Raw genomic sequence first — 124,054 nt, 5'->3', positions numbered from 1 at the left:
CCTGCCCAAATTGCCTTCGGCCAAAGAGACAGCAGAGCTCCTCATGAACCATGTCTTCCGGGTGTTTGGAATCCCCCTAGATATGGTCTCCGACCGAGGGCCCCAGTTCTCGTCCCGGTTCTGGGGGGCCTTCTGCAAACTGGTTGGGGCCACAGCTAGCCTATCGTCTGGGTTCCATTCTGAGTCTAATGGCCAGACGGAACGGGTTAACCAGGATCTGGAGACCACTCTGCGGTGTATAGCAGCCAATAACCCCACCTCTTGGGCTACCTACATCATATGGGCAGAATATGCCCACAACACCCTCCAGTCATCGGCCACTGGGCTATCCCCCTTTGAATGCCAGTTCGGGTATACCCCGCATTGTTCCCTGAGGAAGAGTCACAGGTTTACATTCCCTCGGTCCGGCGTTTTGTCCAATGCTGTCGGCAGACCTGGAGAAAGGTTAGGCGTGCCCTTCTTCAGACTTCCCAGAGATACCAACGTCAGGCTATTCACTGCCGCCGGACGGTGCCTAATTTCCGAGCTGGTCAAAGAGTCTGGTTAGCTCCCAAGAACCTGCCCCTTCGGGTCGAATCTAGGAAGCTCTCCCAGAAATACATTGGGCGTTTTCCCATAGCAAGGAAGGTTAACCCTGTTTTCTACCGTTTGTTTCTTCCCCATTCACTTAGAATTAACCCCACGTTGCATGTCTCATTGCTAAAACCTGTCTTGTCTTCTCCTTTATCTGTTATCTGATTTTGTTTTCTCCCCTCGTGGAGTTATTTTCTCTTTTGGTTTTCCATCGTTTTTGATGTTGTAATTCCTCAATCTGAGAAGAACTTTTGTTGAGTTATCCTTGCAAAGATTTTTTTTATTAAATCTTATTTTCCTCGAGTAATGCCTTAAGTGTTTCATTTGGGTCCAACATTACCACTTCCGTGGCTCAGTGGTAGATCTCTCAACCATCACACCAGAGTTCAAGCCCGGGTCGTGACAATTATGATATATCTTCAATTAAAATATGAGGAACTGAATATGTAAATATTCATATGTTTGTATATAAGCCATAGTATAATATTACCTTTGAGATGAATCTCTTTTACTGGGATTTTGCATTCTTTGTCATTGCTTATTCAATTATTCAACTAAATTGTCAAAATACATGTTTAAATAGAATAGATGATTTAGTATTTTACAATAATGGCACTTTAAATATATAAGTATTAATAAAGAGGGGCTTCTTTTAACCTCTCTTTTAACATTTAGTGCATTGACAACTAATAAATAAATAAGGCAAAAGTAAATCCACATTTTTTTTATCTACCCTATCATACCCGACTTTTAGTGTGGGATATTAAACAAAATTTCTCTTCATTATATATGTGCTGCTTATATTTATATTTGTATATATTTCTTTGTTTTTATGTATGTGTGCCAAACACCTATTGTGATAAATTATTAATAATATGATCATAAGCCAATGAAAAGTTTATCTATAGTAATAATATCTAATAATTCATAATATATTTCTAATTTAAACAATGCATTTTAATTAATGAAAGACAAGTATGACAATTTAACAATTTATGAATAATGCCATTGTTGCTGAACTAGGAGTTTATTACTGCATGAACACACAGTAGGCTTTGTTGTCAGATTTTAAATAATTAGTAAATGGTAATTTAGTTCCAGTTTAAGATGACATAGTTTTACTGAAGTTTTAGTGTGCAGAGGTACTATAAAATATTAACAAAATTAAATTATATTATTCAGAAGATAATTTTTAACAGCATGAAGGTGTGTAAAAGATGACATTTTCATTTTTTGGGTGAACTCTAGTCTGCTAGGATTCCGTCCATCAACTCTGTGCCATTATTTAAAATGTACTAGTAAACTTATGTAAAAGTTCTTCACTAATATTAAAACTACATAAGTATTTTTTTTTTTTCTAATGACATACTTTAAAATTAACTTCCATAAATATATCTTCTTTTACTTAAGAATGATGATTGTCATATAAATTCACATTCAGTTCTTTAAACTTTTGGAAATCTGAAATTTAATTTTAAAATATTTAGTCACTGATTTTAATCTATAGACACTCCTATGCAAATCTAGTTTCTGTAAAAAGCCTTCGGGTGCGAATCATCGTGCAATGTGCACAAATGCATCTCACCACACGGTGTCACTGTTGAGTGGCATCTGTCTGGATTTGAATGCAATTCTGCTCCTCGGAGCCCCTGAGCACATTTCCACTGTTACTGCTTATGTAACACAGATGATCACACCTGACTAATGAACTGAACTCATTTGTGCTTCATGGCCTGAATTATGTGTGTCAGGTTAGTGAGACGTCTAAAATGAGCAGTGCTGCAGGGCCGCTAGGAGCAGTTTCATCGCCACCTCTGCGGCCTCACTGTCATAATACATTTCTCATTCAGTTTCACCACAGAGATTGTTGTGAACCAAACCAACCAGCTGCAAGATCAATCTCAACATTACAAACATTGATTCAAAGCAAAACTAAAAAGCTCACCCATTCACTGTAAAAAAGATTTTTCAAAGTTGTAAATAAAAGAAAACTTTAATTTTTTTTAGTGTTGAAGCATGCAGACATATATATATATATATATATATATATATATATATATATATATATATATGACAAACACCAATGACTTGTAAATGGGTACAGTCATTTTAGACGCTTTCAAAACTGAAAACAGAGAAGTGCCTTCTTCTGTTCTAAAGAAGGGGGTGTCCCAATAATTTTGTCCATATAGTGTATATACAAATCATTGGTGTTTGGTGATGAGTTTTTGGCTTAAGGTCTGCATTTAAAGTCACACCAGAGGTGTTCAGCTGGGATCAGGACTTAGCTTTCTGCAGACCAGTCAAGTTCTTCCACACTGACTGAATCAATCATGTTTTTTTGAACTGTGCCTTATACATAGAGACACTGTCATGTTAGAATAGAAAAGGGTCCTGTCCAAACTGTCCATCACCAGACTCTTGGTCTCATCCTTTGAAATACTTTTCCCTGCCTTTAATGCAGCCAATTATAATTGTTGCTTGTTTTGGGGAGTTTCTGCCTTTACTCTCCTCTCCAGCTGGTGAAATTCATGTTCAATCAGATTTAAATCTGGAGATTGACTTGGGCAAACTAAGACTTTCCATTTCATTGCTCTTATAAATTCCTTGACTGAACTGGCAGGGTGTTTTGGGTCATTGTCCTGATGCAATATGAAGCACTTCCCAATGAATCTGGTGGCATTTTCTTGAATATTGGTAGCCAAGATTGTTTTGTACCCTTCCAAATTCATTCTGCTACTGTCATCATACATTAAGTCATCAATAAAGTTGAGAGGGCCTGTTCCAGAGACAGCCATACATCCCCATACCATGACACCACCTCCACCATGCTTTACAGATGAGGCTGTATGCTTGGGATCATTGCAGTTCCCTTTTTTTCTCCACATTTTTGCTTTCCCATCACTTAGATAAAGGTTTATCTTTGTCTCATCGGTCCATAAACACAGTTCCAAAACTCTTCTGGCTCACCTTTGTGCTTTTTTGCAAACTCTAACCTTGCCTTTCTATTTTTGGTGCTGGTCAGAGGTTTGCATCTTGCTGTGTAGCATCTGTAATTCTGTGTCAAAGTCTCTTGAGTACAGTAGATTGTCAGAGCATCACCCCAGCTTTCTGGAAGTTGTTGGTGATTTTACAGACACGTCTTTTAGGGTTCATTTTCACAGCTTTTATGATTTGTCTGTCATCAACTACTGTTGTTTTCTCAGCCGATCAGGTCATTGTTGGTTGCTGGTGTCACTGGTGGTTTCCAAACTCTTGATTTCTCCATGCCCTTTATTTTTGCTGGAGCTCTAATTGACTTCCTCTTTTCTTTAAGCATCCAAATTGCTTGCTTTTCTCTCAAAGTCAGCTCCCTCATCTTCATCCTTGTTTGTGTATCATCATCGAATGCAAGATTCAGAATACAGAAGTAATGGACATAACTGATACGACACATTCCCTGCTTTTAATATCTGAAGAATTAATACAACAGGACACAGCTGATCACTTAGAAAGACCTGTGAGGCAACTGTTCCAATACTTATGCTCACATCAGATAGAGGGATGAAACTCTAAAAGTGCTGAACTTCTTAGCTGGTAAAACATCTGTGTTGAATCACCCAATAATAAAATGGTGACATTCTGTAGTTTTGTCTCATATTCATCTTTTAATCATATTTGTAAATGTCTCGACTCCACAGCCAACAGAGCAATTTTGTCTTTTTTTTTTATTTATTTATTCATTTATTTGTATTTATTTCTTCAGCACACACAAAAGTGGTATATTCTCTCTTCAAGTTACTAGGAGCTCATGTTAGTTCTGTTTTTACAGGTTTTTACACACTAAAATTTCCAAAGTATGCACAATAAACTTGCAACTCATTACTAGCAGCACGTTTATTTGAATTAAACAGTTTACACTTTCAGAAATCATGCTTCGGGATTCTCAAGAAATCTCTGCCAGACAAAAGGAGAGTTGAACCAAGAGAACAAGACAATTCAAAAGAGCGTCATCACTTAGGTAATGCCTCAGAGAAGAATCTAACAGTGGTAATAACAAGAACCAATCCCCCAAGAAATCATTGGGAATAATGTAAAACATTCTGAATAATGCATTTGCTCAATATGATACTATTCCCCCTCGCTGCGATGCAACAGATGCTTCCATGCAGGTACATTAAATCAAGTACTGAATAATGAATTACAGATGAATCTCATTACAGGTAACTGTTCATCTCTGAAGCAGACACGTCTTCATGCAATTACATTTACTCTTTTATCAGTTGACATTTTAACTTTGTTCATTTCCCAAGAGCAGGTAGACTTTTAGCACAAGGAGGCTTTCCAACCACAACATGATGAGGGACGCAAAGGAGCGTGGGACAGGGGAGAGAAACTAAATGTCTGATCTGAGTGAATGTTTCTGGTTGTATGTTATAGCTGCCCTTAAAACGTTAGACGTTTTCCTAAATGGAGGAAGACTTTCTGTATAGGGGGGCCGTGTTAAACCGCCCTGTGACCTCTGATCTGACTCAACCTGGAAGTGCAGAGTTTCTCATAGTGCATGTTTGATTACAGTAGATAGATGAACAGCCACTAAAAACACTTCACTGTGTAATTATACAAATTTATCTCCATACAGCCAGTCCATCTCTGACAGCAAACAGATACATTAAACAGTCCCAATACCCTTCCCATCTGCCAACAGGGTTTATTTTTCCAGTCATAGATTTCCTCCTCCATCCAGGAAAACTGAAAAGACGAGATAATAGGTATTTATTTTGTGACTGTTGTGACGGGTTTGTGTTGAAAATCAAGGAGTGTGTTATGCGTGTTAGCATTCACATTTAAAAATATTCCGATTTTTTCTTAAAGATGTAAACCTGAAAGCATTCGTGAATTTAACAGTTATACACTCCTGGACAAAAACAAACAAACAAAAAGGAGAGTTATGAAAATTAAAAACAAAAAAGGAAATCATTTGGACACATTTCAGATTTACAAAGTTTGGCAGAAAATGTGTTGCAACTGAAAGAAGAAAAAAATAGATATAGGTGATTTTATTTTTTTCCTTTTGGGGTGAAGGATTTTCTTGACAAGTTTTTATTTTTAATTTTTCTGATAGAGGAGATTAGAGCTTCATTTACCAACAAGCTGACTTTCCCTACAATGAGATTCTGAAATGATGCTTGTGTGCACTGAAGTAGATTTTTAATTAGTAAAGGCACATACATGTCTCAGATTAGACTGACAATTTCACAAGAACTCTTATGGGAAAAAAGGTGGCTGACAAAAGCAGTCTGAAGTTAGAAATAGGCCCAAATAGAACCTGCAGACACGTTTTCTACACTGATTTTATGAGACAATCTGTGGAGGAAAGTGGTAGCTGAAAACGTGACCAAATTATTCAAAGTATTTAATAAGTAATCAAACATGCAGAAGGTGTGTAGAACTTCTGTGTAAACTTTCCAGACGTTCTGTGGAGTTCTGCAGGTACTGTGTGGGTCTGGAATGAGGGATGTTGGGTTTGAGGTAATCCAGTAAGAGGCACCCACACCACGGCTGCGGCCCAAATCACATACTCTCCGAGTAAGTACTACTTCTTACAAAGTAATTACTTTAAAATGGTATGTTATGTATAGTCTGAATGTGTGTATAATGAATTTAATATGTACGTACTACATTCATCATGTAACCAGTTGGATAGGTTATAGTACTTCTCAACTAATGTCTTATGAATACTGTGAATTTGGACATACTACTCTTTTCACATTATGTTTTTCATCAACTATATAGTAGGGAAGTATGTGATTTTGGGTGCTGCTTCATGTGGTTAAAACAAGCAAGGAATGTAAGGCCTGTCACTCCAGCCTAAGGGGCCGTTCACACACAACGTCTTTGTGTCTAAAAACGCGAGACACAACGCTCAGGAATGGTTTTAAAATGTAAGGGTCTTGGGACGTGCTTTTGAGACATGATGCAATAACAAACAATAACCAAACAGAAGAATAGAGAGTATATCAGGCTCCTTTTGTAAAGAAACAGATTGTGACAATTGCTTGAAACATTTTTTTATATAACTTGCTACTGTAAACAAAAGCTTGCAATGCTTGCCCCACCTTCGGGGACTTTTGATTGGTCCATTGTTTTGGAAATGACGTTGATGGGTGGCTCTGTGTGTAAAAGTTGACATTTTTTTAACTTGACATGGCATCTCAAAAACACGGTGCTCAAGTACGAAAAGCAGCAAAAGTGTGAGACGTGAGCGTGTTTACATAGAAAAACTATGGAAAATAGCACATTTTGTGTGAAGTTAGGTTTTGTTTTTTCTAAATAAACGTTACAAAGCTGCAACTATGAATTTCTGCATTACTACATCAAGTATTTTCTTTAATAATTTATGAAATGGTTATTAGGAGTCAGAATTACCACTAAGTATATCATCATAAAATGTAATTTACATGAGGAGAGGCATCACATTTATAGCCAAAAAGTAAGTAATAAGTAACTACATGAAATCCAAAACCTAAAGTTAAATTCTAGAAATCTAGTGTATGGCTTTTATGGTACTTTTAGACCTTTTGAGTCTTTTTTCATTTACATTTAGTCATTTTGCAGAAGCTTTTATCCAAAGCGACTTAAATTTTTCTTTTTGAAGCTAGACGCTTTAAACCTGTGGTGCGTTTCCCCGAATGATGACATATTTCACTACCATAGTACAATACATTTTTGGAAAAACAAATTATTATTAACTGTTTCCCGAAAAAGTAGGAACTTTGTCGTGCATCCATCTATTGGACAATTTTGGTTAAAGTGCCCCTATTATGGATTTTTGAAAATGACCTTTCATGCAGTGAGTAACACAGCTCTAAGTGAATGAAAACATCCTGCAAAGTTTTAAATCTCAAAGTGCACTGTGTATAAAGTTATTGTCTCTCAAAAGAAAGAGTCGACTCTGAATCATGGAAAACGAGTCGTTTTTAAAACGAATCCCAAGCTGTTTCATGTTGATGTCAACATGATACATTAGAATATTGCCCACCCACTTGTTGGTCTTTTCGCCTTGGTCTGAATGAAAATCGAAATTCATTCTTTGCCACTAGGTGCTACCTTTGGAGCGGTAAAAATGGTTGTTTCCCCGGTAATGCTGTACACCAAGCAGTACTGCGCTCACAAACGCTGCCTTATCAGGCATTACAGGCATGATGAAATGAAAATGAGACCAATTGGACCAATCACCACAGATTAGCGTCACGCAAAGGAGGGGTTTGTGAAAAATGAATCAGTGTGCGAATTATTTGGGAGTCGTTGAGCAAGTAAGGTAAAAATAAATGCATATTATAAGACAATGAAAGTGTTTTTTGACCCTGCATGCATGTTGTTGGGGACTCCCAAAACCAAAATATGAACCTTTCATTATCCATGATAGGGGCACTTTAATGATGTTAAGAAGGTGGAGTGAAAACTTTGCAAGTTGTTTGCGAATGTTTGTTGGAACTATAGATTTGGGAAACACCAAACTGTTGAACTATGTTGGTAACAACAGAACTCGCAAGCATTGTTGGTAAACTATGATTTTGGGAAACGCACCAGAGTACAAATCTTCAGAATTGCATTTTTTTGCATCATATATACTAGGGGTGTGCGATAATGAAAAAAAAAAAAAAAATCTCAATATTTTCTGGAATTTTGTTTATAACGATAATTAGACAATATTTTGCTGAGCATGTTATTATGCTAATATTTTGGCAGGTTTAGGACTGTCGTGGACGGCTGACTCCCAAAACTTTTGATACTCTTCATGTTCTGTGAGGTGGCTAGTTTATAGGAGAAACAGAAATGAACTTTTCCAATAAGTTTAAATTGATTTTTACCTTTTATTTTGTGTCAAATTCTTAAATGTAATCAATAAATTCAAAGAGTAAGACACTAGAGGGCTGTTACACCTCAAATTAAATTTGAAATGCAGAGGTGGCACAGAATCTGCATCTGAAGTGGCATTTAGATGTTAAACGCAGGACATGAATGCATTTAACCTGCAGCTACAATGCATAATTAATGTTTTGATGTAAAAAAAACAAAAAAACAACAACATTGAATACTGATATTTGAACTGATTTGGGAAAAAAAGGGAACATACTTTAAATATCCTTAAAATCGGTGGCAAATTACTGCATGAGTGAGTCATTGAATCATTAATTCAACCGATTCGTTCAGATTAAGGCTGATTAGTTCAGTAACGAAACACCATCATGTGTTTCTCAGAGAAGCAAAACAGTTCTGCCGTGGCTTTGCTTGAAACTATTTTAGTTGACGAAATAGAGCAAAAACAGGGACTTGAGTCTAAACTGCAACTGTCAATTAATATTAGCTTCTTGTTTATTGGACTTGTTTATTGTTCGGTTTTTGCAATATACTTGATAATGTCAAATCGCATATCGTTTAAACAATTATGATATTATCGTAGAAGATATATATCGCACACCCCTACTTGAAACAAAAAAAGTGTGAATAAATGATGCAAGGACTTGAATTTTTCATCATGGGCGCTGGAATAAAAACACGCTGCTTACCTTCGAGATATGAAACAGGCCCAAGACAAGAGGGAAAATCCATGATGATATGCAGTGTGAACTAGAGAGAAGAGTGATGTCAAGGACGGGCTGCATGCATTATCATAGGGTTTTACCAAGGCACAGAGTACAGCGCTGGAGTGGATTTGCATTGCAAGCATTGCCAAGAGCCCCACGGCTCCACAAACCCCTGATCCTGGAATAAATACATCAGCTAAAACAACAAAGGCAAAACACAGAGTCAAATCCTGCAGTAGTCATTTCTTCACATGACATACGCACAGAACAAAACCGAGCTCCAGTGCTCAAGATATGTGTCCATTCAACAAGATCAAAGCTACAAAGGGAAAAATACACTATCATACCTTTCAAACAGCGGCAATCCTTCTTAAACAGTCCCTGCTGAAAGTAGCTTACGCGCACGATAGAGTCTTTATGTTAGCATGCTAGCCCTAAAGTAGCTAATCCAGCCAATTAGCTTCTGGGCGTAAACACATCCCTAAGGTTCTCCGTTGCTAGCTAAACGTGCAGTCTTTGCACTGTAGAGACGAACGCAAACTCGGTCACGGTTGCCTGAAGTGCTCGCAGACAGAGCAAATGCCCAATAGAGGGTGCTAGTGAGGTAATGGCTGCTGGTCTGAAGCGTGCAGCAGAGGTCAAAACTCCCTCTGTCTGCATTGCTGCGGGTCAGAGAGAAGCATTGTGGCGAAATCTGGCAGGCTTCTCTCTCTCGGGAGTTAGCTCACGGAATGAAAAGGACCCGCGTCGCTGGTGCCTGCGCAGCTGCAGCTGGTTGCAGTGGCGTCTGCGTTATGTGGACTGCCAGGGCTGCTGGTTTCCTGGCTGAGCTGGTGTCTGTGGTGAAGCTCTTCCCATTTGGCACGATTGGCCTTGATCAAGTCAACCATTGGCTGTAGTTTGGGGTTTAATTTGGCAAATGTCTGGAGAGAAAGAGAGAATGAGCTGATTTATGTAAACTGCATTTGCACCAATGGTAGACACATTAACAACATAAGATCCACCCTTTAAAAATTGATACGTCTATTAATTTTAATGCACAAACAATAGTAAAAAAAAAAAATGTTTGCTGAATTGTAATAAAATGCAGTGTACTCAATCTTAAAAGTATATTAAAAAACTACTTGCAGATAAAATATCGATGAAATAAAACATCACTTAAGTGTGCTCAAAGAGATACACTTTCATTTCTTAACTTGCGCTTTTAAAAAGTCCACTTTGTGATGTCAAATTAAAAGTTGTACTTTAAAGTACATTTTAAATGATTTTTTAAAGGATCTTTTGTTGTGCTTTAAAGAAATACACTTATTTTCATGTGTTGACTAACATACTAAAGCACATGTAAAGCACTTGATTATAATCTTAACTGTAGTGTGTTATTCAATATTGCATGTTAAGTTAATATACTGTATTTAAATGTATTAAACTGCAACCTCAACATTACAAATACATGCCTTACAAGTTTTAAAAGGAATGGCATTAAAGTATAATTTAGTTTATCATAAATGCTTGTCAGTACGTTCACTTTAACCACATTTAAAAGACAGTAGAAATAATTATGAATTTACATATAACAGTGTACTTAAGTCCTACATACAGTGGGGCAAATAAGTATTTGATACACTGCCGATTTTTCAAGTTTTCCCACTTGCAAAGAATGGAGAGATCTGTAATTTGCACCGTAAGTACACCTCAAGAGACAGAATATAAAAAAAAAATCCAGAAAATCATTGTATTTTTGAATAATTAATTTCCATTTTATTGCATGAAATAAGTATTTGATACAATAGAAAAATAGAACTTAATATTTGGTACAGAAACCTTTGTTTACAATTACAGAGGTCAGACGTTTCCTGTAGTTCTTGACCAGGTTTGCACACACTGCAGCAGGGATTTTGGCCCACTCCTCCATCCAGGTCTTCTCCAGATCTTTCAGGTTTTGGGGAGTTTCAGCTCCCTCCATAGATTTTCTATTGGGTTCAGGTCTGGAGACTGGCTAGGCCACTCCAGAACCTTGAAATGCTTCTTACGGAGCCACTCCTTAGTTGCCCTTGCTGTGTGTTTGGGGTCATTGTCATGCTGGAAGACCCAGCCATGACCCATCTTCAATGCTCTTACTGAGGGAAGGAGGTTGTTGCCCAAAGTCTCGCGATACATGGCCCCATCATCCTCCCCTCAATACGGTGCAGTCGTCCTGTCCCCTTTGCAGAAAAGCACCCCCAAAGCATGATGTTTCCACCCCCATGCTTCACGGTTGGGATGGTGTTCTTAGGATTGTACTCATCCTTCTTCCTCCAAACACAGCGAGTGGAGTTTATACCAAAAAGTTCTATTTTCGTCTCATCTGACCACATGACTTTCTCCCATGCCTTCTCTGGATCATCCAGATGGTCTTTTGGCAAACTTCAGACGGGCCTGGACATGTGCTGGCTTAAGCAGGGGAACCTTGCGCACGCTGCAGGATTTTAATCCATGACGGTGTAGTGTGTTAATAATGGTAACCGTTGACACTGTGGTACCAGCTCTCTTCAGGTCATTGACCAGGTCCTCCCGTGTAGTTCTAGGCTGATCCCTCAACTTTCTCAGGATCATTGATACTCCACGAGGCGAGATCTTGCATGGAGCCCCAGTCCGAGGTAGATTGACAGTCATCTTGAATTTCTTCCATTTTCTAATAATTGCGCCAACAGTTGTTGCCTTCTCACCAAGCTGTTTGCCTATTGTCCTGTAGCCCATTCCAGCCTTGTGCAGGTCTATAATTTTGTCCCTAGTGTCCTTAAACAGCTCTTTTGTCTTGCCCATAGTGGAGAGGTTGGAGTCTGATAGATTGAACAGGTGTCTTTTATACAGGTAACAAGTTCAAAGAGGTGCAATTAATACCGGTAATGAGTGGAGGATAGGAGGGCTTCTTAAAGACAAACTGACAGGTCTGTGAGAGCCAGAATTCTTGCTGGTTGGTAGGTGATCAAATACTTATTTCATGCAATAAAATGGAAGTTAATTATTTCAAAATCACACAATGTGATTTTCTGGATTTTTTTTAAGATTCTGTCTCTCACAGTTGAGGTGTACCTATGATCAAAATTACAGATCTCTCCATTCTTTGTAAGTGGGAAAACGTAAAAAATCGTCAGTGTATCAAATACTTATTTGCCCCACTGTAAGTGGGTCAAAAATACTCTAAAGTTCAGCTAACTGCATTTTATATACATTTAAACTCAAACATTTTCATTTAACTGCAATTTAACATGTAATTTAGTGTCTGAAGATATTACTGTGTATTCAGTTTTCAGTTTGGATATTCGTTCAAAGTATATTATTTATTTTTCATAACAGGTACTCGTTTTAAAGCAACTATATTCAAAACCACCTAATTAAGGTTAAGGATTTTTACTAGAATGTGAAGAAGAAAAAAAAGGCGACTGTATTCACTAGAAATCAACATTCAAACAGGAAGGACAGATTCTTGTGATTCTCATGTCACTGTTCGAGAACATCACACATTTTTAGTTAACTCTAAAGCATTAAAGTGAGGAATGACTGCACATGAATAAATGAGCTGTTGTTTGAGTTGCTCAGTGATAAACTGTCATAATGCTGCCATGTGCTGGAAAAACACTCTCCATGCTTCAGTCAAGTGTTTTGTTGAATTATCTGTCGTTACATGCAGAAAATCTGACCATTAATCGCCAGCACAGGCGGCCCACAGCAGTGATGAAGGGATCCGCCAATTATCGTTCAATCTCAAATTAAAGTTTGTGGTAAAAAATTATATTATGCCTTAAAAATAAAGCTGCTGAACAAAATGGTTTAGTTGGTTAGATTTTACTATATGTTGGTTTTGTAGTTGGTTATAGAAGCCTAGCCAGCTGAAAAATGCCTAAAACGCATCTAGAACCACCCAGCCACCAAATCTGCATGAGCTAAGAGAGCAGCAAACCAGCTTAGCTGGTTTCATGTCATCATGCCATTCCAAACCTGTATTCTTTCTTCTGTAGAACATAGAAGATATTTGGAAGAATGTTGGGGTCTAAACAACATCAGACCCCATTGAGTTTCATTGTATTGCCAAAAACACTTGAAATATTTTTCACTGTAACTGTAACCTTTTGTATATCAAGGTCTGTAAACACCAAAGATACTAAGGGGAACATGTCCACCACAATTTTAATTAGACATGACCAAATTGTCTTCCCCAATATTTAATACTGTAATTTAAAACTCTTGATGCTGCTCTGCTGCACTTCATTACACAACTGTTTATTGTTGCCATGACTTTCCTGCATACCCTTGTTTTAAAAGTGACCTTTTAAGGCTGTTCTGCCTTGGTGGTCCATCAGCACTCGTAATGTCAAAATAATTGAGAAGGTTCATCAAAAAGGAGGCAGGCTTTACTGTTCAGAGAAGACAAGTGCAAATTCAAATGCAAAACTTCAGTTTTAACGTTAACTAAAGAACAGGTAAGAGACAGTAATATCCAGTGCTGCAAACTGCTAATTTTGAAGTTGAAGTGGCTAACTAAAAATGATAAGACAAGAAACATTTTGAGTTTTTGACATATTAGTCATACAAATAAGAGTGAATGTGTGCATCTTTTAAATTATTTTTCAAATTAAAAAGGCGTGAACTGAAATGATTTGTTTTATACTGTTCTTATTTATTTTATTATTGCCTTAAATCCCTTTTAATCCTTTAAATAAAAAAAAGGATCTATCCATCTAATTTCCAAGATATGGTTATGGCCTTGAGCTTGATAGATCTGGACACATGCAAATGAGCAATAGTGAAGAAGTTTAAAACGAGAGGAACAATGTGAGAGAGGGAGGACGGTCAAGGCAAAAAAACACTCCCACACATTTCCTGCTTTCCTGCAGTGTGTGTGACTGGCAGGATTCTTTAAACACACACACACACACACACACACACACACAGAGAGACAGTGTGGCAAAATCTATGAAGAAATCCGCTCTGCCTGTAACAGCTTTCCATTTAATTCATACATGCAAGTGATTTTAAACCAAGCTCTCAAAACCCACTTGAAATAAAAACTGAATGAAAAGAGAATTTCTTCTCTTCAGACATTTAATTAGTGGTAATGTAATTAGTTTGCTAAGGCAAGCAACACACTTAAATGCTGCTCATTCTTAGTGTCAGTGATCTGATCAAATCCACACTCTCATATTTAAAGAGCAGAATATCACAGAGACTTTTGACTTGGACAAGTACCCTAGCAACCACCTACTGTAGCAAAGCAATGGCATAGCAATCAGCCAGAATACCCTAGCAACTGCATTTCACAACACCACATAAAGCACCACCCTGACCTTCTGGCAGAGGTTAATTCTCCTCAGAAACTGTAAAATTCAGTTTTTCGTGTAACTTACAACATTATTGAGCGTCCTCATCTCTGCCTTTCTTTGAGGATGAAGGCTAATAGAGGAATTAGAGCATACAAAGCATGCATGACATCGTGTTACGCCTGTCTCTGAGATCTGGCCTGCTAGACTGATATTTCTCTTCATACAGGCAGAATAAAAGGGAGAAGAATGAGACAGGGAATGTTTGAGGGAACTGTGTCCATGAAAATGTGTGAATATTTCTAATAACCCTATGTAGCCTACTGTATCATAGTTGATACACACATTTCTAAGGCCTCTAAATCTAAACCTGTTGTACAAAATCCACTCTACTACATGCCTTCTGTCATCTAATTGACTTTTTTTAGCAAGTGAAAGGCTGTTTAATTTAATTGTAAAAATGTCCTCCTCCAGGTTGTCTTTTCTCTGTGAAATCTTTACTGATTTTTATAAAGCAAACATATGAATAACTTTTATATTGTACTATTTCAAGAATGGTACTTACTGGACTAAATCAGCTTATGTTTACTTGATTATCCATACATCACTTTTTAGAAAAATCATATTACAAAGTCTCAAATGTGATCCATCCGGCTTTTGAGAAACATTTTATTTGTTCATCTGTCAATGAACAATGTATTTTATGAAACTGCATTCTATGTTTTGCTGCCAACAATACAAACTACAGAGCTTTGATCAAGAAACCAAGCATTTAAATATCATCTTAAAGACATATTATTGTGAGATATAGAGTGACAACTGATATTTATATGCATTGTATGTAAGTTGTACATGTATTATAAAAAGATCTTAGTGATTTACATTACAAGCTATCAGACTGTCATCTTACTTTTTGGTCATATAAACAATAACATCTCCACCAAATTGCACATTTTTACTCAGTTTGGGTCTCTGAATAAAACCGAGGTGCTTTTTCTGCATACTATATGAGCCATAAATGCCTGATGTTTTTTTTTTTTTATTAAACTGTTCCATTTATTTAAAAACATATATTATTATATATGTGAAACTATCTTTGTCTAACCAATAGAAGATGGGTGGAATGATTGGGAAATGTTTTTGCAATTTCATTTGGTGGCTCTAGTGTGGCAGAAAGGACAATTCAAGCTTTAAGTTATATGTATAAATATGTTTTTTTTATCAATTGGGTAAATACCCTCTTTGACTGTTCTCTATACAAGATTTTTTTCACATTATCAGCTTTCATTGACTGTATTGATGATGTATTACCTCATACAGCGGCGCACAGATTCCATCAATCCACTCCAGCTGTAGACCTGGCAGCTCATCTTTGCGGTTTCGGTCAAAAATTGCCTATTACACACACACAAATACAAACGAATAAATGTGCTGCGATCCATAGAAGATGAAAAAACCCTAAAGCTTTTCTCAGACAAAATGAACAAACGAAGACATTTGCTTAAGCCCCTTTGCGAAAAGAAGTGCATTTTTAGACTGCTTTTAAAAAGAGTACGTATAGAAATAATAGATAAATAATTGAAAAGAATATAACTTAAAATGAATAGTTTAAATGTAATTAGCTGGACTTTAGACTGCTTTTTTGACCCACTTAAGTAGGACTTAAGTTAATCTTTATATGTAATTTCATGATGCACAAAAAAAAAAAAGATTAATACATAATGATTAAAAATGCACTTTAAAGTAAAACTTTAAATTTCCCAATATTACAAAGTGTTTTAAGAAACAGTCATGAAAGTGAACACTTAAGTGGTCTTTAATTTCAGCAATATATTATATATATAAGATTCCAAGTACACTACAAGTGCAAATTCAATACAAGTACACTTCTTTTTCACAAGAGCCATCTGAAGATTTTTCTGAACACTAAACTGAAATATCCTCTATACTCTTACTGTACATCAACAATTGTCTCATTTGTATCTCTTTTTATTTGAGACAAAGTTGATACTTCAAAGAAACACAAATTAAAAACCATTAAATATAAAGAGATATAAAAGCGCAACCTCTGGGCAATAACATTCTCCTTTGAGAAACAGAGACACGGACCCTCTTGAATGAACCCTTTTCATGTGTTTTTCTTTATATTGTTCACCATCTCCACCTACAGATGTGATTAGATGGTCATAGTTCGTGGTTTAATTAATGTTTGCCTTTAAGACAATTAATTTAATGCACTTGTCTGTTGTAGCTGATAATGCCTGTGCTCTTTTCTTTCTCTTTGCAGATCTATATGTGTGTGTGTGTGTGTGTGTGTGTGTGGCAGTGCGGGCTGCAGCACAGAGATAGAGGGTCCGTGTTTGAATATATCATGCTAACACCCACACACTCTGAGCAAAAGACTGAGACGTTTAACCTGAGGCGAGCGTCTCTACAAAGAGCTTCAAAGCTGTGGCATCCCGAGACTTCCTAATGTTACCTTCTGCCTCACAATCCAGGCCAATGGGAAATATACTGGGGAAAAAGCTAGCTATTTTTCTTTTAAAATTGGAAGAGCGTGTGTGCAAACTTCAGTTTCATGCAATACAGGTCTTTCTCAAAAAATTAGCATATTGTGATAAAGTTCATTATTTTCTGTAATGTACTGATAAACATTAGACTTTCATATATTTTAGATTCATTACACACAACTGAAGTAGTTCAAGCCTTTTATTGTTTTAATATTGATGATTTTGGCATACAGCTCATGAAAACCCAAAATTCCTATCTCAAAAAATTTGCATATTTCATCCGACCAATAAAAGAAAAGTGTTTTTAATACAAAAAGTCAACCTTCAAATAATTATGTTCAGTTATGCACTCAATACTTGGTCGGGAATCCTTTTGCAGAAATGACTGCTTCAATGCGGCGTGGCATGGAGGCAATCAGCCTGTGGCACTGCTGAGGTGTTATGGAGGCCCAGGATGCTTCGATGGCGGCCTTAAGCTCATCCAGAGTGTTGGGTCTTGCGTCTCTCAACTTTCTCTTCACAATATCCCACAGATTCTCTATGGGGTTCAGGTCAGGAGAGTTGGCAGGCCAATTGAGCACAAAATACCATGGTCAGTAAACCATTTACCAGTGGTTTTGGCACTGTGAGCAGGTGCCAGGTCGTGCTGAAAAATGAAATCTTCATCTCCATAAAGCTTTTCAGCAGATGGAAGCATGAAGTGCTCCAAAATCTCCTGATAGCTAGCTGCATTGACCCTGCCCTTGATAAAACACAGTGGACCAACACCAGCAGCTGACATGGCACCCCAGACCATCACTGACTGTGGGTACTTGACACTGGACTTCAGGCATTTTGGCATTTCCCTCTCCCCAGTCTTCCTCCAGACTCTGGCACCTTGATTTCCGAATGACATGCAAAATTTGCTTTCATCCGAAAAAAGTACTTTGGACCACTGAGCAACAGTCCAGTGCTGCTTCTCTGTAGCCCAGGTCAGGCACTTCTGCCGCTGTTTCTGGTTCAAAAGTGGCTTGACCTGGGGAATGCGGCACCTGTAGCCCATTTCCTGCACACGCCTGTACACGGTGGCTCTGGATGTTTCTACTCCAGACTCAGTCCACTGCTTCCGCAGGTCCCCCAAGGTCTGGAATCGGTCCTTCTCCACAGTCTTCCTCAGGGTCCGGTCACCTCTTCTCGTTGTGTTGCGTTTTCTGCCACACTTTTTCCTTCCCACAGAGGTGCCTTGATACAGCACTCTGGGAACAGCCTATTCGTTCAGAAATTTCTTTCTGTGTCTTACCCTCTTGCTTGAGGGTGTCAATGATGGCCTTCTGGACAGCAGTCAGGTCGGCAGTCTTACCCATGATTGCGGTTTTGAGTAATGAACCAGGCTGGGAGTTTTTAAAAGCCTCAGGAATCTTTTGCAGGTGTTTAGAGTTAATTAGTTGATTCAGATGATTAGGTTAATAGCTTGTTTAGAGAACCTTTTCATGATATGCTAATTTTTTGAGATAGGAATTTTGGGTTTTCATGAGCTGTATGCCAAAATCATCAATATTAAAACAATAAAAGGCTTGAACTACTTCAGTTGTGTGTAATGAATCTAAAATATATGAAAGTCTAATGTTTATCAGTACATTACAGAAAATAATGAACTTTATCACAATATGCTAATTTTTTGAGAAGGACCTGTATAACTGGATCATACCAGAGCAAACAAATTGTAAAGTTCTGTCATAATCTGTCATGGCCATGTAAAGATGCTATACACTTTTGCATCAATTCAAGCATTTTACAGCTTAACACACATTTTTGTTCTAACAAAAATACATTCCTTCTATAAAAGGCATGTGATCATGATGTGATCAGGTGATTTAAGAGTGTTAAGCTTACCGAGGGAGTCAGTTTTAGTTCTGATCGCTCTCTGTCTCCCTGCTCGAAAAACTCACTAGTCACCAGCTCTGCAACCTGTTAGAAAGTAGAAGACACGTTAACACACTAGCATTTAAGTTTGATCATTATAGTACTTATAAATGAGCTTTTATTCTGTATTTTTCATTTTCACTTTAATTTTCATTTCAGTTTAAGTTTTAGTCATTTTATGTGGTTTTTATTCTTTTTAATTTTAGTTTTAGTAATTTTTGTATTTTAACTTAAACTTACTTCACTTAGTTGCCAAAGAAACATTTCTAATTTTCAAAGTTAAATATCTAATATTTTATTTCACTTCAGCTTTTTTTTCCCCCAATCCCCAGTCATATTAATTTCCTTACTCATCCGTGGTGTATTGTGGAAAGAGCATCTACCTTGCATGAAATCTCCCAGGGTTTAGTGACAGCACCCAGATCACATGCTGTCATCAACATCGACCTGAGAGATGTTTAGAAATGAGTTAGAATCAGAAATGTAAAGGTATTTGGTGTGCGTTTGTGCAGACATGTTCATATGTAACTGACCTGCACATGTCTCTGTGTTCCTTCACGTTCCAGTTGTATTCACCTTTATTCACCAGCTCAAAGAAGGAATTCCTGTTCCTGTCAATGAAAACTCCATAAGTACTGTGCAGGTCACAGAGCTGCCACATGGAGGCAGTACGGATCAGGAAAACTATCACATCTGCTACCAACATCAGTGTGAAGCAGGGAAACATTCACACACATGCACAAATTATTATTAACTAATACCTTCTGCCAAGGTATACAGTTCATTTGTGTACATCTAGGTAATATTATAGATACATAACTACTGTTTAAAAGTTTGTAGTCGGTATGATTTTTTTAAATATTTTTGACGTCGTCTTTTACATTTTTTAAGCCTCACCAAGGCTACATTTATTTGATAAAAAACAGAGTAAAAGCCATAACAGTGTGAAATGTTAATATAATTAAATATATTGTAAAATGTCATTTGTTTCTGTGAATTTTCAGCATCATTACTCCAGTCTTCAGAGTCACGAGATCCTCCAGAAATCATTCTGATATGCCGATTTGCTGCTCAAAAATGCTTCTTACTACTATCAGTGACGAAAACATGGTTGAGTAATATTTTTGTAGAAGCCACAGTTTATTTCAAGATTTTTTATTGAAAATGAAGTTCAAAATAAGAACATTTATCTAAAACAGAAATCGAATAATACTATAAATGCTTTTACTGTAATTTTTTGATCAATTTAATACATGTATTTTGAATAAAAGTAGTTATTTCAATCTTACTGACCCAAGACTTTTGAAGTGTAGTGTAGATTTGGCACATTCATACTGAATTGATTTGATGAGACAGAGACAGAAGTGTGTGTTATTTCAGTACTTACTGGAAGTAGAGCGTTAAGTCTGTGGCCAGTATGGATTGTTTTAGGAGCTGCATGAGTTCTCCATACTCACGTGACGACAGATTAGAGAAAATATTGTGACCCTGGAGAGACAAAGAAAAAATTTAAATTATTAAACAAAAGTATTTTCATTCATTTAGGTGTCATTAAATATGGTTCTGCCCGGCAAAAAGTCAATTTTGAAGATGTTTGAGAAGATATATCTGCACTGATGGTGTTTCATGGTAAGTCAACTGGCTCAGTGTGGCAATGTATTTTTATCTTACAGATACAGGTACTTTTCAGATAGTCCTATGTCAGGATACATTTCCATATAAAGTGTGTTTGTGTATGAATATATAACCATTTACTTAACATGTAACTGAATTCAAGCCACCCACGCATGCTTACATCAGAGTGCATGATTAAAATAAACTGATATTTAAACGTGCGCCAAAAAAAAAAATATGTGTGAAGTTTAAACAGTGAGTCCTCCTGCTGCCTTACGAAAAGGAAAGACATTTCTTTAAAACCCATACATACACACACTTCCATTTACTCATGTTTGACATATTTTTCAAATATTTTAATACTTTCACTTTAATTTAATTATTTTCAGAAAATGTCCTAGGCTTGTTCAAATAGATTTCACTCCAGTAAACTCCAGTTTCAGTAAGTGCAAGGCATGATGGGAAATAGGATAGCCTATATCTGCCCTACCAGATTAAAGAGCAGGGCAACCGTTCCCATTTCTTTAAGGACCAACTTAATTAATACTTGTCTGTCTGCTGGTCAGTGAACACATTCTTTCTCTGAGTAAATGATGACCGAAGCTCATTTGTATGCAAATGACAGTGACACAGATAAACATGCTGTATCCGTAGAAAGCAATTATTCACAGTCAACATCTGTCAGTTACCACAGGGTGTAATTTATTCACCTCTCTCTCTCTCTCGCTCTCACTTCCCCCATTTACTGTGGTTAAAATGATTTTTTGTATGGCATTGGTTGAGTGTAACTGATTATATGAAGTGAAAGTGTAAAAGTCTTCCCAATACAAGCAGTATATAAGTTGACTTGAGCTGTTTGCCTATTTTTTTTTTTTTTGTTAAAGTGATTTGTATTATGGCTTAAGTTAAAGAATCGTATAGATTGTAGATTTATCACAGTATTGTAGTTGGTGTTCAACAACAGAAGTGAAGGTAGATTGTTGTATGGATTATTTTCAAAATTATAACTCATTGTAAACTGTAGGTACTACAATATTTCTTGTAAATCATTTGTATTATGGAATTTTTAGCAAATTCTTCTAGTAAACTGATTTGTATAATAGTTTAATTTCTAGTCAAGAAGTTCTCATTTATTTGTAACTTTGTACTGGAGTTCAAATAATTCATTCTTCTCAATTGTGACACTGAGAAAACAGCTTCTTGAATGAGAAAAAGAAATGCTGGACATGACTTGTTTTTGTCCATGGGAATTGATTGGATTGTTGTTGTTTGGTTGCCATATATATATATATATATATATATATATATATATATATATATATATATATATATATATATATATATATACAGCCATGTGAAAAAATATATATACAGTCATGTGAAAAAGTTAGGACACCCTATTGAATTTCATGGTTTTCTGTATCAGGACATAAAAAATTATCTGGTCCTAGGCAGGTCTTAAAATTTGGAAAATAAAACCTCAGATGAACAACATCACATTACATACCACACTGTGCTATTATTTAATTAACAAAAATTAAGCCAAAATGGAAAAAACGTGTGACAAAGTTAGGACACCCTATGGATCAATTGCCAGTAGATCCACTTTTAGCAGCAATAACTTAAATTAATAATTTTCTGTAGGACTTATTCAGTCTCTCAAATCGTTCTGGAGGAAATTCGTTCCACTCTTCTTTACAACGTTGCTCCAGTTTATTGAGGTTTGTGGGCATTTGTTAATGCACAGCTCTCACCACATCATTTCAGTCAGGATGAGGTCTGGACTTTGACTGGACTATTGTAAGTCTTATTGTAATGCATTACTTTTAAAAGTAACTTTCCCAAACACTGCATATTGCGTTACTCCCTAAAAAAGTAACTAATTACGTTACTTAGTTACTTTTTATGGAAAGTAATGCGTTACGTTACTTTTGCGTTACTTTTTAAATATGAGCAGGGCTTGTTTTTAATACAAGAAAGTTGTAATCATAGCAAATGTAAAAGCCCTTTCACACCAAAAAGTGTAATGAATAAACCTCAGGCTGAAGGAAAAGTAAATTCACGTCTGTGCAGTAGAACGCAGGAGAAGAAGGTTCAACACTCTTCAGCAAAAAAAAAAAAAACAACGAAGTACAATTGTTAGTTTATCTAAAGTCATTTTTGCTGCTTAGTATGGTTGAACTGGATCATATTCTGATGCATATTCTTTTTGCATCATATTCTGAGTTTGCATTTCACTGTTTTAATTAATTCTGATGAATACTAAATTTTTTTGCGAGTGGGATGAATTAATGCACATTCACATTTAGTCTAGAACTACAGTAACAGAATGACAGCGCACTGTCAGTCAATAAATGGGAAAAATATAACTTTTTGAAAAAGTAACTTAAAATTAAAAAGTAAATTAAAAAGTAATGCGTTACTTTACTAGTTACTTGAAAAAAGTAATATTATTACGTAACTCGCGTTACTTGTAATGCGTTACCCCCAACACTGGTCTTATGGTTTGTTTAGATGTAACTTTGCAAACCTAAACTGTGCTGCCATGCTTTTTAGATAGAAGAGGCTTTTTTTTCTGTCCCATATTTTTTTAATTGTACTGTCATGAACTTTATCATTTCACATGTTAGCTGAGGCCCGTAGAGTCTGCGGTGTAGTTCTTGGGTTGCCTGCCATTTCTCTGAGCGTTACCAGGTCTGATCTTGGAGTGAATTTGCAGAGACGTCCATCCTGGGAGGTTTGGTGTCTGTTTTGAATGTCTTCCACTTGTGAATAATCTATACCTCACTGTAGAATGATGGACTTCAAATTGTTTAAAAATGGCCATATTACTCTTCCCAGATTGATGGCAGCAACAATTGATTCTCTAAGATAATTTCTGATGTCTTTCCTCTTTGGCATTGTGTTAACACAAACCTGATGGCTCCAGACCAGCAAACTGCCAAAACATCTGCTTTTACAGAGGTGCTCACACTTGCTGATGATCAGTTAATCAAAGGCATTTTATAAGCAGTGCCTGACTGCTACTTACCTTCTTAATTCCTATGTTAACAGTAAGGGTGTCCTAACTTTGTCACACATGGTTTTTCCATTTTGACTTTATTTTTGTTAAATAAATAATGGCACAGTGCAATATGTCATGTGAAATTTTATATTCCAAATTGTAAGACCTGTCAAGGATTTGTGATTTGTGACCTGTCAAGGATTTGCATTTTTGAGAAATTAACTTTTCATTTCATGGTAACTTTAAGTTTACCTCGCTCTGCAGGATCATAACAGCATGGTTGAAATGATGGTGCTCTAGCGTGGCTGATGTCCCATAAAGAAGAGAGAGAGCTGATCCCGTCCTGAGAAAGACACAAATGTTATTCAGTTCATGTGCAAAGTGAAGACATCCAGCATTCAGCTTCATAAAATGGTGTAAGCTTTAAAAGACACCAGACGTGAGTCTAGTATTGGACTAGCAGTTGAGTAGCAGAGTCTCACTTGGCCTGGAAAGCATTGTTGGTTCCTCTGTGGTCCAGATCATGGCAGATGCAGCCCACTATCAGAGCCAGAATCTCCATCTCAGTCAGAGTCTCCTGGAAGCCGGCCGTCTGCAAATTAACACATATAAACATAAATGTCACACTTCTGTGGTAAATGTACAAAGACAGAGGCTGAGGAACACACACACACCACAGCTTTAACGCTAATAATAATATTAATAATATCAATGTCTGAGAAACTGCAATTAATTTATATAGTATGTTGCACTACAAGCTAATAACAAAAAGTGACCAACAGCATTTAACAAATTAAGACGACTATCTTTTTAATTGAACCAATTAATAATCAATGACATTTTCAATATCAACAATGTGTTGAGCGAATTAAAATAAAGACTTTATTAATATTCATATCAGAATATGTGCTCTGGAATTTTTGGGGTCGGTAAGATTTTTAAAGCTTTTCAAATAAGTCTCCTATGCTCATCAAGCCTTCATTAATTTGATTTAAAAATACAATAAAAAACAGTAATGTTGTGAAATATTATTGCATATTAAAGATCTATTTTGTATTTGTATATACAGTCAGGTCCATATATATTTGGACACAGGCACAATTTGTTTTATTATTTTAGCTGCTGACCAAAACATATTCAAGTTATATAATGAATATGGGCTTAAAGTGCACACTGATTTGAGGGTATTTTAATCAAAATTGGAGGAAAGGTTAAGGAATTACAGCTCTTTAACATGTACCTCCCCCTTTTTCAAGGGACCATAAGTAATTGGATAGCTGACTCAAAAGCTGTTTCATGGACAGATGTGGGCTATTCCTTCGTTATTTTTACATCAACTAAGCAAGTAAAACGTCTGGAGTTGATTCTAAGTGTGCCATTTGCATTTGGAAGCTGTTGCTGTGAACCCACATCATGCGGTCAAAGGAGCTCTCCATGCAAGTAAAACAGACAATTGTTAGGCTTCAAAAACAAAACAAATCCATCTGATAGATAGCAGGAACATTATGAGTGGCCAAATCAACAGTTTGTTACATTCTGAGCAAAAAAGAACGCACTGGTCAGCACACCAACACAAAAGGCCTGGACTTCCATGGAGGACAACAGTGATGGATGAGTGGAGGATTCTCTCCATGGTAAAGAAAAACCCTTTCACAACATCCAGCCAAGAGAAGAACACTCTCCAGGGGGTAGACGTTTCACTGTCAAAGTCTACAATCAAGATAAGACTTCACCAGAGCAAATACAGAGGATTCACCAAAATGTGCAAACAAGGCCAGATTAGACTTTGCCAAAAAACATCTAAAAAAGCCAGACCACTTCTGAAAAAGCATTCTTTGGACAGCTGAAATTAAGATCAACCTGTACCAGAATGACGGGAAGAAAAAAGTATGGAGAAGACTTGGAACAGCTCATGATCCAAAGCATACAACATCATCTGTGAAACATGGTGGAGCAGTGTGATGGCATGAACACGCATGGCTTCCAGTGGCACTGGGTTACTGGTGTTTAGTGATGATGTGACAGAGGACAGAACCAGCCGGATGAATTGTGAAGTGTAGAAGGATATACTCTCTGCCCAGATTCAGTCAAATGGAGCAAAGTTGATAGGGCGGCATTGCATAGTACAAATGAACGATGACCCAAACATACTGAATAAGCAACCCAGGAGTTTTTGAAGGTAAAAAAGTGGAATATTCTGCAATGGCCAAGTCAGTCTCCTGATCGCAACCCGATTGAGCATGCATTTCACTCGCTGAAGACAAACTAAAGGCAGAAAGACCCACAAACAAATAACTGAAGTCAGCTGCAGTAAAAGCCTGGCAAAGCATCACAACGGAGGAAACCCAGTCTCTGGTGATGTCCATGAGTTCCAGACTTAAAGGGTTACTCCACCCCGAAATGAAAATTTTGTCATTAATCGCTTATCCCCATGTCGTTCCAAACGTCCAGTGGATACTCTCCAAAATGGCGCTACGCTGAAGCAGAGGAGACGAATTGTTGAATACAGTTGTTTTTGCTTTCTTTGAGCAGAAAAAGTGTTCTCGTCGCTTCATTAAATTCAGATTGAACCACTGATGGCAGATGGACTATTCTGGCGATGTCTTTCATACTTTTCTGGACCTTGACAGTGTAATTTACTTGGCAGTCAATGGGACAGACACAAACCTCCTGGTTTTCATCCAAAATATCTTAAATTGTGTTCTAAAGAAGAACAAAGCTTTTACAGGTTTGGAACAACATGGGGGTACGTGATTAATGGCAAATTTTAAATTTTGGGGTGGAGTAACCCTTTAAGACAGTCATTGCCTGCAAAGGATTCTCAACAAAATATAAAAAATGAACATTTTATTTGTGATTACATTTACTTGTCCAATTACATTTGAGCCCCTGAAAATGGGGGGGGGGGGGGGGGGGGGGTCTGTGTATAAAAATGGTTGTAATAATTCCTAAGCATTTTATGATATATTTTTGTTCAACCCCTTGAATTAAAGCTAAAAGTTTGCATTTCAATCACATCTTGATTAATTTATTTCAAATCCACTGTAGTAGTGTATAAAGGCAAAAGCACAAAAACTAAGTCCGAATACTTCCGAACCTGACTGTATTTTAAAATATAATTTATTCCTATGATGGACAGCTGAATTTTCAGCATCATTTCTCCAGTCTTCAGTGTCACATAATCCTTCAGAAATCATTCTAATATGCTGATTTGCTGCTTAAGAAACTATTTCTTATTATTATCAATGCTGAAAACAGTTGTGCTGCTTCATATTTTTGCATAAGTAATGATACATTTTTCAGGATTCTGAATGGAAAGTTTAAAAGAACAGCATTTATTTGAAACAGAAATCTTTTATAACATTATAAATGTATTTACTGTTAGTTTTGATCAATTTAATGCATCCTTGCTGAATAAAAGTATTAATTAAAAAACTGACCCCAAACTTTTGAGCGGTAGTGCATGTGAATCAGATGATATTATTATATTTATTATCATTTACAGTTTACAGTATACAATTCTAAACGTCAATGTTTAAAAGTTGTCATACAATTACTGGTTTTAGTTATGATTTATTAAAGTAATCAAACCCATTCCTAACACAAAAACACACACAGAGTAGGTCACTCACCGTCAGCATGGAAAACATGCACTGGCAAACGTTGAATGCATGTCTCCAGTTATGATACAGAACCATGCGATAGTTCTTCCTCACAGTCAACAGCCACCGACAAAGTGTCTAGAAGGAGAAAGAAGAGATGTGGTGTTACGATACAACCAAGAAAGCTACAGTAGTTCCTGTCTTCTAGTTTGATTGGTCAAGAGTGCTGAAAAACAGGGCATGTTTTAGTGGGATATCTGGCTCTTTGGAACTATTACCGCTGTCACAAATATACAAGAAATAACTAATTTTGTTACTCAATATGAACTTTTTTCACATTTTACTTTTATAAATGAATACAGGCTTATGATCAAATCCCAGCCTTGCTGATATTCAATACAACAGCACTCTTGCTTATGTGATATTGCTGAGTTAAAGAAATGCAAACGTGTGAACCTCATAGTCTATTTTGAATTTCTGCACCATTCCCAGCTCCATAAACATCCGCAGAGCCGCAGTGACCATGGCATCTACATCCAGAGAGAAGTCATCAAACGATAGTTTATCAATGCCCAGTTCACACACCAGAGGGATGTTTGCTGCCTGAGGAAAAGAACAATAGAGAGAGAGAGAGAGAGAGAGAGTGAGTGTGTATATGTGTGTGTGTGTGTGTGTGTGTGTGTGTGTGTGTGTGTGTGTGTGTGTGTGTGTGTGTGTGTGTGTGTGTACGCAAAAAAAGAGGGAGAGACGCAGGAGGCAGAAAGGACAGAGTTTGCTCTCGAGTGCTTTAAAACAGATGCTTTGTGAATGGAACGAAACCAGCGTCAGGATTTTCAGTAATTCGTGTGTTAATGCTGACTGAAGCTCAGAGTCGTGCTAATGAGGCACTACAAATAGATTCACACACATTCACAGATCTAATGAGGGACTGCTGGCAGGAGGAGCTGCGTGTTATGCTGTGACGTCATTAACAAATTCTAATTGTAGATATTTATTAATGTAATTATTCGTACCCGGTACTCATAAAGAAGAACAAGAAGAAACCAAAACACGCTGCCGTTTTCACCATCCAGCATGACACTTTACACTGCAGTGGATGCTTTTACCTACTTATTACAGGGACAATCCACATGAAACAATGTCCCAATATAAAAATTAAAATGATCTTGTCATTTACTCACCCTCATATATTCCTAACCCATAGTTGTTGTTAATAAATGAGAATGTCTTTTTTTGATATAAGCAGCAGAGTTTCAGAAACAGAGTGCAGGTATAGAAACACACACACACAAACAGTAATATTTACTATCTATTATATTTATTAATATTCTGAAATGGTTATTTTTGTATTTTCAGTTTTCTTTTTAATTTTAGTTTCAGTAATTGTATGTGCTATTGTCATTTTTATTAGCTTTTGTCTACTTACTTTTTATTTCAGTTTTAGTACCTTTAGTACTTCAACTTCTATGCTAAATGCCAGAGCAACATTTCTAATTTTCATTATTAAAGATCAACGTTTTTATTTATTAATTCTATTATTATTAGTCCGCAAGTTTTGCCTCTTTGTCGCCATCTCTGTTTGAAAACCCGGAATTGCAGCTGCTTGCGGAATTATCTTCCTTGCGTGGGATGAGCTCCGGCACGGCTCCAGTGTGGATGAATCTAATGTTTTGAGGTGAATGTGTTGCTGTCAGTCACCGCACCGGTGTGGATGTTTACTATACTTTGCAATCACAGATTCTAGTCTATGTTTTGGACTATATATCCCAAATAAGAATTTTCACTGTATATTTGCATCTGAACAAGTAAGCAACAAGTCTGCCACGGTTGTTCTAACCAACTGAGGAAAAAAGCATTACAATAAATCGCTCTACCAATAGTAATTAAATCTAACGATCAGCTCATATCACATCAAACCGTTCAAATTATTATTATTATTATACTTTATTCTCAAATTACTAATGTTAACAACATCAGCATTGTGTGACTATGAGTATAGTGTGTATTAACGTGTAGATTTCAATTTCTGTACAGTCTAATCTAATTGTCATGCCATTCAAATTTCATATTAAGAAATCCTTGTAACCCAAAAAGCAAATTATGCTCCCTTCGACCTGGTTTTCTTTAAAATACAAATCTTGTGTAATCCCAGGCTATCTGTAACCCAGGCTATCTGTAATCAGAAGCCCATTTAAAACTGGAATATAATTTCATTTCATTCACATGTGTTTCATAAACACATATTCCTTTCTGGATTACAATCTGCCATCAAAATGATACATTTAATTAATCCAGCTGCTGTGAGAAAAGGCTAAACGATACGCCACCTGCAGGATCCTCACATGCGATAGCCTAGTAGCCGGCACAACTTCTTTATGTTTACAGACGTGACGTATTGACACAGTGCCATGCTCAAATTTCCCGCGAAAACCTACCCGTACCACTCAAATTAGAAAACATTATTATAAGCTAACCGCTGTGAATCAGGCTAAAGTAAGGCGATAGTTTTGAACACTGGCTGGTTATGTACTTGCTCAAATATTGTTTTCGAATCATTTTTAACCCAACAAAGTTACGGACTGCTGCTTTAACAAAACTGGTCCAACAATATAGTTAATATGCTCTGCTTTTGTGATAGCTTTTTCTGATGAACAGATGATTAAACTCCTGATTTTTGGAATATTTTCTTTGTGTGGAAAAAAGTAGGGTGGAAACTCATGTGGGTTTGGTTTATCAGCCTTGAGGTCTGACCCCTGCTTAGAGTTGTGTCAATGACAGTGACAGATCAACAGAGCCATGGCAGCTTATATATTTAGTGGCATATATACATATAGTGTGATATTCCTGGATTTGGCTTTAAGCAATGGGTTCTTCATTCATTCTTGGAAACATTCTGGTACTTTTGAATGAAATGCTATAAGAGCTCCTGGCAAAATCCAGTTAACACGTTAAAAATGAGCATTTCACAAGAAAATGAACCCATGATAAATGAGGCATTTCGTTAACAAGACTTCACGGAGGCTATTTCAATGCACAAACACTGATGAGATATTGAATAGTTTTGTTCTGAATTATACATACTGCATAAACAATACAGTCTGATATACTGAGGTTAATATATCAGGAATCTGGTTATTTCATTATTGATGTTTTACCAAACAGCACTGAAATGTCAGACGCCTCTATAAAAAACAGTCTATTGGGTATGATTCAATGACGCATTACTGTTTACCTTAAACTTATCCACCTCAGTCTTTGAGCAAGTGGCGTGATATGACAGCACCTATGGAAAACAAACACATAAAATCCATCATCAAAGGTTTATATTTTATGCATTTCTATATTTTATGTTCATAATATAGACATGACAAGAATAACATCATAGAGATGATAGAGAGAGCCAGCAAACTGGCTGGATTGCTTTTAAATAGACAAAACCCCTGACACCGAACTCAGCGCTGCATGATTGGCTGATGGGAGTCATGTGAGTACAGTGTGTTAGAGAATGATGGTGGTGTCCATTCATGACATACAGAGACTGACTGATTCTGAAACCAATCTGCACTACAGGTCATGCAATATACATGTCAGTTCCGCTATAGTACATAAGAATAATCAGGTTCTTTAATGGAGTAAACGTATTCAAAAACAGGATAAACAGCGTAAACATAACTTTAAGACACGACGAAGACGACTACTGAACTTAAGGCTTATAAAGAACACAAACTAATGAGGAAACAAGATGATTAATACAAGACAGGTGAATGGAATAAATGATGATTAACTAATGACAGGAAACCGACCAAATAAGGACAAACAGGAACTAAACCGAAACCAAACCGTGACAGTAAGAATAACTTAAAATAAATAAATAAATGTAAAAAAAAAAAAATTTTTAAATAACAAATAAATATTGTAAAAAATGTATTGATGACTTGTAGGAAATATTAGTTAATGCATCTACCAATGTTAACTAAAATGTAATAGAAACTTATTGTAAAGGCTTTCCGTTTAACTTAACTCAGTCAGCCATGGCTTTGTTAGAAAAAAAAACCCCAATAACAACAACCCTAAAGAGCAGCTGAGTGTTTTGACTGTAAACACACCGTCATCTGTGTTTCCAGACGATCGTTTTGTTCGATTGAACACTTTGAAGGTGAGGATTTATTCCTCTGTGTCCCACTGTTTTATTGTTAGATTAAAGGGGTCATATTCTGCTCTTTTATAGCATTTTAAGTCCACTTATAATGTCAGCAAGGGTTTCTTGCACCAACACAGTAATACTTTGGTTTGAATTGATCATTTTCCACCCACTGACTGAATTAAACAGGCTGTTGGTGTGACAGCTTAGTTTCAATAAATCTTCTGGATGAACTGGAAGATTTGTGTAGCGAACATTATTGTTTGTCTACTTAGTATATTAAACTTTTATTTCAAAACCACAGGGAATATTCAGTTTTTGGTGATATAATCCCTGTAATAGATGTAAAGAGTCAGGAGTGAATACAGCTCCTCCAGCTCTGACTCTTAGAGGAACTAGGTCAATAGATTCCACCAATCTCATGCTCCCATCTTTACTTGTGTTGAATTATCTTAGTCATATGTTTCTAATCTAACAACCCACCAATTATAAAATCTCCAACTAATTTACCACCACTTTGGAAACATCATAGCAATCATGGTCTGGAAGTGTGTGTGTTTTCGGAGAGACATACATCCAAAGCGACAGACTGTTTGGCCCAGGACTTCTTCACTTGGTCATACATAATGGTGTTATTGATTCCCAGTCCACAGAATATCACAAATGCCTAAAGAGAGAGAAAGAGACCATGGAGTCAAACATACAGTAAGCCCTCAACAACCAATTTAAACCTCTGAAAGGGTTTTTAAATCTTCGTTTCAGGGGTCTGAGAGTGGTTTGCTAGAATTTTGTTAGGGTCAGTTAGGCGTTATTATTATATTTACCTAAAACGTTAACCATAAAAAAATGACAAAAACACACAACAAAACTACCAAAAGTGTTGTGAACATATGACTATGCCTTTAGGTTCGGTATCTTTAGGTTCACTGTCAATACTGCCAGGTGGACCAGGACCAAATATATTGTTTTCTTTTTTGGTCCGGACCAAACAAGCCAAGAAAGCCTATTAATAAAAAAGATTATTTTATTTCAACTATACTAAAATAACACTGGTTTGAATGGTCCAGAGAAAATGAACCCCTTTAAAGTGAACCATTAGGTCTGCGGTTCAGTTCACTTAAACCATGCTCCAGGGACACAGAATTACACAGGTACAGGTTCACTTTATAGAATTAAATTGTCATTACATAATCATTTTGTGCTAATAAAATAATAACATAAGAAAAAATAAGAAGAAACAGTATTTTAATTGATTTAACTGCAGTGGTCCATTTTCACAGAGTCCACTTTCCAGGTCATTCACTTTGTGAATGCAAAGAGAACAGGGTTCTTTTTCCCTCAGTTCTGGTTTTGGTCCACTTAAAGTGTTCTAAGTTTTGTTGTTTCAAAACAGACTCAAGACATTAATATGGAGTTGGTCCCCCTTTGCAGCAATAACAGCTTCCACTCTTCTTTGAAGGCTTTCCGCAAGGTTTTGGATTATTTCTGTGGGAATTCTTGCCCATTCATTCAGTAGAGCATTTGTGAGGACAGGCACTGATGTTGGATCAGAATCACCATTCCAGTTCATCTCAAAGGTGTTTGATGGGGTTGCGGACAAAGGTCATAGAAAATGGTCTTCCCTAAACTGGTCCCACAAAGTTGGAAGCATAGCATTGTCTAAAATGTCTTGGTACTATATGCTGCAAGCATTAAGATTTCCCTTCACTGGAAGTAAGGAGCCTAACCCCTGAAAAACAGCGCCATAGCATCTTTACATGATCTTCCACTTTGTGGCTGAGTTGTTGCTTCCACTTTTCAATAAAACCACTCACAGTTGATAGTGTAATATCTAGCAGGAATTAAACTTTATTAACTGATTTATTAAATGTGGTAAAAGGTGGCATCCTATCACAATTCCACACTTGAATTTAACCCTATAATAACTCTGTCTCATTATTAAAGGCATAAATACAGTGTTTAACATCTTATTTTCCCAATAAGTTTGTGTTAAATTTTGACTGTTAACTCTGACTACCCTAAATGTGCTCAAAAACAATAATCATTGTTAATATTATATTATAGTATTGGTGGACGAGGAGACACCACCCCTCACAATGTAGAGCGAATTGAGTGCTTAGAAAAGCAGAAAATCGCTATATAAATGTAACAAATTATTATTATTATTACAATATTGTTCTATATAAGATAATATTAAGTAAAATGGGTTCCACACACACACACACAAATATCTGAGCCCACTTTCAAGACCAAGCTTCAAGGTTCCACTTCTAAGTTCATTTGGAGAATACAGTAGGCCATTATTCTCTCAAATCACTCTGAGACCCTTGCAATGAACTAATTGTGAAGATACCGTGTGTGGTTGTGTGGATATGTATATGGACCCCTTTACAGTGAATCTTTTGGTCTGCAATACAGTTCGCTTAAATCATGTTTGATGGTAGTAAAGCACTCATAAAGAGATCTCACAGATCTCATACCTCAAACAGCCTCTGATCTGCATCATCAAATGGTTTTCCATCTAATCTGTTCAAGACCTGAGCCACACCTGCAACACACACACACATGAAGACAGTGAGATTGCATGTTGTGTTTCATGACCCATATCAGGTCCTTTAAAGCACAGCAATGCACTGCAGCCGTTGATGAAAGATTCAGGAGTCAAGAATCTCTCCCTCCCGCACCCCCGATCTCTCTCTCTCTTTCTGCATGGCTAATTAAACAGTGCACAGTGTTTTAGTGTGTAATTAGAATGATTGTTCCTTTAAGTGCAAACCCTCCCCCGTTCACACACCTAACACCTCCCCCCATCCTCACCATCTCATTACAGTCAATCAGAAATGTGGTGCTTGCTTTGGACAGCTTGTATATGCATATATATGGCTCCACCTGTTAGCGAATCCCAGTCACCCCAGTCATCAGCACCCACGCTAACGAGATCACAGTCAACTGCCTTCCAACCCCCGCGCCTGCCTCTGTAAGTCCCATGGCCATTCCATCTACCTATGTGGGTGATGCAGCTGGGTGTGGCGGTTTTCTTCTCCAAGTCTCCCTTTACATAGAAATGCAGCCCCAGAAGTTCACCACCGAGAGATTGAAAGTGGCATTTCTCACCTCCCTGCTGTCCGGTAAGGCGCTGCTATGGGCGAAGGCGATCTGGGATGCTCAGAGCGTGATCATCAACTCCTACGATGCGTTCACCAACCACTTCAAGGAAGTCTTCGGAGTCGCCACAGGGCGTATCTCCGTCACGGACCGACTGCGTCAAGGGGAAGCCTCCGTTGACGACTACACATTGGAATTCCGCACCCTTGCTGCCAGCACGTAGCGCTTAGGACTGAATCCTTGCCTGTGCGCGCAAATGGCAATATACGATGATAGTGTGGGCTTAGAGAACTTCATGCAACGCGCCTCACACATCTCGCAACGCCTTACCGCCTGCCATGAGGATGAAACTGCACCCCAGCAAGCTTCACCCGCCTCCGGTCCTCCAGTACCAGACCCCATGCTCGTGGACTCCGCTCCGTTGTCACGCCGCATCGGGGCTCAACTGTGTCTATACTGCGCTTCCCCGGGGCACTACATCAGGGATTGCCCCGTGAGACCTCCACGCCCAGCGGTGAGTACCCTTCAAATTGAACCCAACATTTCCTCTTTATCACTTCTGCCAATTCTACTTCTCACCCCAGACTCCTCTGTTACAATCTCCGCCTTGGTCGACTCGGGCTCTTCGGGGAACTTCATCTCCCAAGCCCTCTTAACTCACCTCAACCTCCCCCGGAGGCGGCAACCCCGAGAGCTCCGAGTCGAAACCATACAAGGAAAGCCGCTGGGGCGTGGAAGAGTCAAATACCGAGCTCCCCCATTAAAACTCAGAATCGGATGCTTGCACGAGGAAACCATCCCTTTTCTGGTACTGGAGGGACCCACGGTGGATATCATCCTGGGACGCCCCTGGCTCCACCAACACTCTCCAGAAGTCAGATGGGATCCGTACGAGATTACTCGCTGGAGTGAGACCTGTTTTCAGAACTGCCTGACCCCAGTGCGCAAACCATCCCAGGGATCCGCTGTCATTCAAGTCTGTTCCACCCTCGTCGAAAGCCCGGAGGCTCAGGTAAAATGTACGATCCCATCTGACTACCAGGCGTTCCAGGATGTATTTAGGAATCAGGCAGCCACTCGCCTTCCACCGCACCGGCCATGGGGCTGTGCCATCAACCTGCTGCCTGGGGCTAAACTTCCCAAGGGTAGAGTCTACCCTCTGTCCATCCCGGAGCGCAAGGCAGTGGAGGAGTACATCCAGGAGGCTCTCCAACAGGAATTCATCCGGCCGTCAACATCTCCCGCCGCCTCAAGCTTCTTCTTCGTGGGCAAAAAGGACAGAGGCTTGAGGCCATGTATCGACTACCAAGCCCTGAACTCCCAGACGGTGAAGTTGCCATATCCCCTTCCCCTGGTTCCTGCTGCCCTCGAAGAACTCTGTGGAGCCCGCATCTTCTCCAAACTGGACCTGAGGAGTGCTTACAACCTCGTGAGGATCAAGGCGGGCGATGAGTGGAAGACGGCGTTTATCACCCCCCTCAGGCCACTACAAATACCAGGTCATGCCGTATGGCCTTTGCAACTCACCGTCCGTCTTCCAGAGCTTCACGAATGAGGTGTTCCGGGAGTTCCTCCAGCAGTGCGTTATTGTTTATATCGACAACATCCTGATATACTCCCGGAACCTGGCCGAACACTGTTACCACGTGAAGCAGGTACTCCAGCGGCTCAGGAATCACCATCTTTACCTGAAATTGGAGAAATGCGAGTTCCATCACTCCACAGTACAGTTCCTCAGATACACCATCAGCCTCAAAGGTATCCAGATGGACCAGAGGAAGGTAAAGGTCATTCAGGACTGGCCTCTTCCACCATCTGCAGCGATTCCTAGGATTTGCCAACTTCTATCGACGATTCATCCACCTGTTCAGTCGGCTATCCGTGCCCCTCACCTCCATGCTGTGTGGCAAGCCCAAGTCTCTGTCCTGGAGCCCCAACGCACACGAAGCCTTCCAACGGCTCAAAGAAGCTTTCAGCACATCCCCCATCCTTCGGCACCCAGATCCTCAGGTCCCCTTCGTGGTAGAAGGGGACGCCTCTACCACGGGAGTCGGGGCCGTGCTGTCCCAATTCCACGGCGAACCTCCCTGCCTCATCCTTGCGCTTACTTCTCCCGGAAATTGACCCCTGCGGAGCAGAACTACGACATCGGCAACCGGGAACTGCTAGCCATTAAGCTGGCGTTGGAGGAGTGGCGTCACTGGCTGGAGGGAGCTGCTTCTCCATTCACCGTAATCACCGACCACAAGAACCTACAGTACCTCAGAGACGCTAAACGGCTCAACCCCTGTCAAGCCCTTTATTCTTTACCCGCTTCTCCTTTACTATAACCTACTGCCCTGGGACCCGGAACCTCAAGGCCGATGCTCTCTCCCGTCTCCATGCCCCTGATTCTCCCACAACACCAGAACCCATTCTCCCTTCAGCCCGCATCGTCAGTCCCATCCAATGGGAGATCACCGAGAACATCCATGACGCCACCCTCACCGATCCCGCTCCGCAGGGAGGCCCAGAAGGGAAGACCTACGTCCCACGATCCCAACAATTAACCCTTCTGGGCTCCACTCATGAAGTACTGGGCTCTGGACACCCAGGCAGTCAGCGAACCCTCTCGCTCCTTCAAGCTCGGTACTGGTGGCCCAGTATGGCAGAGGATGTCAACAGGTACGTCCGCGGCTGTTCAGTCTGTGCCATGTCCAAATCTCCACGCCATCTCCCCGCAGGCAAGCTAGTTCCCCTGCCTGTTCCCCAAAGGCCCTGGTCCCACATCAGCGTGGACTTCGTTACCGACCTCCCTGAGTCCGAGGGAAACACATGCGTGTTAGTCGTGGTGGATCGCTTCTCTAAGGCCTGCAAGCTGATTCCCCTCAAGGGCCTGCCCACGGCACTCGAGACGGCTGAGTGCCTCTTTCACCATATGTTTCGGAACTACGGCCTACCTGATGACGTTGTGTCGGACCGGGGCCCTCAGTTCATCTCCCGAGTTTGGAAGGCCTTCTTTCGTCTCCTGGGAGTCACCGTCAGCTTGTCCTCGGGCTACCACCCCCAGACTAACGGCCAGACTGAACGTAAGATCCAAGAGCTCAGGCGCTACCTCCGGTCATACTGCTGTCCCGATCAGCACAGCTGGAGCCGATTCCTCCCGTGGGCCGAGTATGCCCAGAACTCCCTCCGACAATCCACCACAGGTCTCACCCCATTCCAGTGCATACTCGGCTTCCAGCCCCCGCTCTTGCCCTGGACGGAAGAACCCGCGGAGGTTCCAGCTGTAGACTACAGGTTCCGAGAGAGCGAGAGGGTATGGGACTCAGCCCACATCCACCTCCAGCGGGCAGTGCGGAGGCACAAGCGCTTCGTGGATGCCCGCCGGTCAGTGCCCCCCAGATACCAGCCAGGCGATCGGGTCTAGCTATCCACCCGAGACCTTCGCCTCCGTCTGCCCTGCAAAAAGCTGAGTCCCCGCTTTATAGGCCCCTTTAGGATACAGAGGCAGGTCAACGACGTCACTTACCAACTCCAACTCCCTCCAAGGTACCGCATTCACCCCACTTTTCACTCACGGCGACGGGGCGCCCGGCTCGAGTACCTGGCAGACTGGGAGGGATAAGAGCCAGAGGAAAGATCCTGGGTGGCCCGGGACGATATCCTAGGTACCCTTGCTCCTGGAGGAGTTTCACCGGAACCATCCCAATCGTCCCACACCCAGAGGCCGAGGCCGCCCCCTTCGTCGTGTTAGGGCATCAGAAGCCACCCCTGGAGGAGGGGGTAATGTCAACGAATCACAGTCACCCCAGTCATCAGCACCCACACTAACGAGATCACAGTGACCTGCCTTCTGACTCCCCGCACCTGCTGTAGCCAATCATCTGCACTATATCAACACACTGCCCGCAATCCTTCCTCGTCCGGTCTACCGTTCACTACCTGAACCTAGCCTGACTCAAATACTAACCTTCTGTGTTTAACTTACCTCCAGAGTTCCCGCCGTTCCACCGTTCCTGATCTCCACCGTTCCTCAGATCCCCGCAACCACCTGAGCCCTTCCCTCGATCTCCGGTAGAGATACTCACCACTTGGCTGCACTCACATTATCCTCCCGATTCCCCTTAGTGACTTTCATTAAAATCCTCTGTTTGACCATATTCCTGCGTGTCTTCTAGTCTGTGTGCTGACACCACCATAACACTGCTTATAATTACAACATTTTTATAACTTGAAGCCTGTTCGCCTGAAAGCCCACTGATATGTCTGAGAAAAAAAATCATTTTAAGTAATCCTAAACAACAAGTGGTGTCAAGTTATCATCTCAGTATATAGTTACACAGCTCACTGCGTCTGCATAGTATATACAGAACACCCCCTGCTATTTTAAAAACAGCATGTGAAAGAGTAGCATTAGGCAATGATAAATGCTCTAAACAGTAGAATGATACAGTGTTGTCACATGACCTCATTAGATGCTGCATGATACAGTGAGAGGTGCCTAGTTATCACCATATCAGTAAAATGGTTATTTAGCATGAATAATAATAATAAAGCAGGCAATGTTATTAGCTCTGTAAAGCCATAAAGGAAAAATATTTTATTTATGTATTGTATATAATGCTTTCGTATTCTCTGTCAATGTGAGCCAAATGTCGCTTTTTGTCGTTTATTTTATTTATTTTTGCAGTTGAAACTTATTCTGTGTGAATGGGATTGAGATAAAACTTTAAGATAAATCTTACTATAATAAGTATTATATTAATTTTTTAGATTACATTTTTAGTAACAATTTAGTTAAGGACCAATTCTCACTATTAACTAGTTGCTTATTATCATGCATATTACTAGCATATTGGCATATTAAATAAAATGTTATCAGCTATATAAAGCAAAAAAGAAAAATACTTAATTCATTTTATATAATGTTTATAATGTTTTATATAATGTAAAGGATGAAATTCTACAAAGCAGCAGGTTGATATCGCTTCTCATTGTCGTTTGTTAGTTTGAAATAATTATACATTATTTAATGTACACTTTATTTGTGTAGTGCACGTTTATAGTAGGCATCTGAGCATCTCGTCCATACAAAACATTTTGTAGTATATACTGCATACTACAAAAATAGTAGTATGCTGAATACAATTCCAAACATACCCAAGGACTTAAAAAAGCTATTTATATGGATATAAAATCGTTCATTTATGGACTGTGAGGTTTCTGCACTAGATGTCAGGTTTCTGCATTAAATCTTTTCTCTCCTCAGTGCTGAAATGTTTCCACACTGGCTTTATACATGATTTGAAAGAAAAGAAAAACTGGTTCTGAAACTATGGCATTGATGAAGAAAGAGAGCGAGAAGGGGAGAGAGAAATCTTTTGAATGAAGACATCCTTGACTTCTGCTTCTACCGGCTGTTTGTGCTCATAATGACTTTCCGTCCCTGACAGAGTCCTCCCACACACACACACACACATCCACCCACACACAGTGCACTTGTGCAGCAGCACACACACACACATGCTGATGTGACACACAGATATACATTTAAACAGACATTATCCTATATAAACATGTTTGTCTTCCATTCTCTCACACACATCACTGAACACAGTAGAGCAGGGAACATCAGTACATACTATATGTAGTGAAACAACAGCGCTTAACTGGATAACTTACCTATGATTTGGTGGTTACTGTTCCAGATAGGGACACATAGGACAGATCTAATATGGAAGCCAGAGAACTGATCTGCCTGAAGACATTACAAACAAACACTTGTCACCATATCAAAAACCAAATGATCTGACTATAAGTATGTGAGGAGAATTGAGCAAAAATATGAGATCATCTGAAGACACAGTGTTATATAATCTTGTGCTGCTGGCATTTTGAAGATACACAAGAGCCGACAGAGGTCCAAGGTTTTAAGCAGAGCAGAAGTCTCTCTGATCTTTAATCATGCTCTTTAAAGAAAGATTCTGGGTTAAATACAACTCTTTCTGTAGCATCTTTAATATGCTGTCCATTACCACAAAATACAATTTCGACTAGTCCCTCAATTATAAAGTTAAAATGTATATTACTGCAACAATATATAGTGTGAAACTGAGACTAGCCCTTTTATTACACGTTAAAATTCTGGGTAAGACTGGTATGATGTTAATTCGAGTGTATTAAAGTGTAAACCTTTAAAGGTGCGGTAAGTGAAAATCAACACCCAAACAATCGATTTTAATAATATTTGCTAGCTATTTTTATTTATTTTGTACTCTTTCGTGTAGTTCATGGCGTTAGCAAGATCATGGGTTAGATTATCAACAAAACTCACATGCATGAACTTATAAAAATGTTTGCCTTTTTATGTACTGAACTAATTTATCTATTCCAATTGTATTCATTTGTTTAGGGATCTTACTTCAGCGTCGAAGCGTGGGTCTTGGTAGGCATCGCTGATATTCACAGGAAGCCCAGTGGAGGCGACCAGCTCTGCAATGCTGTTATTAATCAGCCAGTCAGAATAGGATGATTTTTCTATGCTGTCCTTGAAACTGTGAATAAGACAAAGAGGAAATAACATGTGCTGCTATGTACAACCCCAAGACAATCATTACTATTACTATTGCTCATATTTTGGCTTAGAGATGATATCTAAACTCTACACTCATGTTATTAAAATTCTGCGCAACTCATCCTGCACCATTTGTGCTTTGGACATGGAACGATATCTCTAACTGCTTTATGTGATTTATTGAGAATACATAGTGCTCCCCTGTGAAAATAAGTACACTTCAGCATACTTTTAAAAAGAGTTTGTACTATGAAAATAATATACTTTACAAAAATGTACTTTGTGAACTGAATGTAATGGCTTTGGACTTAACTGCATATTAATTACAATTAAATTAATGAGTTTCATAGTTTATATTAAATGCATTTATCTCAACTTTAGAGAGTTTTTTCTTAGGACTCACGTATAGGAATTACGTACATCTTTATATGTAATTTCATAATTACTTCTATTGTAATATGGTTACATTGTACAGCCAAATGTACTGACAGACATTTATCATTTTAATGTCATTTCTATTGTAACTTCTATTTAAATATATGTGTAATTACACATTTGTAATGATGAAGTTTCAATTTAGTAAAATATATTAACTTAAAATATAATACAGAATAACACATTAAAGTCAACAGTACATTTGCTTTAGTATGTTAGTCAACACATCAAATCAAGTGTACTTAAAGAATGACAAAAAGGTGATTAAACATAATTTAGAACTTTGAAAACTTAAAATCTGTCATTATTACAAAATGAACCCTCAAAAGAAATATAGTCATGTAAGTGTCTCTCTTTAAGTTTTCAATCGTTTTCATACATTAATACTCTCATTTTATTTCATTAATATTTTATTACCTGCAAGTACAGTTTTTAAAAATACTTTTAAGGTTTAAAGTACACTACAAGTGCACATTTAATACAAATAAATGCACTTTTAACAAGGGGTTCAGGTCAATTTAACACATTTTGCCATGTTTTATATTTATTCAGTTAACCAGATTTCTCCTCAAAATCTGTGAAAATGTCTGCAGATTTCATTTGGACTTTAATGTTATCATGTAAACACCTGCTGCTAGTACTCAAGTAAGTGTACTCTTCAATTACGCGACAGTTCGGACCCAAAATTGCAATGTATAAAGAGACCTGCGGGGACAAGCAGGTGGAATTAAATGCAAGTTCGGACCAAGAGATCGAACAAAGTGTGAAAAGAGCCTCAGACGCTTCAGCCCGAGCTGACGGATGCTGAGGTCCACATACTGAGCGGAGCGGCTGCTGCTCGCACTGTCATTCCCTATCCAGTAATTTACAGCTAACGAACTTTCCTCTGCATTTTAATAAGGCTCTATGGAGCCTGCAAAAGCAATGAGAAGTTAACGCTCCGACTCTCATAAACGCCCACGTGCAGCCGGAGAGACAGTCCTGATGTAGCCTCTCTCTCTTTTAATCTCTCTCACGTGGTACATTTCAGGCTCTTGCGCTCTGGGCTGAGAGAGTCTGATCAAACATCTTCTCTCATACTCTGGATCACACCCCAAAGATCACACATGATTAAAGGTGCTGCGAGCTGCTGTCGGAGGAAATGTCAGAATCAGAGGGATGAATGGGAGCGTGTGAATGTGTTGTGCGGGGTGCAACTGAGCACGCGAGATGTGTGTTGTTGTGAGTTGTGTTCGTGTGCGTCTGGGTGAGCAGCAGAGATGCGTCTCTCTCCCGTTTGGCCCCGAGCTGTTTCAGAGTGCAGCAGAGGACAAATCATCCTTACATAATGGCTCCGGCTGTACCTTTAGAGAAGCCAACACAGAGGATGAAATCACTAAATAGCACACATAACTTTGAGAAAATCCCCTGTGTATGACAGTAATATATTACTGAAGCTGTATAATGTCAAAGCTTTGAAGCGGTGTGACATATTTTTGCATTTTTTTCAGTCTATATTCGATCATCTTGTGTTTCTAAACAATGTTTTACTAGTTTATGTGCTTGTATAATCCTTTAGAGATAAATGAGTGATGTGTACTATATAGAAAACTAGATTTTTTAAAAGTAAATACACCTGTGAAAAGTAGACTTTACTGTATACATTTAAAAAGAGTAAGAAAATAAAACAATATAAAAGAAAGTACTTAAGTGTGAACCGAATGTAAATTTTTCGGACACTTAATTGTATGTTAATTGTAATGAAATGAAAATAACCTATGGAACAAGAATGTGACCAATAGGGAAAACTTAATATCAATGCTGTGCCATGCTTTTACTACTGATGGATGCTCTGAAGCAAATTTGTTTTGAACCAATGGTTCAGAGTCCATATCAAACTGCCAAAGTCATGAGGTTTCAGTTAACGAGGATTCATTCGATTCATTAGCGAGATGCGAAATACGCACCAATAAGTAGGCTACATATCACTACAGTTTCCAAAAGAAATAAACACTAGAGGCAGTAAAACTCTGACGCCTTTTATTCCTTTTCACACAAATTTACAGAGTTTTGATTAATAAAATGTCATTTTTGCACAATTACTTGAAGAATATTATGTTATGACTTCAAAAGAATATTAATATGCTGGGAGATTTGAAAACCGATGCTTCTGAACTTTAGAATCACACACATTCAGCTTCATATCAATGGGGTTTCATAGACAGTAGGTTTGTTCGGTAGCTCACGGAGTACAGAGATGTACTTGAGAGGTGAAATTACGGTTCGACAAAACAGTTCAAATCTGCATATAAGGAAGTTCAAATAGCATGGTTGCATCAACAAATGCGTTTTTATAGCAGTTTTGCATTTGTTAACACTATCGGGTAAGTTTAGGGTTGGGTTTGGTGTAGGGCATATTTCCAACACGATAGAGCATTAATTTTTAGCGACGGACCCTGGATATTTCAATTCTGAACCGCCGCAATACGTACAGTACCTAAAGCAACGTAATGAAAACACAGCAATACATACCTATATCAACGTAATAAAAACGTGCCAGGGTTTACATATTGAACCCGTGTTTTAGCGCCACTCAGTGGGCATTTCTCTTTGAAACTGCGGCGAAACGTGCAGTAAGGTACGTAAAAACGGTCTCGCTAAAAAGTGCCCCCAGATACATTAATGCCATGAGACCAGGTTGAAAATTTAAATGGTTCGTATTTCTCATATTTAATGGTATTTGCTAAGTGCATTTAATATATTATAATTTCAATAAAACATCTGCAATGGGTTTGTAAAAATGGTTTTTATGCATATATTAGTTTTCTGACCCTCCATAGACAGCAAGGGAACTACCACGTTCAAGGCCCAGAAATGTAGTAAGGACATCATTAAAATAGTCCATGTGACATCAGTGGTTCAACTGTAATTTTATGTAGCTACAAGAATACATTTTGTGCACAAAGAAAACAAAAATATCAAAAATATCAAAATATCAAAAATAAATATTATATATCATAATAGTTCTATATAAAATGTTTTTCCAAGATGAATAATTCCAAATGAATCCAGTTATTTTCACAACAAAAGCCTTGAACTTAACACTGGCAACAATTTATCAGCCAACGGCTAACAACAGACATTATTATGTATTGGCATATGCGTGATTTACTCACAGTAAATAGTTGATTTTGAAAATAATTTGTGGTTTTAATATCTCAGAGCACTTTAGCCAGTTGTAAAGTGACTGCATGTGATGTTTTGTTGCTCAGATGGTGAGGGTGGGCTGAGCGATGCATGCGTTCAGATGGCGATGGTGTGTGATCTCCCGAGACAGACCTCCGCTGGAACATTAGACAGGTGCAGAGAATGAGATGATATGTGTGACTGAACACACATTGTAGTGTGAAAGCTCCCATATGGCAACTGAGATCTCCAAACCTGTGTGCTTTGTCGTCATTGGCTACACAAAACACTCGCACAAGGAACATGTTTGCTCGTATTCCTGGGCTCCTCAATGGCTGTGTGCTTGCAGATCTGCAGCTGTGTGTGTGTGTGTCTGCAGTAATGTACTGTTGTGGTGTGTGTTGTTGTAAGAGCTGAGCTCAGGGTTTTGAGACTCCACTAGTGCTGAGTACTGGACATACTGGAGCGCTGAGTGTGGACTGCAGATAACAGATATCACACAATAACCCTGAGCTACTGCACACCCTACAGCACTGATCTTTAATCACAACCCCTCAAAACACTGTATGCATAAACTTCAACACTAATACATTATACACATGAGTGTATTAGTATTTTTAGAAATTACTTTATGAGCCAAGCCCAAACAACAAGCCCAAAGACGCTTAATAAAAGAGGACATGGCTACACTTCAAGAGCACGCTCTGCAAAGCAGCCTTCCGAACAAAAACAAAACACTGTTGACTGTGATTTAGTTAAAATCGCCAAGCTTTGCTATAGTTACAATTTTTGTTTCATTTGATATACTCAAGTTTTGCATTAAATACAAGTTGATTTTGGTAATCGGGATCTGGCAGCAACAGCACATTTTTCTGATTCGTGGACTGCATGAAATCCCAAACATGCCAACACACCAATGAGAATGCACAACAGTCATGAAGAAAATAGCAAGAGCAGAGGCACCAAAGCTGCTGTGAATCTGCTCAACCGAATCCCTGTTTAACTGGCACAAATTTACAGAAATGACCGTTGTTTGGCAAATAAATAATTTTACATATTTATTGTAAACATTTTATTATGTAAGCTTTATGCTACACCTGCAATTAAAAAGGAATATATAGTAATGTTAATATTAATTAGTCATTCCCTAAACTCATTCTCTCTAATGGCATGGTTATGCAGAGGATTCGCAGCTTATACTGTATGGACCGACAGACACTGTACACAAACTAACACATAAATGCACCACAAGCACAAACATCACAGATAAACCCCTTATTAAAAAGTCAACTTTAGACCAGTGGCTGCCAGCCACATTCCTGATTTTTTTTGCATGTCTCCTTTTTCTGAAACACCCTCACTACTCACCCTCATGCTGTATGAAACCATATTGTTTAAACATTCTGCTGAACACAAAAGAAGATATTTTAAGGGAATATTGGTGACCAAACATTTGCTGGTAGCCAATAGCCATTGATTTCCATACTATTTTTTCCCATACTATAGAAATCAGTGGCTACCAGCAACAGTGTGGTTACCCACATTATTCAAAATCTGTTGATAAGAAACGCATACAGGTTTGGAACAACTTGAAGGTCAGTATGACAGACATTTTGGGTGAATTCGCAAACTGAATTTAATGTTTCCTGACATATAATTGCATCCCAATTACATTTAAATTAAAGTGTATTATAGTTTAAATTTATATTAAATGCAATTATACAATTAAATGCAAACTTTTTTCAACCCACTTAGATAGGATATCTGTATAATTCATAATTACTTGTATTGTTTTTTTAAATATGGTTAAAGAGTACTGCCAAATGTGCTGACAAACATTTATTATGAACTAAAATGTACCTTATTTACTGTTATTTCTATTGATTTTGAAATAATCATTGAAATATATTTTAATTACACATTTGTAATGATAAAGTTGAAATTTAGTACATTTAAAGTATATTACCTTTAAACATAATATCAAATAACACAGTTGACTTTACATGTGCATTAGTATGTTAGTTAACACTAGTGTTGTCAAACGATTAATTGTGATTAATCGCATCCAAAATAAACATTTTTGTTTACATAATATATGATTGTGTACTGTGTATATTTATTATGTATATATATATAGATACAAACACATCCATAAATATTTAAGAAAAATATGTTATGTTTATATTAGGGCTGTCAGCGTTAACGCATGCGATTAATCTAAAAAATTTAACGCGTTAAGATTTTTTAACGCAAATGAATCGTTTAATAAGGTTCGACCCCAACTTCTTGCTGTCATCGCAGCGCGGAAGGTAATCATTGCCTGCGTCCCAATGTGCACACTATCCATCCTAAATTCTATGTGATATTAGTAATTTTCAATACTATTTAGAGCAGATAGGGTGGACAGTATGCACATTGGGATGCAGGGATTGTGTGATTATGAGGCGCCAGGCTAGTCGAAAGTGAAGTGAATGCGGATAGAGAGACGAGTGTGTCCGAGAGAGAGAGACAGAGAGAGAGATCTGTATACTCATAGGTGATAAGGGTACAGCGAACCAGTGTTGCCAGGGTCGCGGTTTTCCCGCACAATTGGGCTATTTTGAAAATACAGTCACTGGAAAAATTACAGAGCCTTGGGTTGCAGTTTTTTTGGGCTACTTTTATAATGTACCGCGGCCGCCCAAAGTATACACATGTGAATCGCAAAAGGAAGTTATTACAAACACTCGATGGTGTTCTGAAGTGAGTTCTGAGTGAAAGTGTACTATTAATCTCATAAATTGTCTTATGTAGCATGATGCTAATGTTAGCTCTAATGCATCTGCAGAACATGTCCAATTCTTCTTCATAATGCATTTTATCATAATACTTCATGTAAGGTTGCAAGTAAATGTTTTGTTGTATTTATTTAGAAATACTTTTGATAATAGTTGGGTACTGGGATTAAAGTGATGTGGCTTGGTAAAACGTTTTATTGCCAGAATAAAGGCTGATAATGGCAGAATTAAAACAAAAGAATAATAAGGATCATGTCTCATTCCTGCCGGAGATGTGAAAGGTTCTGTTTCCTTAAACTAGTTTGTCATGCATTCCTTTATTTCAACACATTTACAGGTAAATCCTAGTATTTTGAATTTGCAGAATTCACAGTCCAGGATTAATTTTTTTTAATCGATTGACAGCACTAGTTTATATATTAAATATATTTATATATAATATAAAATATAATAATATGCATATGAATGTAAATATTTAAAAAATATATACTGTATGTGTGTGTATTTATATATACATAATAAATAAACATAGTACACATACATATATTATGTAAACAAAAACTTGTATCTTAGATGCGATTAATCACGACAGCACTAGTTAACATATGAAAATAAGTGTACTTCTTTGAAACATGACAAAAGATAAAACGTAGCGGTTTAAAATAAAATTATTTGAAAAGTAAAACTTTTATTTTGACATTATTACACTTTTTAAATGTGTACTTAACACTGTGTCACTATAGAACTCATTATAATCAGTGATGCTGTCTACACTGGATGCGGCGTTCTATTTATGACGTGCTGACACAAATTTCAAATGATTTTCAGCGATCGCTTTGTCGTGTCCAGTGTAGACAGACTTTAGGTGTTGCGGCTTGGTGCGGTGCGGCGCGACACGACAACTGTCGCATCCGGTATAGACACGGTGTAAGTGTTAAAAACATGAAATAATGTCATGAAAGCGTACTACTTTAAAGTACACTTACACTAAGTGGCATTTTAATTTATTAAAATTATATTATGTATACTTTTAAGATTTGAGGTACACTATAAATGCACATTCAGTACTATTAATAAGTGCACTTCTTTTTCACAAGGGTGGCATTCAACCTACACTGGAAATACACTGTGATTGCAGCACAAATATACTATACACAAGTAGTCTTCTACAACTAACTAATACACAAGTTGCCTACTACAACTCCAAAACACTACTATAAAATTCAACACACAGTAGTTCACAAAATCCAAAAAGTGGTATTCAAATGGCCATCTTACACTGAACATTAAAACACACTACAACCTCTAATGAGCTAATTACGGCTTCATAAATATCTTTAGGTTGCATAATATGGAGATGCACTTAGTGCTGTGGGTGTGCCACCTTTAAAAACGCTCAACACAGAGAATCACACACACACACACACACGCCACAAGCAAACACTCCTGCTGGCACTGAGACTGACATATCTCTCTCAAGCTGTGTGTGTGTGTGTGTATGTGTGTGTGTATTAGAGGTCGTGTGTGTATTAGAGGTCGTAGCAGAGAAACAGTTGTCACTATGGGGGCATCACATCAGCACATGCCGCCTGCTGCAGTTAACAGCAAACAAACACCACCACTCTGAAATGGCCTCATTAGCGCTACAGCAGCGCTGCCGGGTCTCAACTTCTCTCTGAGGTTATATAAAGTAGAGGTATGTTTGTGTAAAAGAGTGTGTTAATGCGTAGACTTTTTTCGCAAGTGTATGTTTGTGTGTGTCTGTGTGAGTGTTTAACCTGCCGTTAGTCACACCTGTTCTCCAAGTCAGCGCTGCACTTGGGTGACAGAAGCTCAAAGGACTTGGTGAACTTCACCACCTGCAGGAGACATTAAAGCGAGCAGGATTAGAGGGATGCAGCAGGCAGGGGACGGGGAGGAAGAGGATCAGAGCGCACCGGAGATTCGATGTCCTCCAGTAGCTGGACGGAGCAGCGTTCACACTTCAGCAGCGTCTGAGCTCGATGCATGATCTTCCTCACAATCTTCTCCAAATCGGTCTGCTCCTCGAACAAATCGTTCACAACCTCCAGAAGAGCCTACACACATGGACACAAACAGAGAAAGGTCCGAAACACACTTTACAAAAGTATATGCAATGCAAATACAAGTACAATTAATGCGTCAATGCATTCATGTGTTGCATTCACAAATTCGCATGGCATTCAGTTTGTTTCTGCAAGGGTCCTCAAGCAGGAATTACAATAAAGTTTCTTTTTCAACTGCATGTTCAAAGGGACAATTCAACAAAGCTTTCATCATGTACTCACCCTAATTTCATTACAAACCCATTTTATTTTCTTTCTTAAATACACATGTTTTTTCCCCCATGCAGTTGTAATTAATGGAGACAGAAGCTTTCAAACTTCATAAAGGACTTAAAAGCACTTAAAGGCTTGCAGCAAAATTTAGTAAATTTTTCTATCGATTGTGGCAGCAGTAATTAATTAAATGATGAGCAAATTATGGAAAAGAGCAGTATAAATGGGCAAAACCTTATGCAGTGTGCTTAATTGTACTGAATTTGCACTTGTAGTGTACTTAAAAAAATTAAAGTACATTCAAAAATAAACTTAAAGATAATATAATATCAATGAAATAAAAGGTTTTTAACTTTTAAAAATTGCACTTTGCAATAATGTCAAGTTTGTTTTTTAATCATTATCTTTTAATAATCGTTTGTCATGCTTTAAAGTACACTTATTTTCATGTGTTGACTAACATACTAAAGCATATGTAAAGTACTTGATTATTATTTTAACTGTAGTGTCTTGATATCACATTTCAATGTTAAAATCGTATTAGTGTATTATGTTGTATTCTGTTTTAAATCTACCAAATATATATAACAGCTGTGAACAGAGCTGTTTTTGACAAGGTAAAACACTTGTTGACCACTGAGGAATTTTTACCAAAGTATGTTGGAGACATTAATACATTTATTAATTCAAAGATTAATAAATACTGTTATGTTAGTTAATGCATTAAATATAGTAAACAACTGGAACCTTATTGTAAAGGGTTACCTTTTAATTCAATTGGAATTCAACTGCAATTAAGTGTCTGAAAACATTACATTCAGAAAACATAAGTATATCATTTTAAATATATACTATATATATATATATAATATATATAATTTATCATATAATAATTATATCATATCAATCATATCAATATCATAATTTATGATATTATATCATAGTATATAATTTTAAATATATATATATCAGTCTGTTCCTGTCTGTTGTGCTGCTGAGAGGTTTGCGATTGTAGCTACGCTTTTTTGTTGAATCTTTACCTTAAGCCGGGCTCACACTGTGCGATTTTTAATAGTCTTTTGCGATTGTTGCTTGTCACACTGTACGAACATGATCCCCATGTCAGACTGTAGGATCTCAGTTGTTTTAATGTCAGACTGTACGACAGTCAAGACGCGACAAAAACGGACGTACTCAAGAAGACTTGTCCGGAGTTTTACGTCATCAATACGTGACCCGCGTTCTCTCGCTATAATGGTAGCTAGCAAACAACAGCAACGTGTAGCATTAGTTTTATTAATTACATGCCTTGATGTTAAAAAACCCCCGAAAAAGACGACGTGTGTGGAGCAAGTCATGGCTGGGCAAAATAGGACTTTATGGTTCTACAGAGCGAACTTGAGGTAATTTTGTTATTCAAGTTTAAACATCCTGCCCATTAATAAATAAACTTTAAGTAAACTTTACTTTGTACATATATTGTTTTTACAAATAATGAATGGTTTGAAGTTGTCATGCTAATTGCGTCATCAACTCCTATTGATTCTTGGTTTGACGGTCGTTGTAGGAGATGTCACACTGCAGGAAAGTGTCTGAAATCTTCTGACACTGCCAGAATTTAATCGGAGGAAAAAATTGATCGCAATGGCCATTAATCGGCTGTCGGTGAACATGTCAAACCAGCGATCTAGACAACCGATTTTAGCCTAGGATTATAGGAATCTTTTAGGATTTTCAAAATTTGTCTCAGACGACCAAATCGTGGCCAAAATCGCACAGTGTGAGCCGGGCTTTACTTTCACTCTCTGTTGTTTAAAGTGATAATATATAACTTAATTCCCACCATATTTCTGGTATTATCTATCAAACTAATCTAACTAATTTGATCGTTCGCTTTTAAAACCGGTTCCATTCGCGTTTCTATTCGTGCCTATTATTGTTTTATTTTTTCTCGCTCCGTTTTCATTTCTCTCTCGCTCCGTTTTTCACGAGTTCATCAAATAACAGTGGTAAGTGACAAGTTAAGTTGGTATCATTCATCAATCACGGTGAGTAATGGCTTCTTCTCCTGCTATTGTTGTTTGCACTGCTTGCCACATGTATAGTTTATCTCTCTCTGTCGGCGATGAGGGATTCACATGTGATAGCTGCAGGGAAATAGTTAGGCTGACAGAGAAGATTTTAGAACTAGAGGCACGCATCCAAACTTTAGTTGAGGATAGTAAGAATGTGAGGGCTGTAGATACGGCCTTGGATGCGACTAGCTCAGGGAGTCCTGTACATTGTTCGATTCCGGCATTAGAGCCCATGCAGCACAGCAACTGGGTGACTGTAAGGCGGCCTAGTCACGGGTCAAAACACCGCTCTTCCGTTCCGATCAAAACATCAAACAGGTTCTCCCCACTCAGTGACACCCACTGAGAAACCTGATGAAAGTGCTCTAGTTATTGGCGATTCTATTGTACGGAATTTGAAAATAGAGACACCAGCCGCCATAGTCTAATGTTTACCGGGAGCCAGAGCGCCTGACATCGTGGCAAATTTAAAAGTGCTGGCTAATGCTAAACGTAAATTCAGTAAGATTGTTATTCACGTCGGCACTAATGATGTTAGACTTCACCAGTCGGTGATCACTAAAAATAATGTTAAAGAGGTGTGTGAACTTGCAAGTACGATGTCAGACACCGTAATATGCTCTGGCCCGCTCTTTGCTTACCGGGGTGACGAGATTCATAGCAAACTGCTGTCACTCAATGGCTGGATGTCTAAGTGGTGCCCGCAGAATAACATAGACTTTATAGACAATTGGACAAGTTTTTGGGGCAGACCTGACCCGTTGAAAAGAGATGGTCCTCATCCCTCCTGGGGTGGTGCCGCTCTTCTCTCTAGAAATATGGCACATAGTCTTAGAGTTCGTACTTGACTAACTGGGGCCCAGGTCAGGAAGCAGACAGACTGGCTAAACCGACTGTCTGCTAGCCGCTTCACGTCACAGAAGTCAGTTAATTCTCAGCACATAGAGACTCCTTCACCTAGATATCACACTATAGAGACTGTGTCTGTTCCCCGAACTAGAAAATGTAGAAAACGTCCAAACCAAATTAAGAGTAACAATTTAATTGATATTCAACAAAATTTTTTTTTTTACAATACAGAGAAACAATTGATGAAACTTGGCTTACTGAATATCAGGTCCCTTTCTAGAAAAGCACTTTTTGTAAATGATTTGATCAATGATAATAATCTAGATTTGCTCTGTTTGACAGAAACATGGCTAAAACCAGATGAATACATTACTTTAAATGAGTCTACCCCCCAAGATTACTGCCATAAAAATGAGCCACGTCCAAAAGGTAAAGGGGGAGGTGTTGCTACAATTTAGAGCAATATTCTCAGTATTTCTCAGAGGGTAGGCTTTAAGTATAACTCGTTTGAAGTTATGGTGCTGCGTATAACATTATCTAGAGAAACACGTGTTAGTGATAAATCCCCCATGATGTTTGTACTGGCTACTGTATACAGGCCACCAGGGCACCACACAGACTTTATTAAATAATTTGCTGATTTTCTATCTGAGTTAGTACTGGCTGCAGGTAAAGTCTTAATTGTTGGAGATTTTAATATCATGTCGATAATAAAAAAGATGCGTTAGGATCAGCATTCAGAATCAGAATCAGAATTAGCTATTGCCAGGTATGTTTGCACATACAAGGAATTTGTTTTAGTGACAGTAGCTCCACAGTGTGACAGAATGACAGCAACAGGACAGGACACAGATAGTAAAACAATAAAAAATAAAAATAAAATAAATAATGTATAAATATACAAAAATGGACAATGTGCCAAATAGCACAAACACAATATACAAAATAGACAATTGTACAGGTATATTAGGTGCAAATTTGAAATGTAATAAGTATGTGTGTAAAATAAAAATAAAAAGTATGACAGTGTTGTGTGTTTCATGTTTATTGTTAAGAGTTCAAGTGTTTATGAGATGGATTGCCTGAGGGAAGAAACTGTTCCTATGTCCGGTTGTTCTGGTGCTCAGAGCTCTGTAGCGTCGACCAGATGGTAACAGTTCAAAGAGGGAGTGTGCTGCATGTGAGGGGTCCAGAGTGATATTACCAGCCCTTTTGCTCACTCTGGATAAGTACAGTTCTTGGAGAGTGGGGAGGGTTGTACCAATGATTCGCTCAGCACTCCGGATTACCCTCTGTAGTCTTCTGAGGTCAGATTTGGTAGCTGAGCTGAACCAGACAGTTATTGAGGTGCAGAGGATGGATTCAATGATGGCAGAGTAGAACTGTTTCAGCAAGTCCTGTGGCAGGTTGAACTTCCATAAGCTGACGAAGGTAGTACAACCTCTGTTGGGCCTTTTTCACTATAGAGTCAATGTGAATGTCCCACTTCAGGTCCTGAGAAATTGTGGTGCCCAGGAAACTGAATGACTCCACTGCAGTCACACTGCTGTTCATAATGGTGAGTGGGGGGAGAGCAGGGGGGTTTCTCCAGAAGTCCACGATCATCTCCACAGTTTTGAGTGTGTTGAGCTCAAAACTGCATCCTTAAAGACTGCACCAGACAGCCAGCTCCTTAACCTCCTGTCTGTAAGCAGACTCGTCACCGTCCTGAATGAGGCCGATCAGTGTGGTGTCATCTGCAAACTTCAGAAGCTTGACAGAGGGGTCTTTAGATGTGCAGTCGTTGGTGTAGAGCAGTGGTCCTCACTATTTTTTTCATGAGAGCCGCACTGATAGGGCAAAGTCAATCGGAGAGCCACTTTTACTGCAAAGTATCAAAAGTTACATCCAGTCATAAATAGCATGTCTTTTTATCAATCTGTCATCCCTGATATGCAATGCAACACAATACAAAAGGTGCTATCATTCTTTATCATTTACCAGTCAAATTTGTAACTAGGACAAGATGATTTAAAAAAAAAAAAAAGCAGGATTACCTTATTGCTGGGAAGACCTTATTTATTTATTTTTTCTATACTAGCCCATGTATCTATTATCTAACCATCCAAGTGCACATTCACGTTAAGAGCTGTTAAGATTAAAACTGGCAAATGCGCAGTGAGTCAGTGTCATGGACATAGGACAGAGCAAGTGTAAATATCTCTAGTCTAAATTTCCATCTTGTAATGCCGCTGTTTTAGGTATTTTTTTTAAATATAAATTATTTGTAATAGAGCACTGTCTGGCCGTGTTTACACCAGACCAGACAGTTGTCGTGCCGCGCCCCGCTGCGCTAAAAGTCTGTCAACACTTGATGCGAAAAAGCAACTATTGCAAATCATTTGAACGTAGTGCCAGTACAGTTCGTCATAAATAGAACGAGGCATCAGTGTAGACAACATCAATGGGTTCCAGAGTATGTGAGCGAAGTGGAGCGCCAACAATTTCCTCTCCGTGCTCCAAGCATTTAATAATCACTCCCCTCCAGCTTCCTACCAGATGACAAGCTAAAATCAGCATTAAAAGGTATACCTGCTGCTTTTTGCAGTGCCAATGTTGTTTCTGATTAAAATAACTATAACTTCCCGCTCACGTCATCATAGCCTTCACATTCTTTTTTATTTGAGTGATCCATCTCTATCAAGCTAGCTAAATATGTTTAACGTGAATGCTTAATTGGCATGAATTGTACTCGTGCTGGAGCGGTGGTGGAGAGCTCTTGGAACGAGTGAAAACGACGCTCCGACTTAATCCGTTCCTCTCTCCATTCAAAATTACACCGCTCCGCTCTCACTCCACTCCGCACACATACTCTGATGGGTTCTATTGTCTTTTGTCGGATCGCGCAACTCGCGTCCGGTTTAGACATGGTGTGAGTATTTTAATGGCTTATGTTATAGCCCTGCTTGTTTTTAATGTTTTTGTGAAATATCTGTATTGACTGCATGATCATATCATCATATTATTTACTGCCATGCGAGCCACAAAGTAAAGTTTGGCGAGCCGCATGAGGCTCGCGAGCCGCGCAATGAGTAACACTGGTGTAGAGGGAGAAGAGCAGCAGGGAGAGAACGCAGCCCTGAGGAGTTCCAGTGCTGATGGTGCGGGTGCTGGATGAGAATTTTCCCAGACTCACTAGCTGCTGCCTGTCCGTCAGGAAGCTGTTGATCCACTGACAGACGGAGGTGGGGACGGAGAGCTGAATTAGTTTGGGCAGGAGGAGGTCTGGAATGATAGTGTTAAAGGTCGAGCTGAAGTCCACAAACAGGATCCTCACATAAGTCCCTGGTCTGTCCAGGTGTTGCAGTGTGTAATGCAGTCCCATGTTGACTGCATCATCCACAGACCTGTTTGCTCTGTAGGCAAACTGCAGGGGGTCCAGTGATGTCCTTCAGATAAGCCAAAACCAGTTTTTCAAATGACTTCATGACCACAGATGTTAGAGCTACAGGTCTGTAGTCGTGGAAGTCGTGGCCTAATGGTTAGAGAGTCGGACTCGTAATCGAAAGGTTGCGGGTTCGAGTCCCCGGCCGGCAGGGATTGTAGGTGGGGGGAGTGAATGTACAGCGCTCTCTCCACCCTCAATACCACGACTGAGGTGCCCTTGAGCAAGGCACCGAACCCCCAACTGCTCCCCGGGCACTGCACGGCTGCCCACTGCTCCGGGTGTGTGTGTGTGTGTGTGTGTGCATTTGTTCACTACTCACTGCTGTGTGTGTGCACTTGGATGGGTTAAACGCAGAGCACCAATTTCGAGTATGGGTCACGACTTTTTTTTTTTTTTTTTTAGTCGTTAAGTGCTGTAATCTTGGGTTTCTTTGGGATGGGGATTATGGTGGAGCATTTGAAACATGAGGGGACTTCACACAGCTCCAGTGATCTGTTGAAGATCTGTGTGAAGATGGGGGCCAGCTGGTCAGCACATGATTTCAGACAGGCTCTTGTCACACCGTCTAGGCCTGGTGCCTTCCTTCTCTTGTTCTTTTTGAAGACCTGGTGCACGTCATCTTCTCTTATCTGCAGTTCAGCTGTGGGGGAGAGGGGGGTTGCAGGAGGTGTGAATGGTGTTTTCAAACCTACAATAGAACTCATTAAGTTCGTCTACCAGTTGTTGATTATCCACAGTGCTGGGGGATGGTGTCTTGTAATTGGTGATGTCTTTCAGACCTTTCCACACTGAAGCTGTGTCTTTGGAAGAGAATGGGATCCTTAACTTATCGGAATAATTCCTCTTTGCCACTCTGATCTCCTTTTCCAGTGTGTATTTGGCCTGTTTATACAACACTCTGTCCCCATTCCTGTAAGCATCTTCTTTGGCCTGTTTTGCAGTGAACCACGGTTTGTCGTTGTTATAAGTTAGATGAGTCCTGGTAGGAATGCACATATCCTCACAGAAACTGATATATGATGTTACAGTCTCTGTGAGCTCATCGAGATCATCAGCAGCTTCAAAAACACTCCAATTAGTAAGGTCGAGACAGGCTTGTAAAACTCGCTCTGTCTCATAGACATTCTGAACCCTACTGGGGTTAGACAACACGTTTCAGGACCTACTCATTGTCGAAATCATACTCTAGATTTAATACTGTCACATGGAATTGATGTTAGTGGTTAGTTGATGTTAGTGGATGTGCATGCGCATGCGCTGATTTGTGACTGCGTGTTTTGAGTTTGAGCTCCGTCAAGTTGATTCTTTATCGTCTATTTTCTATCTTAAAAACAATTTTATACACTATCATTTTTGTTTCTATAACGTGTGAATATATCCACTATAGCATTCTAAAACAAAACCAATCAGAGCGCCTTGTTATCACTAGTTTTATTTTGATTTCGCGTGTCTGCTATTAGCTTATAGCCCGTTAGCATCGGCAGCGTGGCTGCCGCTAATCTCGCTTAGATTGCTAATACTCTATTCACACACATTACCATTGTTTCACTCTTACTTGCTTAAATGGCATGGAATTGGACTAGGAATGACAGAAGCTTCAGTCTGGATCCAACCCTTAAATGATCTGAGATGACCAAACACCTGAGAAAAGATAATGCCAACCCCTCAGTGGACTTCGGAGGATGCCAATGCTCAGACAACATACAGAATTACCAAATTTTGCCATAAGTCAAACATATTAAGGTTCTGCAATATATAAATATATTGTGGAAACTTAAATTCCTGTAGAGCTGCTTTGCAACAATTTGTATCGTAAAAAGCGCTATACAAATAAACTTGAATTGAATTGAATTTAATTGGTGTTTAAATTCTACAGCAAAGCGATGATCTCAGATTATTATCTAGTCTTGTGTAAACTCCATATAGCTAAAACTGTAAACTCTACTCCTTGTTAGAAGTATGGTAGAATCATCACTTCTACCACAAAAGACTTCTTTGTAAGTAATCTTCCTGATTTATCTCAATTCCTCAGCATATCCAACAGCGCAGAAAAACTTGATGATGTAACAGAAACTATGGACTCTCTCTTTTCTAGCACTTTAGATACAGTTGCTCCTTTACGCTTAAGGGAGATCAAAGAAAACAGTCTGACTCCGTTGTATAATGAGCACACTCGCACCCTAAAGGGAGCAGCCCGGAAAATGGAGCGCAGCTGGAGGAAAACAAAACGTCTGGGTTACTTGTGTAACCTCAGTTCCTCGAGGGAACGTGACGCTGCGTCAAACGATGCTTTGGGGATCAAAGCGTAACCGGCTCTGAATACCAATCAAATCTGTCCAGAAATGGGAAGGGACGTCACGGGCGAGGTGACGTAATGACCAGCTGGTACAAAAGCACGTGCGGTGAAACCGGCATCAGCTTCTAGAATGAAGCAAGCGCTGGCAGGGATGCCGGAAGTGTGGCCCCGTGACGCAGCGTCTCGTTCCCTCAAGGAACTGAGGTTACACAAGTAACCCAGACGTTCCTCTTCAGGAACTCGAGCTGCGTCAAACGACGCTTAGGGGAACGAGATACCAACGGCTCCAGACTGCCGCACCCCTGCCCTGTGTGTCCAAAAGAGGCGCACAGCTAGGGCAAGAGAACGGAAGAAACCTGGAGTGGCTCGCATGTCCAGGCCAAGAATCTGACGAAGGTCAGAGGCGTGGACCAACCCGCAGCGTTGCAGATGTCCTGAAAGGGACAACTGCGAGAAAGGCCTTGGAGGCCACCACACTCCTAGTGGAATGAGCCCTGACTCCCAACGGCGAGGGGAGGTCAGAAGACTCATAAGCCATGTGAATGGCATCCACAATCCATCGACCGAGGATCTGCTTGGAAGCAGGCAGACCTCTCTTAGGAGGACCATAGCACACTAGCAACTGGTCCGTCCTTCTCCACATGGCAGCTCTGTGGACGTACGCATACAGTGCTCGCACTGGACACATACGGTTTAGCTTCAGCTGGTCAGGCTCCCGAAAGGGAGGAGGACTAAGGGCCTGCAGTACGACAGGCTGTGGTGTGACAGAAGGAACCTTGGGGACATACCCTGCACGAGGGTATAGACTGCAGGTCCCCCACTCTCTTCAGAGATGCCATCGCCAGAAGAAACACGGTCTTCAGAGTGAGATAGCGATCTGAGATCTCCTCGATAGGCTCGAAGGGAGGCCTACAGAGAGCGTTCAGCACCACAGCCAAGTCCCAAGGCGGGACCCGGGACCGTACCGGAGGCCTTAGCCTCAGTGCACCACGGAGGAAACGTGTAACTAGGGGTTGTGCGCCCACTGTCAAACCACCAAGAGGGGTGTGGTAAGCAGAAATTGCCGCCACATAGACCTTCAAGGTGGAGTCGAGCCTGCAGGAACTCCAGCACTGTACCTACTGGGCAGTTAACTGGGTCGAGCTGGCGATCTCCGCACCATGAAGTGAAGAGTCTCCACTTCAGGGCGTACAGTTTCCTCGTAGAGGGAGCTCTGGACTGGAGAATGGTCTCAACAACCTCGGTTGAGAGACCGGAAGCTATCCGCTGTGCCCCCTCAGGGGCCACACCCACAGCTTCCATAACTCCGGGCAGGGGTGCACAAGGGTGCCTCCTGCCTGTGAGAGGAGGAAAATCAAGTCCGAGAACCATACTCGGCCCGGCCAGAACGGGGCTACCAATAGCAGCCGGTGTCCGTCCCGGCGCACTCTCTCCAGAACTCCGGGGAGCAGAGCAATCGGGGGAAAGGCATAAAGACGAAGCCTCGGCCACGTCTGCCACGGCATCCAGCCCCTCGGAGCTGGATGATGTAGAGAGTACCAGAGGGGACATTGCGCTCCCTGAGTAGCGAAGAGGTCCACCTGAGCCTGGCCAACCCTCTCTAGATCTGCTTCACCACCTCGGTGTGAAGCATTCATTCCCCGGATAACAGCCCCTGCCTCGACAGGGTGTCTGCTCCCCATTGAGAAACTAACTCAGATGCTCAGAAGGGAGCGGCATGCTCAAGGTGACCCTCTAAGTTGAGGGGAACAGTGCCAGCTCGACCAACAGGAGAGCCGGGAGGGAGCAGCATGCTCGTAGGTGACCTCATAGTGAGGGGAGCAATGCTAGCTCTACCAAGGCAGAGCTCTGGAGAGCGGAGCACTTAACTCTCTGCATGAGAGGGACTCAGACGCTCAGAAGGGAGCGGCATGCTCAAAGGTGACCCTCAAAGTTGAGGGGAGCAATGCCAGCTCGACCAACCAGGAGAGCTCGGCCTCATAGCCCACACAAGGATCTGGTGCGCCAGCCTGTACAGGGGGCGCGAACCGCAGACCTCCTTGGTGGTTGCTATAAGAGACCACCGATGTGTTGTCGGTGCGAACTAACACATGGCAACCTCTTAGGTCTGGGAGAAAGTATTTCAGAGCCTGAAACACGGCCAGCATCTCGAGCCTGTTGAAGTGCCAGGCGAGATGATGACCCCTCCACCGACCGTGGGCAGGGTGGCCACTCATGACCGCTTCCCAACCGGTAAGGGATGCGTCCATCGCTAGCGACAAGGAGCTCCCAACACCAGGCCCTGGGACAAGAACCAAGGTTGTCTCCACATGTCCAAGGCACGTAGGCACCGCCGCGTGACCTTGATCGTGCGAAGCGGGTTTCCCCTCGGGGAGAACCCCTTGGTCTTGAGCCACCACTGTAGGGGTCTCATGTACAGCAGGCCAAAAGGTATCCCGTTGGACGCAGCTGCCACCAGACCTAGCAGTATCTGAAACTGCTTGACAGTGAGTGACTGGCCTTCTTTCACCCTCCTGACTTTCGTGAGGATTGACTCGATCCGAGCAGGAGACATACGTGCCTGCAACGTGGTCAAATCCCCACCACCCCCAGATAAGTGGTTCTCTGTAATGGAGAAAGCACACTTTCCTTGGGGTTCAGTCTTAACCCCAACACTTTTAAGTGAGCGAGAACAACACCTCAATGTTGAGCCGCCCTCCGCTCTGAGAGAGCGAGAATCAACCAAAGGTCGATGTAATTGAGTATGCGGGCGCCCCGTAGCTAACGCGGCGCCCACACACTCTTAAAAGTGTGGGGTGAGAGTGCTAGGCCGAAGGGAAGTACCCGATATTGGTAAGCTTTTGCCCCCAAAAGCAAACCTCAGGAACTTCCTGTGAGTGGGAAGGACGGAGACATGGAAGTATGCGTCTTTTAGATCTACGTGTCAAACCAGTCCTCGGACTTGATCTGAGATACTTACCTGTTCTATCAGACCAGTCCTCGGACTTGATCTGAGTACTTACCTGAGCATATTGAACTTCAGTCTAGCAGACTGAGCGGTTCAAATGATGCAGATCTAAAAAAGGGACGCAAACCTCCATCCTCCTTGGAACTATGAAGTACCGGCTGTAGTACCCGGACTCTCTTCGTAAGGAAGACCCACCTCGATGGCATCTTTCCTTAAGAGAGTATCAACCTCTTGTTCATTACCAGAGCCTGCTCGGGGCCCACAACGTGGAATTCACCCCATTGAATTGAGGCGGATGAGAATCGAACTGGATTCTGTAGCCTCTCTCTACAGTGCGCAGGACCCATCGAGACACATTTGGCAGTAGTATCCACGCTGCAAAATAGTCTACTAAGGGAACCAGTCTCTCGAGACTGGCCTCTGGTGTAACCCGATTTTGTAATCCAAAGACCCCCGAAGGGGTGGCGAGCATCTCAGCTCCGCTACGGTACCGGGCGGAAGAGACTGAGATATGCGCTCGCTGGAGACCGCTGCGCCCTGAAGCACCATAGGTGGCAGGGTTGGCAGACGATCTCCTGATCGCTGTGCGATCGTTGCTCTACCCCAGCGGGGGCTACCCTCATAAGCCCTGATCCCACTCACATCAGGGCTTCTTGGCCGAAGACCTCTTCGCCCTTTTGCTGGGAGGTCTTTGACCGCGCACCCTTCTTACCGCCTCAACCCGCTCCCGCGGGGGCAAGCTTGCCTATACGAGGAGCCAGCACGCGGCAGGGGCTGCTCTTATGGGACGACAGAGTGGGTGCAACATGCTCGACGCCTCCCATGTCAACCTGCTTGGAGGAAGACGCGAAAAGTGTCGATGCCGATGCCGCTGCCCGAGGGGAAGAAACCGCCGCGCGTGCTTCCGGACTCGGGGAGCGGTCGCGGGATCCGGCAGGTGCGGATGGAGAAAGAGACTCGCTCGTCTCCGATCCCTCTGCCAGATCCCGTTGCGAACCCCACGAACGCCGTCTCCGCCTCAGCGGAAGCGGGTCAATGCCGCGGGGAACGCTAGTTAGAGAAAATGGTATCTGTGAGGAATTCCATTCAGGATTTAGACCGTATCATAGTACTACATCATAGATATACATCATAGTTGTATATCTCTTTATTAGTTCTACTGTATCTCAGCGCTGCGTTCGACACTATCGACCACAACATTCTTTTAAATAGACTAGAACACTTTGTTGGCATTAGTGGAAGTGCCTTAGCATGGTTCAAATCGTAATTATCTGACCGACATCAGTTCGTAGCAGTGACTGAAGAGGTATCATATCAATCACAAGTGCAGTATGGAGTACCTCAAGGCTCAGTACTAGGCCCGTTACTTTTCACGCTTTACATGTTACCATTGGGAGATATTATCAGGAGACACGGTGTTAACTTTCACTGTTATGCTGATGATACTCAGCTCTATATTTCTTCACGGCCTGGTGAAACACACCAAATTAAGACACTAATGGAATGCATAGTCGATATAAAAAACTGGATGAAGAGTAACTTCTTACTACTAAATTCTGAAAAACAGAGGTGATTATCAGACCTAAAAACCCCACATGTAATAACCTAGAACACTATCTAACACTTGACGGCTGCTCTGTCAATTCTTATTCATCAGTTAGGAACCTAGGTGTGCTGTTTGACAGCAATCTTTCATTTGAAAGCCATGTTTCTAGCATCTGTAAAACTGCATTTTTCCATCTCAAAAACATATCTAAATTGCGACCTATGCTCTCAATGTCAAATGCAGAAATGCTAATTCATGCGTTTATGACCTCAAGGTTAGACTATTGTAATGCTTTACTGGGTGGTTGTTCTGCACGATTGATCAACAAACTACAGTTGGTCCAAAATGCAGCAGCTAGAGTCCTTACTAGAACCAGGAAGTATGACCATATTAGCCCGGTTCTGTCAACACTGCACTGGCTCCCTAGTAAACATCGTATAGATTTTAAAATCTTCCTAATTACTTATAAAGCCCTGAATGACTTAGCTCCTCAGTACCTGAGCAAGCTCTTATCACATTATAGTCCTCCACATCTGCACCCAAACTCTGGAACAATCTACCTAACACTGTTCGGGAGGCAGACACACTCTGTCAGTTTAAATCTAGATTGAAGACACATTTCTTTAACCTGGCTTACACATAACACACTAGTACACTTCTATTATTCAAATCTGTTATAGGATTGTTAGGCTGCATTAATTAGATCAAGCGGAACCGGGAACACTTCTCATAACACCCGATGTACTCGTTACATCGTAAGAAGAATGGCATCTACGCTAATATTTGTCTGTTTCTTTCTTATTCTGTTTTTCAGTCCATGTCCGGATCAGATGGCGGATCGGGCCGGACACCTGGATGAGCCCCGGAGACATATCCCCAGTGAAGACTGTGACTAAAAATACAATAAAACTAAAAAAACAAAATAACTAAAAATATAATAAAATACCTAACTACATAATACTATTATTGTTAGAAATTGCAACAATATAAAAATAGAAATATAATACATTAATACATTTCAAATTTTAATTAAATCAATAATTAAACAAGAAATAAACAATAATATCCTGGCCAGAGGAGAACTGGCCCCCCGACTGAGCCTGGTTTCTCCTAAGGTTTTTTTCTTTGCCACTGTCGCCTCTGGCTTGCTCAGTTGGGGACACTTAATTTCTAGTGATTATCGTCAATTCGATTTCACAGATACTATTTAACTAAACTGAGCTAGACAATGACATCTCTGAATTCAATAATGAAATGCCTTTAACTGAAAATTGAGTGTTTAATCTTATTATTATACATTACTGACACTCCATCCTCCAATTTGATACTGTTAAGTGCTTTGACACAATCTGTATTGTTAAAAGCGCTATATGAATAAAGGTGACTTGACTATATAATAAATATATTATTTCCATAATAAATGCTCTTTTTGAAAGTATACTAAAGTGTACAAGGGTATTTCCAGATGTGCACTGTTGAAGAGTCGATTCAGGAGTTTGCAGTGGAAGACTGATGTGGTACAGTCTCAGCAAAATATGCCTGTGCAAGATGAATTCAGCCCTAATTTCCTGGATGTCTTTGCACTGTTATGTCTGATTTGCATAATTCCTTTAGTGAATTGACTGCTAAAACATCAAGTGTGTGCAAATGACCAACTCTATCAGCAGGCACCATTCATTCTTAGTAAACTCCCTCTACTATGAATTATGTTAATGGCTTGATACCAAAAGTGGTTCTTCAGGTTCACCCATGATAACAGAGCAAGTATCATTAAAATCACTCCCAGCAAACAGTGCATACACTGAATGATCACTTGAGGTCCCTCACTTTCTGCTTTCATCTTTTTCATTCTCTCTCTCTACTTCATTCTTGTTTTCTGGCATTATGTTCTTCTTTATCGATATTGTGATCGATATTTAAAATAAAGACGCCACAACTCAGATTTATGCTTCCCCAGCCACACACACACATTTCTTCTTGATTCAAAACCTCTCGATGCAGGAACAGAGTGTGTAGGAAGCAGAAGATCAATAGACAGATACACACATACTACGTAATAAACACCCACATGACATTCATAGTGCACACACACGCGCAGACTTGTTACAGTAGGAGGGGTGCAGAGATATAATAAGGTTTTAATGAAGTGCTGTAGTAAGTGTGTTCTTACCCTGCTCCTGTCATACTCTTTCCTGGAAGCAGCGAACAGCTGGGCATTTGAGATGGCGATGCCACAGAAGGGCAGGTACATCTGCAACACCTGCACAGACACAACAGTGTTTAGAAGTGTAGAGTCACTGCGAGTCTAAGGAGTCTTGGATAAACACCAGAACACTCTATCCAAAACCCAAAGTGGTTTTAGCCTTGCAAAGTACTGTACCAGTGTTTACAGCTAAATTACTAATACTAATACTTTGAATGATTTAAATTGATATGCGAGTTCATTCTGGTAGTTTCACTCATGTTTTAGTGTATTTTAATAAATCTAATGATAAAATCAACTGATTAAAAATGTAATCAAATGAACTGCATTATATACCCATTAAATAATCAAATTAATCAGCATTAATGACATAAAAACGACTAGAATTTGCAGAGAAAAGCCTACAAATGAAGATAATTCTAGATAAGTCTACAAACACACTGAAAAAAAGTGAAATGACTGCGTCATTTTGGCTCATGTCTAAAGAAATTATATTAAGTATGGAATTTATGATAAATATAATAATATCTTTATAATATCTTTTTTACTTTGTATGATTGTTTTTGTCTTTGGGAAATCTATTTTTGATTAATATTAAATTTTAGATGATTTTATATACATATATATATATAAGACCACAATTACGTCATGTTCCTATTCAAAGTGTTGGAGGAAATAGCAGAGCAAGTGAGCTATCGTGTCATTGATGCGGAAGCAGTTCAGCTCATAGTGTGCGAGTTAATTGTGAGAGATTAGTAATAATTTAGTGATATAGTAATCATTTAGTACTTCTGTTTTATTGTTGGTTTCCTCTTTTCTGATAATTTGGAATGAGGATAAAAAGACAAAAAAAAAACAAAAAAAAAAACATGCAAATAAGTTAAAACATCAATTCAATATCAAGTATTTCCTGAATATTATGAAATTCAGTAAATAGTATATTTGCATATTATGATGTCATAATATGCAAATTAGATTAGTATATTTACACCCCACATAAACTTTCGGTCATGCCCAAAATTTTTCTAATTTACAGTAGATGTCAATCTTTAAGCCCTTTCAAGCCACTTTTTTTTTTTAAATCTTGATTTTTTCCAAAAATCCCTGGCGCCTAAAAGGTTAAGGTGATTTTTGATTCTCTGATGATTCTCATTAAGTTAATTGATGCTAAATACTGCCATTCTTTGTTCTTCTCTCTCTCTCTCTCTTTCCTTAGTTTCCTTCATTCTGTATATAAGTGTTTTGCTTAGTCTAGTTGTATGTTATCTGTAGTTTCATTTATTAAATCCCTTCTATTCACAATTGTTTGTCTCTGTGTGCAGCTCACAATTCGAAGTCACTGAATGTTGATCCTTGCTACATGCTAAGCTACTGCTAGTACTGTATAAAGTAGGAAAGCTGTTCTTTCTTGGCCAGGAAGATAATCTTTCCTAGAATTAATAAATGATTATATTGTCTATTCGGTGGACGAACAGATTAAATAATTGTAAAATTGATTCTCCTACAGTTAATTATGAGATATAATCGAAATATGTATAATTAATTATAACCAGTTATAATTAATTATCCTAGATATTTCCATTTTGAGCTAATTTGCAACACAAATTAAGCAGAAACCCCTCCTTGCAGCAATTTCAATGGCCAACTTAATCATCTTGTCATCTGTTAAGAAAAGTTAAAACTTAAGAAAAATCACAAATGATCCACTGAACATTATGTTTAGGGTTAGGAGTTTCAGCATTCATATCTTTGACTGACATGACCAATGAAACCTACAGAATCATCTACCTGCTGGGGTTATTTTAAGATAAACTGCTTAGCTTTTTAGATGTCTTTAACACTTCACTTTTAAATGGAAAAGGGTGATTGAAAGATGAAAACTGAATGAAGAGAGAAAGAAAAAAGGCAAAAGGAGAGGTATTTGCTGTGTTAAGGCCGAGGGGTTTGCAATGCTATCAACCTGTCACCTACTGATTCAGTGCTGAATTAACATACTAACACACAGTTGTGCTCTAGGGCCACATTCACTGGAGGTCATTCCTATAATTGTGCTCAGTTTTTCTCTCTCCCTCACACACACACACACACACACACACACATTGGGTTTCCATGTTTTATGGGGACATTCCATAGGCAAAATGGTTTTTATACTGTACAAACAGTATTGTCTATCGCCCTACACCACACCTAAACCTTCCCCTTACAGAAAGCTTTATGCATTTTTAGATTTTCAAAAAACTTAATTCTGTATGATTTAAGCTATAATCTTGTTTCCTCATGGGGACCAAAAAATGTCCCCTCAAGGACAAGGATTTCAGATATTGCAATCTTTGTGGGGACATTATGTCCCTATAACGTAGGTTTTACCTGGACCACACAAAAGGCGCTTTCACACCAGAGGAACCTTTTCATAGCTCCTAGAACTATTGGCAGAAATTCCCACTTTTTGTCATGTTTGCACCACAGGAACTAGGAGTGGTTTTAGTTCTAGGAACTCCATTTGGAAGAACTAAATTAGCTCCTACTTCAGAGTAGGGTCTAAAACAGTTATATAGGAACTACCAGTGACGTAAATGTACACATACGAAACACCGGCTACCCGGCATTTTAAAAAGCCACATATTTACTCCATATTTACAAAACAGTGATAAAGGCATTTACCTGTTTTCTGCAGCGTTGTGTTCTTTTCTCAGCCTTGATGATAAAACTGCAAGTTTTCATAGATTTAGTCTGATTTTCATGCTCTTTTAATCGCGAAAATTTTGCATTTACATAACATCTCAGTTATCACGAAACCCACAACACACAACAAAAACAGCTCCGATCATGGCATCCTCCATTCACCGGTTATTGGTGTTTGTAAATGCCGTGAATAAAGACGGCGCTGTTGGCTGCTGCCGATGTGAATGCAACCAAGAAAATGTCCAGAGGGTGAAATTGGTTCTCGAGGAATGACCCTTCTGGCTCCTAAAAGTTCCTAGAAGAACTATGAGGTGTGAAAGCGCCGACACACACACACACACACACACACACACACACACACACACACACACACACACATGTTGGTTTTTGTGGTTTATGGGGACTCTCCATAGGCGTAATGGTTTTTATATTGAACAAACTGTGTGTGCTATTGCCCTACACCAACCCTACACCTAAACTTAACCCTCACAGGAGACTTTGTGCATTTTTAGATTTTCAAAAAAACACCATTTAGTATGTTTTTTAAGCCTTTTGAATTACGGGGACATAGGCAGTGTCCTCATAAACCACCTTCATATTGTAATACCTCTGTCATACCCATGTCATTATACAAATTTGTGTCCTCATAAACCACATAAACATGCACACACACACACACACACACACACACACACACACACACACAATTGCTCCTTCCCAGACATCCTAGGCATTTAAGACACATCTACAAGAGGATTATTCCCATCTTAAATTATTTGAGATTAAGTATTGTAACGTCAGCAGAGGACATTCAATCTCCCATTACACCTGGAAATCAAAGCCTTTATCCCTGTAAAGCCTGACATTTGAAATAATAGTGCAAAAAATGTGTTTTTTTTTTTTAATGTAACAAACTTCAGACAAAATCCAGTTTGCACATGTGTTTTATTAGTATAATATTTGATATATCTAGCTTTTGTCACATATTGCATAATAGTGAGAACATGGAGAACATATTTTAGGAGTAAAGACACTACAATTTTATTCAAAGGCCCAAACTAAAACATACTCAATTTGGTGCAGAGACCGATATTTATATGGTCAAAAAGTGAGATAAAATTCTCATAGTTGTGAGATATAAAATATATAAAACAATATATAAAATGTTGAAATATATAAAAGTGAGATATAATTCTCACAGCAATTTTGAATAAATGAGATCTTTATAACAGCATAAAATGCATGTAAATATCAGCTGTCAGTCTCAATAATGTCTTAAGATGATATTTAAATGCTTAATTTTATGATCAAAGCTCTATATTTTGTTATTGTGACAGCAAAACATATAATACAATGCAATACAATGATGACTGAGAGATGAATATATGCTCAAATCCCTAATGATCATATTTCATACATTTTAATATGATAAAAAAAAGCAATTAGACAGTCAAATAAATCTAAGTTGCTTCAGTCCAGTAAGTATTCATCTTGAAATAGTACTAACAGAATAAAAGTTATTCTTACATTTAAAAGTATAAAAGATTTCACAGCAAAAAGAATCACAACCAGAACAAGGTTTTTGCCTTAGAAATTGGTGTATCAGATATGATACAGTACGCTTTACAGGGATAATGTTAATAAATCCTCATTTGTTTGTTCTGTATTGTTTAGTAACTCTATAGTGTTCCATATGTGTTCATTATTTTGTCCAGCCTGTTAAATACCCAGCCTCAATGTGAGGATGTGTGTACTGTATGTGGTTTTATGCTATTTAACTGTATCAGGCTGTCTTGTGTATCTCAGTAACTCTGCTGGGTGTATTTTATTCAATATCTCATAAACTGAACCTAATTGCAGTCTACGAAGAAGTGTGACAGAGACAGCAGAACTTGACTGCCCTGAATGCATTTGCTGTTTCCTCACTCACAGCTGTGTTTTAAAGGTCTGAGATCTCCTCTAGCAATCCCAGAATGCCAAACACACACTCAGACTGCTGTCAGAATGACAAAAACACACTAACGTTCCTTTTTTGGCGAGCCAGAGAGCTTCTCTGAGAGAAATGAGTGTAGTCATAATGTTGAGAATAAACAGGTTCATATTAAAATTCTGTCAGGAACCGCATCAAAACCTGCCTCAGGACAAGCCAGTATGACACCACAGAGAGGCCTGTGTGAATCTGTCAGTCCTCAAGTCACAGAGAGCACAGGTAAATGGGATCCTGGAGTAATTGGATTCTGTCTGACTGCCCATTAGTCTGGGCTGCATGGGAGACTGGTGCATCGAGCCTGTTTACCGCATTTAATAAAGAGTGGATGTGACCTGAACCTGTGGGAGCGATCAACAGATTCTCACAGCACACTCTCTGCTCATTTAAACCGTTAAGCTAATGAAACGAGAGAATTGAGCTCCTTCACATGGAAACGCAACAACTTTCTACACATTATCACCTAACTATTTCATGATGCCTTCATTCCGCTGTGGGCCTCCTAAGCAAAGTTTTGTATCAGGTGCTTTTCCCAAACTTCATCATTGTAATTTTTCCCTGTAGTCCATTTATGTTTCTGCGCCATGTGTAGTTGATCTCATGATCATTCTGCACCCACTATACCTTCAAGAGTTCTGTTAATGACCTTTGATATAATTGGCTAAGTAGTTTTTAAAATACCCAAGCCTTCAATAACAAACCTCTTTGCAAAGCCGGAACTACATTGTGACGGGATCACAAAACAATCAGTGCTGAAACTCAAACTGTTAAGATCAGCTGATAGGATCAGTGAGTTACATTGTTAAAAATAAACTTGAGGCACACTGGAATGGAAGCCCATTTCCGCCACTGAATCAAAAAGATCAAAAAGTTTAGCTACATCTCACAATTCTGACTTATTTTTCAAGGAATTGTGAGATATGAAACTCGCAATTCTGACTGTTTTTCTCGCAATTCTGACTTTTTTTTCCCACAATTGTTCATATCACAATTCTGACTTTTTCTCACAAATGCTAGTTTATATCTTGCAATTTTTACATTTTGCCTCACAACTGCAAGTTTCTATCTCACAATTCTGCTTTTTTTTCCCTCACAATTGTGAGCTTATATCACAATTCTGACTTTTTTTTCTTACAATTGCAAGTTTATATAATCCAATTCTGACTTTTTTTCTCACAATTGCAAGTTTATATCTCACAACTCTGACTTTTCCCTTGCAATTCCTCAGAATTATTAGTTTAAATCTCACAATTCTGACTTTTTCTCACAACTGCGAGTTTATATTCACAATTTTGACTTTTTTCTTACAATTGCAAATTTATATCTTACAATTCTGACTCTTTTTTTCACAACTGCAAGTTTATATCTTACAATTTTGACTTTTTCCTTGCAATTCTGACATTTTTCCTCAGAATTATGAGTATGAATCACACAATTCTGACTTTTTCTCACAACTGCAAATTTATATCTGACTTTTTGCCTCGCAATTGCAAGCTTATATCTCGCAATTCTGACTTGGTAACTTGCAATTATTATTATTATTATTATATAGATTAAATTTGTTGGCATTTTGGCCTTTATTTTGAATGTACAGTTAAGTATTGACAGGAAGCGAGGTGGGAGAGAGAGACAGGACAGGAATGGGAAAGGTCCGCGAGTTGAGACTCGAAGCGCAACTGCACTATATGTCAGCGCGCTCCCCACGAGGCTATTGGCATGGACATAACTCGCAATTCAGATTTTTTTCTTGCAATTACAAGTTAATATATCTCACAATTCTGACTTTTACACAGAATCACACAATTTGAAGAAAAAACGTCAGAATTGTGAGAAAAAAGTCAGAATTGTGAGATAAAGTCACAATTACCTTTTTTATTTATTTTTATTTATTTTCAGTGGCAAAAATGGGCTTTACACCCTCTGGCTCTTATTGCATTGTGTTGCCTCAGTCACTGTTGGAAAGGGTTCAAATATGCAGAAGATACTGGAAAACCAAAGAATGTGCAGGAGCTGGAGGATTTTTCTGAAGAACAGCAGGCAGTTGAACTGCTCAGGACCAACAAGGGACTCATGAACAACTATCAAAATACAGAAAAACAGTCGTGGATCATCCAGGAAACAACACAGATTATTAAGATTCAAGGGTATGTAAACTTTTGAAACGGGTCATTTTTTATAAATTCTGTTATTATTTTGTCTTGTGGAAAATATATAAACATCTGTTATGTGAAATAGCTTATTCAGGACTGTATTAAATAAACAATAGCATGAAATTTTCATGGTCCCTCATTTATTAACATTTTGCATATTCTGTAAGGGGCATATAAATTTATGAGCACAACTGTAATTGTGGCCATATAATGGTTGTGACATGAAAACATTTTTACAGTCTAGGTAAACTGGGGAAGGAGTTTTTGATCTGTGTTTGCTGAGATTTCAACAAACAGCACTGGGCTTCTGTGTTTGGCCCATTTCAGCCCTGTGTCTGAGCTGAGGAATAAAGATTCAGGATTACAGGTAAGCACATACTGAGCAGTCAGTCAACCACCTCAGGGCTCTTGTGGCCTATTTTCAACAAAGAACCATAAATCTCAGACACACACACAGACATACACAACAGACAACCCTCTCGCTAGCAATAAACATCTGCCTATGAGCAATAATTTAGCACGTGTCTCAAGTTTGACATCTTGCTCTTTCTTGCTTTGAGTTTCATACTTCACTTGGAAAAACATCACATTACAGAAGTAAAATGGGCTGTGAATGTTGTTTCATGTTGACTTTTCAACTGACTGGAACAGTCTAAATGAGCTAAAGTAATTTAAACACACACATTATAAATGCATTGTAACACACACATGCAGATCTCTGAACAGCTCTATGTGCTTTACTCCACAGGCAGCAGGCCTACATATCATTATTTCAACAAGACTACAGAACCAATGAACTCCCGCTGCTGTGCATTTAAAAAGGTCAGTCAATCTGGTCAGCGGGCTGAACTACACAGGAAAAAGCGCTGAATGATTAACAAAAAAGTTTTAAGAATAATTGATGTTGCAGAGACTCATTTCATAGTTTCCTAGAATGTGGTTTTAAAAAGTTTCTTGAAACAATGGTACAGTGGCAATGCTCTGAATTGCCATGTACATACCATGATAAATTAAAGCATGCAAATACCAGGGCTTTTCGGATATGTAACATAATATTACCATTGGTATTCTTTGAAATACCTTGGAGTAACAAAGTATGTATTGGACATGTATCTTGGCACTGACACTGTTGTACTTCTTTTTGTGAATATAATGATATATCAATATTAATTGTATTGAATGTGCACTTGTAGTGCATTTCATATATTAAAAGTGTAGTTAAAAAAAAGTACATGCAAATATTATAATATTAATGAATAAAAGGTCTCTTAAGTGTCCTTAAAGTTAGACACTTTCATAACACACTTAAGTAGACTTTTAAAAAGTGCACTTTCTAGTAATATACAATGAAAATGTTTACTTTTAAGTACATTTTAAATGATTATATTTAAATTTTTGTCATGCATTAAAGACATACACATTTTGGTGTTCTATCCTAAAACACGTTGTGTGCTCAATATGTTAAATAAATGTATTAAAATAAACATCATCATTACAAATGTGAAATAACAAATATATTTAAATACATGAAAAACAAGTTTAAACTGAAATGACATTAACATATATTAGTTTACCGTAATTTCTTGACAGCACACTCAACAGTAACTATCTCAAAGACAAAACAGTAAATGGCCACGTACACACTGCAGCTAAATTCGGTTATCAGTTCACCTTTTACTCCTTAATCGCGTTCTGTAAACACATAATTCACTAAAATACGGGAGTGACAACCGCATTCTACAACCGCATTAACTCCTGAAAAATACAGGTAGTGACAACCGCATTTACAGGAATTCTACGCAGTGTGTACAGAACTGAACTGACCAACTAGTTGTTAATGACGTATTTGAACGTGCATCGGTGTCTTCGTCTGTATGTGAGATGCAAGAAAACAGTGAAAGAAGTCTTAACTTAGCACAGGGCTAGCTGCACTCATGAGCCCTGTGGCAAAGTGTCAGTGTTGCCAGTCCTTCATAGAAAAAAAAACAACAAACAAGAACAAGCACAAAAAACACAAACACCCAAATGCTTTGTTTTATAACACCAAAAAAAAAATCTCATATCCACAACAGATCACTTTATTAACTTCATAAAGTGCCTATTTTTATGAGATAAGACCACACAACATGCCTAAAAGCGCTTGTAAATATGAGGACATGGCAAGACAGCGCTCTCTAAAGCAGCCTCCCGAGCATAAACACAACGCTGCACGTCTATCAGCGGTAGTTTAGTTAAAATCAATGGACAAAAAGAGTCTTTAGTCAAAAATGGCACAACAAACGGCTAAACTTGTATTCACTCCTGCAAGACGTCACAATGTTGCTATGGTTACAAATGCGGAAGTGAGTGCTGTTCTGTACACACATTGAATGATAATTTACAGGACTCACTCCCGCATTTAAATGCGGTTGTCACTCTTGAAACTTGTAGTGTGTACGTGGCTAATATGAAATTACATATAAAGATATACTGAAGTCCTACTTACAGTAAATGGGTCACAAAATAATTTAATATAATGCATTTTAATATAATGCATTTAATATAACTTTACACTAATCCATTTTCATTTAATTGCAAATAACACGCAATTAAGTGTACCAAGTCTGAAAACATTACATTCAGTTTGCACTTGAGTGTATTCTTTTTAAAGTGTATTAAGTCCATATTAAGTATTCTTTAAGTATGCTAAAATGTACTGCATTTAATCAAAACATACTGTGTTGTTTAGACATGTACCATGATAATAACATGGTAATTTACTGAAGCACTCTGGAGTAAATTCCATGGTACACTGTATGAATACAGTAATCATACTGTGTATTTTATGATGTGGTACTATGGTAACAGCATGGTATTCTTTGAAGTAGCATGGAGCATGAGTGGTAGTGATTTTCTAGGGTTATTTCTGCTTAAAATGCTACAGCAGTAAAGCATTTCGCAGTGGGACTGAACACCAGCTGTATGGAGAGAGAGAGACACATTCTGTAAGGTAGATCTGCGTCACTCAGCTCTGCGTCACTGTCTGAGAGAATATGATATTGTATTGAATACACAGTAATTCCTCAGCGCTGCCTTCTGCTAATCCCGCTGAGAATTCATGGGACTATTCACAGTGCTGTGGCATTTCACAACAAAGAGCAGAGAGTCGTGTGCCCGTCTGGAAGCCCAGCAGCACATCCGGACTCTCCAGCTATCAGAAACATACAGCTGAGCTTTGAAACAGAGATCAGATCTGTGCTCACGACACTGAACAGTGTGGTCTGCTGTCTCACTGAACTGCTGGTGTTTGCCCATGCAAAACTTGCTTGTGGTGGTAGACAGGGTGTTGCTATGCATTTGCTAGGGTTTTCTGAATGATTGCTAGGGCACTATGAAGTGATTACTCACAAAAGCCCACACTTAAGTCTCTAGATGTGACTCTGGGCTGCGTTTCCCGAAACCTTCTTAACGTTACGTCGTTCTTAAGTTGTACCTTAAGCTGTACTTTATCGTTAATACGTGTTTCCCGAAACATTCTTAGTTAAGTATACCTTCTGTAAGTCATACTTTCGTAAGGTTGGTCCGGACCACTCTTAGCTATACCTTATCGCTTTTTACAATTCACAGTTCATCACATCTCAGTCTATACGAATATAATTCTGAAGTTTTAATAAACCCAGTGCTCAATTAGGCTAACTGAAGTGTTTTCATGCAAATAATTAAACTATCATTAGACTAATGGTTGTTAGCTATTTTATTATATCATTAATGGATTGCTAAATCAAAGACGTGATCGTCTGCGGAAGCATTTAGTGTATATGTGCACTAAAATTGTCAAAATCTTTAATTAAAAAAAAAAAATTACTAATTAAAAAAATATTAAAATTACTAATAATTATATTCTTGGCCATGGCAGCAAATATCTTTTGGATCTTTTAGATCTTGTTGGTCAGAGTTTGTCAAGACAAACTCAAATTCAGCTGCTGGCAGCTCTCCCCTTTCTTTCTGTTGATTATTTATGTTTTGTCGCGCGATTAGTGAATTAGTCATTTATACTAATGAAGTGATGCAGCTGCTGGGCAATCAACCCTGGTTGTAGAGTAAATTAAGACACTGTGGAGAATATATTTTGATAATATGATTGACCCTTAAAAAGGCCAGTGAAGACATAGCCAGTTAGTGATAAGCATTATACGTTTGGGCGTGAGGTTGCCGGTTCCCGCACTCATTTCGAAATTATATAAAATATCAGGGTTAGATTTAGTTTGCAATTTGGATTATATTTTCTAAGATCCCATGAGTCTTGATAAATGAAATTTCAACTATTTCTGCTTCTTGTTAGAAAGCACTCTCACCAGAATGTTTTTTTTTTTTTTTTGTAGGCCCATGTTTTTTTTTTCTTCTTTTGTTAAAAGCTGTCAAATTATTAAGCAGTGTCCCATGTAGGTTTTTCCCGCTAGTATTTTATGTGGTGTGATGGAATATATTTTAATATATTTTTCTTTCTTGGTTTTCTTCCCTGATGGGATGTAGCCTATATGTTGTAAAGCGAAAGTAAAACTTAAACACAAGTTTGTTGCGTTCTAACAACAAAGAGTTCCGTGTCTTTAAATCAACACTTCTTTTATAAAGAACACCGCTTTCTCACATAACGCACTGAAGCAGCCCGTGCATAGAATGAACAATCAATTCTCGAGCCATTGATATCAACCAATTCAGCACCACCGCCATGGACAGCACCTGGTAACGCCGCACCTAAGAAGGTAAACCTTAAGCAGCCTCCTAAGGTATAGTTCAGGGAACACGCCTAGAACAGGTACACCTTTAGTTAAGGCATACCTTTAGAGTCTTCGTAGCGCGCTAAGAGTGTTTCAGACATGGTTTCAAATCACAGAATGAAGCTTTTGGACAAAACAGGATTTTTTTGTTTTGTTTTTTTGTCTTCATGGATGCATAAGATTCACTGAATTATCGTCATTGATATCGTTATCGCAATAAATACCAGAAATTATCGTGATGTATTTTTAAGCCCATATCACACATTCCGATAAGGCCTTATAGCAGGGGTTCCCAAACACATTCCTGGAGCCTCCCCAACACTGCATATTTTGTATGTCTCCTTTATCAATTACACCTGATTCAACTCATCAGCTCATTAGCAGCAACTCCAAAACCTGAAATGGGTGTGTCAGACAAAGGAGACATGCAAAATGTGCAGTGTTGGGGAGGCTCCAGGAATGTGTTTGGGAACCCCTGCTATAAGGCAGTGGGATTTTTTCCACCCATTTTAATGTCTATCAGGTGAAAACTGTTTAAACCAGGGCCATAACCACCATGGACATTGAGGGGGATATGCCCCCTCAATGTTTTTTTTTTTTTTTTTGTCATCCTTTTTTTTAGGATGACAAAAAAGCTTTGAAAGTTACATTTTTAGCCTGTTCTGCCTCAGTGATTGTCAGTTTCAAAGTAATTTACCTGGGCAATCAAATCAAAGTAGGCAGGGTTTACACAGAAATAGAGTGTAGAGTAGGCGGGGGCCTCCTGATCCTTCTTATAAGGCAGACGCATGCAAGACAGGGGCATCGACGGCCTTGACTGAAGTGAACCGCATGCCCCTGAATTTGGGTGGACGCTGGGCAAACTGAATTGCGTAGCCGAGTCTGATGGTCCGCAGGAGCCACCGAGACGGACTGGGGAGCGCTAGCCAGGCTCAGAGAGACCGTGCCAGTGGGACCAGCGGGGCCACTGACGTACCCGGGGCAGAGAGGGGCAGCGAGGTGGAACACAGGGACCCGCCCTGGGGCCTGTGACGGCAGGGGGTGGGGTCTGGGTGTGTAGTGTAACACTCACCTGATTCCTCCTCGTGCAGGAGGAAACACAGGAACCCGGCTTGAGGCTTGTGACAGCCCGGCTTTGAAGACTTGAAGTGGGGTTTCGAGTGCTACCGCCCTTACCTGGTTCCACGAATGGGCAGGAGGGATGCTCTTGGGCAACCACCCGCTGCCTGGCGAGAGAGGAGGAGGGAAGTGATCCTGTGATGCACGGTTCACCACTCTCCTCCTCTTGAGACCCAGAGATTGAGGAAATCGCTCTTTTGATGTTTTGGGTACCGCTGGCTGCTGAACAAAAGCAAAACGAAACAAAAGATTATCCACCCGGCCCTCCTCTGGGGGAGGGAGTGGTGCGGTCACCATCTCCCGATGAGCAGTCTCCTCCATCTCTGGGTCACCCGTCTCAGGGCCTCTTGCACTTGCGCTTGCCGCCAGGTTTGGCAGGGGCCTGGAGGGGCTGAGCGTCCTGCCTGCGACCGGCTCCACGACGCTGCCTGGAGAGGGACGCAGAGGCAGAGGGACTCCGCCATGTTTGACATAACGGAGTCTATTACGCAACTCCGAGATGGTCATGTCCCCACAAGAAGAACATGAACCATCCACGAAAGCTTCCTCAGCGTGCTGAATGCCCAGACACGTGAGGCAGCAATCGTGACCGTCCTGAGGCGCCAGGAAACGACCACACCCAGAAACGCACGGGTGATAAGACATCTTTAGAAAAACGCGATCACCCATGTTACTCTTTTAGAGAAATTGCTCTTTCAGAGAAATGCTCTTTTAGTGCTGAAGCACGCAGGGGAGCTGGCCACTGCACACTCTTAGTGTGGCTTTCAGCCGGAAGACAATCTTTTTCTCCCATCCAACGTGACCACCGCTGCTGCGCCATAACGCCTGCACTCGCTCACAGAAACACTCTCTGGAAGGGGAGAGCAGTAGCTTCACCACTACCGCTCGGCTCCGAAGCGAAAGGATGAATTAATGCGGTGCACCTGCTGCCTCTTATGCTCACGCTGTGTTATTCTTCACTGTGGAAGTCAGTTTCTGTATTTGTGTGAGTTTTCCATTTTACAGTATTAGCTGCAGTGCATTGTGGCAGTAAAAGGTAAAACTGTTTGCACAACAAACCAGTGTATGTGTGAGATAATGAATTAAAAGTGAGGTAATAAATTAAAATAATATGATAACAAAAGATAGAAAAGGTAGAAAGACAAAATAAAAATAAAAAATTAAATACTGTATTCCTTTCATGGGTCTAGTCTTTGTAGTTGTTTCTCCACAAAATTAAAAGAACAGCTCTTCATAACATATATGATACGTGTTCCATATTGTAAGCCTGTTTGGAAAACACTAATGTTTGGTTCTGGCGATACAGAATCTTAAAGTGGCACCTTTGTCTCTGTGGCCTGGAAACAATAGCTGAGTTTCTCTGTTCTGCCTCTCAGTCTCACACACAGGGAAGAGTTTCATCATTAATTCAGCAGTTAGTAGCATGCATGACATGATGCTAATGTACAGTGAAAAGCACATGGAATCTCATCGCACTGAACTCATCTGGGGTTCATACAGGGTCACAGCAACACACATCAGGGCTCCAGACAAAAAAATCGAGTAAGGAGCCATTGGCTCCTATAAAAGAAAAACTTAGGCGCCAAATTATTTTTTTAGGTGCCACAGAATAAAAGTGGTTTATTTTATTATTATCATTTTATTTTTCCCCCCTATTTTAACATTTCAATAATTTTGTCATGTGTTTATGTCTTATCTTTTCTAGGCTTTATCAGCATTTTAATCCATCTTGTAGATGATCAGGTCGACCGGGGGACTAAGGTTCACTTAAAGTGTGAATTAAATGTCTTTTACAACTTGAAATATACAGTCACAAAGAATTGTTCGTTACACAGAATCTGTACCAATATCATGGACCATAAGCATCACTTGGCAACTGAGTGCAGTGCATCCTATAAATGTTGTCACGTCTTTCACACATTCAGTCTGTTTTTCTTCATTAGTAAAATGCAATTTTATAGGAGGAGTTGAATCATGTACAACAGAATAAGTAAAAATATTAATATGCAACAGCACATATATAGCAAAACGCTCCTCTTTATAGTTATTTTTCTAGCTGACTGATGAGTTTATGGACACTCAGTGGTTATTCTGAGGTAAATGTATTACAATGCAATGTTTACAAGCTTTATACATTTCCTCAGTTTGAAACACTGAATGAGCTTTTACATAAAACATTTCAGTAAGTTGTACTATAGGCTTTCTTATTGCCTACCTTTTGATCATGTTCATTTCATACTATAGTAGTAAATCGAAATATATAATGGGTTCACTTGCTGCTTTAACTGAGGTGCTAAAGAGATCGCGCCTGAGCATTAAGTGCGATACTCTCCGCTCGCGCGATCCGGACGCATACACGGACCGTGTGGACGCGGGGTACTGGTGTTTATATTACCCAAAGTGTGCGCTTGTGGTCCGCATTAAAGAGCACCCAAACCGCATCATTTGAATTTCGTAGCATTTTAAAGCTGATACTTTGTTTATTAAAAAGTAAGACAGCACAAAGCTTTTTGCGATTACTGGATGGCAAGTGCGCTTCAAATAACAGGAAGTCCATGCATTAACAGAACACAGCATATAGACTAAGATCTCGATAAGAAGAAGCCATATTAATAATGATTATAAATGAGAATTGTTGACGATATTGCCAGTATCCACAGAGCTGACAGCTTTACCTGTTGAAGTTTGTTCAAGTTGTGCACGAAATAGACACGGCTTTTCTGCACTTGCACTTTGGGGCTGTTTACACCTGGTCACTTCATGCATTTTTTCCTGATCGGATAGCTATCTGATCCTGAAAAGACCAGGTGTAAATGCCGTCCGAAACGCATTCGAGACGGATATAAATCCAATCGCTCGAACCACTTCAGGAGGTGGTCTGGGCGAAACCGGACAAGTGTAAATGCATCTGGTTGTTGAAACCACATATGGTAATTTTACTCCTCCCATAATATTAAAATAATAGACGTGTGAGAGCGTTTTATAGGCTATATGGCATGTTATAGTCAGATATGACAGCGCAATGCAACAAGCATCACCGCGGATGAGTAGCGGAGTATTTCTTCAGCAAGCGACGCGCAAACTGAATGAACCTTAAAGTAAGTCGCAGACGCTCAACACACAATCTTCTTCATTAAAAGTAGCAAGACTAGCCTATCTTTCCAGTGCTGATGCCGCGCGCTCTCTTGTTGCGGTCTCTGATATTGAAATGAGCTGATCATTAATAAAATTATCCATTGCTTTCATTGACGTGAACTCCGTTATATTTGCATATGAAGCGGGAATTGAAGAACGGATTTATATCCGTTTTGCGAAGACACATTTATGTGGCCAAGTGTAAATGGGGAAACGTTTTAACAAATCATATAGATATCCTATCAGAGAAAATGCATGAAGTGAGCAGGTGTAAACAGGCCCTTTCAGGTCTCTCTCACTGCGTTCTGCAGACTGTGTGCGGCAGAGACGAGGACTGTTTGAAACTCTTTTCCAGTAAAACTTTGATGCGCATCGTCTTATGTTTAATACGTGAACATAACAAAAGATGTGAGCACAAAACAATCGGGAAAAAAGTCCTTTCATGCAAATTATATATAGTCGCCAGTGGCGACCTCAGCAAAAACTTCACTCGCAAATTAATATTTTTGGTCGCAAATGCGACCATTTTAGTCGCAGTTTGGAGCCCTGCACATGCAGTCATAGTACACGTTAAAGGAATAATTCACCCAAAAACAATAATTTTGTCATCATTTGCTCAACTTCTTGTCATTCTAAACCCATTTGACTTTCTTTCTTCCATGGAAAACAAAAGGAGATTCATGAAAGATGTTTTCAAGCTCCATAAATATATTTTTAAATACATATATTTTGATTACACATTTGGAATGATGAAGTTTCAATGTAGTAAATTTCGAATACATTAACTTTGAATGTAATATTGAACACTACAGTTAAAATTATGATCAAGTACTTTATATGTGCTTATGTTCTACCTTAGAGAACCACAAACCATTATTAAAACAATGATTTACTGTTTTTTAACAATATGATTTTAAGGTTTGAAGTAACTGCAACTATTTTGAAACCTGTAGCAGGCATCAAATTTGAAATGAGTTCATTTTGTGCATAAAATTGTCAAATTTCTCAGTTTAAACATTTGTTATGTTATCTATGTTCTATTGTTAATAAAATATTGGTTCATGTGATTTGAAAGTCCTTTAGTTTTCATTTTATTCAAATTTAAAAAACCTCCCAACATTTCTGGAATTCGGGTTGTACGCATTTAATACAATCAAGTGCACTTAACTCACATTAAGTGAGTTTAAATCAAGAACAGTCTGATGTATGAATAAATCATTGAGACCAATTCAGAATCAATGAATCCACTGAAAAGAATCACAAACACCAAGCTATTACATGGCATTTGATGACTTGGATTATAGCAAACAAATTGTATAGACCACATTTATGATACTTCTATGGTGCTTTTTGAAGCTTTATTCCCTCTTGGCCGCATGGAAAAGAGAATGGAAACATTTCTTTGCTTTTCACAGAAGAAAGAAAGACTTGCAAGTTTGAAACTACATCGGAGTGAGTAAATAATGACAGAAAATAAATTTTTGGATGAACTATCCCTTTAAATATCTTGATAGATCATATGTCTCAGTCTGGAAGTGTGTGGCTGGTGACTCTGAGATAAAAGTTAAATAATGCTTTCTACAAAATAATACAATGCCTCATTTAGATGTCAGCAAATACACACACACACAGACAGAGAGAGAGAGTTAGTGTGTCTCCTCTCAGCATCCCTGATGCCTCTGGACACATTCATTATATCCGGTGTCAGCGCTGCGCTCACTGCTTACGTTGAGAAATACGAGACATCCTGTTCAGCTTTAAAACCCACAGCATCTGTTTCATTCACAGAGATGAAAGATAAGTGTATTCACCACACGATGTCCGGGTGTGGAGCCATCGTCACTGGACCAATCAAATCAGAAGAACACAATGATAATGTTCATTAAAAAAATAAGTAAATAAGAAAGAACAACTAGGCTCATATTCACATTCATAGTTAATTATGTATCTTGAGGTCTGGATATGTAGGCTACCTACTTCAATAGCTCAACAAAACAGCGGAAAATATGTAAGTATTTTATATATAAGAATTTTTACTTTGTTACTGTACTTAAGTAAATTTTTTCAAGTATCTGTACTTCACTGGAGTAGTTTTATTTTGAGTAACTTTTACTTTTACTTCACTACATTCCAAAGCGTAAAATCTTACTTTTTACTCCACTACATTTTATAAAACATATCGTCACTTCATATTTTTAAATGAAGAAATCATCACATGCTCTGAGATGCAAAAGCAGTGTCCTATTTATGAACGAACTGATTCTTTTCAATTAACCTGTTAAATTCATTCGCAAATCGCACCAAACGATTAATTTGCGACTTGTACTAATCTGATTGCAGCTGTTCTTGAGTCAACAAATGACTGATTCAAATAATCCATTCAGAGCGAGTCTCCAGTGAACTGTATTCACAAATCTGACAAGAACCCCCTGAGTGCACGTACGACTGATGCCGTGAAAAGTTACTAATGTCGAATTTTAGGATTAATTATTGTAACTAAAAATTATATTTAGGTCACAGCTGTCAGTTGTTTGTAAACTAAATCTGATGTAAAGGGTGATCTGTTTAAACTCACTGAAATGCTTGTATGTGTAGGTTTTAGGTAAAAAAAAAAAAAAAACATTAAAATAACACAAATTTAAATAATGCATGCACATGTATCTTCCCTGCTGCTGTGGCAGTTTTACTAAAATATTATTAGTTTAATGTTATGTGATGTCTGTTTTTATATTTTTTGTCAACACACATTACATATTATGTATATGATTCACTACTAGTGCTGGCTACTGGACAATTCATAATAATTCATGCGTAGAGTGGGGGAAAAATTAAATAAAATTTGTACCAAAGGGGCGTTTCCCACAGGTGGGGTAAAATGCCGCCACTCTGACAAAGACATTTGCTTTATACATTTGGAGCAAACTCACAGTACAAGCAGTTTTAGCTTAAAATGAAAAAGACAAGCCGAAATAACAGTTGATAACAGTTGCTGAAAATCAGACAATATTGTTAGCTGATGCTAACTGTTTAACTAATTAGCTAGCTGATGCTAACTTTAGGTTATTTTGAAATATAAGTCTAAATATATTTATTCAACAAAAGATGTAATGTTCAGAACATAGTAACTACAGTAATTATCATAGAGGGAAGTGATGCCCTCTGGGGGCATTTTACCCCAAGTGGCCAGGGGTGTTTTACCCCACAGACTTGAAAAAAAAATATTATTATGAAAATATAATTATATTTTCATTAAATAAAATGTAAGCCCTAACAATAGGCCTTACTGTCATATCATATATAACTGTAAAAACTGTAAAACACTTTTTCTTACTGCTGAAAATTAGATCACTTATGGTAAAATCTTTTCTCTCAGGTGCATGCAGTGTAAGCTTCACGGTGAATACTTCTACATCACTCCACAGCAACAACAAAAATATATCTGGACTCCATATAGTGTTTATTTTAAGAAAAACCAAAGGCAAGTCATGTCACTCGGCAGCCATCTTCGAAACGCCTCTCGGGCATGGATACGCTTTATACATTTGTTTATGCTTTGATTTGAATGAAAACTGTGTATCCGTGTGGTGCGGCTTACACAGAACAGCGTACGCAGTTTTTGTCCAGCGGATATTCTCCAAAATGGTGCTGCGCTGACGCAGAGAAGACAAATTTTTGAATAAAGTCATTATTTTTGTTTTCTTGGCATACAAAAATTATTCTTGTAGCTTCATAACGTTATGGTTGGACTATGGACTATTTTGGTCATGTCTCTCATACTTTTCTGGGCCTTGACAGTGTTAATTGTTTGGCAGTCAATGGGACAGTCACAAGCCTCCCGGTATTCATCCAAAATATCTTAAATTGTGCTCCGAAGACGAACAAAGCTTTTACGGGTTTGGAACGACATGGGGGTAAAGTGATTAATGACAAAATTGTTATTTTCGGGTGGAGTAACCCTTTAAGTACATTGCAAATTAAGTACTTTTGTACTTTCACTCAACTAAGATTGAAAAGGAGAACTTCACACTTTTACTGAAGTAATATTTAATTTTTTATAATACATTTTATTTTAAAATGCATTATGTTTATTATATGCATTATAAATTTATAGTAAATGCAATAAGTGATTTTTTGACCCACTTAAGCAGGACATGTGTACATGTGTTATATGTCATTTCATAATTACTTCAATTTGAAATATAGTTCATGTGTACTGATGAATGTACTGGCAAGCATTTATGGTTAATATATTTAAAAAACATGACAAGCATTTATGGTTAAAATATACTTTCAGAGTAACCTTAATTGAACATTGAATTAAATTAAAATTGTAATCTATTCTTTACATGTGCTTTAGTATGTTAGTCAGTGATTAAACATAAAATTAAAACTTTTAATTTGACATTATCCCAAAGTGCACTTTTTAAAAGTGTACTCAAGTGTATTATGAGACAGTCATGAAAGTTGCCGTCGGTGGCCTTTTATTACATTCATATAATATTATTTGCAGTTTTTTTTTTTAAATATACTTTTAAGATTTGAAGTACCTACAAGTCATTCAGACCAGTTTTGTGAGCTGAATCAAAAACGGTCAAAGAATCACAAATGATATTACAGGCAATGATGCGCCAACTGATACAGAGTGGGAATGCTTGCTAAAAACACACAGTGACTGTTAGTGTGAACACGGCTAAATAGTAATGAATGCATTAGCAAGCACCACTAATAATGCTTACACAGGTACTGTGGTGGTGGTTCCATGTTGATATATGATATGATATTCAAGTGTTATGATACTGTACATGGAAATCCAAACGGTACTACCGTAACTCCAAAAAACGTTTTTGTAAAGACAGAGAAAAGTAAAAAAGTTCAAATGAATATGTCCTGTAAGTCAGTACATTCACACGTGCCGTGCATCCCCCGTGAAATATGGCATATTACCTGTGTCACTTGAGCTCCTGTAAACAGAGCAGCGCGGCTCAGGGATTTCAGCAGCGGCCGCTGATTAATGACTCTGCCATATGAGAGCTGCTTCTGTGTTTATAAAGACTTCATTGTTACTGAAGGTCAACATTAATGAGACACATTATTTCTTTTTCATGATAGCGTGGCGTGGTTGACCACGCTACCTTAACCCAGAACAAACGATGACAAGGACAACTAACGCTAACTATTCAGCTTTACACAGACAGTCATGAACATTCTACCCACTGACAGTGATCCAATGACAGGACCATTACATAAGCACACAGTTTGTGACGTCAGAGCAAAGCTACGAGACATCACTGCAGTCTCCTGAATGCACTAAACTGAATTTCTCTCTCTACACCTTATTAGATTTCTCTGCTTAGAGGAAGAATTATCTGTTAATGGAGCAATAACAAATAAGATTGCCCAAGATAAAGTCACATATTTTTATATAAGTTTATAATGAAATATAAGTATAAGGAGTCATACTGACTTTGCATTGTCATAAAAAGATGAAATTATCTGGTATTTTAAGAGACTTATTGACCTTGACACACAGTCATGAGTGTCTGCAGGGGTCCTCTCTATGATATAATTTCCAGTTTTATATTTTTCTGCATGTTGGTTGCATAACATGACTTTGTGTTGGAGGACAAAAGTTTTGTTCACATGTTAGTAAGTAGAAAATAGTGATTTATTTTCTAGTAAATAATTTAAAAAGCGTAAAACTACCTAATAAGGTTATCTTTTCAATAATGGTTTGCTTTTAAATAAGCGTTTTTGTTTAATAAGATATCATACAGTTGTATCATCCTCACATTTCTGATTTTATGCCCCTCAAAAATATCAAAAGTAATTTTCATGAAAAAATCATACAGTAGAAGAGGTATATTTAAGTCATTTTTAATCAATTTAAGTATGTGGACAAAAATAAGCATCATGTTATGCCATCTCAGCATTTATTCAATTTAATAAAATACATTTTTATTAAATTCCCATACAATTAGCCCTCCTCTGCAAAACTTCACAGTTGGCACAGCACAGTTTTGGGTAACGCAGGTAACATTTTCCCAGCATCCATCAAACCCTGACTTGCCCATCAGACTGCCAAATATCTAGCAGCGATGAAATTCCACAAACTGACTTATTGTAAAGGTGGCATCCTATCACAGTACCACACTTAAGTTCTTCAGAACGACCCATTTTTCCACAAATGTTTGTAAATGCAGGCCTTGTCCACACTAATATTTTTAGTTTGAAAACGCATCTTTTTCTCTCCGTTTTGGCCTTCCGTCCACACTGAGACAGCTTTTTTGTTAAGGAAAACTGATCATTTTGAGAACGGTCTCCAAAGTGGATTAATTTGAAAACGCCGTTTTCGTGTTGTGGACTGTGAAAACAGAGGTATTTGAAAACGATGACACATTTAGTCATGTGACACATACTGTATACCGGTATTGTGCCTGGTATGTGCTACTTTCACACTGTTGCTAAAGATAAGTTACTTTGAACACTCTTCATATCACAGTCCTGCAAAGATGACAGAAAATGTATTCATGATTGCTGTTTTGAGGCAAAACATGAGGGCAGTTGCGTTTTAGATCAGATATATAATGGTGTATATGCAGCATACAGTATGCTGGTTTTTTCAGCAGGGCAAAAGAATTGCATGTAAACTTATTATGTCCGTTCCATCTGTATCATCTCAGTGAGCTTTTATGAGGCTTTTCATATGCGCAGTAATGAGAATTTAATGTTTTCCAACATTTCAATGTGGATGAGAAACTTTTAGAAAATACTTCAAAAACGCAAGTTTTCAAGAGAGCGTTTTGAAATGAAAACACCATTTTCAAATGTATCCAGATTAATGTAGACGTAGCCACAGACTGCATGGAAGTGGCGTGCGGTGGTGTTTTAAAATGAGGAGGCAGTTTTATATATATAATTCATGTTCCTCTTATTGTTGCCACATTTTCTTGGTTAAATAAATATTACATAAAGAAGCGAGAACAAATATAACTCTATTTTGTATTTGATTAACATTATTTTTATTTAATTTAATATTTTAAATACTAATACATTTCATATTGTTTCATGCATTTTTACTATTATTCCAAAATATTAGCTAAAATAACAATTTAAACAATATTTTGAAAACACTTTACAATAAGGTCTAGTTAACATATTTAACATGAACTAAGAATGAACAATACTTTTACAGCATTTATTAATCATTTATTAACAGCAGCATTTTCTTAGCGATATGCTATTTACACTACTGTAAGTTCAAACCCAGGTCGATTGCATCAAAAATGACTTCGGCAGGCACTTTACTATCTATGCCACTGAAACTGCTAAAAGATTATTGTCTTTTGTAGTAATCACACGTTGGTGGGCAGAGTTACTGTAAATAACCTCTGCCAACAAGGTGGGCTATATGCACTTAGTGTAAATAGACACAGCTGTTCTTTTTAATAGTCAACTTATTTTCGGGTCATCGTCATAAAGGCACAAAGATACATATTTTATTTCATCAAGCTGAATATTCACTATAAACTTACATAGTCATCACGTTTTCTGGCCGTTTCCAGTTTTATTTTGACGTGACACAAAGCAATGATAGCCTATCTAATGGGTGAGTTATTTTCTTTCTTTATAATAACGCCATCATTTTCTTCAAGTTCATTCAGGCCGAGAGCTTGCATGAAAAACAAGAGGCGCGATTTATCACACGAACCAATCACAACCAATCATAAACGATCATATCCAATCATATCGCGATGGAGGCATTGCCTCCTCTCACGTGATCTTCCCCCATTGATTCTCAATTACCCCCCATTAAACCCACGGCATGCTAAGGGGTCTCCATGGACTGGACTGAAGGGAGGCAAGCCTCCGCTGTAACTAGCTGCGGGTGTCGCTGTTGGACAGTGTTACTTTATAAAAACGAGTGACTTTTATACTTTTAATGTCATATTTAGTAATATTTGCGTTGTTTTATTTATGTAATATATTTTCTCAACCAGTTTTTGAGGAGACGCTGCCTCCCTTGCCTCCTCGGAGGAAACGCTCCTGCTGCATGGACAGATGCTTGATGCTTTATACACCTGTGGAAATGGGTTTGATTGAAACACCTGAATTTAATAATTAAGAGGTGTGTCCAAATACCTTTGCCCGAATAGTGTATTTCTTCTGCCACTTAAATGTTTGGGCTCTTTAAAGTCAAGTGGACTCTGACTGACAAAATCATTTAGTATATGTGGATGTATATGCAAATTCCCGCCTCCACTCAATCAGACCAGCTCGGACCTGCTCCTCTTTCACTCAAGTTAACTGAAGTAGTAAATGCTACACAATGGCAAGTGGCACTATTAGATTAATTCATCCATATGTGTTTGAACCAGAAACTGATTCCGAAAAAGAAGAGGAAGAATGAATTATAGGGTTTAGTACAAGTCGATGTATCAGAATGGGAACGCATTTTATGCATCACTCTCAGGAACGTCGGACACGTAACAGTAATTGATATCATTAGCCTTTGGCTTGACTATGTTATTAAACAGCTAATAATGTGTTGCTAATGTTACACAAATCACGTTCCCATTTACCATCTCAGATAGCTATCATCTAAAAATCAACATCCTTAGGTAGAAATGCTTTGCTAATGATCTGAAAATCGATGTCCTGTATCACAGAGCATGTGTGCATGTGGTACCTTTTCGTCATCTTCAGTGAAGAGTGCTCCATTGGGATTCTTGTTGATGGCCTGTGCGACCCCGATGACCTCTCCATCACTGCTGCGAATTGGCATGCACAGCAGAGACTTGGTTTTATATCCGGTGAGTTTATCAATCTCATCACTGAAACGATGGTCCTACAAAAGAGGACAAGAGACAGTCACTCTCAGCTGAATGGGAACACTTATAATAACTGTTAGGAGAAGCCAAACTAATTAGAGGTGAAGTGTGTCATTGCTGTGCTGCTAGCGGGACTAAATAGAACAGCAAAAAATACAGAAAGTGACAAAAACATGAGAAACACTTACTTATCCACTGCTTTATAACACACTACCGAAAGATTGGAATAATTAAGATTTTTAAAAAAGAAGTCTTATTCTCACCAAGGTTGCATTTATTTGATCAAAAATACAGTAAAAAAAAAATAAAGTAATATTATCAAATATTATTACAATTTAAAATAACCGTTTTCTGTTATAATATTGAAATCATTTATTATTCTAATAGGCTGATTTTCAATTATTATTAGCGCTCAATTATTAATAATGATTTTTAATATAATCATTGTTGAAAACAGTTCCTGCTGCTTAATATGTTCGTGGAAACGATAATACATGCATCAAGCGACCTTGAGCAATGGAAAGGCGCTATATAAATAAAACTTCTTCTTCTTCTTCTTCTTCTACACTGTTGCAGAATTATTTGATGAATAGAAAGTTAAAAGAACAGCTGTTATTTGAAATAGAAATCTTTTGTAACATTATAAATGTAATGTATTTTTAACGCATACTAGCTGAACAAAAGTATTTTCTTTCTTTTTCTTTAAATTACCCTGACTTTTAAATGGTAACGTATTACAATTTTTACATAAATATCCAGCAGCACATACAATTATTAAGCAGCTCAACTGTTTTCAACATTGATAATAATATTAGAAATGCTTTTTGAGCAGTGAATCAGCATATTAGGATGATTTCTGAAGGATCGTGTGACACTTAAGACTGGAGTAGTGATCACAGGAATAAATTACATTTTAAAATGCATTCAAATAGAAAACAGTTATTTTAAATTAAAATAATATTTCACAATATTACAGTTTATTATTGATCAAATAAATTCAGCCTAATTATTAATTATTCCAAACTTTGACTGGCAGTGTAGCTTAACAGTATTTTAACATTAACAAACATTTACATTAAATAAAGCTTAACAGATAAGCTCATGTTCAAATATACAGAAATATCATTCATATTCAAGTACATAATGTATGTAGCTACAATTTATAATGCAATTAATGACTTATTAATGAAAGTTATTATAAAGTGTTAATATTTTTATGTTTCCATCTCATGTTTGAATGGTCTCTGAAATGCTGAGTTTACTGGTATAAATAATGCAGTTTTAAAGATCTGCTCCGCTTGCTAAATGAAAAGGCAAATGCAGATTGACAGGCTAATTAGAGAACTGCGAGCTGGCATCATCATCATCACAGCATCAGGACTATAACTGTAGAATGGAGAGGATGAAGTTTGTCTGAGCTGATCGATTCAGTAATCAATACTCAGATACTCTCACACAACTCATTATTTCACAAAGGCCCTTTATGGATCTCAGGGAATAATCAAACCAAAAACATCACTCAGGGTCACAATAAAATACTCTCCGGTCTGTGTGACAGTCATTATCCTTATGGGATAATGTCATGTGAGTAACCTCGTCAACAAATGCTAATTCTTCCTAACCCTATCTGAATTTCCACTGGCCTCAAATGAGAATCATTTAAGAATCAAATACAATCTGGATAGAAAAAAAACAGCTTAAGGTGGTGTGCTGGTCTTAACTGGTTTGACCAGTCTCCTGTGTTTAGCTGTGCTGTCAGCTGATCTCCAAGACAGTGCCCAAAACTCCCCTAAAACCATCAAATCCAGAAACAAATTCCAGAAGAAACCACCTTGGGCTGTTTTTGTTTTTTTTAATCCAGTGGGATAAAATGATTATCCTGTTTATTATAATGTTAATTGTAGACTTGAGTCAGGTTAGACCCCATACTGAATTTAACACAGATCAAAATTATGCTGTGAGGGATAGACTTGTACAATGACATGTACTGTATAAAGGTCCTAGATCACAAAACTTTCAAAACTGTTTTACTACTGAAAGTTTCAGAAAGATTTTTAGATTCCCCAATTAGGATGGATTCCAAATAAAAATAGACATTCCATTAGCAAATCTGTTCTCAACTTTCAGTATTTTTAAACTACCAACTGTCATTTTATTCCTGCTGCACCTGTTATGCATCAGGAAAGATTGCTGTTTCTCCATCAAAAGTGATATCAGTGAAATGTGTTCCTTTCTATTTGACAAGTAAATACTCATATGGGAAAATGTAGTATGACTGGCCTCACTACACATGCCCCAAGCTATATAAGAGTTTCTCATAATTTGGAAAAAAATTGTAACAGATCAAAGTACGAGTTCTTTGGCTATTACTTTGGTCCCTTTACAATTGTTTTCATATAGAAATTACAATGTAAATTCCATGTTCATGATCATTTGGAATAGTTGTATCAGAAATTCATCTGGGATTGGGAGGCTTTAGATGCTTTTACTAAAGTTCCTATCTCTAATTTTACTTTAGCATTACTTCAACATTAACACTTTCAATTAAAATAGGATTTTGTTTGATTCTGATGATGATTTTAATCCCTTTACATTTGTTCAAAATTACAGCAGAACTTCCATCAGAATCATCTTTTAGAGTTCCGCCATCAATAATTGTCACTGTAAAATACTTTCCTGCCTGATCTGATAATTACTTATCCAATGATACTTTAGTTCAAATAAATAAACCTAAAAATTAACCTGAAAAATAGGATTTTCACTTTATCCAATTGCATTTTATCAATCCTTTGCACATTAGGACTTTTGGACAAGAAACAATCATTTTCTGTTTCACTTGATATGTGTTTGTGTTTCACCATCAATAATTGTCCTGTCTATATAATTAATTATCCATATGGGAAAATGAAAAACGTGAGTGACCTCACCATGTATCCTACTGTATGGCAACAACCTGTTCCTAATCCCAGAGGAATTTCTATCATTATTTGGAACCAATCCTAAAACATTCTAAATGGCTGTAGGAATTAAAAAAGAATCCTAAAAGAATTAAATAGAAAAAACAAAAAACCCCAAAGAAAAAACATAAACTGAAAACAAGGAAGATAAAAAATTCACTGTATCCAGTAAGATCTTATTTGACTGAAACTTTTATCCCTTTACAACTGTGGTTCCAAACACACATCCTTGAGGGTTTTTTCTTTTTCTTTTCTTTCGGAAAAGAAGCAATTACTTTATTCCTGCTTTCACCTGATATGCATCGGGAATGTTGACAGTTTCCCCATGTTCAGCCACATATCCAATGATGCCCTTTCCCCAGGGCACCTGCACCTCATCGGAGTTACTGAGAGATGGCAACACTGTGGTTCCAGCGTGAACGTCAAAGAACTTGGACACCAGAGTCTTTTTATTGGCCGGTCCCTCCACCAGGAACAGGGAGCAGCGGTCAGCATCCACCATGATGCACACAAACACCAGGATCTTGTAACTCAGACTGGTCAAATCCAGGTCGTTGGAGATGTCTTTGACGAGCTCCAGGAAGAACTCCCTCTCGTTGTGCTCCTTCAGGTAGTATTTGTAGTCTACGGCGGTGGAGGGGTACTGAGGGATGTTGACCCTGGACTCCAGCAGAGCGGAGAGGATGTGCGCGGTGGTTGGCGGCAGAGAGCTGGCTTTACGCAGCAGCGCGCGCCTCCTCATGCTGCTCAGCGGCTCCTGGGCTCTGGAGTTGACGTGCTCGTCGTAAGTCCTGTTGGCGTTGATGGCTTTAGACCTGGCGAAAGTCTTTCTCAGCTCTTTCTGCGACGCTCGTCTCTGCAGCCCGTCGCTTCTGCTCGCCCAGCTGTCTTTACTGCAAGCGTTCGCCGCTTTCTCCGCTTCCGCGCTGGAGTTCGCCGGAGTTTTAGTGGCGTGATGGTTCTTCATCCACTTTTCCACCATACTTGCCTTGCTTTTTCTCTTCAGATAGTCCTCTAATAATTCCGGGTGCTCGTCTAGAAAACTTTCAACATCAGAAAAGACCATGTTTGACCCTGCCATTGCTGTAAACGAAATAAGAGAGACGCGCGTTTTGCACGGTCATTTATGTGAGTGCAGAGCTCAACGTGTCATTCGCAAACTTCAAACAACAGACCCTCCGCGGGAGGAGCGGAGTTTTAGCATGTTGCGACCCAGCGGTTCCGTCTGATGCAGAGTAACTCGCTCTCGTTCATTCTAAAGCAGCGCCAGTGAGATGATGCGACAGAGCGCTTCGCAGGTGCATCGCTGACGTCATGAACACGCATCCCTCCCTCCATCCTCTTCGGAGTCTTTTCATAAACTGGTCTGTTTTATTATAAGGACGCTCATCCTAGGTGACACTGGGAAATTGAGTCTCAATGGCTTTTCAAAACTCTCGTGATTATTGAGACGTCGCAAGCAATGCCTAAATTATTGTATGCGTGTATTCTTTTAGATTATTACCTATATATTAGTTAAATAAGCCCTTATATTTTTGTTAGGTAGCCTATGCATAAGACCACATTCCACTATAAAAAATAAATAAAAACAAATGAAAAAATAGTACTGCGTAGTTTTACCTTCTAAGCGGTTATTTTGCGCCAAACCTCTAGTATCTACTGTACGGTATCTGTTCAATTATATCACTAATTCACTATTTGCCTATGTAAAGTTGCAGCTTCATCGACCTCTAGTGGACAAATTGAGTTCTGCAGCTGTCCAAAAGCATGACCACATCCTTGAAAGTGAGGGGCAGACCCTCACGCATGTCCTGATCTATAGTTCTGTAATGTAAGCGCATCTTTAAAACAAAGGTTTCAGAAGGTTTTTTTTCCCAATGTCATAGAATAAATGCCTTTTTTTTCTTAGTGTGAAGAACCATTTTCCACTATAAAGAACCTTTTTTTTTACAATGGAAAGATTAAATGAAGGTTAAAGGTTCCTCATTGAACCACTGATACACAAAATATTTATTTTTAAGAGTGTAGACAGAGTTCATAAACTACATCAGCTTTCAGTGTTAACTGGAGCGAGACTTTTAGCAGCTTTCCTCAGCAGCACCTCATAAATATTCATGATAGCAGTCTATGTAAGCTGTCACGAAAACAAATTTTTCCCGTTTCGTGATAATAAAAAATCTGTGAAACACACAAAACATATAGGGCTGAGTTATAAGTGTCTTTTTATAACTCATGCACTTATCAGATAACGTCGCCACATCACTTCACGTCTGTCGACAGCATAGTGAAGTCTCTACTTGTCATTACATCTTTTCCCTAACAGTAGGAATTTCAATCGAGATAACAGACAATCTACAAGAACAACTGGCAAGTTCAGCGCATAGGCCTATCACAATCTATCACAAACTTTGAACTAGCATTTTTTGTTTTTAAATACACAATGCCTTCAAGTCAATTTCATTGCAGGTTTACATATTTGTGTCAAATTCATTTATCAACCTGTCAATATTCTGATTCATGTTAGGCCGGAGAAACACATGTGCACTTCTCTAAATATAGCTTGCATGTGGTAATATTGCACAGATTCCCTTTACCCTTCTTGAAGATTTACTGAAATCATAAGTGCCAGTCCTCTGTCGTGTCATGTGTTCCCACCTCTTGTGTCCATATTTGGTTTGTTTCCTGTCCTTGTTTAGTGTGATTATTAGTTAATTCTTGTCCAGCTGTGTTTGTGTAATTAGCCTGTGTATTTAAGTTCCTGCCTGTTCAGTTTCATGTTGTCTGGTCTAAATGTTACTCCCCGGTGGTCCTGTTTGTGTTAGCCTTGCCTTGTTTGGAATCATTAAAGACTGTATTTTGAGTTTACATCCTCGTCTGTATGTTCCTGTATCCTCCTCGTGTGTGCACCGTGACAATAAGGTTGGCTTTTTGCTATTAATCCCTGTACACTCTAAAAAATACTGGGTTATTTTTTTTTAACCCAAATGCTAGGTTCCGCCTGTTGGTTCATTTTATTGGGTTGTTTTTAATATTTTTACCTAGGTGCTGGGTTATTTCTTTTTAACCCAAATTCTGGGTTCAGCTTGTTGGGTCACTTTTTTTTAAATATATTTTTACCCAGGTACTGGGTAGTTTTTTTCTGTCACTAAGTTGCTGGGTCACTTTTTTTTTTTTTTTTATGCTGGGTTATTTTTTTTTTTTTATACCCAACCGCTGGGTTGAGCCAGTCTCCAACGAAGCAACCCAACTGCTGAGTTACATTCAGAGCACGGGCTTTTTGAGTATAATTTAATTTCCAGCCCATTTTAAGGCAGCAATATAATTTAAACAATCGTTGACTTAAATAAAACAACCCAGCATGTTGGGTAAAAACATTAACCCAACCAGGGGCCTGTTCCATAAAAGACGCTAAGAAAAGCGGGGATTAATAACTTGAAATAACCTAACAAATCAATCGGGACTAAAGCGGTTCCATAAAGGACAATTCAAGTTCACGCAATCTGACTAATGCTATCCAGGTTCAGTGAGTCAGGATAATGTGACGTACACGCTTATTCTGAAGCAGCCCTTAATGTCGATCATGGATCAAATCGATCCACCATAGCAAACAGCGAATATTTGTGCTGTTTAACGCATTTGAAACATTGTGTTTTCCTCAGTGCATAACTGATACGTCACAGGTATATTTTTTACATCTGTAAATGTTAGAAAGCCATGCAAATATATCCATTTAGCTGTCAGGAGTGGGCGAGGCTTATGCGAGAGAACGAGCGCTGCGGCGCGCATGCGCGCTACACAGACAGAGCAGAATAGAATACTAGCGCAAGAATTCTGAATAAAATATACATTCTGCTAAAATATTTGTTGTTGGACATTAAATGTGACACATAGAATTTTAATTTCCTACATATAAGTGTATTTTTATGATAGCAGCAAGCCAGCAACTGTTAATCACTAGCTCAAATGAGTTAAATGTGTGTTCCTCTTATCAGTTAAAATGTACTCTGATTTCTATTATAAATTTACATTTTTAATTCAGTGATTTTAACTTTTGATTGTGTTTTTATGCTTTAATGCTTTAAAGAGCCATTTTAGATTGTAATGTTTTAATGTTCTAATAACCATAAAAGGTACAGCTGTCATAAATTCAGAGAGAAAGGCTGCATGGCTAGAAACTGCTGATCAACTGCATGCACAAGTAGCCACAATGTTAAAATGTCATTCGTCTACATTTTGGGCACAATACATTAAATACAGTTGGTTGTAGCCTATTTTTTATTTATTTGATTATTTAAGGTGTATTTTCTGTATACTTTTATTTTTGGACCGATAATAAATTAAACTGACTATATGTGAGAGAGTCAGTGGTAATATCGATGCGTTCCTATTGGTCAGAGTTAGAGGAGCTCAGCTTAGCCTGACAGTTAGCCTGCTCCGGACCAGGTTAGTTTGCCAGCATAAGTTGCCGGGGTAACTGAGTTTGAACTTTTTTAAGTTTGATTTATGAAACCGAATCTACCAAAAATAAGCCTGACTAACCGAAATAAGCCTGGCTTATACTCTAATCTTGGTTTATGGAACAGCCCCCAAGTGGGACAAAATAACCCAGCATGTGTTCTGTCCAATATTTACCCAGCGTTGGGTTGCCAAATAACCGAAGTTGGGTTGTTTTTAACCCAGCATTTTTTAGAGAGTACATTTGGGGATATCTCCCACATTTCACCATTCATTGAATTTTAGATCCAGTATAATTTTGGGGATTGAATGTAAAAGTCTCATGTAATACTAAGTGAATAAGTTAGTTCAATTATTGCAAGAATGGGGACAGCGCCATCTATCGGTTATAAGAGTGTATAGGCTATTAAGGCTTTCCAACAGCAGATTCAATGGAAAATGGAGAGGTATTTTTCCCACTTTGCGTAGGCTACTCAAGAGATTTACTGGTAAACATTAAAACACAATCATTATTGTTTAACTGTTTAGTATTTCTATGTAAACGATGAAATTGAGTTGTTTTCATCATGCTTAATTATGATGTCTTTGTCTATTATTCTGTGTTTTGCATTGGGCTGATTCATTCTCTGCTGTGTTTTGATAATTACCATATGCCTGATGGATTCTAGTAGAGTTCACCACTAGATGGGGATATTGCTACTACATTACTGTAAGCTTAGTTCGGTCTGATCTGGGTATGAAGACCATAATTGTATGTAGAATTTTTGATTACTTGATGGGACACTTACAACATGGTGTTGCAAGTAAAGTGTTTACTAAGCTTTATTTACACATTTAGATTTTCAATGCTTGGCACTTTAAAATAAACTTCTTAAGGAAACTTCTATGTAATGGACGACATAATTTAGTTCATGCTTCTAATTAAGTGATAAAAAGCAGTTGCAAACGATGTACAAAAACACATACTAATATGCATCAATACAATGTGCAACACTTTACATTTAGGCTAGTACCTAAATATTTTAATATACTTTACACCAAAATGAATTGTGATTAAACAAGTATTCCATGAACATAAAGTGCCTGAAGTGGTATTATATATAATTTTTTTTTTTTTTTTTTTTTTGTATTATATTTTTAGCTATGTAAAAAAGTCTTAGATTACTTGCAAATTGTAGTCTGTTACTGATTCCAAATTACATTAAACAAATTGTAGTTAGTAACATGATCCATTACATTACAGATTTTAGGTAATCTAATCAGTACTTTTTGATTACTTTAAGATTACTTTTGACCTAACTCATTTATCAGATTGATTTAAATAGGATAGTCTTTTAGTATATTGATATAAAAAAGAGAGAAAATATGTGACCCAGGACCACAAAACCATAGGGGTACATTTTTTTAAACTGAGATTTATACATATGAAAGCTGAATAAATAAGCTTTCCTTTGACGTATGGTTTGTTAGGATAGGACAATATTAGGCCTTTTAAAGTTGTCCAAATTATGTTCCAAAAAAATTATTTTTTGATAGATATTATTTTTTTGTTTTGATATACTTACGGTATATTTACAGTATATTTTTGCACCTTTTACAAAATATCTTCATGGAACATGATCTTTACTTAATATCCTAATGACTTTTAGCATAAAAGAAAAATCATTTTGACCCGTATTGTTGGCTATTGCTACAAAATATACCCCTGCTACTTATGACTGGTTTTGTGGTCCAGGGTCATATATATTCCATTCATTCTTATTAACAACATGAAGTGCATTAAACATAACATTACCACTGAATGATAATTAAAATAAAAATTGTGTTTGTCAGTAACTGATGCAATGTTGAAATGTTTGAAAAAAACACTTCTTAAAATTTAGATGATTTTTGTAAATCCAGTGGTCAAACACAGTGTGGAATCTGTCTCAAATTCCTCTCAATTTATAATTATAGCCACATGACCACAAAACTGGAAGTCTTTCTGAATGTATAGAAGTAGTATGCTATTTCTAGAAAGATAAATTCAAAAGATGAAAAAGAAGATTCAGAGAGAATCAATAAATTATGAATAATTTATTGTGTAAAAATGTAATCATGTAATCAATTATTTTAATGGCTCTAGGGCAGCATGCAATCAATCAATCAATAAATAAATACAATTCAAAATCTAATTATCAAGACCGATTTATTAAGATCCAATTATTAATTATTGTGAAATGCAAGCCACGGGTTCATTTAACTTAAGCCCCGGGTTTTGATTTTCTTATTTCTATTTCTTATATTTCTTAATATATCAGTTTTTTTATTATTATTTATTTTATACCTGCAGTATGGTGACTTTTATTGTACATACTCAAAAATAATATTCTTCCTGCTTGTTCATGTTACTTTGTTAAAATGAGCCAAAGCAAAACAATTCTTGAACATTTTGTCACAATTTAATTTCAATTATATTCAATGCATTTAAATTTGTAAAAATTTCAACATTTCTATTTTGTAAACATTGGGGACTACATGAATGACTTTGTTGATATAACTAACTGGGGCATAATTAGTAATTCCCAGCATGCTTTACAAGGGACTGCATTAGGAGAGTAAATGTTGAAATTAATTTTTTAATGTGCAATTTTGTTTGGTAGAGTTAAATGTTCAGTTTTGATGGAGATTTAGAAGAGTTTCTATTATGTTTGCTGTTATTTGAGTTTGAGTTTGGTCTGTTAAGTTTCAACAAATATTATTTGTTTAAACGAACATTCTGATGAAAAAAAAGAAAAGTCTTTAGTTTCTTGGTGATTTACATTCTGTGTCTAACACCAAGTGGATTTTTTTCACATTAACACATTATGCTAGTCGGGCTGCGGTTTCAGACTCCTCCAGCATCCACACTGAGCCACTCACAGACTGGAGCAGAGGATCAAAACCCTTCATTGTGCGGTGGCCATTAGTCCATGATCCTCTGCTCTTTCTGTAGGTGATCAGGAAGTTGTTCTCTGCAATTCATGCGTCACTCCTGCTCACCCTATACAAACAATCAGAAGCATTTATCTAGTCTGATCCTAACAAGACAATCCAGCCATGACTGCTGTGAGTCAAATAAGTGTCACTGGCCACCTGCTCAGTGTAACCAAGGGTGGCGCTCAATGTCGTCTAAACTGGGCCGATCTGATGCCGCTGCACTGAGGCACCAGCGAATCAGCTGACGGCACTCTGTTACACACAGTGTTCAGAAACACAAAACAACAAACTTCACCTGGATCTGGACATGATTTCTGTCTCTTGCCTGTGGACAGCTCTCTAGGGAAGTGCAGTCTGCTTTTGTAGGTGACCCTCAATGCACCTCTGAAGGGGAAACAGCCGCACAGGATATTGTAGCGCGTCACCCCCATTGACCAAACTGTAGCCGGTCCTGCATGACAGCGGTGCCGCCGAAACGACTCAGGAGGGGCATACTGAAGAGTGCCTGAGAGAACCAACAAGACCACAAACATCATGTGAAGAGGCTCTCTTCAGTCTATCATCCAAAGTCCACAAACACTAAGATCACTGCAGTGAGATCAAACCAACCTGCAAAGTGTTGGTATAGGCTGAGTCTTTCAGCAGATCTCCACAGCCGAAGTCCAGCAGCTTGATGTCATGTGACTCTGTGGAGATCAGCAGGTTCTCTGGTTTGACGTCCCGGTGCAGGACTCCGCAGCTCTCGCATTGTTTCAGTGCCATGATCAGCTGCAGCAGCACTTTCTTGGCCAGACTCTCATCCAGGCATCCGTTCTCCTCACAGAAACTCTCCAGATCTTGGCAAGGAAGCGGGCGATCCAGGATCTTGGTGTAGCGTCCGGGATGGTCAAACCACTCCAGCAGCTGCAGGACATTGGGGCAGGCAGGAGCTGAATTGGCCAGGGTCATCAATGCCACCTCCAGTGACAGCTGACCCTGACCTTCCTGCAGGACAAATGCCCCGTTATATCCAGCGCTGAATCAGATGAAACGGAGCAACAGATTCACTCTGAACTTACAACTCTCAGTCTCTGTGTTCCTCTTTTAGAGACGTACTTGATGGCAACCTGTAGCACAGTAAACCACACTGACTAATTATCACAGATGACATTTACTGACATCAACATTTCTAAAGGCTGATTAACTGCAGGAAGTAAGAAAATGTCTTACTGGCAGTCCATCAGACCTGCGGGTCCCAGCATACACAGAGCCGAATCCGCCTCGCCCCAGCAATGGGCCCTTCACATACGCTTCTGCAACACACAAGATCACAAGAAACATCTTTAATAGAAAACATGCAGCAGCATCTAAACCTGTAAGAGAAGAATGTTACTTTAATTCAGCTGAAGAACATTTTCAGTGACAAATCATTTAGTGAGTCATAAGGTGTTTAATATCAGTGTATTCTGACCTCTGCGGGAGCATTTGGCAGGTCTTCTGTATAAGGGAGATGGACGCTTATCTTCCTGGCTGCTGCTCTGCCACTTCCTCTTCCTGTGAGGCTTATCTGTGGACAAAGAAACGGACAACTCTGAAGGCAGAGGTGCGATGTATCCAGGCAGCTCTTGGCTCAGTGGCTGGTTTGGGTTTGGCAGCGCTTCCTGAGCGCCGTCACCAGAGCCGCGTCTCCCAACCTCCTGAGTAATCATCTGGGAGAAAGCAGCACTCCTGGATCTGGAGTGGCCTGAGGCTGCAATATTTGACACATCAAACACTTACAGCCTTTATTAGGAAAGCTTATTAATAATCAGCAATCAGTCTCACTGGCCAAATCAAATCATGTTACTTTACATTTTTAAACTTTCTATTGGGTCTTGAATTGCATTTGAGCAGCTCTGTAGTTTCCCAGCATTAGAATTGTGTCAAAGAATTAAACACATTTCACTGATTTTCAAGGAATAAAATACATGTGATCACTGAGCTAGTAAAAATGTGTGATTAAATGGGTTCACCTGCACACGTCTTCATGTTAATTCATATTGTATGATATCATACCATAACATACTAATATAATAAACAAATGAAAATTAAAACACTCACCTCGTCTTTCACCCGTATGAGCCATTGACAATCTCCTCCAAACTCCAATAAAAACAATAAATAAATGTAATTAGGAAAGAAAGGAAGAAATAATCCAAATTCCTAAATAAGAGAACAATAAAACTTTCCTCAGAAATAATCTGAAATCCAAAAATAAAACTCTAATTAAAGAAAAATCCGCCAATCTCCTAAAATAAGTCACCTCTGCTCTGAACTCCGTCGAAAATCACAATCTCAGCACAGTAAATATTCTCCAAAAGTCTCTGAAGACGCCTCGTCTCTCGACCACCAGATATTGATGGGTTTGAGTGTTTATGCAGAAATAATTTCATAGCACGCGTCGCTATAGCAACTAACTACGCCTGACATCGCGTGCGTGAGTAACGTTATAACAGCGCGAGCGCACGCATTTTTTGTATACATTTTAATTTTTATGCACTTTTCAATATTACCTTGCAAGATTTACTAATAAAGGAATAAAGGAGCATAAATCAGAGGTGTTATTATGAGCTCTGGCTAAACTGAATTAGAGTTTATTACAGTTTTCAATAGTTTTTGGTTGTACTCACGCACGCGATGTCAGGCATAGTTGCTATAGCGACGCGTGTTATGAAATTATTTCTGCATATATAAACACTCAAACCCATCAATATCTGCTGGTCGAGAGACGATGCGTCTTCAGAGACTTTTGGAGAATATTTACTGTGCTGAGATTGTGATTTTCGACGGAGTTCAGAGCAGAGGAGACTTTTTTTAGGAGATTGGAGGATTTTTCTTTGAGTAGAGTTTTATTTTTGGATTTCAGGATTTCAGATTATTTCTGAGGAAAGTTGTATTGTTCTCTTATTTAGGAATTTTGATTCTTTCTTCCTTTCTTTCCTAATTACATTTATTTATTTATTGTTTTTATTGGAGTTTGGAGGAGATTGTCAATGGCTCATACGGGTGAAAGACGAGGTGAGTGTTTTAATTTTCATTTGTTTATTATATTAGTATGTTATGGTATGATATCATACAATATGAATTAACATGAAGACATGTGTGCAGGTGAACCCATTTAATCACACATTTTTACTAGCTCAGTGATCACATGTATTTTATTCCTTGAAAATCAGTGAAATGTGTTTAATTCTTTGACACAATTCTAATGCTGGGAAACTACAGAGCTGCTCAAATGCAATTCAAGACCCAATAGAAAGTTTAAAAATGTAAAGTAACATGATTTGATTTGGCCAGTGAGACTGATTGCTGATTATTAATAAGCTTTCCTAATAAAGGCTGTAAGTGTTTGATGTGTTAAATATTGCAGCCTCAGGCCGCTCCAGATCCAGGAGTGCTGCTTTCTCCCAGATGATTACTCAGGAGGTTGGGAGACGCGGCTCTGGTGACAGCGCTCCGGAAGTGCTGCCAAACCCAAACCAGCCACTGAGCCAAGAGCTGCCTGGATACATCGCACCTCTGCCTTTAGAGTTGTCCGTTTCTATGTCCACAGATAAGCCTCACAGGAAGAGGAAGTGGCAGAGCAGCAGCCAGGAGGATAAGCGTCCGTCTCCCTTATACAGAAGACCTGCCAAACGCTCCCGCAGAGGTCAGAATACACTGATATTAAACACCTTATGACTCACTAAATGATTTGTCACTGAAAATGTTCTTCAGCTGAATTAAAGTAACATTCTTCTCTTACAGGTTTAGATGCTGCAGCATGTTTTCTATTAAAGATGTTTCTTGTGATCTTGTGTGTTGCAGAAGCGTATGTGAAGGGCCCATTGCTGGGGCGAGGCGGATTCGGCTCTGTGTATGCTGGGACCCGCAGGTCTGATGGACTGCCAGTAAGACATTTTTTTACTTCCTGCAGTTAAACAGCCTTTAGAAATGTTGATGTCATTAAATGTCATCTGTGATAATTAGTCAGCGTGGTTTACTGTGCTACAGGTTGCCATCAAGTACGTCTCTAAAAGAGGAACACAGAGACTGAGAGTTGTAAGTTCAGAGTGAATCTGTTGCTCCGTTTCATCTGATTCAGTGCTGGATATAACGGGGCATTTGTCCTGCAGGAAGGTCAGGGTCGGCTGCCGCTGGAGGTGGCGTTGATGACCCTGGCCAATTCAGCTCCTGCCTGCCCCAACGTCCTGCAGCTGCTGGAGTGGTTTGACCGTCCCGGACGCTACACCATGATCCTGGAGCGCCCGCTTCCTTGCCAAGATCTGGAGAGTTTCTGTGAGGAGAACGGATGCCTGGATGAGGGTCTGGCCAAGAAAGTGCTGCTGCAGCTGATCATGGCACTGAAACACTGCGAGAGCTGCGGAGTCCTGCACCGGGACATCAAACCAGAGAACCTGCTGATCTCCACAGAGTCACATGACATCAAGCTGCTGGACTTCGGCTGTGGAGATCTGCTGAAAGACTCAGCCTACCAACACTTTGCAGGTTGGTTTGATCTCACTGCAGTGATCTTAGTGTTTGTGGACTTTGGATGATAGACTGAAGAGAGCCTCTTCACATGATGTTTGTGGTCTTGTTGGTTCTCTCAGGCACTCTTCAGTATGCCCCTCCTGAGTGGTTTCGGCGGAACCGCTATCATGCAGGACCGGCTACGGTTTGGTCAATGGGGGTGACGCTCTACAATATCCTGTGCGGCTGTTTCCCCTTCAGAGGTGCATTGAGGGTCACCTACAAAAGCAGACTGCACTTCCCTAGAGAGCTGTCCACAGGCAAGAGACAGAAATCATGTGCAGATCCAGGTGAAGTTTGTTGTTTTGTGTTTCTGAACACTGTGTTGTGTGTAACAGAGTGCCGTCAGCTGATTCGCTGGTGCCTCAGTGCAGCGGCATCAGATCGGCCCAGTTTAGACGACATTGAGCGCCACCCTTGGTTACACTGAGCAGGTGGCCAGTGACACACTTATTTGACTCACAGCAGTCATGGCAGGATTGTCTTGTTAGGATCAGACTAGATAAATGCTTCTGATTGTTTGTATAGGGTGAGCAGGAGTGACACAGGAATTGCAGAGAACAGCTTCCTGATCACCTACAGAAAGAGCAGAGGATCATGGACTAATGGCCACCGCACAATGAAGGGTTTTGATCCTCTGCTCCAGTCTGTGAGTGGCTCAGTGTGGATGCTGGAGGAGTCTGAACACACAGCGCCAGCTGAAACCGCAGCCCGACGGCCAGAGATCAATATTTGTAGTTTTTCCACAATAAAGTGTAAATATATATAACAGGAGCAGGAAGAGAATGAAGCAGAGTGTAAACTAGCATAAGGTTTTTTTAAAATTAGGACAGGGAAAAGGACCAAGAAATAAGAAATCAGAAGAAATGCATCTTAGTAGGTGATTAAATTCAGTTTGAACTCAGTCATTATTTATAATTGGAAACATGAATTAGTGTCCCATGTGGACACACGTTCTTTTCAGGCACACTGATTCAAAACACCAAAATATAATATTCTGGGTGACCAGAGGTGAGGTTTTCCAGAATACAGAGTATTTGTTCGGTAAATAATATTCAGTGAATCATATACCTTTTAACATACCTAACACTTCCAGTGTTTATCTACCTAGTAGTCAAGTCAAGTCACCTTTACTTATATAGCGCTTTTTACAATGCAAATTGTGTCAAAGCACTGCACAATATCAAAAAAAAAAGGAAAATAAAGTGTCAATAAGTTTGAATAGTGTCTTTGCAATAAGGTCGGCGATATCGCTGGAAATGAAGCGTCCCCAACTAAGCAAGCCAGAGGCGACAGCGGCAAGGAACCAAAACTCCATCGGTGACAGAATGGAGAAAAAACCTTGGGAGAAACCAGGCTCAGTCGGGGGGCCAATTCTCCTCTGGCCAAACAAACCAGCAGTTCAGTTCCAAACTGCAGCAAGTCAGATTGAATGGGCTCAGCTGGTTCCAGTGGTCTTTTCCGATGGCTGTCTAAGTGGCGGGGTCCTCAATGGGGATCTGTCTCTGGCGTTCATCCAGGTGTTTGGCCTCTGCCTACGATCAGGGACACATACGTCATCTCCCGGCGCTGATCCTCCATCTCAGGTGTTCGGTCATCTCAGATCATGTAATGGTTAGATCCAGACTGAAGTTCTGTAATTCCTGGCTACGGCAGGAACATAGAGACAAGCAGAGACATGATTAGCGTAGCTGCTGTTCCATCTAAGCAAAAATAAATTGTTCAACCCAAGCTAAAGAATAATAATAATGTACATTTGATCAGATATAACTGCAGTACAATATTATAAAATGCATTATGTGTATGCTTGGCTAAAGAGATGTGTCTTTAATCTAGATTTAAACCGAGAGAGTGTGTCTGAATCCCGAATGTTATCAGGAAGGCTATTCCAGAGTTTGGGAGCCAAATGTGAAAAAGCTCTACCTCCTTTAGTGGACTTTGCTATCCTAGGTACTACCAAAAGTCCAGAGTTTTGCGACCTTAGAGAGCGGGTTGGATTATAGCGTGGTAGAAGACAAGTTAGATACGCAGGTGCTAAACCATTTAGGGCCTTATAGGCAAGTAATAATAATTTGTAAATGATACGGAACTGAATAGGTAGCCAATGCAGAGACTGTAAAATTGGAGTAATATGATCATATTTTCTTGATCTGGTAAGAACTCTAGCCGCTGCATTTTGGACTATCTGTAGCTTGTTTATTGAAGATGCAGGACAACCAGCTAGCAGTGCATTACAATAGTCCAGTCTAGAGGTCATGAATGCATGAACTAGCTTTTCTGCATCAGAAACAGATAGCAAGCTTCGAAGCTTGGCAATGTTTCTAAGATGGAAGAATGCTGTTTTTGTAACATGGGAAATATGATTTTCAAAGGACAAGTTGCTGTCTAAAATAACACCCAGATTTTTGACTTTAGAGGACGTAACAATACATCCGTCTAATTGCAAATTATAATCCACGAGATTCTGTGTACTGTTTTTTGGTCCAATAAGTAATATCTCTGTCTTATCTGAATTTAGTAGGAGGAAATTATTGGTCATCCAATCTTTTACACTTTTTACACAATCTATTAGCTTAGATAGTTGAGAAGTTTCATCTGGTCTTGTTGAGATATATAATTGAGTATCATCAGCATAGCAATGAAAACTTATCCCGTGTTTTGTAATAATATTTCCAAGGGGCAACATGTAAATTGAAAATAGCAGAGGACCTAGGACAGATCCTTGTGGTACTCCATACTTTACTGGTGATAATTGAGATGACTCCCCATTTAAATGAACAAAGTGGTAGCGATCGGACAGGTAGGATCTAAACCATCTTAAAGCCTGTCCTTGAATACCAATATATTTTTGTAATCGATCTATGAGTATATTATGGTCTATAGTGTCAAACGCAGCACTAAGATCAAGTAATACTAGCAATGAGGTGCAGCCTTGATCTGAAGCAAGTAGTAAGTCATTCGTAATTTTAACAAGTGCAGTTTCTGTACTATGATTGGGCCTGAAACCTGATTGAAATTCTTCATAGAGATCATTTTTTTTGCAAAAAGGAGCATAATTGAGTAGACACAACTTTTTCTAAAATTTTTGACATAAACGGAAGATTTGAAATGGGTCTGTAATTTGCCAGTTCATTAGAATCTAGTTGTGGTTTCTTAATAAGAGGCTTAATAACCGCCACCTTGAATGGTTTTGGGACGTGACCTAAATATAACGATGAGTTAATAATATTGAGAAGTGGTTTTTCTGCTACGGGTAACAACTCTTTCAGTAATTTAGTAGGTACAGGATCTAATAAACACGTTGTTGGTTTAGATGCACTGATAAGTTTATTTAGCTCTTCCTGTCTTATAGTTGTAAAGCACGGCAGTTTTTCTTTGGGTGCGATGAATGAAGCTGAAATACTATACGCAGTAGAATCTACATTTGATATTGTATTTCTGATGTTATCTATTTTATCAGTAAAGAAATTCATAAAGTCATTACTATTAAACTGTGAGGGAATATTTAGATCGGGTGGCGTCTGTTTATTTGTTAATCTAGCTACTGTGCTAAATAAGAACCTTGGATTGTTTTGGTTATTATCTATGAGTTTGCGGATATGCTCTACCCTGGCAGCTTTTAGAGCCTGTCTATAACTGGACATACTGTTTTTCCACGCAATTCTAAAAACTTCTAATTTAGTTTTTCTCCATTTGCGCTCAAGAATACGAGTTTCCTTCTTGAGAGAATGGGTATAACTGTTGTACCATGGCGCAGTACGTTTTTCTCTAATCTTTTTCAATTTGAGGGGGGCAACAGCTTCTAATGTATTAGAGAAGATAGTGCCCATGTTGCTAGTCATTTCGTCTAGTTCATGCGTATTTATGGGTACACAGAGCAGTTGAGATAAATCAGGCAGGTTATTTGTGAATCTGTCTTTGGTGGCTGGAACAATAGTTCTGCCCAGATGATAACGCGGAGCCATATAACTAATATCAGTAATAGGCAGCATGCACGATACAAGGAAATGATCAGTAACATCATCACTTTGAGGTACGATATCTATATCAGTAAGATAAATTCCATGCGATATAATTAAATCTAGCGTATGATTAAAACGATGAGTGGGCCCGGTGACGTTTTGCTTGACTCCAAAAGAGTTTATTAGGTCAGTAAACGCAAGTCCTAACGCATCATTTGTATTATCAACGTGAATGTTAAAATCTCCGACAATTAGCAGTTTATCAACATTAACTAGTAGATCTGAGAGGAAATCTGCAAATTCTTTTAGGAAATCTGTATATGGCCCTGGCGGTCTATAGCCAGAGCAAGAGATAGGAGAGATTTATTTTGCATATCTAACAGTGTAACATTAAGCAGAAGTATTTCGAATGAGTTAAACCTCCTGTATCCTGTTTTCTGAGTAACATTGAGAATATCACTATATATTGTTGCAACACCGCCGCCACGACTAGTCTGACGGGGCTCATGTTTATAACAGTAGCTTGGTGGAGTAGACTCATTTAGACCAAAATATTCATTTGGTTTAAGCCAGGTTTCAGTCAGGCAGAGTACATAAATGATTATCTGTGATCATTTCATTTACAATAACTGCTTTGGGTGCGAGTGATCTAATGTTTAAGAGCCCAAGTTTTAAAAATAGTTTTTGTTCATTTATTTTGCGTTTTTCTGGTTTAATCACGGTCAGATTTTTTCTGGATCCTGCATTGAATTTATATTTTGATCTCGCTATTCGGGGAACAGACACAGTCTGTATAGATTGGACAACGCAATTACTTCTATTTTTTAAGTGGGTAGAACAAAAGTCGTCATAGCAGTTATTTGAGAATTGGCTTACTAGTCAGATGGAGCGTAGAGTCCTGGAGATGTTGTCCGACAGGAGTTCCGCTCCGACTCTGCTGGGGTGCAGGCCATCAGCACGGAAAAGCCTAGGACGCTCCCAGAAAAGATTCCAATTATTAACAAAGAGCAGTTTGTTAATAATTGGAATCTTTTCTGGGAGCGTCCTAGGCTTTTCCGTGCTGATGGCCTGCACCCCAGCAGAGTCGGAGCGGAACTCCTGTCGGGAGTGGTACCTAGTACCATAATATGTCTTACTTCATGTTTTACCTTAGAAACATTTCTCAGACTCTCTAGTGTTTCCCAAGATCTGCTGAGCTTAACCTATAAAGAAACATTATTCTCCAGTTCCCCCTCATGGCATTTATCTACAGACATAGTTAAACTTCAAATATCAGAAAAAGACTTTAAGACTTAAAATTGTGCATAATTTGGGGGGAATAAAAAAATCTAATAAATTGATTTGAAAATGATCACTAATAGATTTGCTGTGCTTGTTTGTAGGGCTGCACAACTGGATCAAAAGTTTTGTTATTGCATATATGACTATAAAATATTACTATTAATAATTAGTTTTATAATTATTACAGCTAAATAAAAATGTTAAACTAAAAAAGAAGTATTACTGTTGTCATATTTAATTAATAAATAATATTTAAGTATTGTTACAACTTCTAGATTTAGTCATAAAATAATTTAAATGAGTTTTTACATTAAATTCAGAGAATACAATTAGCACTTTAACAGGGAACCAGCTTGAGGAGTGGATCAAGCCAAATTTACAAACAAAAAACAAAATTCTATTACTACCTTCTAAATTAACACAAAAGGAAAGGTAAATATATATATACAGCCCCCCAAAAGAAAATGTGTATATATATATATATATATATATATATATATATATATATATATATATATATATATATATATATATATATATATATATATATATATATATATATATATATATATATATATATATATAAATAAGAGTAAAAGTGATATTTGCACATTGATGGAAAATAGAACAGTAATTCAAATTTATGTCTAAAGAAACTGAACTTCTTTTGTGAACAAAAATCTATACTGAAAACCTTTTTTAGCAGCTTTATTGAGAGTATTTTGAGCTTCTCATTTCAATGCTGGTTTTCATCACTTTCTCTAAAGAGTAAGAAATGCTTGTAAAGTATAGTTAGGACAAATTACCGGAATGGCTCTGCGGAGTTTAACTAAATTTTATGAGCAGCAAGTGATCAGAAAGCCTGGAGTATTACAAGCAATGATACACAGTCCTTGAATATGCACTTTGAGTTATTTCCTTACCTACCTGAAGGAATTATATGTAGTATGTAGTACCTTCATATGTAGTACTTATGTATTACTTAAGTTATTATGATTGTGTTTTATGTCTGAGATAAGTCTATGTGTTGTTTTAAGCCCTATTGTAAACTAAAGTTTAGTTTGCAGTACACAGCATAAATGAGTACACCCCCTCTGATTAAATTTAACAGATTTTCTTAATGATCACTAATAGAATTCATGGAAAGATGGCAAAATTGAAATGTATTATACATATTCTTAATAAAAACTGAGAAATATATGCCATTAGTATCGGTAAAATAAGTAACTTTGCCCATTTTGTTTAAATGAAGTATTGCAGAAATGAGTAAGATTTAATTCAACAAAGTGTAATATTCTAGTACTTAATATGTCTTCCATAACTCTAAGTATATTGCTCTGACCCTTCTTGGCACTGAGTGTAAAAGTTCATAACAAATTGTCACATCCTCCTTAAATGCCCTGGTCTTTAATGGGGAGTTTTGCTCAGCTCGTCTCTACAGAATCCCCCACAGCTCCTCAAGAGCAATAAGACTGAGTGAAATACATGTCCACTGAAGGATTTTCACCTTCGGAGAATGAATATCTTCATTGTCATGTTGAAAAATTGCCCACAATTCAAATAATGAGGGAATGAGTTTCAAGTTTTTCTATTACATCATAGAGTGGTGTCACTGGTGTGTGAATTCATGGTAGTGTTGATAAAGCATAACTCTCTCACACCTTTAGCACTCATACACCCCTATAGCTTTACTACCCCTGAACTTCACTGTGGGAACCAGACACTTCTCACTGTACGCCTCCTCTAGCAACACCAAAACATTTTGGATGCTGTTAGATCCGAAATGATTGGCTTGGACTCATGAGACCAGAGTATGGATTCCCAGAAGTCTATATTTTGGGCCTTGGAAAAGGTTAAATGAGTTTATTGTGCTTTGGCTACAGTAGGTAGTTCTGGTGTGGATAAACAACCATGCATGTCACTTCTTTATCTCTGTGAGATAAACAGTCACACTTCACATAGATTTTACTGGCTCTGAGACAATTTTTTGGTGTTTCTCCTGTTCTTTTTCTAGCAAAAAGTCACTCATCACTAAATGCAAGCTTAAGTATTTGGGGGCCTTTTCACAAGTCCATTGTTTTTGAATTTCTGTATTACTTTTGGTATATTTTCACATTGAAAACAATAATTTGGTATTCCTCTTGGACCATTGTCCTCTTGTATGCTAAGAAATAAATTATCTGACAGTGTTCACTGTTCCAACAGAAAACTCCATTATATTGTTGACAGGGATTGTGGTTGGCTTTTGTTAGTTTTGTTGATATCCCAGAAAGCTAACAAGCTATTGACTTACTAGTAGGTGTGCATGATCCCCGAGAGCTACAGAACTCCATCCTGTTCCAGATAGAGGAGAACGACAATCTTTTCATATCACTAAACCATGTTCAACCTAACAAAAACTGTTTCCTGTTCTGTTTTAATTGTGCAGTGTGGATATGTACAGTATGTGCAGTGTTTTAGTGTCTGAGTTTCATACCTCATGATGTGTCTGCTTCTCTTTGTAGGACACACAGGAAATTGTGTTCATGTCCTCATTATGCTTCTTGGTGATCCACATACCCCTCTTGAGCTGGCTGATGAAGGGATTTCCAGACAATAGTCATCTGTCCAGAGAAGAGAGGCATTTAATCTACTGGATGAGCCATGCACAGATGACTGCTGAATGTGCGTTTGGTCACTGAAGAGGATTTTGGAGATTTTTGAAGATAGAACAGAAGTAAGTGATTGGCTTCCTAAATTAAATGGCAATCAGTGGAATTTGAATTGTAGTAGTTTAAAATATGGTCAACGGACAGTCATTAACACATTCTCCAAAGAATTGCAAAATGGTGTTCAGGTCCAGTGGGATACAAGCTTTGAGATGAGCAATAAGTGAGTCATCTTATTTTCTGTGAGAATTATATTTTGTCATCAAATTTACCTGTCATGAGGACACTGGACTCTTTCTCTCCATCTCTCACAAACTCCCACTCCCCAGGGTACTAATAAGCCACTCATGTGGATTGTTAACTCACTGTTCGGCTCCGTTCATTCACTGCAGTCACAAGCAGTTTTTGGCTGGCCTTGTACATTGTTGTGTGTCACCTCATGCTCTTGGAAAGGACTCCAGTCTGCTCGCTTCCCTGTACTCCATGCCTGCAAATCTCCCTGTGCAGTTCCATTGGTTGTGAAACTCATGATTTTGAAAGAAATTCCCTGGATATTCCCAAGGCCTGTGAAAGATTAAAGTTAGATTGAGCTCTTATGTTTATACTGAACTGTTCTAGTTATCGCCTTGAAGTTACTGAAGCATTGTAGTAAGACCGCACTAATATTTCTCCTGAGAATACTTTCATGTCTTGAGTTGTGTTATTTCTTTTCTGATTGATCCCTGAATTCAGTTGAATTAATTATTCACCTGTCACAAATCAGGCCTCTGTGGTTCCCCCTGGATCGTCACCAGAGGTCACCATCACCCGAATAGTAAGGCCCAATCCCAATTCTACTTATACCCATGCGTCTACCCATGGTGTGCAATAGAGCCTTTAATTCCCTTTCTATATTAATGCGCTGCTTACTAACACACACACACACACACACATATCGGACATCCAGCAGCTCACACATCCAGGAGCAAAGAAACCTGTCAACGCTGCCCCGCAACTTCTTAATAACATACTGAATTGCTACATGATATTTTCCAGCAACGAGAGGATAAAATCGCTGTTTTTGAAGTAAACTCATTCATTGAAAAGACGATTTACAGACGTGCGTACACGCAACTTTTATCTCTTTCTCTCAATTTGGCCATATTTGAGAAAAAGGTTTAGCGTTTTTTAATTATTTGGGGGAATAGCCCCCCTCAATGTATATAGTGGTTATTGCCCTGATCAGACATGAAAATATGTTGTGGCACTATCGTGCATCCAGTAATGATTTAACGTTAGCAAACTTTAGTGATTTTTTTGCAAACATTTCTTTGAATAACATAATTGTTAATGTGAACACACAATTTAATGTAAAATAAAACAAATGATTACTTTTCATTAAAATCTTTATTAATGGAAAAAAAATACTTACATTTATGGGTCTTTTTGTTCGCTCGGGCAGCCATGTTGCCGCTGTAGCCAGTTAATGCTGGGATAATTCTAGCCCTTCGTATATAGTGTGGTCCCAAAAAATCTTTGTTTGAAGGGCTATCTGACCCTTCCCCCTACCCCTACCCCTCCAACCAAAAGAGAATCAAGATACCCCTACCCCTTCATATGAACGTGTGAAATGGAGGGGTAGGGGTAAGTGCTAGAAATGGGATTGGGCCTAACTCTCCCTTCTGGGCTGTTTTCCCGAAATCGCCCCCTATACCCTTAAATAGGGCACTATTTGAGGGGGCAGTCATTTTTAGTAGTGTCCGAAATCTTAGTGGACATTATCGAGTGCATTCCTTCAATCCCACAATGCACAGCAATAACGAGTGTACAACCAATGTCAAAGTCCCTTTAAAGCTGACATATTACGAAAATCTGACTTTTTCCATATTTAAGTACTATAATTGACCGTTCGCAAAACCCGCCCACCCTTAGTTACTGAAAACAGATGATCGCACATGTGCGTATACACCTCCCATTCGGGACGAGGTTCACGGGATTTTGTCCACAGAATGATAAGAGCACACATTTTAACAGCTTTTATCCAGCTGACATCTGGGGCTTTCAGCACTGTTGTGGACCAGTTATGGCTGATTTCTGGCGACACTGTGGAGTTGTGGGTGAGTTTTGGTCTGCTTCAGGCATGGTTGTGGTATTTTTCAGGCAAGCAGTTTAAGGGCCAATCGAGGGGAGTGGGCTGTGGTGGTATGTGGGCCATAAGTCGTGGCCTAATGGTTAGAGAGTCGGACTCGTAATCCAAAGGTTGCGGGTTCGAGTCTCGGGCCGGCAGGGATTGTCGGTGGGGGGAGTGAATGTCCAGCGCTCTCTCCACCCTCAATACCACGACTGAGGTGCCCTTGAGCAAGGCACCGAACCCCCAACTGCTCCCCGGGCGCCGCAGCATAAATGTCTGCCCACTGCTCCGGGTGTGTGTTCACGGTGTGTGTGTGTTCACTGCTGTGTGTGTGCACGTTGGATGGGTTAAATGCAGAGCACGAATTCCGAGTATGGGTCACCATACTTGGCAGTATGTCACTTCACTTTTTTCACTTTTTTAAAATAACAACAGCCAAAATTCAGCCAGATAAAGCCCACAACCAAATTGCTATCTGGGCCCCTGCTTATTAAAAAGTTACGTTCATTACAGTAGCGAACATCAGATGAACATGATAGACATCAGACGGACACACCTCACCATATATATAACAAATGACAAAGTGCTCATTCTGAAACCTTAGGCTTAATGCAAATGTTTCAACAATGACTTTGTTAACAGCATTCATTTTGAAGCAGATAATGACTTAAACGGTGATTGAATTAATTATTAATTTTGCATACACAACATTTAACATGGAAATGGTAATGCTAGTAAATATATTTGCGCGATCTTGGAGAGTCTGAAATAGATGCTGCTCAATAAGGACATTAAAAATATACACATCATAATTTATTCAGAGAAATAACTGACTACATACAGTATGGACTTAAAGACATGAAGCTTTAATACCAAGATGATGCATGGTATGTTAAGCTTTTCATTGTTTTTTAGAGTTGCATTCGTTGGTGTACAGGGATAAGAGCAGTGGTTGCATCATCTCCCCACTGCTCTTCTCCCTGTACACCAACGACTGCACTAAAGGCCCCTCTGTCAAGCTACTGAAGTTCGAAGTTCGCAGATGACACCACACTTATCGGCCTCATTCAGGACGGTGACGAGTCTGCTTACAGACAGGAGGTTGAGCAGCTGTCTGTCTGGTGCAGTCACAACAACCTTGAGCTCAACAAGCTCAAAACGCTCAAAACAGTGAAGATGATCATGGACTTAAGGAGAAACCCCCCCGCCCCCCCCCCCCCCTCTCACCATTATGGACAGCACTGTGGCTGAAGTGGAGACATTCAAGTTCCTGAGATCCATCATATCCCAGGACCTGAACTGGGACACTCACACCGACTCCATTGTAAAAAAAAAAAAGGCCAACAAAGGTTGTACTTCCTTGACCAGCTGAGGAAGTTTAACTTCCCAAAAGAGCTGCTGAAACAGTTCTACTCAACCGTCATCGAGTCTGTTCTGTGCACTTCAATAAATGTCTGGTTTGGCTCAGCTACAAAATCAGGCATCAGAAGAGTACAGCGAATGGTTTAGACTGCTGAATGGATTATTGGTGCCCCCCTGCCCACCCTTCAAGAACTGTATACATCCAGAGTGAAGAAATGGGCTCAGAAAATCACTCTGGATCCCTCACATCCAAGTCATCCCCTTTTTGAACTTTTGCTATCTGCCCGGCGCTACAGAGCCCCAAGTACCAGGACAGCCAGGCACAAGAACAGTTTCTTCCCCCAGGCAATCCACCTTATGAACAGTTAAATGCCCCCCCCCCCCCCCCCCCCCCATTATGCAACAACAATGTGCAATAATCTTATATTTATTTGCTACCACCTCCATCCTAGTACATCGCTGCATCTCTTTTTCTTTTATTCTATTCTATCATCATAGCACGATAATCGGTTTCAAGGTATACCGCGGTTTGGAAAAGTCACGGTTTCAAAACCACAAAAATTTTCCGTTATAACGTTTCTGCGGTATGAGCAGTTTTTTTACGTGTCGTCAAAGACAGGAAGTGCAGGACTCCCTCAGTTGTGTGCAGCAAAGAGCGAGTCACACGACCCCTCCGTCTCTGGTTGGTGCTAGCGGCACAAATCACGTTGTGTGTGGGGGGAGGGGGGTTTCGGGTGGGAAGCATGCGATCTGTGATTGCCTGCAGTTGCTGACGCTCGCTAAAGCGTGCAATTGCTCTCTTATGTGCGCTGTTTTATCGGTTTCACTTTCGCTTTCGAAATCGATCACATTCAGCAGGGAGGGGAGAAGATGGAAAGTGGGTGGCACAGTAACTTGTTTGGCTTGGCGCCGGCCCTGCTCCTGCCATTGTTTACATCTGTTCAAAATCATGACATTTAAAAAACAAACTTTGCCACTGTTTGAATGTTTTACGGGAGAGAGACGCACCGTGTGTGTGTGTTATACTGCATTCACGTTGTAACATATCTGTTTCTGTTTAGTTTCCTTTCTGCCCTTATTTGGTTTTTCCTGTTTTAGTTCATGACCTAGTTTTGTTAATTAGTTATATTCTTCACCTGTGTTTGATTAATCATCTTGTTTCCTCATTTGTTCCTCTCCCTTTATAAGTCCTCAGTTCTCCCTCTGTGTTTGTCCGATCTTGAGTAAATATAGTGTCTTAAGTGTGTTGAAGCCGTTTATTAAAGATTCCTTTTTTGTTTATACCTTCGTCTTGTGCCTCTGTGACTACAACCACTGACCGTTACAGAAGATCGGACCAACACAGAATATGGACTGCGCCTACCTGCCTCCCGAAGAAAGACTCCTCCAGATCGCACAAGAGGGCCGCTCCATAGAAGAGTATTTGGAGGATTTCCTCCAGCTCGCCCACCGCGTGCCATGGAACGATGGCACGCTGAAGGTTGTCGTCTGGAGCGGCCTTGATGACAACCTGTTCCTCCAGGCACCACCTGCCTCTACCCCGGGCTCCCTGAAGCAATACCTGGAGTTGGTGCTATCCCTCGCGGGGTCCTCTTACATCGTGGAGGAGGTTTATACAGTGCAGCCACCGCCTTCGACGGCGATGAATGTTCCGCCCGCGGCGAAGAGGATACCGCCGCAAATGGCGATGAACGTTACGCCGTCCGCGGCGAAGATGGTTCCGTCCAGCCCACCTGAGTTCCCGCTGGTTCCGTCCAGCCCACCTGAGTTCCCGCTGGTTCCGTCCAGCCCACCTGAGTTCTCGCTGGTCCCGTCCAGCCCACCTGATTTCCCGCTGGTCCCGTCCAGCCCCGCACCTCCCGTGCGCCCTCTAATGTCCGCGCTGCAAGAGCGCCCTCTAATGTCCGCGCGGCAAGCGCGCCCTCTAATGTCCGCGCTGCAAGAGCGCCCTCTGACGTCCGCGCTGCAAGAGCGCCCTCTAATGTCCGCGCTGCAAGAGCGCCCTCTAATGTCCGCGCTACAAGAGCGCCCCTTTGAATCCGCGCTGCAAGAGCGCCCTCAAGTATCCGCGCTGCAAGAGCGCCCTCAAATGTCTGCGCTGCAAGAGCGCCCTCCTGCGTCTCCGCTGGTCCCATCCAGCCCTCCTTCGTCTCCGCTGGTTCTATCCAGCTTCGCGCCTCCCGTGCGCCCTCAAGTGTCCGCGCTGCAAGAGCACCCTCCTGCTTCTCCGCTGGTCCCGTCCAGCCCTCCTTCGTCTCCGCTGGTACTATCCAGCTTCGTGCCTCCCGTGCACCCTCAAGTGTCCGCGCTGCAAGAGCGCCCTCAAATGTCTGCGCTGCAAGAGCGCCCTCCTGCGTCTCCGCTGGTCCCATCCAGCCCTCCTTCGTCTCCGCTGGTTCTATCCAGCTTCGCGCCTCCCGTGCGCCCTCAAGTGTCCGCGCTGCAAGAGCGCCCTCAAGTGTCCGCGCTGCAAGAGCGCCCTCCTGCATCTACGCTGGTCCCGTCCAGCTCTCCTTCGTCTCCGCTGGTTCCGTCCAGCTCCGCGCCTCCAGCGCGCCCTCAAGTGCCCGCTCCTCCAGAGCGCCCTCAAGTGCCCGCTCCTCCAGAGCACCCTCAAGTGCCCGCTCCTCCAGAGCGCCCCCAAGAGTCCGCTCCTCCAGAGCGCCCCCAAGCGTCCGCTCCTCCAGAGCGCCCCCAAGCGTCCGCTCCTCCAGAGCGCCCCCAAGAGTCCGCTCCTCCAGAGCGCCCCCAGGAGTCCGCTCCTCCAATGTGGCCCCCAGAGGGGAACTTTCCCAAATAAATTTTGGGGGGGGGCCATATAGTCTCAGTCTGTGTGGCCAGGCCAAGGGCCAAGGCCACGGAGCACCCCGATCCGCCAAGGCCGCCCGAGGACCCCGATCCGCCAAGGCCGCCTGAGGACCCCGATCCGCCAAGGCCGCCCGAGGACCCCGATCCACCAAGGCCGCCCGAGGATCCAGATCCGCCATGGTCGCCCGAGGCTCCTGATCCGCCAAGGCCGCCCAAGGACCCCGATCCGCCAAGGCCGCCCGAGGATCCAGATCCGCCATGGTCGCCCGAGGCTCCTGATCCGCCAAGGCCGCCCAAGGACCCCGATCCGCCCAGGCCAAGGGCCAAGGCCACGGAGCACCCCGATCCGCCAAGGCCGCCCAAGGACCCCGATCCGCCAAGGCCGCCCGAGGACCCCGATCCGCCAAGGCCGCCCGAGGACCCCGATCCACCAAGGCCGCCCGAGGATCCAGATCCGCCAAGGCCGCCCGAGGATCCAGATCCGCCATGGTCGCCCGAGGCTCCTGATCCGCCAAGGCCGCCCAAGGACCCCGATCCGCCAAGGCCGCCCAAGGACCCCGATCCGCCAAGGCCGCCCGAGGACCCCGATCCGCCAAGGCCGCCCGAGGACCCCGATCCACCAAGGCCGCCCGAGGATCCAGATCCGCCATGGTCGCCCGAGGCTCCTGATCCGCCAAGGCCGCCCAAGGACCCCGATCCGCCAAGGCCGCCCAAGGACCCCGATCCGCCAAGGCCGCCCGAGGACCCCGATCCGCCAAGGCCGCCCGAGGATCCAGATCCGCCATGGTCGCCCGAGGCTCCTGATCCGCCATGGTCTCCCAAGGCTCCAGATCCGCCATGGCCTCCCGAATCTCCAGTCCTGCCATGGCCTCCCAAGGCCCCGGATCCGCCATGGTCTCCCGAATCTCCAGTCCTGCCATGGCCTCCTAAGGCTCCTGATCCGTCCTGGAGGCTTCCCTGTCATATCCTGGTCCTGCTCCAGCCTCCAGGACGCCCGCCCCCCCTCCCCGATGTTACTGTTACGGTGCGGGACGCACCTTCCGGGAGGGGGAGATACTGTAACATATCTGTTTCTGTTTAGTTTCCTTTCTGCCCTTATTTGGTTTTTCCTGTTTTAGTTCATGACCTAGTTTTGTTAATTAGTTATATTCTTCACCTGTGTTTGATTAATCATCTTGTTTCCTCATTTGTTCCTCTCCCTTTATAAGTCCTCAGTTCTCCCTCTGTGTTTGTCCGATCTTGAGTAAATATAGTGTCTTAAGTGTGTTGAAGCCATTTATTAAAGATTCCTTTTTTGTTTATACCTTCGTCTTGTGCCTCTGTGACTACAACCACTGACCGTTACACACGTGCTATCTGAATTATCGTAAATACGAGTTTCTTAGTCGGAAAATGGCCATATAAGGCCTTTCTAAGGCCGTTCATGTACAATTCATGTACTAGGAAACTCGCATTTACGATAATTCCGATAGCACATGAATGCAGCATTAAGGTGAACATTCCTGCATCATAACTTGGACTGAAAGATTAATGTGTAGAAAGTGAGCGTGTCTCCAAAAACCCTGTTAAGCTGCAGGTTTAATGACTGCTGCTTTATTTTAAAAAACATTATTTATTTACAGAAATTATATTTTGATTATGGTTTTGATTATTGAGCTGCAGGTTTAGGCTCACTTTAAGTGACTGCATTTTATTTTATTTTTTTCATTTATAAGGATTTCTTCTCTCTTTTTTTTACAAAAAAGAATTTATTTATTTTCTGATTATTGTTGTGCTGCAGGTTTAGGCTGACTTTAAGTGACTGCACTGTTTTCTTCATTTTATAAGGGTTTATTTTATTTATTTATTTTTACAGAAAATAATTTAATTATTTTCTGATTATTGTTGAGCTGCAGGTTTAGGCTCACTTAAGTGACGGCACTTAATTTAATTAAGAAGAATTCAATTATTTATTTTAATTATTTAGCTTGACATGTTTACTGTTCCAAAATGTTCTATATGTTTCTTAAAAATAAAATGGATTGTGTTCAGTCGGGAAAAAAAGTTGTTGTTTTATACCCAGACATTTAAAAATAACATATTTTAGACCTGTAATCGCAATACCGTGATACCGTGAAATAGTGATATTTTTATCTAAGGTTATCATAGCGTGAGAATCTCATACCGGCCCATGCCTAAGCATACGTGTACATACAATTTATTTCTTTTTCAAATTATTATTATTTTTTTACTCTTTTTTTTTTTTTTGTGTATTTATATTTACATATGTGTATTATGAGGCTATTGTATTATTCATTGTATATTCAAATCAATTTCTGATACTAATACGTTCATATTTAATAATTCCTGAATAATTACGTACATAAAGAAATTGGCTATCGTATTTTATCGTATCGTATTTTGTGTTGGATCAGTTAACGTTACGTTACCTGTGTCGGCAGTGTGCAGCAGACACACCCACCTAAACTATTTAAATATATAGCTTATCCTGCCCAAAAAGACCATAAACATTGCCGATAATATCTGAAGTAAAAATTAATTTACATACACCTAACATAAAAACTAACCCTGTGTGACTGATTCGCTTCAAATCGGGTGATTTTAGGTCAGTGTTTTAGCTGAATGGTGCTCCTGCCGGCAGGGAATAGTAAGATCGTGGTTCAAACACTTCCGGTGGCTTCACTGCCTTTCGGCAGTTTAGTATGAACAAAGAACTTATACTGACTTTTTGGTGTTTCTTAACTCATTTTTCTTTACTAGTTACATGTTAGCTTGCTGTTATGTAACGTCTGGCATAACTTGTGATAAAAAGGCAGTGTAGAATTTTTATGCTTCCCTGATTAATTTATTTTTGGATAACTGACAACTTACCAGCTGATGTAGGCCCTAATCAACGTCACGATGGCTCCAATATACACCCCCGACATTGCAGACAATAAGATCCACAAACTTGAACATAAAAAATATATTTTAAAGATTTTAAAGAGATCCCTGACTAAAAGAAAAAAAAAAAAACTAGAGGAGCAGAGAATGTTATGTTAAGAATTAAGAAAGGTGGAAGGTTTTATCTATTTTGATGGTAAATACTGTGTTGCGTTGAACTTTAACCATATCAATCATATCAAGGTACATCTGGTCATCAAAACGCATTGATAAACTGTAAAAACTCTACTAGAGTACACTAGTTCCTCTCAAAGTATAGTTTGCTGATTGAAAAATAATAATAAAAAAAAAAAAAAAAAAAAAAAAGTCAATGCCACAAATTAGCTTATTTAATTAACAATTGAGATATAGTGGAGTCATTAATATCATTTTGTCATAACATTTTTTCATAGTATTTTTTTCATAGTATTTTCTATGTCCACTTACATAATAATTTCCCAATTTCTTTCATTACTAGAGTTCAAATTCTCCCTCTACAAATATCCAAAGTTATTGTAAAGATTTGACACTACTTAAAAATGACACCAGAAATGGCCATTGACTTATTTACATTGCATTACAACCCAAAATACATGGTGTACAGTGGACAGTTATACGCTCAAAAACATCACTGTGCAACATAAGAGAAAAACATACTGTACATAATTACATTTATTTCAGAAGTAACAACAGCAATAATAATAATAATAACAATCATTTGAAAAAATAAATAAATAATAACATTTCATGCATCCAGGGGTTACAACAATAGCATTTAAATGATCAGTTCAATTTGACATAAAATAAGTCAAATCTATGTAGCCCTTATCCAGAGCTGCTAATATTTGATTATTGTCAGTGTTGGAAACAATTGTGCTGCTTAATATTTTTTCTAGAACCTGCAATATTTTATACAGGATTGACTGATTGAATCCTGACAGGGATTTTCAAAATTATAGAAATCTTTACTAACAGTATGTCTTTACTATCACTTTTTAAAATCAATTAAAAAAATTGCTGAATAAATGTATTCATATTCTTTAAAAAAAAAAATAATTAAATTAAATACTGACCCCAAACTTTTGAACAGCAGTGCATGTTACAAAACATTTTTTTTTATAAATAAATGCTGTTCTTTTATTCAAAGAATACTAAAATTATCTCAGTTTATAAATAAATATTAAGCAGCACGACTTTTTCCATCACTGATAATAAATCAGCATATTAGAATGATTTCTGAAGTATCATGTGACACTGAAGACTGGAGTAATTATGTTGAAAATTCAGATTTGATCACAGAAATATATTATATTTTAAAGCATATTAAAATAGAAAACCATTATTTTAAATTGTAATATTTAAAAATATTGTTTTTGTCTATATTTTGTATCAATTAAATGCAGGCTTGATGAGCATTGGAGACTTATTTCAAAAACATTAATAGTGGCCACACTTTTTACCTGTATGTGCGTTTACAGTAAATGTGCTCCAACTCTAATCAAACACACCTGCCTTTAATTTTCACGCGATCCTGAAGACCTTAATTAGTTGCTTCAGGTGTGTTTGATTAGAGTTGGAGCTAAACTTTGCAGGGCAGTCGATCGCCAGGAACAGGGTTGGGCACCCATGGTTTACGTCCTTGAAATGGTCTATACTGTACAGGCATTCATCCGTTTTTCTCTCTGTAATCCTTGTGTGTTTTTGACAGTATTAGCTCGATCAGACACAAAACATAACTTAGTCCAGTAAATAGGTGCTGTTTGACAGGCTTTTTACTAGTGTGTGTGCGCTTCAGGTGTATGCGCTCAGAAAAAGAGCACACCCGAACAATACACAAATTAAATGTTTAACTGGCAAGGCTTTACAGCAAATATTGCAAATGCAAATAATGCACTTTTGTGACTGCGAATAAGTGCAGTGTCCAGTGAGTGTAATTCTACTGCTGAGATAACATTTGATGTGAATGTATGTCGCGTTGTACAGTATATTTCGACAGCGGCGCACTGTAGCACGATACTATTGTAAGAATCGAAATGGGAAGGTTTAAATAAAGTAGATTGTACATGAGATCTCGCGAGAGTAGAGAGTGGAAAGGAATGACAGGAAGAGACAGAAAAAAGGGAGAGACGCACGAGGTAGTCGGGTGGAATGAGGCAGAGACACAGCTAATGAAAATGTTGAAAATAAACACTGAGTTCGAAGCACAACAGTCTTAGTCTGACTCTTCTATCCAGTGGTCATAACAGATACAGGAAATAGGCAAGAACCCACGGATAATACTCGGTTAGTCTCACGTTAGCCTAACGGCTGAAGGTCTGGGAACTTTGGCCGCTTTGGATGGCCAAGACCTGCCCAAGAGGCCATATGACTGCAAGATAAAGCAACCAATCACATTTCGTTTTGTTCCACATCAGGGGAATGTTTAGGGGCATGGCAATGTCACCACTATAACAGACCGGTGTGTAAAACTCTCAGACATATTTTAAAGATTCTATGCCGCAAACATTAA

General features: G+C 39.2%; 1 protein-coding gene and 2 pseudogenes across 3 annotated transcripts; 1 reads left to right on the top strand and 2 right to left on the bottom strand.

The window, feature by feature from the left end:
• Window positions 1-9,862: 9,862 nt before the first annotated feature.
• LOC306876323 (dual 3',5'-cyclic-AMP and -GMP phosphodiesterase 11A) lies at window positions 9,863-93,590 on the bottom strand (the record flags this gene model as incomplete). Its single annotated transcript, XM_079427407.1, has 20 exons — window positions 9,863-10,066; window positions 15,752-15,835; window positions 18,823-18,897; window positions 19,236-19,299; window positions 19,386-19,463; window positions 20,240-20,340; window positions 23,723-23,813; window positions 23,953-24,062; window positions 27,103-27,210; window positions 27,529-27,675; window positions 30,305-30,355; window positions 31,788-31,880; window positions 33,694-33,761; window positions 39,983-40,058; window positions 40,722-40,854; window positions 49,046-49,110; window positions 49,189-49,329; window positions 64,862-64,951; window positions 89,411-89,569; window positions 92,802-93,590. The coding sequence occupies 20 exons, from the start codon at window positions 93,588-93,590 to the stop codon at window positions 9,863-9,865; spliced, it is 2,727 nt and encodes a 908-aa protein (XP_079283533.1).
• Window positions 93,591-100,082: 6,492 nt separating this feature from the next.
• On the bottom strand, window positions 100,083-102,026 carry LOC306876321 (serine/threonine-protein kinase pim-3-like; annotated as a pseudogene). Its single transcript has 7 exons — window positions 102,002-102,026; window positions 101,373-101,651; window positions 101,132-101,214; window positions 100,981-101,028; window positions 100,532-100,906; window positions 100,248-100,427; window positions 100,083-100,174 (listed from the first exon to the last, which is right to left on the bottom strand). The product of its transcript is annotated as a serine/threonine-protein kinase pim-3-like (transcript).
• A 630-nt stretch (window positions 102,027-102,656) lies between these two features.
• On the top strand, window positions 102,657-115,499 carry LOC306876320 (serine/threonine-protein kinase pim-3-like; annotated as a pseudogene). The gene is made up of 8 exons: window positions 102,657-102,958; window positions 103,311-103,589; window positions 103,748-103,981; window positions 104,056-104,428; window positions 104,533-104,742; window positions 104,791-104,872; window positions 104,981-105,130; window positions 115,391-115,499. The product of its transcript is annotated as a serine/threonine-protein kinase pim-3-like (transcript).
• The last annotated feature ends 8,555 nt before the right edge of the window (window positions 115,500-124,054 follow it).

The sequence above is a fragment of the Barbus barbus genome, assembly GCF_936440315.1.
Source record: "Barbus barbus genome assembly, chromosome: 10".
Taxonomy (NCBI): domain Eukaryota; kingdom Metazoa; phylum Chordata; class Actinopteri; order Cypriniformes; family Cyprinidae; genus Barbus; species Barbus barbus.
This window is presented reverse-complemented; position numbering and strand designations above follow the sequence as displayed.